This window comes from Delphinapterus leucas, chromosome 13, assembly GCF_059928025.1.
Source record: "Delphinapterus leucas isolate spDelLeu-1000000601 "Yukka" chromosome 13, BTC_Dleu_Yukka2, whole genome shotgun sequence".
NCBI lineage: Eukaryota > Metazoa > Chordata > Mammalia > Artiodactyla > Monodontidae > Delphinapterus > Delphinapterus leucas.
In genome coordinates this window covers 34,083,599-34,209,422 of record NC_143141.1, presented here as the reverse complement: position 1 = coordinate 34,209,422, position 125,824 = coordinate 34,083,599, and the positions used below count along the sequence as shown (strand labels likewise).

Sequence of the window (125,824 nt, the reverse complement as noted above, 5' to 3'; positions counted from 1 at the left end):
TTGGATGGAATATTTTAGTGAAGTATTTTTCCCCATCAGTGTGAAGCCTCTGATATGACTGCTAAGAGGATGCAGCTCTGGATATATGCAGGTAACTCTGGGATGGCAGTAGTTTTAGCAGGACTCTCTCAGACTGTCTCTTTCCCTGAGTTCTCTGTTAAACTGGCTGTCTCTGCTGGTATCATGACTTTTAGGCTCCACTAATTGTCAGCTTATTGCTCTATTGTCAACAATGCCCTACGACATAAATTGCTCTAGGGTCCGATTCAATTAAACTTGGGTCCCTTTGTGAAGGTAGTTTTTAAAGCCATTCTTTGAGGTTTGTTCTGACCCCAGGAGGGCTCTTCTAAGATTTCTCTTTCCCTGGTTCTCTCTGGTAAACTAGCTGGCCTACAGCTTGTTGTTTTTAATTGCTTACAACCAGAATCTCCATTGTTTTCAGAGCACTCTTAAGTTTGAATGTCCCCATGCTCTGTTCCAAATAAAGTCAGTGATTTTTTTTTTTTTTTTTTTTTGTGGGTTTGTGGCTTGTGGGATCTTAGTTCCCGGAGCAGGGATCGAACCTGTGCCCCCTGCAGTGGAAGCATGGAGCCCTAACCACTGGACTGCCAAGGAATTCCCTAAAATCAGTGATTTAGGGAAGAGTTTCGGAGCTCTTAGTTTTTATGGATTGACTGGGCATAATCTCTGAGTCTCTGTTGAGGAGTTGAGGGCAAGGACAGTGGCTCATATCTCTCAGAATGACATCCGGCTTTGAGAGCAGGGTTCTGGGCACTGGTGGTAGCCTCTGATCCTGTCGATGGACATTTAGGTTGCCAGTAAGCCTCTCCCAACACAGAACCCCTGCCCCATGAGCATGTAAGCTGGGACAAGGGTGATCAGTATTCTCAGACTGCCATGCCTGAAATGAAGCCTCTGCCCGTTGGTGAGGGCTGGGTGAAGGAAGGGAGCCCCAATCTTTTGGCTACACTCACCAGGAATTTAGCCTCTACAACTTGGAGCAGAGAAAGGAGGCATTGGTGAGATGCTGGCAGCCGGCTCCTCTCAGTGAGATACCATATCTCTTGACTGGGAGCTGAGGGGAAAAGGAACCCCATTTTCTTGGCCACACTCACCTGGATCAGAGCTTCAGTCATTGCTCTGAGATGGGGAGAGAGGAGGGAGGGAGCAGGTTGTAGCTTAAGTGCCACAGACTCTCACTGTTCTCGCTGAGATTTAGTAGATTTTCTTGAATAAGTTTCTTCATTTGCTGTATGCCCTTAGGAAAATTTCCAGAGACTTTTACAATTGATTTGTAAAATAGTCTTTACCAGTTACAGTAGGACAGTGGGTCAACAGAGCGCCTCATGCTACCATTCCAGAAGTGGAAGCTGGGCATAGGGATTTGAGACAAACTCACTGTAGCTCTCAGCAGTTCAAGAGACATTAGAATTACATTTTAGATCCCTTCTGGGGTTGTTAGAATTAAGCATGATACTGTTACTGAAAGCTTCATGATAACCTCCAATCTCTGAGACACTCGGTGGTGGGTTGAAAACACCAGCCCAGCTATGGTTCTGCTGATCCTTTGGAACTGCTCTGAGGCTGAAGCAAAGGATTCATTCAGATTTGACGCCTTCATTGAGAGTACTAGGGAGAACAGATAAGAAAATGGGCACACAAATCTGAAAAAGGCCTCACTCTGTGACCTTCTTTCCTCAGGGGTTCCTGTCCTGAACAGACTCCAGCTCCATGCTCACAATGTAATAGGCACCCAGATTCCTGTCTTTCTCCAAATCTGGTCTCAAGACGCAGGCGTTCCCTCTCCTACCTCTTAGGACCTATCTTCCAAGCTTCCTTTCTACCGCAGATGGGAGTGTTTACCCCATCAAGGTAGCATTATTCCTCCCTCCCACAACTACAGCTCAAACTACCTCAAAATCAGTCAGCCCCGTTTCCTATGCCATTACCACCACAGCCAGAAACCAGACCCATCACTCGAGGACTTCAAGTGCTTGCAGCCAAGATCCCCTGTCCTACTACCATCCTCAGACCATGTGCTAGCACCAGCCAGGCCACAGGGAAAGTGCCAGCCTCCTCCTGCCCTAGCCCAGGTGAGTGTGCCCCTGCTCAAACCAACCAGTCCTGGCGTCCAAAGCACACCCACCCCTTAGGAACTGGTCCCAATGTCCTCTGGGGTTCCACAGTGCCCTGGCCCACACAGCATCTTCCAGGGACCACCTCACTGGTCCCAATAATTTGTTCCTATGGAGAATTTAACCTCAGGAAGTTTTTACTAGTCGGGCTTCAGTTAAAAGTGATAGAAACAATCCAAACTAGCTTAAGCTTTGGAAGGATCTCGGAGTGGCTTCGGGAGCAATGAGGAGCGGGCCTTGGGCATGGGACCGGGATGTGGAGACAGCAGGCTCTGAGGTCCTGCCTCCGTTTCTCTCTGGGTTTGCCTCTTCCCTCTGCCTTCCATCACCCTTGCCTGGAGGCTGTCAAACCAGTTGTTCAGGAGATTATACCCTCACCATCCCCTTCCAGAGAGGAAATCCACCCGCTCTGGGCATTTTCTGCCATCTGCCCTCCCCGTGGTCTGGCTTCTGTTGTTCCATCAGGCACTGTCTGCCCAGCCGCATGGCTCTAGCTCTGGCCAAGGGGTCTCTAGGGTAAAAGCCATCCTCTCCTCCCATCTCCCCCCTGCCTCACTCTGTGACCTTCTCTCCTCAGGATCATCTGCAGCCTCTGGCCTCCTCAGGAAGAGGACTGAGGCAGGAACGCCTCAAAGTCCTTCTCAACCCTGGCTGCATGTGACAATCACCTAGAGAAATTTACAAAACACCAACTGCTCAGGCTCTAAACCAGATCAATTAGTTGACCCTTGAACGACGTGGGGGTCAATCCTCACCTAACGTAGAGTTGGCCTTGCATAAACGCGGTTCCTCCTTATCCGCAGATTCAACCAACCAGGGACCATGTAGCATTTACTATTGAAAAATATGCACGTATGAATGAACCCACGTTGCGCAGTTCAAACCCGCGTTGTTCTAGGGTCAACTTGTAATTTGAATCGCTAGGCACAAGTCCCCCACATTGATATGCACCCTCCCCACCGCCAGGTGATTCCAATGTACAGCCAGGGTTGCAACCACCGCTATAGAGACCGCAAGATACCCCAGGTGAAGATAAAGAGCGTTTACTTGAAGAGGTCCTGAGATACACCCTCCAACCCCTAACACAGACATAAGGTCTTGCTGCCATTGTTTGGATCCTCGTATTCCAAAAGCAACAGCCCAAAGAATCCCTCAGCTTCCAGGAAATCCTCAAAATCTGTCCCTGCAAAACATTGTCACTTTATCTTACTTTGAAGCCAGTTGCTAAGGCCCCACCTGGGGCAAATATCCAGTAGGAGTTGCTGGTTTTCAAGGTGCTCAGGAGAGGTGCTGGCTCCTTCTGACCACTGGGATTGGAAGGCAAGTGGGCTACGAAAGGAGGTTTCCCTGGAGAGGGGGAGAGGTCCTTCTGGTTGGAGAATCTGCATTTTTGTCTCTCCTTGCAGGTCACTGTGGTCATAATAGACCCTCTCCCCTCCATCATAGACCTTCCCAGTGGAAACACTGGGAAGTCCGGTGCAGAAGGAAGAAGGTCGTTAGAAGTGGGTGGTGTGGCCAGATAAGCCTAGAGTCGACCCTGGGGCCTCAGTAGCCCTCTAATAAGCTTGGGGTCTGTTTCCCCTGAGAAGGGGTGAGAATGTGGATGGTTCAGTAACACTAACTCTGATTCAAGCAACATTTATTGCTTGGCTACTTGACCAAAGTCACGTGGCTGATTTACAGTGTATCTGTTTCGCTTCAGGTGGAAGTGTAAGGGAATAGAAAACCTTGCTGGAGGGCAGTTTGGAAACGCATATCAACAGCTAAAAAATGTTCATTCCCTTTCACTTAGTAATTCTACTCCCAGGAATCCATCCTAAGAAAACAACCAGAAATGAGCCATTTAGTTTTCGGCAGCACATGTGAAACTGACAGCGCATCCATCACGATGTTGGGCTCTGGTTGCGTCATAATACACGTTTAGTATGTGGACTGACAATGGAAGCTGGCTCATAATTTAGCGCTGAAAGAAAAGAGGCACAAAAACGTATACAATATGCATACACGTAGAGTAATAGACCGTGATTTCTGTGGGTGGTGGTATTGACTTGTAATATCTTCATTGTCCTTTCTGTTTTGTACAATCAGCACTTAACCAATTTTATAATCATAAACAAAAGGTAAGCGTCTTTCAGTGTGGGGTGTGTGCGATGTCGAGTCTCCAGGACAACTGGGCCGCGGGGGTGGGGTGGCAGGCTCGGCGGCGCCGGGGTCGAGGAGGCGAGCGGGGCCGACACCGCGACCCTCGCCCGAGAGCGCCCGCCCGACACCCAGAGCGCGAGCTGGAACCTCGGCGGGCGGGCGGCACCCCGCAGGCGGCGGCGCCTCTCAGGGGTCGTCCCCATGCGGCTGGCGGAGAAGGTGTCAGCTAGGTGCGGCGACTCGGCGGCCCGGCGGCCCAGGTGGGCCTAGGAGCGGGTGTGCGGGCGTCGGGGCGCGGGAAACCGCTCGGGCCTCCCGGAGCGGCCGGGCGTGGAGCGGCTGGGGTCGGCCGGGTCAGGCTCGCCTCCTGAGCGCTGCCCGGGGCCTTAGACGACGGTCGCGTCCCCATTGCCCTGCCGCGCAGCGCGCCCTGGCCCGGCCTCCAGAAAGGCCTTCGTGCACGTGGGGGCCTGGCCCGCGCGGGCCCCGCAGGCCGCCGCTGCCCGGCTCACTCCCGCCTTCCTCCCCGCGCCTGCTCTAGCTCCGTGAGTCTCGCCGAGGTGTGGGACCAGAGGGCGATCGGGAGCTACCACGAGCTGTTCGCGGCCTCGTTGGGCAACCTGGAATGGTTGCGGTTCTGTCTAAATCGGCACCGGGGGAAAATCCCGGCCGATGACAAGGTAAGGGCTCGGAGCTCAGGGGCGGGGACCGAAGTCGCCTCCACCCCACAGAGAGCTCCGTACGTAGTAGTTACCTGGCGAAGAGTGACAGTGGAGCATCCGGAGATGTCCTTTTCTGGGTAGACGGTCCTAATTCACCTTCCGACCGTCTGGAAGGCCATTTTGGGGGGAGCGAGGAAGGGTGAGCGATACGGGAGTGGGAAAGGGGTACGTGCGATTCCCCGGGGGCACAGAGAAGAGGGGGAGGGTAACCCCAAGAAATTGCTCTCTAGGTTAGGTTGTGGGCCCTGGGTGCCAGTCCTGCTCAGCCTCTTCCCGCCTCCTCTGGCCCCCACAGGGTTTCACTGCCATCCACTTTGCAGCCCAGAGCGGCAAGCTTGCATGCCTGCGGGTCTTGGTAGAGGAGTACAAGTTTCCCGCGGACCTGCCCACCAACCATGGCCAGACACCTCTACACCTTGTCATCCACAGTGACAACAAGACCGTGGCCCTGCCCTGCATTCACTATCTGATTAAGCAAGGGGCGGCCCTCAACACGTGAGTCCAGCCTGTGAGGGGAGAGTGGCCTGGAGCCTGGGCAGATAAGAACCCCACCTCCAGGCAGGCAGATCCAAGCAGGACAGGCAGCGGGGCTGTGGGGCGACAAGGACTGATTCCCACATGAACAGTCAGAGAGCCCACATGGTGTCGTGGTTAAGAGATTTTGGGAGAGGACAGACCTAGTTCGTGTCCCAGCTTTGCTACCTGCTACCAGACAGAAAAGCCTCAGGCAAGTCACTCAACCCTAAGCCTCAGTGCTCTGGTTCCCAAACCTGTCTGTACACCGGAATCACCTGTGCCAATGTACCAATGCCTGTGTTCCAATCCAAAGGTTGTCATTTAATTGGTCTGAGGTGTGGCCTGGACTCTGGAAGGCTCAAAAGATCCCCAGCTATTTCTCATTTGCAGCAGAGTTTGGGAACTACTTGCCTCAGTGTCTTCAACTGAAATTTGGGGGGATGACAGTGCCTATCACGTGAGACTATTGTGATAATTGAGAAAATGCATGGAAAGCGCATGGATGGCATATAGGAGACTGCATTCATTCAAAATACTTATCCAGCTGTAATGTGCTAAGCGCTGCGCCAGAGCTGAGGAATATAATGGTGAACATACAGCAATGGTCCCTGCCCTCGTAAAGCTGATATACTAGCGCAGGAGCAGACAGCCAATTAGCAAACTAATGAATGAGCAAAATGACAGAGTGTGGTAAGTGGTTATGAAGGGTATAAACAGGGTGGTGGGGTGGTGAGTAAAGCGGGCAGGGAGAAGATCTATTTGGGAAGAGCAGTTACCTCTAAGGAGAGAATGGAGAGGTGAGCCAGCCTAGCAAAGCCAAGGAAGAGTGTTCCAGGCAGAGGTGTAAAGGCCATGCTGGGAGAGAGTGGGGCAAGGTCAGAGGGCAAAGTTGGGGAGGAAGCAGGGCCCCGGCCATGCAGGCCTTGTGGGCCATGGCTAGGTGTGGGGAAGGGGCAGGAGGGCTGAGTGGTTTAAGAGGAGATGAGGTTAGTGGTCTCTGAGCTCCAGCCAACCAGCTCTCCTTCTAGCATTTCCTCACGGTCACACACCCCATAATCAGACTTTTGCTGTTCATTTAGTACAAACCCTCCTTCTACAGTTGAAGAAACTGAGGTACAGAGAGGAGAAGGGACATGCCAGGGTCACCCAGTGGACTGGTGGCAGAGCAGGCCTGGAAGCTGGTTGGCTCACCTATCTGACAGGCAGATGCCCTTGGTCCTTCCTTTCTGCCCTCCTCCCACCCCCACCCCGGCGGGGCCCTCCACAGTCAGACATGCAACGGCTCCACACCCCTGCACCTGGCAGCCCGCGAGGGCCTGCTGAGCTGTGTGAAGGTCCTGGTGCAGAAAGGTGCCAATGTTCATGCCCAAGATGCCATGGGCTGCAAGCCCATCGACTACTGCAAAATATGGAACCACCGCATCTGTGCCCGGTGAGGCTGTGAGAACCAACCCTGCCTGTCACCCTTCCCCAGGGCCCTCACCCAGAGCTGAGCATGTAAGAGGAGGGTCTGGGGATGAGCCTGCAGAGGGCGCCTCTCCCCAGGATGCTATTCCCAGGGCTCTCCACAGGGCCTCACCCCTGGGGTTTAGCACTGCCGTGAGGCCCCAGCTCCTCGGCAGGAGGGTGGTGATCCATCAGACGCTTTAGCCAGAGGGGCCTCGGGCAGTGGGGATGGGTCATCTTGCTCCTCTCACCTCTGGCAGCTCTGCCCACTCCCACCCAGGCCCTCCTCAGCAGCAGCCAGTCTTCCCTGCCCAGGGCGAAGCTCAGTCACTGGGGAATGACATGCCCCCGCCTCGGCACCAGGTTCTTGAAGGATGCCATGTGGAAACAGGACAAGAAGGACTTTGCCCATGAGATGGGGAAACTGAAGAGGCTCAAGAACCAGCTGGCCATCATGGAGGAGGACTACCTGACTGAGTATCAAGTAAGGGGTAGGGCCAGTAGGACGGGCAGCGGCACCAGCCATCCAGGCATGTGAGCAGAGGAGGCAGGGACCCACATGCACAGTTAGTTAGAAGAGTGGCTAGAAGTGGTCCCATCCAGAAGAAGCCTCCCTCACCCCCTCCTCTGAGGAGGAGGGCGCCAAAGGGATAATGCCCAAGAGGACTCTTTAAAGGTGGGCAGCAGTTGGCCACATGAAGAATCAGGAAAGGACTAACCTGGTAGAAGGAACAGAGAGCCCTGCGGAGGGGCATAGGGGCACATGAGAGCGTGGAGTTTGTCAAGAAGTGCAAATTCAGTACAGCCAGGGGATCAGATGTGAGCTGGAGACTGACAAGCTAGAGACCCGGCAGGGGCCCAGATCAATGTCAGACCTCAGCTGGTACAGAAAAGGAGAATAAAGGATTTTAAGCAGGTATAACTACACAGGATGTAAGAACCAGAAAACCCCAAAAGAAGATGCTGGGAATCCTAAGTGGATCCAGGAGTTGGGAGGGCTTCGGGGCTGGCAAAATCCGGTACTCCAGCTCTTCCAGCTGCATTCCTCGCCAAATTTCCCTGTCCTACCCTCCGCTGTCAGTGTCACCCAGCCTTCATAGTCATGTATGTATCCAGAGGAGGCAAAGCACATCTGTTCCTGTGGCTCTAAGATTTCCCAGAAGCCCCTTGAAGATCTCCCCTTATCTCTTATTGGCCTCAACTGGATCATGTGTCCATTCTTGTTCCAATCCCTAGAGCTAAAAGAACGCCATGTGTTGACTGACTTAGGTCTGGGGCGAGGCTGATGGAATTATTATGATTGGCTTAGCCTAATCAGAGCCTACATCTGAAGCTGGGTCAATCTCCAAACCACCTGACTGCTTAGCAACAGTCTGGGAAGTGAGACACTGAGATGGGGAGGGGGTAAGGGATCGGTTCTGTGACAACGAGTTGAAGGTTCAGCTCTAGTGGAGGCAAGGACAGAGAGCATCACCACCCAGCCTGGAGAGCCAGCCAAAACTGTCTCTCTCCCTACACTGACCACTCAAGGCCCACCACTTCCAAGAAGCCTGCCCAGATTAGCTCCATCCAGTTCCTAGCCTTCCAAACTTTTCTGCTTTCTCCTTCCAGGGTCAAGGATAAGTCTACATCACTCATTTGCCTTTTTCCCCATCAACCCAGAGACTCTCTTAGGGCAGGACATGTCTCCACCATCAGACTGGGAACTCCTTTAGTGGGGGTGGAGGCTGGTCTCCCCCATTAAGACTCAAGTTTTTCCATAGGGCAGGGACTGTGTCTCCCCCCTCAAGTTGGAGACCTCACCTAGGGCAGAGGCTGTATCTCCATCAGATTGGAGGTCTCTCCTATGGGAAAGGCTCTGTCTGTCCCATGAGCCCAGGGGCCCCCTCCAGGCAGTGGCTGTCTCCCCAACAGAACAAGGGCTCCCACAGGCAGGGGTTTCTCTCATCAGACTCTGGGTTCCCCGGAGGCAGGAAGGTATCTACTCAGTCAGAAACCTGAGGTTTCCCGGGCTGCAGCCACAGGGCCCCCTTCCACAGAAGCACACGGGGAGTAGCCCTCCAGAACTATCTCGTGCCTTCTGATATTGCAGAAAGAGCACCAAATTCTGAGAGAAGCTGACTTCAAGAAGTGGCTCCATCGCAAGCTGCTGCCCCAAGGCCAATCCCTGATCCGCAACACTCAGGGAGAGCCCCGTCCTCCACCCCAGGCCACTGTGCTCTCCAAGACCCCCAAGCACGGGGCACTGTGGCCTCCCAAGAGCTTCTACCCCTCCCAAGAGGCGTGCCTGCGACAGACACTGCAGCCCAGTCAGCCCTCGGTGATGCCTATACCCACCTGCAAGCAGCTCATGGTCAGGCGGCCCAAGGTGTGGAATCTCAGCAACAACCCTGTCAGGTCCCCCACCGCCCAGATCGGCTACCCGCAGGGCATCCGCCTGGGCGTGCATCCCGACCCCAGGCCGGAGCACGACTTCCGCTGCTTCCTCGAGGTGAGGTCCGACGGGCACGGTGGTGCGCTCCTGCGCACGGTGGCCGGCAACCAGGTGGCGCCTGTGCCCCGGCTGCCTTTAGAGGTGATAATCCGTGAGCTGTACCCGTCGCTGCAGCCGTGCAGGATGAAGGTACCCCAGGGCTTCTGTTCTGTCACCATGAGAGAGGTGCCCCGGAAGCGGCGCCTGGGTGATGGCACCTTCTGGACCGACACTCTGAGCATGAACCTGCGAGAGACATTTGACGAAGGCTTCCTGGCAGCTGTGCGAGCCCATCAAGGGCTCCCCACTCTGCCCTCCCCCAAACCACCCCCCACTTAAACTTATTTTGGTAGCCTCCCGACTGGAGGCTGCCCAGTGGAAGCTGAGGTGTGGTGATTCTGTATGGATGGCGAGGAAGGGGAGTGCCCACAGGCTGCCCACCCCCAAGCTCAAGGATCGGAGCCCCCTCCCCGACAAAACCCAGCTCCCAGGTCTCCCTTCTCTCCACAAAGGAATCTCTTGGACCCCCCCAGGATCTCCAAGTTAGGGCAGTAGGCCAAGGCTCAGAGTGGGGATCCTCCTCTATCCTGGGCCTTACCATTGTAAAAGTGACACCTTGGTGTCCCCATTTCCCTTCCTCACACCCAACAGCTCACCAGGGACAAGGATTCCAGGATGAGGGACCACTGGGAAATTCTGCCTCTTGTTCATATTAAGTCCTTCCTGCTGCAGGTTCTAAGCCTCACTCTGCATCTCCAGAACAGGGAGGAAGAGAGCTAACGTGTCACCCTGTCTTTGGCTTCCCTGCCACTATGGGCTGCCATCCTTCACTCCCAGCTGCCACTGGGGTTTCTGCAGCACAGGGAGGCACAGGCAGCCTTTCTGGAGAAGGGGGGGAGGACCTATGGCTTCAGTTTGAGACTGAAAGCACTTGTGCTTTCTCCAGGAAGCTATCCTGGGTCCCCTGCTATCCCCTGTACATATCACTACAAATCATTCATTAAACAAACATTTATTGAGTACCTTCTATGTGCCAGGTGCCAAGCTAGGCACGGCTGATACAAAAACTGAAGGACGATTCCTGCCCTCAAGGAGCTTACAGTCTAACGGGGAGATAAACCAGTAAGCAGGCAAGTAAGCCCAGAGTGATCTGTGTGGTGTGCTGGAGGGAGAGGGGACATTCAAAGTTCCTTGGAGGAAGTGAAATCTAAGTTGAGAACTGACAGAGAAGGTACTCAGGCGAGCAGAAGAAAGGGAATTAAGGTGGCATCTCTGGATACAGGAGGCTGAAAATCAGAATGCAAGGTGGCAAGTGATGAGGCCAGAGAGGCGAGCGAGAGCCGGGACACCACGAGCCTCACGAGCCATGCTCAAGGGTCTGGACTTTATCCTGACGGGGGGAGCCATGGAAGGTTGTAAGCCAGGGAGTGACTAGATCAACCATGCATTAGAAAGACAACTCTGGCTGTGGGATAGAGAAGCAGAAGGAGGCCGTCACAATAATCCAGGTGAAAGGTGCTGACAGAGGGGGTGGCTCAAATCAAGAGATGTTAAGAAGGGAAACTTGACAGTTGTTAGAGACTGGATGTCAGGGCAGAAAGAGAAAGCAGGTTTCTGGTCGGGCTCCTGAGTGATCTTGGGGCCAAGGCAGGTACCCAGAAAAGGCAGGTTGCAAAGGGTGGCACCAAGTGCTATCTGGGCCATGAGAGTTGTCTGTGTGCCCAAAGGCAGCAGAACTGTGGTTCAGAGGACCGAGAGGGATGCTGGGGCTGGCTGTCGGCTCTCAATTCCTTGAAACCATCAGCACGGATGGGCTCCTCCAGGGAACACACGACCGAACCCTGAGAAACCCCACTGCGCGGGGGGTGAGTGGAGGGGCCTGCACAGGACCCGGAAAGGAGCAGCCAGAGAGAGAGAACCAGTCACAGAAGTGCTTGGGACGCTGGGGGTGACGAGCCCCGCCCGATGCTGCACAAATCCAGAAAGAGGAGATATGAAGAGGGTCCGCTGGACTTAGCACAAGGTCACTAGCAACCCCCAGAACACTGGCAGTGGAGTGAATGGAAGGCAAAGCCACACCATTGGGGTGAGAAACAAAGAAATGGACAGCAACGGAGAGCAAGGCCAGCTGCTGGCCAGCAGTCAGGACACTGGCCTCCAGTGTCCTCCACCTTGTCCTCCCTTGTCTGCATAGGACAAAAGGGCCTGGCAATCTCAGTGCCACTGAGAGAAGGCCAAAATGTACTGCTCCTCCCCAGGAAAGGGGAAGCCTGGTATTTTTAAGAGAACGGGAATGCTAGACCCAAGGAAATGAAGGGCTACGGTGGGACTTGAGGCAGAATGTAGAGGTAAGATTTTCAAGCACAGAGGTCTTCCCTGTGGCTGAAAGGTACCACATGCGTGCAGTCCATCTCCGCACCTGTCTGCTTTGCTTTGAGGTATAGGACATGTCCGGTAATGGCTCTCGTGGGGACTTCATTCGCATATGTACTGCTGAGTACTTGTAAGGCACTGTAGTTGGAACGCAAGGTCAACAAATGCTGGCCTGTGCCCAGGACCTGGCCTGCCGTTTTAGAAGACTGATCACCTCCCCAGGAGCCAAGACCACTCAGAAGAGAGGGCCAGCCCTTGTGTGCTCTTAGAGTGACAAACAGCTTCTCTCACCAGCCCTGTTTCTTACAAAACAGGCGGTAGCCCAGGCTGCCAAGAAGCCAATTTTTAACGTTTCTCCTCGAGCCTGAGATAGAATTCAGCCAGAAACCACTCTCTTCCCTAGGCCAAGACTTATAAATAGGATACTGTACACGTTCTCCTGAAAAATCTAACCCAGTCCCACACCATCCCCTCTCTGCCCCCAGTCTGACAGTCACGGAGCCCTGAGGAAAGAAGAGATGGAAGGAGAGAGAAGGGGATTAATAAAGGCCGCATCCATCCCCACTCCCCCGCCTCCCACTCCAGGCTCAGCTCCTCATCTCTGTCCCCTTCCCACTAAGGGCCACAAGAACAGTCCCTTCGGAAAGGCAAGACCCAAACCCAGAAAAGGAGCCCCTGGCGCAGAAAAGCCAGTCCAGGCGGAAGGTCAGCAGGAAGAAAGGAAGATGAACTTTCAGGGTATTAAGGCAAACAGGGCCACCTAGAATCTTTATTCAAACGGGAATCAGCACTTGGACAGAAATCACAGTTCAACAGCAAAACTTTCTCTTGCAAGTGCTAAGCCACGGCCCCTCCCCATGGCCATCTGCCCATAGCAGTTATCACTGTCTGCTCTCCAGCTTCACGGCCCCTGCCCTGCCTGCCCTGGCTGAGCCAGAACTCCGGACCCATCACAGGAGGGGGCGGGAGGGCCACAGGAGCTCAGCTTCTGCACACCCAGGTGGACCACGGCCTCCTGGCTAAGCAGGCACCGCATCCTCCCTGGCGCCCTCTGAGGCCTCAGCCTCCGGCAGCATCAGATCTGAGCCAAGCTGAGCCTCCTGAGGACGGTGGGGATGGGGGCTTCCGGGGGAGTCGAGGGAAGGAGGGCCAGCGCTGGGGGAAGGTGCCTTCCAGCTCCCGGCACCCACCTATTGCAGAAGCCCAGGGGCCTGACTCTCCTGATCTTGCCCCAGCATCCCCTCCGCAGAAGTTCAGTACATCTTCTGCCGACTGGGTAGAATGGCCTCTTTGATGAAGGAGAAGACAACCAGGATCCCTAAGCGTTTGCCCCGCTTGCCTTTGGTGAAGTAATTGGAGACCACGTCATCTGTGGAGACACAGGCAGGGAGATGAGAGAGTGTGTGTGTGTGTGTGTGTGTGTGTGTGTGTGTGTGTACACAGCTCTGCCCACCCACCCAGAGTCCAAGTGTCTCCATCACAGGGCGGGCTCCAGCTCCCCCAGCAACTCAGGCCTTGCTGGCGTCCTCCCACCATGCCTCCCACCTTACAAACCCCTTCTCACCTCCGGGCTGCATGGTGGAGGGCAGGACGTTCTCCCCAGCCGACAGTGACACAAAGAACGCAAACGGGATTATCCACAGACAGAAAGTGAAATAGGCCAGGACCTGGCAACAGAGACACTGAGATGAGGGTGCCCCTGGAGATGCCAAGGCTGGGCCAGGTGTGCTCACCATGTATCTTAGAGAGGCGGTCAAGTGTGCCCCACACTTGATCTCTGAAGGGGACCAGGGCCCGGGAAGCAGAGACAGGACACCCCCAGACATGGAGAAAATTCAGTGGGGAAAGGTGGAGACCAAAGATGACTGTGTGGCCACAATCCCCAAATCGTGGTCACTAGGACAAGCAACTCCTCTGAACCAAAGGAGGCAGATGGAGGGCAAAACCATGAATGACCCATGTTCCCTAGAGAAGCGACCTTGTTCTTCCCCAGGGGTTCAAACTGGAGTAGCAGGGTTCAGGGTTGTGGCCCACCCCTGCCCTGTGAGGTCTGCGTCAGACCAGGCCACCCCACCGCCCCTTCCTGACCTTAGGATGCTAGGCTGGGATGCTGGCATCCCCAAAGGACTCACTGGGAGACAGCAGTGTCCTCCCCACCGCAGCCAAAGGGGTCCCTGCTTCTCATCCTCACTGCTTTCTAAAATCGCCTATACCATTTTTTTAAAAAATGTGTCATCCCTGAATAAACTCAGTTTCAAATCATAGTCTCAAATCATAGTCAAGTTCACAAAGAAATCACGCAAGTCCCTTTTACTCGCTCTGTCCCGGTTAGTAGTTTGATGACGTACTGAATACTTCTTACCTCTGAGAAGGGATAATATTCCTCTGCAAAAAACTGAAACGCTAGGCAATGATTCACCACCACTAGCCCTGTTGAGGGAACGAAGAGTCATTTATTCTGGGGTGGATAACATAAAGCAGACTTTCAACCTTCACAAGGCCCCGGAGGTTGGAAGCCGACTCTTAGTCCTGACCTCACACCCAGCTCAGAGTATGGCTCCGTGCCAAGCGCACTGCTGTCCAGAACCCAGTTTCCCGTCTGTTAGAATGGAAGAACTAGCCCCACCCCACCTGCCCGCTGCAGAGGGCACGCATGAATCCAATTAGAAGTAGGTAAAACACTCTTTGAATATTATAAAAATGAGACTCCAGCGCTACACACTCCAAAGCACGGTGCCAGTTGACCTGGTCTTTAGCGGCCATGAGTCCTGAAGAGAGCTCCGCAGGGCTGTGTGGGAGGGTGTCACGGGCGTGCAGAGCACACGCTCCCAAGGAGTCCACTCCAGACGGGGCAGCAGGGAGGAGGCTCTCACTCCTCAGGAATGAAAGGGCACAGTTTGCTAGACGGTTTGCAGTGCAATCATAGGGTTCCTCAAAATTCTGGGGGAGGGGTCCGTCCTCAGGATAAGGTTCACTGGTGTGAACTGGTATGTTCTGGATCCCACCACCTCCTTAGCATGCAGCCAAATTCAGAGAGAGATCCCGGGGACTCGCTGCTCCGAGACAGGCATTTCTGCCGGTTCCCACGGTGAGGTGAAGGGCAGGCACCAGAACAAGGCATCCCCTCACACCCAACACCCCTCACATACACCTCACAGCCAACTGCCACAAATCTTTCCTCTTTTCTCCTCTCTTGCCTCTCCCCTTCTAAGGCAGACAACCACAGCTCTGCCGCTCCTAGCCGCGCTCTAGGGCGAGGGCATACTGGAAGATAGGATGGTACCTGACACCCACAGATCTTCAGAAAAACTCTCCCAGGCATCTTGAGGGCAAGTCAGGGGAGTGACAAAGGGAAGCCAAGGGAGCTCCCCAAGGGGTGGGGGGATTGGGGAGCACCCTCCCCCCTGGGAAGACGCAAGAGGAGCCTGGTCTCCAGGGAAGGACTCCTCACACCAATCCCCGCAGAACAAATCCTCTGGTGGAATCACACCAAGGCACTCAGTCCTGGCTTTAACACCATGCCCTCCTTGTGAGTGACAGTCTCTTTCCAGATTCTCTCACAGAAACAGAAAAGCAGCTCTAAGAAACCCCAATCAATCTGATATCTTGACCAAAGGCTATGATAACCAGTAATGATTAAAGGGAGAAAAGGCAATCCCGCGAACCAGATACTGTCTAGAACCTTTTCCGAGAATAACTATAGCATCTATGTGCCAAATGAGTCTGCTAAACATCACTGAACAGATGGAGAAGCTAAGGCCAGAGAGGGGAAATGACTCCCTGGGGTCAGAAACTGGTGGCAGAGCAAAGGCAGGAAGGCCAGGGTCCTCCAAACTGGGTCTGTCAACCCCAAGGCAGCTGTCTGCAGGGACCCCCAGAGCCCCAGGAGGCTCGTCTTAATCACGACTTTGGGCCAGAGGACTGGATGGGGAGCTGCCTGCAGGCCAGGGAAAGGCTTTGGGCTTTTCCTGGCCAAGTGGTTTCTTAGGGGCTATAACTGCTCGGCCAACCCACCTCTTTTCCTTTCTCAAACCCTTTGTCAAACTTACCTCCCTAGGAAAGCCCTCCCTTTCTGAGTACCCCAGCCCCCCAAATTCTAGTCATTAGAGCCAACACGGGCTCTAGGCTCCTCATGTGTGAGAACCCCAACCTCCAATCAGCCTGGTCTCCTGGAGGACCTCAGTGGTTTGCCTCTTTTCTTTATATGCCCTTCAGTGCCCTAGACTGAGCTGGGCACATCTAACCAACTCAGTTGCCTCCCCAACTATGTCCCCTCTCACCGCACGACAGGATGAAGTTAGGCGAGGTCAGCATGATGAAGGGGAAGGTCTGGAGGAGGCCAAAGTAGACAAGGTTGGTGAAGAGGCCCACACCAATCATGTAGGTGGGGAAGCGCTCAAAAACGTAGAGGCCAATCAGCACAGCTGTGGAGAACTGAAAACAACCAGAGGCACACAGTGTGGGGAGCTTCTTCCAGGCAGCCTTTCTGGACTCACTAACCTCCAGCCTACTCAGGGCAACACTCTGTTCATGTTTCAGTCTCTCCTTGTTTCACAGCCACAGTTCTGACCTCCCCAGCTAGTCTCTCAGCTCCCAAAGGGCAGCACTTTTCAATCTCAAAGTTTGTTTGACAGCAACCCACAGTAAGAAAAACAGTTTACACTGTGACCCCAACACATGTACATATACATGATCAAAGTTCAGATTTCAATTCTAGTCTTTCCCATTCCTTTTTTTGTTTTTTGTGGTACGCGGGTCTTTCACTGTTGCGGCCTCTCCCGTTGCGGAGCACAGGCTCCGAACGCGCAGGCTCAGCGGCCATGGCTCACGGGCCCAGCCGCTCCGCGGCATGTGGGATCTTCCCGGACCGGGGCATGAACCCATGTCCCCTGCATCGGCAGGCGGACTCCCAACCACTGCGCCACCAGGGAAGCCCTCCTTTTTTTTTTTTTTTAATGCTGATAATGATCTACTGAATTGATTGCACAACCCAATAATGAATCCTTCCTGCAGTTTGAAAAACATTGTTCTGAAGGACTTATAGCTGTCAGTGCTCAACAAAAGGCAGGCAGTTGGTTGAATGAAGGTCTAATTCCTGTACCAACACTCATGAGCTGGGCCTCTGAACCCAGAGCTGAGAGCTATGGTCTTGTCTCCACCACTAACTCCCTACCCCAGGCCATGCCCAAAGTGGAAGTGGCTTTTGACAGCAGGTGACTTGAGAGGCACTGGGCTTGTCCTGTCCAAACGTGCCCCCAGACCCTCCCCAGCCTTTCCTGCAGCTGCAGAAATCTATCCACCAGCAGTCACTCCTGTGGCTTGGACATCAACGGCAAGGATTGTGTCTTCAGGAAGAGAAGCCTTCCACGAGCCCTGAGCAGGGCAGGGCCTGGGGCAGGGAAGGTGTCTCCCTCTTAGACCAAGTCACTTGATCCAGTTAGAAAGAGGGCAAAGAACAAGTACTCAAAACTGTCCTTAAGGTACCTCTCAGTTCTAAATGCTGTAAGCAGAGCAAGGGGCTAAGACCACTGAAGGTGGTCAAACAAAGGCAAAGCCACGGTCCTGTCAACAGAGAATGGGCACTCAGCTCTCGCCTTAAGGAACCAAGAACGAGGCCCGCAGTGAAGCGATCCCACTTGGGGAAGGAGGCCAGGGAAGACCTAGGCCCAGGAGAGCAGACCCAGGGGTACAAGGTACAGGGCAGGGAGATAGGGGATGGTGCCCTCAGAAAACAGCAAGGACACAGGTCTCATCACCCAGGCCAAACTTTCCCCACTTCCTCCTTTTGAGGCAGGGCAAGAGTGAGGGAGATCCTGGGGAAAACTGCCACTTACCCAGATCATGTATTTTATGATCCTGCTGGTGGCCACTGTGTATTCTTCTATCAATTCTGCCAGGTAATAGAGTCCGGCCGCTGGCGGGGGGGAGCAAGCAGGGAGAACGTTAGCCAGGGTCACTCCCACCATGCTGATCACCCCTCTCTCTGCAGCTGGATTCCACTCAACCTTTCATGACTCCATTAGGTAAGGACCAAACCAAACAATCCGTGTGTTACCCTCCCAAGTCGGAAGTAAAACTTTGTCAGGGCAACTAAGGAAAGATTTCATAAAAGTGAATGGAAACCTGTATTTGAGGCCTCAGCACAAACCTAACCTCTGGCCCATAAAAGGGAGTTTCTTTCACTCATTCAGTAAATATTCGCTGGCATTTAGTATGCGCCAGCTGCTGGGCTGAGAGCACAGTACGAGACAGACGAGGTTCCTTCCCTGACCAGCTTTGCGGGGGTGCGGGGGTGTTGAGTGGGAAGGGGAGTCAGACGATCCCAGTAGGACAAGTCAAACCCCATAAGGAGTGCTTCCCGGAGGAGGTGAAGTCTCAGCTGAGATCAAGAGTAGGAACTAGCCAAAAAAGAAAGCCCGTCAAAGTCAGAGTGGGAAGCACCAAGGGCCCGAGGCGAAAGGGCGGGGGTAGGTGTCTGGGAAAAGTTCGGTGCGGCCGGCCCCGCGACGGAGGGCGCGGCAGCGGTTGGCCATGCGCGGGCAAGGGGCACTTGAGTCAGCCTCCCCTGGGCACCGCTGGGGCGGACTCTGTGACTCCTGGAAGGACCCGAGGTCAGGTTAGGCTACTGGGGTCAGGAGGAGGGGCAGGACCAGGCGGGGCAGGAAGGGGGATGCGAAGGCCGGAAGGAACGGGCGGGGGTCTCCCGGCTCTCTCCGGCGCCCTCGTGATGCGACCCCCGGCGAGCACAGATGCCGGAGCTGAAGCCCGCGCGGCCCGGGGTCGCGCACTCTCACCGACGGCCAGCGTGATGAAGGCCACCTGGATGAAAAGCGACAGCCAGCTCAGCACATACATGAACCACATGGCGCCCCCGCCCCGGCCGCCCGCCAGCCCGCCGGGACGGGCCTGCGCGCTCGGGCTCCGGCAACACGGAGTCGCCGCCACCGCCGCCGCGTCCCCGCCCCGCGGACGGTCGTGCGCCGCCGCCGAGAGCAGCCCGGCCCGAGCACCGCCCCCAGCCGGGTCCGGACTAGCGCCGCCCGCCGGCGCGGAGGGCCAACCGCTGCTGCCCAGACCGGCGCGCGCCCGCGGACCGTCGGGCTCCCGAGGATGCAAAGAGGGGCCGGTCGGCAATGCAACCACGGGGAGGCGGGACGGTCCTGAGGCGCGGGGACGCAGCGCTAGTACCGGAGCTTGGAACGTAGCCACCGGCCCCTCTCTGTGCACTCCTGCGCCAGCCTGGAGTTGCCCAGGGCTTTCTTTTGCTCCCGCAGGTAACAGGAACAAAACTGTTGAGTGCCTAACGTGTGCCAGGCACTATGCTAAAAGCTAGGCTGTAGGTTCATGATGGAAATTAATCCGATGATGTAGATCATTTTATGGATGGGAAGCCAGGGCCTAGGAAGGTTACTTTGCCTCAGGTTATTGTACATCTAGGAAGAGGCACAGGTAGGAATTGGGGCACCTTTGATTAGTCATCCTCAAGCCTAACTCTCCCTCTCTGTTGACTTCGCCCATTAGGCGCTGAATGCATTTACTACACCTCTGGAAGAGCTAACTGAGGGGCCCCAAGGAGCAGGGCAGCCCTTGTCAAGAAGTTCCCCATCTGGTGGCCGAGACAGGCATGCCAAAATAATGTATAACGGGCCCCTGGTATGTTTCTTATCTCAGAATTTTTTCATGTATAAAAATAAATAAATATTCCTCAGAAAAATTAAACATAGGATTACCATGCTATCAAGAAATAAAGAAGCCCTTATGTATTTTTTAATCGTGGTAAACTATACATAACATAAAATTTACCATTTGAACCATTTAAAATGTACAGATCAGGGCTTCCCTGGTGGTGCAGTGGTTGAGAGTCCGCCTGCCGATGCAGGGGACACGGGTTCGTGCCCCGGTCTGGGAAGATCCCACGTGCCGCGGAGCCGCTGGGCCCGTGAGCCATGGCCGCTGGGCCTGCGCGTCCGGAGCCTGTGCTCCGCAATGGGAGAGGCCACAACAGTGAGAGGCCCGCGTATGGCAAAAAAAAAAAACAACAAAAACATAAGATTACAAAGCAAAGAAATTACACTGAAATACAGATATCAAAAAGTTTTTTAGAAAACTGTGTGATATAATAATATATATGTTTCTTTATTAAAGTGTAACATAACCCAATCTAACAGAAAGTCTAATAACTACCTCCCAGTGACATAATAAGAAACATATATTTGGTCTCTGCCCCCAGTTCCTGACACAGAACTCCTAAATTCCTCGGAATTTCCTGGGTGATAGGAGCATCTTCTGTTCTAATGAGGTGACTCTTGGTGGGTCCTGGTTAGCTTCAGTAAGGGGGCTGGTCACCAGATTGGAAGCTTGGAACTGTTTCTTCTTTGGCCACACTGCGTGACTCATGGGATTTTAGTTCCCCGACCAGGGATCGAACCTGGGCCATCAGCAGTGAGAGCGAGGATTCCTAATCACTGGACCATCAGGGAATGCCCTAGAAGCTTGGAACTTTCAATCCTACCCTCCATCCTCCAGGCAGGGGAGAGGCACTGGAGATTGACTTAATAATCATGAGGAAGCCTCCATGAAAATCTCGAAACCATAGGGTTCGGAATGGTGAATACATCCACATGCTGGGAGGGTGGTGCACCCCAACTCCATGAGGACGGAAGTTCCTGAGCTCAACCCTTCCAGACCTCACCTCTTCTCTGGCTGTTCATCTATGTCCTTTATAATATCCTTTACGATAAACTGGTAAACTAAGTAAATATTTCTGAGTTTGGTGAGCCATTCTAGCAAATTATCGAACCTGAGGGGAGGTATGTGGGAACCCCCAATTTTGTAGCCAAGTCAGACAGAAGTATGGTACCACAGGGACCCATGACTGTGACTGGAATCTGAATTGAAGGCAGTGTTGTGGGACTGGGGTCTTAAAGCTGTGGAGTCTGACGATACCTCCAGGTAGATAGTCTCAGAATTGAATAAAATTATAGGACACCCAGGTGGTGCCCAGAGAGTCGGAAAATTGATTGATGTGGGGGAAAAAACCACACATTTGGTGTCAGAAGTGTGGTGAGTAAAGAGACAGTTTTCCTTTACTACCACAATGACAAAGGAGGGATGAGTGTAAATATTTTCAAAATATCTTCAATCATATAAGAAGAGAGAGTCACAGATACTGCCAACTACTGAGTTTGTTGCCTGCATTCATAATGGAAGGAAATGTTAAATTTCAGTTAGACCTTAGTGTAAATAAAGAGGGGAACTTTTTCCCTTCCAACTTTCTAGAGTCCTTCAGTTTGTCTCCCTGAATTTTATATCTGCTGACTTCTTAGGGGTCCCCACACCCCTGGTTAAGAATTTCTGAGGGTTGTGTATAAGGAGAAGTGGGACCTTAAATGACTGTGTGCTTGGACTTCCCTAGTGGTCCAGTGGTTAAGACTCCACACTTCCACTGCAGGGGGTGCAGTGGGTGAGGGTTCAATCCCTGGTCAGAGAAGGGGAAGTTCCTTGTGCCGCCATGCGATGCGGCCAAAAAAAAAAAAAAGACTGTGTGCTTATTTACAAGGCTCTTCATTACAGCAGCGGGAGAGACTGAAAACAACCTAAATGTTCATTATTAGGAAACTGGACAAGTACGTTTTGGTACATTATAAAGCAGAGCCATAAAAACAATTGAGGATGTTCTTTAGGTACCCATAGAGGAGGATCCTCTTTTGAAAAAAGCAAAAGAATCTGCACAGATATTTCTTTATATGGAATATCTCTGGAAGAGTCCATTAAAAAATGGTAACTTTGCTTGCCTCCTAGGAAGAGAAAGAGTGGGGTTCAAGAGTAAGAGGGCATTTCCTCCATATTCCTTTTTATATCCTTAAAGCATTGAACTATGTAAATATATGTAAATGTATTACCTATTCATGAATTAAGTTTAAAATTTAAATGTTTGTAGTATGCTGGACCTGCCAGGATGTCTCAAATTGTCTGTCGTGATAATCAGTCCCTTTGTGAGAAAAGCATGTGGCGCCTTACAGGTAAGTCAGCTAACCTTGGATCACGTGACCTGGCCACCCCTGATTGGCCCAATAGGGGAGCTTCATGGTTAGGTCTTTTCTGTTGGGGAGTTTGTATTTGAGACACAGAAGCATCAGTGAGTAGAAGCACAATAAAATCTCAATTCGTCTTAGTTTTTCCTAAACATTATCCTCCCAAGGAGGAAGGAAAATATAAAAGTATTCTCCCACTCCTCCCCAGAATTGTAGATAAGGGAAACTTGAGGCTGGAAAATGTTAAGGGCATTCAGATGGCTGACCCAGGACTGTTATTCCAGAGCTGGGCATTTTTACTTCCCCACAGTCTCAGAGCCAAAACTGGCCCCAGGTACCAAGGCTGAGGATTCATGTTTCCTCTGGACAGCAGGAAGAAGCCATGATTTCCCAAGAAGGTGGGGCAGGGCTCATGAAGGCTCTTTGGGACCTGTGCTTAGGCAGGAGGTCACCAGGATGAAAAAAAACAACCTCTCTTGAAGGAGGGATGGGGTGAAGCGGAAGGGGTCCCATGCTCAATTCAAGGAGCTCAAGAGTGAAAAGATTTGTAGATTCAAAGGTTTGTTGATTTACATATTGACAGACCTCAGTAACTACATACACTTATACCAATGTTACACATACTCCTTTAACTTTTACTGATTCACGAGCTCATACGTTACCATTTGATTTCCACGTGTGTGGGGATCAGTTCCCATACATCTCAGGATGATGTTCTAGGGAAACTAGCTCTTTCAGCATCATGTGGATCTCTTCCTCATAAGACAATCATTTCCTTTTGTTTCTTTTTATAGTTTCTATAAGTGCACTCTAGTGCACGTATAGTGTTCTTTCTCTGTGCCAGACACTGTTCTGAGTGATTTGTATGTTTTAACCCATTTAACACTCACATCTAGCATAGGACATAATGCTATTACTGTCTCCATTTCACAGATGAGAAACCGAGGCTCAGAGAGGTTCAATACCTTATCTAAGGTCACACAGCTAGTACTTGGAGGAGCTGGGGTTTGAATCTGGACAGTCTGGCTCCAGACCCACGTGGTTTTCTCTGGTCTCTTTAACTAACCTGCTGTCAGGGTGATTCTGCCTGCCTGGTCGTGGGCTGGGCCCCGCTTTATCTCCCTGAAGGCTGCCTGGTCCCCTGGCTCTTCCTTGTATCCCTCTACCTTTATCCTTATAGGAGCTAATGAATACACATCAGGGTTCTGGCTTTGGCCACCTCTGTTCACCTCTGGTCCCCTTCAGCATCTTCCCTAGCTAACCTTCTCACATTCTCACACACTTACACCTTCACTGCACCCAAGGCTGGGGACTGGCTTTAGTTTGTTCTGTGGTCCCAGTGGTTATATGGCCGGGGCCTGAGCATCCCTAGGTGCTCAGAAGGGCGGGGAAGCGTGGAATGAAGAGGCTGGGCAGTGCGGGACCCTGCAGCTCCAGTTCCCCTGACCTGGCTATGTTCGCTGCCGCCCTCAAGTGGCGACCAGAGGACCTGAAGAGGACCAAAGCCAGGGCCGGTTCAAGAGAGAGCGAGCGCACACGTGCACACTTACACTACACACAGTTGGAGACAGGGTCTACCTCAGCATCCAGGCCTCTGCTGCCCCTGCCTGGATTGGCTACAGACAATGATTGTTGTGTAAGAGACACCATGGAGTCAGAGACAGGCAGGGACAGGCCTGGAGATCCAGGCCCCTCTTCCGTCCTCTTCCTCTCCTCCCGCTGTGTAGCTCTTGCCCCTCTCCTGGCCAGCTCCCCAGTGCCAACAGAAGCACAGTGTTGGGGTAGGTACCTGTCGCCCCCCTCCCACTCTATCCCTAACACGTAAAAAGTCCCCTCTCTAAGGTGCCCACACCATAGAGGAACACCTTTCCTGTGACAGTCCATGTAGTCAGCAGGTTTCTCGTTTGGAAGCTCACCTCTTAGGCCTTGGTTCTGCAGCAGGTCAGCCAGAGGAAAATTCTAGGAAGAGACGAACCAGAAACAGTGAAAAACAATGGCCACCCCTATGTCCCCATAATCCACAGGCCTCCTGACCCTGTTTCTCTGCTATGCCTCTGCCCCCACCCAGGCAGCTGCCCTGGTGTTCCTGGCACCCCTCCCCCATCCCTGTCACATGCCTGGGGCCCCAATTCAGGTGGCTGAGTTAAAGAGCTTTCTAGCGACAAGTCCTCAAAAGGCTCTGTTAATTGCCTCAGCATTGTCTTCAGCTAAGCTGCCGGGCCTGCGAGCTGAGAGGACCCGATTGGGGGTGGGGAAGGGTGTGTGCGTGTGCGTGTGCGTGTGCGTGTGTGTGTGTGTGTGTGTGTGTGGCTGGAGAATGACAGGAAAGAACAAGGCAGGGGAAGGCAAGCACTCTGGGATTCGGCACATAACAACTGAGACCCTTGCAGATGTCTCCCTCTCCCTCTCCCTCTCTCTCTCTCTCATACAAACACACACACACACACACACACACACACACACACACACACACACACACAGAGAAGAGCCCCTGAGCAGGGCTGTGGGACCTCCTCTGATGGAAGTCCAGCCAGAGTTGGGAGCTCCTCTCCAAGGTGGCCCCAGGAGCCCGGACAGCAGCCAGCCATTCACATTCACTCCACCTTTACCCACACAGATAGCTGGAGTGTCTCCCTGTCTTGATTCAAGCAGCTCTGAGTGGTCCCCTGTGATAGGAAATCCTGATTAGAAGAAGAGGGACAGCTCTCTCTGACGAGCTAACTCCCCTCGTGGGGGGAAAGAGGAGGCTGAGATGAATATATCAAAGGACTAAGAAGGGTCAGGGCCAGGAGGAAGTTCTACCTCCCACTTCACAAAGCAGGCCCAACATGGGCCTTTATTTGAACACCTTGAAAATTCACTACCCCATGATCTGTGAGGAAATATTTCTTTGTACTGAAGAGAGTGGTCCAGTTTTCCCCTTTGGGACTACCCAGAAAAAGTCTATACACCTGCTATGATATTGTTATTAATGGCTAAGATTTATTGAACATGTCTTTGTGCCAGGCATCGAGCTAGGTCCTTTATACAAACTCTCTTGTTTAATCCTCAAAAAAAGTCTTTAAAGTAGGTATTATTTTTATACCCATTTTACGGAGGAGGAACCCAGGGCACAGAGAGGTTAGGTAACTTTATCAAGGTCACACAGCTAAGAAGCCCCAGATTGGGTGGCCAACCATGCTGCTCTGCCCAGGATACAGGACTTTCTGGGCCACAACCAGGAAAGTCACGGGCTAACTGGACTGAGTTGGTCACCCCCAGTCCCTCGTCTTCCTGGCACCGGTACCCGCATGCTTAACCCCAGAACATCTTGTACCCGTAACCAGTGCCAGAGGAGGACTCCAACTATGGGGATCATCACAAAGGTCATCACAGTGTCAGCCACTGGAACAAAAGTCCAAACACTTCTGCCCGCTGCATCTGGGTGTTCGAGTCGCCAAGGAAAACACAGCGCGGTCAAGCACTGAACGGCCCAATGCTTTCTTTACTCATGTGAAGACAGAGCAAGGGCAGCTTCAGCCGTGGGCCTTGGTTCCTCATGGCCAGCAGGTGGCCCTGATGGCAGGTGCAGCCATCGCGGGGCAGCTGGCCTCTGTGCACCCCTCTTGTGCTGAAGCAGAAGCATCCCAACCCCTCCTTCCTGGAGTCCGGAATACTGAAAGCTGGGGGCGTGCCAGAGGGGCACTGATGTGCACGTATAAGTGGGACAAAGGAGCACACGCTGAGCTTGAAACGGGGAAGGATATTCCCACACGAGGTGGTAAGCCCGGCACAGGCTGTATGGGCTCATTATCTCTTGGGGAGGAAATGTTCCAGGCCCAAGGCCTGTCCTTAGGCCCAGTTAGGGTAGAAAGACTGCACACAGGAGAATGCCTTTCCCAACAGATACACTGCCTCCGAATATCCACTCTTCAGATATTTCACACACACACACACACACACACACACACACACACACACACTCCCCCCAGCCCTCTCCTTCCAGTCGTTCTCATATGGAACACTTTCGTCTCCTATGCCAGCCTCCTCCGCTTCTGCAGGCTTTTCGTATCACCTCCTGTGATGGGCAGAGTCAGGCGCTTACCGTACAAGGGAACGAGGATGTGCAGGCTAAAGGGCTGCTGCCCGATCGCCCTCTTTTCCTTTTTCCTTCCTAACAGAACATCTATTTTGCTTAGGGCAGTGATGTGTCCTGCTTTTCAAACAAAACAAAACAAAGCTCTCTGCTATCAACTTCAGCCCAACCATTGGGGGACTGGGTGGTAGCAGTAGGCAGGGGAAATACGGTGCATATCAAACCCAAACTGCACCATAGCGTGGTGCCCTATTAAGGGTCCCTCCTTGCGCAGGCGTTCTCTCTCTCTGTTCACACAGAGTTAAGAGAGTTGGAGGTTCCTTCTCTTTCTGTGGTGTTCTTGCCTGAGACGCAGACTCCCCAGCCTCACCCGTTACACCCTGTCCCACCTTTCCACCTGGCAAACTCTTACTCATTCTTCAAGACCCAGCTCCAATGTTTCCTGAGACGGCGATGAGCGTGTGCTCATTTCCTTGTCCCCAGTGCCCAGCACAGGGCCTGGCACGCAAGAACCATCCTGCCTACAGGGCTGGCCCCTGCAGCAATATTTAGCCAGATCACACTACAGATCACACTAGGGGTGGATCCTTAAGGACAGCCAGATTCTCTTTCCCAGAAGTGGAAAGGCGGCCTGAGAGAAAGCTGGGCCAGCCTGTGTGTAGCACGTGGCACTTAGCCAATAAGATGTCAACCTGAGAGCCCACTATATGGGTGACAACGAAGGAAGCTAGGCTGTGGTGAGAAGGCCCCGGGCTGATGTGTGAGAAGATATGGTCAGTGGGGTGTGGCTTAGTCTTTCTGGATCCCAGTTCCAATCCCTTCCCATCCCAGCTTCCTCTTATCGAAGTTTCTGTTTCTTGCAACTCAAGAGTCCTAACTGCCCCAGGGGAAGAGGTTACCAGGGCTCAAAAGATGCTGAGGCGAAGTTTGCCCCCCCCCCACCGCCTTCTCCGATGTCAGCTGCATCTACTCCCCCCTCGTTGTTTAACCCTGAGTCAGGGGGTTCTTGGTCCGGCTGCACAGCGTAATGACTTCAGACCAAGTGGGATCAGACTCTGGGCTGGGGCCCCGGCTGCGGCAGTTTTTCAAATGCCCCCTTTGCACCGGATACCCCACTGTTTGCACAGGGCTTCCACAGGGCAGCCAGGATGGGAACCACTGCCCTGGGGGAGAGAAGTACACAGGGCACTAGAGTCTGGAGTATCCACCCCCCTCAGGTAAGACAGCAGTGACGTTGGCCGTGGAGGGGCCTGCCTGTGTGGCCAGCTGTGCCCAGCCTGCTCTTCTTCTCCCTCCCCTTCCTTCCAGCCCCTACTCAGCAAAGGGCAATCCCTGAAGCTTTCCCGGCTCTATGCCGCAGCCCTACACGACACTGAGTCATGGCCCTGGAGCCCTAAAGGACCTTGTTCCTCCTGGCTGCCTGCTCTGCACAGACCCTCCTCGCCCCACTCACAGTGCTCTTCCTGCCCTTTCTCTCTGCCCATCCAGTCCCTACCAGTTTTTCAAGACCCACTTAATATTCCTCCTCCAGGAAGTCTCTGAGTGTTCCAGCCCATTCTAGCCCCCATCTTCTCTGGCCTCCTGTTTGCATCCAGAGTCCACGGTCCTCACCGGGCTCATTTACTGCCTCCTGGTGACTTTCCCAGGAGCAGACATTTTGCCTCCGCAGCCAGCGTGTGAGACCCACGCCTGCCCTCCCCCAGTCTGGCCAAACCCCGGGGAAAGCACGTGGACAGGCTCAGAAGCCAGGGCCCTGGTTGCCGCCCCCAGCCCCTCGCTCTCGCCTCCTCACTCCTGAGTTTCAGTGAGGGTCCACCCTTAGGAGGGTCCAGAGAGAGTCAGGTTGGAGGGGAGCACACAAAGATGGAACTGTGCCGCTGCGTGGATACACTGGGAGGGGGCTAGATTCCCTCTGAATTGCCTCCCAAATCTGAAATCTCTGAGCCCCGCCCACCAGCTGTCGTCCAACCAACCCACCTCCTCTCCTCGCCGCCACACTCCGTGCCCCTTCAGGGTCGGCGGTGGCAGTGACGAGAGTCTGAAACCACAGCCAGAGGTCAGTAAGAGGCCATGATCAGTGCGGGACTGGTTTGGGGGCCGCCAGCCTGGCCAGCCATGCAGCGGTGGGTGACAGTGACAGCAAAGGCAGAGCTAGGTGCGGATCTGTGCCCACCAGCCCAGCACTGCCGCATCCCCCAAGAGCTGCTTGTCTCCCACCACCCAGGCCACCGCCTGGATGAGAACGCAGGAGGCGGTTTCTCCCCGAGAGCTTGGGGGTCATGCTAGGGAGCAGGGTGTTACAGCTTCAGAGGCTGACAGGCGACACACCGCAAGACCCCTCACACACTCACACCCAGAAAGGTACGTACCCAGAGAGGCCCCCACACAGCCTGCACGTGCGGGGGCCACGGAGGTGCTCACGGGCGCAGAGGCACGGGTACTCGCCCACAGACACACAAACAACCAGGAAGGACCCAGACTGACCCAGACACCTGATGCGCACCTGTACACACACACACAAACAGACCCGCAGACGCAGCTTCCCAGCAAGACACACGGACACAGGCCCCACGCCTGCCGTCATCCCGAGACGCCCCAGTCCGTCTGCCCCCCTGGAAGGAAGCCTTTGGCTGGTTTGATGGGGTGACAACAGTTTTCCCACCTAACAACCTCCCTTTCCTTTCATCCACCCAACGTCTGCCGGAGGCCTTCTGCAGCGGGCCCGCTAAGCTTCCCCTCCGGGGCCTGCGAGGCTCTCTGGCCAGGGCTGCGGGGTTTGGGAAATGGAGGACAAGGTCTGAAAGCAGTTTCTCGAACCTTTGCTGGGGTCTAGAGCCTGCCCTTCCCACGGAGCGGCGGGGTGAGGGGCAGTGAGGCCTCCAGCTTTCCCAAGGCCCAGCCCTGGTTGCTGCACCCTGCCAGGCCTCCCAAGGGAAAGTCTGGGCTGAGAGAGCCTGGTCCAGGGTCTCCAGTGTCTCCAGCAGCCTCTTAGCAGTCCCATCACGCCATCTGCCAGTGGGTTCCACACATCAGGGCACCCAAAAGCAGCCTTGCCTCTGGTCACTAGGATGCAGCTTCAAGGCCAGTTTTGAGCCTGGCTGTGAGAGCCCTGTTCTCTTTCCCTGGGCAGTGGCTTCTCTTGTTGCTGGTCACCATGCAGACACATCGGCAGAGCTGAGGGGCCTACCTGGGGATGGTGCCTCGCTGTGCTGGACAGTGGGATCGGACTTAGGGAGGGTGTCAGAGCTGCCCCTCAGAGCCGAGTCCGGCAGGTAGGTTCTCGCTGAGGGAGGTCCCCAGGCCTGGTCCGTCAGATGTCATCCCAGCCATGCGGTCTCCCTTTTCCTCCCATCCACACCACGCCCACTGGCCACGTGGTGGAATTCCAGCTCCCTCACTCTGGCCCCCCCTCTGCCCTCCGTCTAAGGCCCTCCTCCAGATATTCACAGGATGCCTCCTCCACACTAGGTCAAGGTCACGTCCACAGGGGGCCCTCCCTGATCCCAGTGCAAAATAGGAGCCCCATCCCATTTCCTGCTTTGCCTCTCCTCGCAGCACTTTCCACTACACGTTAATATAGTAGGTGTTTACTTGGTTCTTTTCTGTCTCTCCCACTAAAATGTAAGCCCCGTGAGGGCAGGGACTTTGGCCGGCTCAGTCCTAGAGTTCCCAGCTTTTGCCAGGTAGGCCCACAAAGCACGCACTAAACATGCTGAAGGAACGTGAGCAGGTGCACACACGCACACTGACACATGAGCCCTGGGTGACGCATGTGTCACACGCACCACGCGCATGTACACACACAGGCAGAGGCACACGTGCTCATGCATTTCACTTGGCCCAGCTCCTCCGAGCCCCGGAGAAGTGTTATCACCCATGTTCTCCCATGCAGGCAGCCTCCAGCCAGATTCCACTCAGCCCTCCTGGTGCTAACTTGGCCTGACATGCCAGTTGCACGTGGGGCTTCTCGTGGAAGCCGAGGCAAGCCCACTACCACTGTGGTGGCTGCTAATTGGCTCTGTGTTGGGCCCTGGGTCACCGCTCGGTCAGCCATGGCTGATACCTTCTTCCCACTTGTCTCAGGAAAGGCGCTGCTGTCCCCTCTGCTTAGGCCTCAGACAGGCACTGAACCGCACATGCCCGGCCGCGTGGGACTTCTGATGGTGGGCCCTGCCCCTCTCACTCTTGGGAGAGGGCAGAGATGGCTCAGCACACAGGACTGCCCTGGGGAGGGGTGAGGTGTGATGACAAGGGTATGAGGAAGGCCCCGAGCCCAAATGTCTATGTAGGATGACCTGTTAACAGTGACCTGTTACAGGACATCCAGGGAAGTCCCTCTTCCAGAGTTTTTCAAGCTGGAATTAAGAGAAAATCTGGGGACTTCCCTGGTGGCTCAGTGGTTAAGAATCTGCCTGCCAATGCAGGGGACACGGGTTCGAGCCCTGGTCCAGGAAGATCCCACATGCCGCGTAGAAACTAAGCCCGGGTGCCACAACTACTGAGCCTGTGCTCTAGACCCATGAGCCACAACTACCGAAGCCCGTATATCTAGAGCCCGTCTTCTGCAACAAGAGAAGCCACTGCAGTGAGAGGCCCTACAGCAAGGAAGGGTAGCCCCCGCTCGCCATAACTAGAGAAAGCCCATGTGCAGTGACGAAGACCCAATGCAGTCAAAAATAAATATTTTTTTTTTAAAAAAGAGAGAGAAAATCTATGTGTGTGTGTGTGTGTGTGCACGCGCGCGTGTGTTGGCGGGGGCAGATGTATTAGGGGCTTAATACCTCTTGTGAGAAGAGACTCCCTTGGTGCCACCTTGTTTATTGAGCCATTAAACAGGACAAAACGGGTTTCTGTCCTTTGGGGCTTTTCTTGAGCCTTAATGTACTGACGGGCAGCCCGACTCTCCAAGAAGGGTGGAGCAGGAAGACTGAAGAGGGCTCAGCCCAGGGACCACAGGAACCCTTTGTTCTGGAAGCACCAATTAAACCTTCCAGGAAACACCATTTGGGAAACAATGCAGAATTGATATGTGGAACAATACCTCATTCTGTTATCGGCAGTGACAGGTAAATCCCGCTCTGAAATAATTGGAGGACAGTTTTATAGAACTGAAAACCAAACACTTCTCCTTCTAAAGACACTTGAGCCATATAACCTGTCATGGGTCATTGAGGCGACTGACAGAGTTGCCCTATGACTCCTCTCCAGAAATGATTTTTTTTTTTTTTTTTTTTTTGCGGTACGCGGGCCTCTCACTGTTGTGGCCCCTCCCGCTACGGAGCACAGGCTCCGGACGCGCAGGTTCAGCGGCCATGGCTCACGGGCCCAGCCGCTCCGCGGCATGTGGGATCCTCCCGGACCGGGGCACGAACCCGTGTCCCCTGCATCGGCAGGTGGACCCTCAACCACTGCGGCACCAGGGAAGCCCCCAGAAGTGATTTTTTGATAGAGCAACCAATTCATTCCATTTCTAAAGCTGAAAGTCCCATGTCACAGGAACGCCATCAGTCCTGAGCAAACCAGACCACTGGTCTCCCTATTTCTTAGCAGGTATTGAAATAGGGGGGGATTGGCTCCAAGGAGCCCTTTGAGACCTGCAGGGCACCATGAAAGGGACTGTTTTAACTGATTAAGCTGTTGCAGGAAAGAGTGTCAGGGGAGAGAAGACGGTGGTGTCCCAGGTCTCAGGGCCTGGGACGGCCGCCACATGTGAGTTCTTGGCTTCTTGCAGGATAGAATTCAAGAGTGAGCCATAAAGTACAAGAAGTTTTATTCAGGGAGATACACACTCCACAGACAGAGTGTGAGCCATCTCAGAAGGCGAGAGAGGCCCCCCAGATCTGAAGTGGTTAGTTTTTATAGGCTGGGTAATTTCATAGGCTAATGAGTGGGAGGATTATTCCAACTATTTTTGGGGAAGGGGTGGAGATTTCCAGGAATTGGGTCACCGCCCACTTTTTGGCCTTTTATGGTCGGCCTCGGAACTGTCATAGCGCCTGTGGACGTGTCATTTAGCGTGCTGATGTATTACAATGAGCGTATACTAAGGTTCAAGATCTAGCGGAAGTCGACTTGTCCACCATCTTGGACTTAGTTGGTTCTAACCCGTTTATGTCGTGTCCTCAACAGCTATGTCATTCTTTTAAAGGTTGTGCCCTGCCCTCTTCCTGTCTCAACGCTACCAGACGGCCCTTCCTCTTCCATCTGTCCAGTCTCCCACCCTGCCGGTCACACTGGCCGGGTCTCCTGGGCAGGTGGAGAAGAAAAGGAAAGCTGCCTGGCTCTACCCCTTGCCCCCACACGTGACACTCTGAGTCATGGCTCTGGAACCCTAAAGGACCTTGCTCCTCCTGGCTCCCTGCCCTGCACAGACCCTCCTCCCCCGACTCACAGTGCTCTTCCTGCCCTTTCTCTCTGCCCAGGCTTTTAAGATCTACTTAACATCCCTCCTCCAGGAAGCCTCCCTGGGTGCTCCAGCCCATTCTAACCCCTGTCTTCTCTGGCCTCCTGTTTGCACCTGGAGTCCACAATACTCACTGGACTCCCTGACCACCTCCCTGTGACTTCCTGGTGAAACCGACCGAGCAGGACCATGTGGGGCTCCTGGGCACAAAAGTCTTTCTGTGTCCCCCGTTTCTTGTTTGTAGGAAGTAGGCTTCGTTCGGCCTCCATGACCCTCCCTGAGTTCCAAAGGGCAATTTTAAATGGTTGCTAATCAGGGAAGGGAGGGGATGCAGAGACAAGGGAGGGGCAGTCAGCAAACAGTAGTGCAGCCTTGGGGCAGGGTCCTGGTTCCCCCTCAAGGGATCTATATAACTGTATCTTTGAAACCACCTGACTCTGGATGATCTCTGGATTGAAGAAATGCGGGCCCTGCAGGTACCCTGATCCTTATCAGCAACCCATCCCCTTGACTATAAAACTCCTCACAACACCAGGAATTCCCTGGTGGTCCAGTGGTTAGGACTTTGCGCTTCCACTGCAGGGGCTGAGGGTTCAATCCCTGGTGGGGGAATTAAGACCCCCCATGCCGCACAGCATGGCCAAAAAGCAAAACAAAACTCCTCACAACACCTCCCCATATCCCCCCGTCAGGACACACAGTTTTGTTTTAATATTTATTTATTTGGCTGCACCGGGTCTTTGTTGAGGCATGCAGGATCTTCAGTTGAGGCATGCGAGCCCTTAGTTACAGCATGGGGGATCTAGTTCCCTGACCAGGGATCAAATCCGGGCCCCCTGCATTGGGAGCATGGAGTCTTAACCACTGGACCACCAGGGAAGTCTCAGGACACACAGTTTTCTGGGCATTAGCCCCCTGTGGCCCCCTTTGCCTGACAAAGCAATAAAGCTGTTCTCTTCTACTTCACCCAAACTCTGTCTGTGAGATTCAATTCCGTGCTGGTATACAGAGGCCGATTTTCGGTATCACTGGCTTATTGAACTCTCCAGCGGTTGACTCCTTGCCTCCCCAGCCCGTCTGGGAGACCCATGTCTGTCCTCCCCCAGGCCTGGCCAAACCCTGAATGAGGCACCTGGAAAGGCTCAGAAGCCAGTGCCCTGGTTGCCCCTCCCAGCTCCTCTCTCTCACCTCCCCACTCCTGAGTTTCAGTGAGGGTCCACCCTTAGGAGGGTCCAGAGAGAGTCAGGTTGGATGGGAGCACACAAAGATGGAATTGTGCCACTGGGATGGATAAGTTGGGAAGCGGTTTGCAAGCCCTCAGGATTCTGGGAGGAAGGCACTCAGCCTGGAAGGAGAGTCTTTGGGGCATGTGGTAGGGAGTGGCCGAGCCAGTCAGGACAGCGGTGCCCTGAGCAAGGCTCCCAGCCTCTGATTTCCTCACACACTTTGTCTCCCGCAGGCTCCAGGTCCCTTCTCTCAGCTGGGATCTCCCTGGGGCCCTGACCAGTCCCAGACTCCAGCTGCCTGCATATACCCAAAGCAGAGACTTAGTGCTTGCTAAGGAAGTCCTAGCCAGGATCAGCTCCAGGAGCTGAGGATAAAGCTTCAGAGGTGTCTCTGCTGATTTCCCACCTCCTCCAGGGAACCCTCCTGGCAGAGGTCTGTCTGATCCTGGCACTGCCTCTGTGCTCATCTTGCCCCTGGTAACAGATGGTGCTGGAACAGGTGGTGACTTGCGCTGAGAAGAGTCTCTGCCCAGCCCCCACCAGCAGCTGTCTGCTCCAGCCTCTTCGCACCACAGGCCTGAGCATAAAGGGAGGCCCTACTCTAGGCAGGCACTAGTCTGGCCCCAGGCCTGGTTTGCCTCCTCTTTTCATCCTGAGGCTCTCATCAGCCCCCTCTCCCTGCAGACAGTCCCTCCAGACCCAAGGAGGGATCCTCACATGCGAGGGCTCGAGGGTTGGTACCAAAACAGAGCTTCTCCTCATTTCCCAGGTTCCTCTGTGAGGCTCAAGAGTTTGCAGATAAGGATCCATGACTTTACAACCTTTATGTACATTGCATAGATTTTTGTATTAGTGAAATATTTAACTAAAAGGAAATACAGCAGCACTATTTACAACAGCCAAGATGTGGAAGCAACAGTAGTGTCCATCAACAGATGAACGGATAAAGAAGATGTGGTGTATATATACAATGGAATATTACTCAGCCATAAAAAAGAAATAATGCCATTTGCAGCAACATGAATGGACATAGATACTATCATACAAAGTGAAGGAGGTCAGACAGAGATGACTTATATGATATCACTTATATGTGGAATCTTAAAAAATGATACAAATGCACTTATTTACACAACGGAAATTGACTCACAGACATTGAAAACAAATTTATGGTTACCAAAAGGGAAAGGAGAGGGGGTAAATTAGGAGTTTGGGATCAACAGATACACACCACTATATATAAAACAGATAAACAGCAAGGACCTACTGTATAGCACGAGGAACTATTTTAATACCTTGTAATAACCTATAATGGAAAAGAATCTGAAAATATATATGTGTGTGTGTGTGTGTGTATGTGTATATATATATATATATATATATAACTGAATCACTTTGCTGTAGAATCACCTGAAACCAACACGACATTGTAAATCACCTATACTTCAATTAAAAAATATATAAGAGGGCTTCCCTGGTGGCACAGTGGTTAAGAATCCACCTGCCCATGCAGGGGACATGGGTTCGAGCCCTGGTCCTGGAAGATCCCACATGATGTGAAGCAACCAAGCCCGTGCACCACAAATGCTGAGGCTGCGCTCTAGAGCCCGCAAGCCACAACCACTGAGCCCACGTGCCACAACGACTGAAGCCCACGTGCCTAGAGCCCATGCTCCGCAACAAGAGAAGCCACCACAATGAGAAGCCTGTGCACCTAGACGAAGAGTAGCCCCTGTTCGCCACAAATAGGGAAAGCCCATGTGCAGCAATGAAGACCCAATGCAGCCAAAAATCAATGAATAAAATAATAAATAAATTTAAAAATATATATATATAACAACAAAAAAGAAATATACAATATCCACACCATGGAACACTACTCAGCAATGAAAAGGAACTATGGGACATGCCACAGCTTGGAGGAACCTCCAGGGAATTATGCTGCATGAGAAAAGGTTGCACACTGTCTGGTTCTATTTACATCCCCTTCTTGAAATTATAACATTTTGAAAATGGAGAACAAATTATTGGTTGCCAGGAGTCGGGGTGGGGGTGGGGGGAGGGAGGGCAGGTATCAAAGGGTGACTTGAGGCATCCTTTGCAGATGGAACTGTTCTGTCTCATGACTGAGGTGGTAGATACATGAACCTATACATGTGATAAAACTGCAGAACTAAACACACACACAAATCCTTGTGAAAACGGGTACAGGTGAAATAGGAGAAATTGGAAAGACTGATGGATGGAATCTGTCAACATGTGGGTTGTGATATTGTACTATAGTTGTGCCAGATGTTAGCTTTGAGGGAAAATGGGACCTCTCTGCAGTATTCCTTACAACTTCATGTGAATCTACAATTATCTCAATAAAAACAATTATTTATTTATTAAAAAAGGATAAATTTTATAAAAGGGGAGCTCTGGTTTCCTCACACTTGCTAAGGGGCAAGACAGGAGCCTGGGAGAGATGAGGCTCCTCCTCTACATGTCTGTCCAACCTCCCTTGCAGGGGAACCTCTTCCAGAGGAGGATTCTGGGAGAATCCGGCCTCCGTTCTGGTCCACATAACCCACCCCACCTTGAGTCTTTGGGCCCTCTTTCTTAGGACATAGACTGTTAGTAGCTCAGAAAGTTCTGTGTCCAGGGATCCAGCTAGGCACCAAAAACAAATCCTGATAAAGGAGCGGGACAGGCTGGGGAGGAGAAGTTGGGGAAACTTATGCCACTGGCTTTACATGTGACAGACTTCCTAGAGGAGGTTCAGCTCACAGCCCTCCCTCCACACACACTTATTTCTGGCATTCCCGTCGTACTGCAGTGTCGGGAGCAGTACCTGCTGCTACAGGGTCAAACGATGGAATTGGGAATTCTATGATTACTTAAGTACCAGTGGCCTAACCCATCATGATGAAAAGCTTGTACCAACTGCCCCTAATCCGTGGAGAACTGGGGAAGTCTGGTAGAGTGGAAAAAGCTTTGGAGTCAGAGAGAATTGAGTTCAAATCCCAGCTTGGCCCCTGACCTCTGGGAATTTCAGCCTCTATAAGATTTACCTTATAGGGTACTGTGCTGTGAGGGGATGTGACACTGCTTTTCTTCTTCTGTGACTCCTGGAGGCGGCAGACTGGAGGGAGTTCAGGAAGAGGGAACCATAATCTGCCCTGACACCTGCCAAGACTACAGGTTTCAAAAACGGCAGTGTGCACTGGGAAACTGGATGCTTCACAGGGCCGAGGGAATCGCAGGAGATGTCAGGAGACTGGATGCGAATAAGCAAAGGCCCGGATGGGAAAACCGCACCGTCTCAGCAGATGCCTGGAGCCGCCCCTCCTCACTGCTGCTGCAGTGCATTTTACGCCTGGCCCTCAGACACAAACACGGGGAACCAAGAGGCGGACAAGTGTTCAATCTAAATTGAACCTGAAATGCCCGAGGTCCCCTGTAAGTGACTAGATTAAGAGCAGAGGGTTGAGACAGAAATTACTTTTAGTTGTGGGAAAATACTTAGTTGCATTTTTGCACCCCTGAGTCTGTGGTCTATAAAAAAATTGGACCCATTACACAAGACACGCTTTCATATACGTACTTCTGCACTGTTATACACAGACCACCGACATTCTCACACATGACAAACATCTATCCAGTGTGTGCTTGTAAATGTTTAACAGTCAGATTTCTGGGAAATAAAAATAACAACAATGTGATTGGTACCAGTTGCTGATTTCTGTGGTATAAATACTCACACCGTGGTAAGTTAGAGCTACCAATACCATACCACTGAACAGAAGTTAGAAAGATGTGCACAATTAGCTCTCTGTGAGCTAGTGCAGGCCAGCTCCAGCACAACCTGCAAAGTTACACTTGTACATCTGTGCATCTGCTCAAAGGTGCCTAGATATGCAGGTTGCTTAGGTTCCTTTAAGAGTTGAAATGCTGGTACTTCCCTGGTGGCTCAGTGGTTGGGAATCCGCCTCCCAATGCAGGGGACATGGGTTTGAGCCCCGGTTCGGGAGGATCCCACCTGCCGCGGAGCAACTAAGCCCGTGCGCCACAACTACTGAGCCTGTGTGCCACAACTACTGAAGCCAGCACACCTAGAGCCTGTGCTCTGCTACAAGGGAAACCACAGCACTGAGAAGTCGGAGCACCACAACGAAGAGTAGCCAAGTGGGCCCCGCTCGCAGCGACCAAAGAGAGCCCGCGAACAGCAACGAAGACCCAATGTGGCCAAAAATAAATAAATTTATAAAAAAAAGAATTGAAATTCTAATTCTGTACATACACCAGTAAAAAAGTGCATAAAGATATTATCTCAGGGTCCTCCCTGGCGATCCAGTTGTAAGACTCCACGCTTCCACTGCAGGGGCACGGGTTCCATCCCTGGTTGGGGAACTAAGATCCCACATGCCTCCAGGGGTGGCCAAAAAAAAAAAAAAAGATATTATCTCAAATCATGCACTTGTAGACACGTGTAGTCACTTAGAAACATATACAAAGACAAGTTCAAATATATAAATAAATGTACACACATCTACATATAGATGACACAAGCCAAAACGTGCATATAAACACATACATAAACACCCACATGCCCAGTAAGAGGGAGAAAACCAACAGGATTTTCTGGGGTAGCTGCCTTGGCCCAAAGCCCCCCTTTCAGAACCACTTCAGGTCAAGGCAGAGGAGACTTGAAGGGCAGACTGTGTATAGCCAGGTATCCACACCTGCTTCTGTGTGCACCCCGCCCCTTCTGGATTGTTCCTGGGGGACCTGCCGGTCTGGAAGAGCTCTTGCCTTACATCAACCAGCCTCAGAGTCCCACCTCCACCCTCACCCCTCTCTCTTTCACTGTAAGAAAGCCAACTCCAGCCTCTGTCCCTGCCCTCATCCTAGATCAACAGAGGACGAGGTCAGTATGATCCGCACCCCAGCTTCAATCCCTTCCCATGACCTCTGCCCTGTCCCTTATCACTTCCTTGTTCATCTCTTGCCTGGGCCATTGCCCCAGCCTTCTAAGTGTCTCCCTGCTCCAGGCTCTTCCCTCCCAGTTGTCCTGCTACAAGGAACCTGCCAGATTAATTATCCTAAAGTGCGGTGCTGAGGTCACACATGTACTGGCAATCTCCCAATGCAGGACAGATTAGGGCTAGATCCCTCTGAGGCCCCCTGACCACTTGTCCAGCTCCCACTTCCCCAATTCGCAGTTTCATTTCTATTTTCTCCAAACGTCTTTCTCTTCCCCAGTCTGTTCTGCAAATTGTCTCTGCCGTAGAATCTGCTTGCTTCCCTCTTTAGTTCACAGTAGCATTTACTAGCTCTCATGTTTGTGGTACAGTGCTTTATAGTTTATAAGTACTCTCAAAACCATTCATGGACCTCCTATCTTGTGCCAGATAGTGAGGTTAGCCCTGGAAATACAGCGCTGAGTAAAAACAGATGTGGTTGTGCTTTCATGAACCAAGTCAACACAACCTGTTGAGGATCTTGGGTCACCAAATCCTCTGTCCCCAAATCGTTAAGTGGATTTGGGAGGGGAGATATTTTCCCCTCCTGTCCCTCTTACCTGACCCCTCCATCCCCCAGGAAATAGGGCCTCTCTGGAGTCATGGGGACAAACTAGAGAAGACAGAAAATGAAACTGCGGCTTGCACATACTTAGAGGACTTTACCAACCTCATGAGTTTCACAGGAGCAGCTGTCAGGATGCTGCAAGTCCAGTACAAAGGGGCATTGAACTTTTACAAGCTATACAGTGGTGAACACTTGTCTGCCTTGCAACATCTTTATTTCCTTCCCATTACGGGAACTACCCACACACATTTTAAGCAACATCTCTTATTTGTGTGAACCTAGGCTAATAACTTTGATTCCAGAGTTTCCTCACTTGTAACATGTGGTTAGAAATCTGATATTTTCATGGGGTTGTTAGAATGATCAAATGAGATAAATGTACCTAAAAGAGCTTTATATAGAACTTTAACGTACAACACAAATGTACAGTCATTTATTCAATGCAGTTTTCTTCTTTAAATCAATCATAGTTCATAAACAGGCACTTAATGACCGAAAGATTCTGGCCCAGATGTCTAGGAGACAGGATATAAAACAGCACCGTGCAATAGAAACGTGTGAGCCACGTGTATAATTTTAAAATTTCTAGTAACTATATTAAAAAAGATAAAACAGACTGGCAAAATTGATTTTAATAATATATAATTTTAACCCACTGTCTCCAAAATCATATCATTTCAACATGTAACTTGTATAAAAGTTACTGGAGATACTTTACATTCTGTCTTGGTACGAAATCTTTGCCATCCTGTATTTTACACTCACAGTGCATCTCATTTTGGACCAGCCACATTTCAAGCGCTTGATAGTCACACGTGGCTACTGCGCTGGACAGCAGACATTGATTAGTAATGCCAATAAAAATTAGTTAAGATCTATGTAGGACTTTACGGTTTTCAAAACTCTTTTGATGGTTAAATCCTGTGTTAGCCTGGGTAGGTGGCTGTTTATCATCTCCATTTTGTAGAGGAGAAGCAGCAGCAATTATGTGTAATTCACCCAAGGTCATCCACTAGTAAATGGTGAAAATTCTTATCTTCACACCTTTCTCTTTTACTTCCTTTTCTAACAAGAAGTACAAAGGGAAACTTTAATATTGTCGTACACAGAGATCCCAAGACTCATTGCACTAGTGCATGGAAAGGTACAGCCTTTTCAAACTCCACCTACATCTCCTTTCCTTCAAAAATCCTCCCTGTTTTGGGACTTCCCTGGTGGCGCAGTGGATGGGGCTCCACGCTCCCAGTGCAGGGGGCCCAAGTTCGATCCCTGGTCAGGGAACTAGATCCCACATGCTGCTGCGGCTGAGAGTTAACATGCCACAACTAAGGATCCTGCGAGCCGCAGCTAGGGAGCCCACGTGCCTCAACTAAGGAGCCGGCGAGCCGCAACTAAGGAGTCCACCTGCCGCAACTAAGACCCAGTGCAACCAAATAAATAAATAAATAAATATTAAAAAAAATCCTGCCAGTTTAATTTCACCAGAATCTATTACTTCCATTATTTTAAAAATATGTGCTTAAAAAAAAAAAAAAATATGTGCTTGTTGGATTAAGCACCTTCCAGGTCTGATGTGATGTGCTATGGATGTAAATGATATAGGTGGGCATTAAAAAAAAAATCCTACTCCTCTCTCCAATATTGCCTATGATGCAGTGCTTTACTTTTTAATTATTCTTGGGGCTTAAACTGAAGAGTTTCAGTGTCCCAAATATGTAAGAACTGAAAAGAGTCCTCTCTTCTAGTTTAAAAAGTACATATACACCAAATGTTCACACCAAAGCATAACCAGACCCAGCTGGCTATCAGGGAAAGAGGCTCCTAGTGCAGGGTTTCTCTTTAAGAAGATGGGAGTCTCATCCACTGCACCACCAGGGAAGTCCCCAGACTGGCAGTTTTGAAGGAAAGGAGATATAGGTGGATTTTGAAAAGACTGTACCTTTCCATGCACTAGTGCAATGAGCCTTGGGATCTATGTGTACGACAATATTAAAGTTTCCCTTTGTATTTCTTGTTAGAAAAGGAAGCAAAAGAGAAAGGTGTGAAGATAAGAATTTTCACCATTTACTAGTGGATGACCTTGGGTGAATTACACATAATTGCTGCTGCTTCTCTTCTACAAAATGGAGATGATAAACAGCCACCTACACAGGCTAACACAGGATTTAACTATTAAAAGAGTTTTGAAAACCATAAAGTACTACATAGATCTTAACTAATTTTTATTGGGCAGGTAGATGGGGGTGGGGAGTGGGGACAGGCCAGCTTGAGAATGGCCCTGCGACGGACCCCTCCCTAGACTGATGTTCCAGAAGAGACACCAAGGGCAGCTGACTGTCCTTCTAGCACGAGTTGCTGCCCTTTACGGGCCCAGAACCACCTAGAGGAGCCTGCAGAGGCACGCAGGAGCCCCAGCTTGACTCCCAGGCCTGGCACCTTTCCCCTTTGTCCTCCCTTTCCCTGTCACGACCCCGTGTAAGGAAGGAGAGTGCAGTGGTGGCTGGAGGGCAACAAAAGGCTTGTAAAACCTGTCAACAAAAAAGTAATCAGTTGATCTAAGAAAGAAATGGAAAGTTTTATTCCAGCCAAATTTGACGATTATAACCCAAGAAGAGCATCTCAGAAAGCTCTCAGCACTGTTCCACCTGTTAGAAGTCAAAGCACAGTAATACAAGTTTTTTGAGAAAGATGGCTGTACATTAAATGATGTATTATTGACAGTTTACATAATCCAGAGCTAAGTGCCATGTGACCCCTTATCAAGAAGGAATGTTATCTTTAAGGAGTTGTCTTACCGATGTTAGGAGAACGTTGCTCTTTATGATTAAGCTGGTAATTCTGCCGATGGAGGTTTTGTTTAGGGGAACCACTGACCGAAACCACCCACACTGGCCAGGCTCCAAAGTAACCATTTGCACAAGTAGTTTTATGGCAGGAGGTCCTGGTAAGGAACACGGAACTAACAAGCCACCACCAAACCAAAGAATTTGGTAAAGGTCAAAAAGAGACTCCAGTCCATATTGTCCTACCAAACTTCCAGAATCCTCCTCACTGGAATCCATCTTGGATGAGCGATGTGTGCACCACCACGAAGGACCCTGAGTCAGAATGATGGGCCAGAGACAACCTGGAAACCAATCCCATCACCATAAAACCCGAGACCACAAGCCACGTGGCAGAGCAGTCCTCCTGGGTTCCCTTACCCTCCTGCTCTCCACCTGGGTGCCCCTTCCCAATAAAGTCTCTTGCTTTGTCAGCACGTGTGTCTCCTCGAACAATTCATTTCTGAGCGTTAGACAAGAGCCCACCCTCCGGCCCCGGAAGGGGTCCCCCTTCCTGCAAGAGTTTGGGGAGGCTTGGTCGATCCATAATGCGGATACACAATGCACAATAGGGGGGAGAGAGGAGGCCAAAGGGCAGATAAAACTTTTCATGTTTAAATTTTTGTCTTGCCATAAAATATGAATTTTATTTCACAAACTGTATCTGCTAGTTCGCCTGGCAGTCTACAGCCCCCAAATACCCTCTACAAAGAACCCAATTTTCTTTGGAAAGTAGTGAAAGCTGAACTCTTTCATCTCTAGGCTTACAAGGACAGCCTGGGGGGCTTTCTCCTTTCCCAGCCTGCTTCTGGTTACTCCTGGTTACACATATTCACACAAGTCCAGTGTAAAGTCTTAGTGGGTGCTCGTGTGCCCACGGTGTGACTCTGCCATCGCCAGGCAGGTGTTGGGTTGAACAGTGCACTTTTTTAGGACTCCCAGTGGTCCCCTGGCTTCGTGCAGCTCCCCGATCCCACACCCCAGTGGGGGTCTGGCCAGGCGTACCTCACTGTCCTGTTTCACCCAGTCTACGTGGCTCCCACGCATTGCGCACGCGCGAGGCGGAGCTGCCAGCAACTTCCGGGCACTGAGGGGAAAGCAGTGCAACGGGGCTAGGGGGTCCGGCCCAAACACCCCTTCCTGGCTCCTCCGCTTGGGATCCCGTATCCATCTCCAGAAGCAGGACTCAGGAGGCGGGGAGGCGATCTGCAGGAGCCGCTGAGGACCGCACTCACCCAGCCCGGTGCCATAGCCAGACCAGTAGCCCTGAGGCTTGGGGCGGGCCACGGTGCCACGCCTCGCGCACGCGCACTGGGAGTCGGCTGGACCGCACGGACGTTCACGTGACGCGGGGCGGTGCCCAGCGGGCTGGAGGGCCGGGATCGCCGACAGGAGGGAAGCAAACGGCGGGATCCGCGGTGGCGGTAGCAGCAGCATGGCCGCGCTCTATGGGGGTGTAGAGGGGTGAGTGCGGTCCGGAGGAGGGAGTCCGGAAGGGGCGGCCTGGACCACTCTCTGGCCCGAGGGCGGGGCGGGAGGAAGCCCGTGGCCAGGTCGGCAGGCTGGTGACCTCCCACCTCAGTCAGGGTACGGCCACTTTGGGCTTTTGGGCTGCGGGGTCTTGTGGAGGAGGAGTGTGTGCCCGCGCGACGGTGCCCTTGCGCGCGCGGTCGTGTGCTTTGTGGGCACTGTGTGCCACAGCCACACCCCGGGGGGGGTCCTTTGTGTTTAGCGGCGGAACCACAGCCCTTTCTCCCACGAAAGACCCACTCCACGGTGCTCCGCTGGAGAAGCTTCTTTTTTCCATTCCCGCTCCGGAGAGAGTTTTGCAGAACAGGTGTCAGGTGTGAAGTTGCTGGACTGGGGGTCGGGAGCGGGGGTGTGGTGGAATCCCGGACAGTGATCTTTGCCGGAAGGTATCTGGGACCTAAAGCTGGGGGAGGCTGAAACTCCTCCATTCTTGGCACTCCAGGCTACTCACTCTAGATCCAACCCTCTGTTATTCTTGCTTATTTCCTGTTCGGAAGCTTGTCTGCAGGACTTTTTGTAATAGCTCTTCCCCTCGGTGTGACTATGGGCAAGAGTTTTGCCCTGTCTGGGCTTCAGTTACCACGTGTGTGAAGTGATAAGAGGGATGAACCGAATGATCGCTAAGTCCCCTGCATGTGGGCGTGGGTCCCCTGGGTGTGTCAAATCAGGGCACAGTAGAGGGTCTGAGCTAGGGCACTCACTTTTGAATCTGACATTGCATTACTTCAGTGGCAGTCACATTTCACTGCTGACTCATGGACCCCAAAGTCTTTTTTTTCACATGCATTGTTATGATTGATCTCCCTTGCCCTGTATTTATTGCACTGTTTTTTTTAAAAAAAAAAACCTACAGAAATTTGCGTTCAGCCCTGTTATATTCATGAGTAACATATGACCCATTTTTCCAGTTTGTCAAGAGGTTCTTTGGGACGATAATCTGCCACCTCATGCATTAACTACCCCTTGAAACTTCTTGTCATCTTTGAGTTTGATCAGCAGGTCTTCAGTGTCCTTTTGTGATATTCCTAAAAGTACTGATCAATAAAGAAACATACATCACACCACCACAGACCTCCCTCCAAACTACCATTTCTCCCAGTAATAAGCATTTGACCCTTTAGTTGCTTAAGCAGGTATTAACTCTTCCTGTCATCTGGCCAGCATTTCTCACAAGCGTGTCTTGAAAATCTTGGCAGCTGGAGCTGCTAAAGGCAGCCTTTAGCTATTGTGAGAGAAGCAGAGAGACGTGCCATTCTTTTTAGTCACGTTTACTGAGTGTTACCTGTGCCTGGAATGAGGGTAAATAAATGATCCAGAGCTTGACCCAGTGGAACTTGTAGTCTAGTGAGAGGCAGACAGGAAAACAGCTTAACGCACTTCTAATACAGAGGAGTCCATGGGGGCACTGACATGGCTGAACTAATGGAGCTATAGTGGTGGGCCACACATCGGAGGTTTCAAGGACGAGGTAATATATGAGTAGGGTCTTGCAGGAGCCCAGCAAACACCCAACCACAGAGGAGGGTTTGGGAATGGTGATTGGGCTTGCTGAAGCTGTCCCCCTCGCTCTGGGCTCTGCCTATGACAAGGACTGCACAAGTTTAGCTGTATCTGCAGGTTTTTCTGAGCAAGACTGAGTGCCCCCTTGTGTTCTGTAGGGGAGGCACACGATCCAAGGTCCTTTTACTCTCAGAGGATGGGCAGATCCTGGCAGAAGCGGATGGACTCAGCACAAACCACTGGGTAAAGGCCACACTGAGGGGACCAGTGGGCTTGACTGTGGTTTCATTCTCTGGAACTCCTGTTCAGGTGGGGGCTGGGGGCTCACTTGGCAGCCTGTAGGGGCGACAGAGGCCATGCAGGCCTTTGTAACTCCTCCTTCCCTTGACTGGGGCCAGCTGATCGGGACAGACAAGTGTGTGGAGAGGATCAACGAGATGGTGAACAGGGCCAAACGGAAAGCAGGGGTGGATCCTCTTGTTCCTCTACGAAGCCTGGTGAGTCTGGGTAGAGTTTGGGAATTAGGTCACAGCAACACTGAGACAGCGAGTTTGAACTAGATGAGTCCGATGACTGCAAAGGGAAAGGCCTTGAGGGCTTAGTCTCTGGTCTAGAAACTCACCTGATCACATCCACTCTTGTGGCTGCATTGTCACCTACAAGCCACAAGGATTGGAAGGGCACAGGGCTTTGGAGAGCCATGAGACCTCGCTTTGAATCCCAGCTTTGTCACTCAGCATCTGTGCTGTGTGACCCTAAGCAGGTTACTTACCTGCTCGAAGCCTCAGTTTCCTCGTTTGGAAAATACGGAAAACAGTAGCTACCTCAGAGTTGCTGGGATGGTAAAATGGCATGATACACCCCAAAGTGGTTTGCACAGAGCCTGACCCATAAGGTCTGATTAAATGTTACCTGTTATTCCTGGCTCAGCTTTCTCCCGAGTTGCTGTAGCTCCGGCTACTTCCTGGACGTATCCTCAGGGAGATGTCCTGCAGGCACAGCCAAACCCCACGCATTCTGAACCAAGCTTACCTCTCCTCGACTTGCTCCTCTGCCTGATTTTTTCTGTTAAGGGCACTGTTGTCCTCCCCAGCTCCTGACCTGGCATTGTTGAATCCTTCGTCTTGGCAGGGCTCAGTCCAGGTTCTTCTTGCAGCCGCAGCCTTCGATAAGGCACTGTGTGTGGCAGAGGGAGGACTGGGGCTTCATGAACAGGGTATGCCCAGCGGTAGCAAGCAGGGAGCAGATGTAGGAGGGGAGGGGGTCGAGAAAGGAGCTGGGTCTGGGGCGCTGCTTGCTCGTTCACCTCCCGCGTGGCCTAGGGCCTATCCCTGAGCGGTGGGGATCAGGAGGACGCGGTGAGGATCCTGATGGAGGAGCTGAGGGACCGATTTCCCTACCTGAGCGAAAGCTACTTAATCACCACTGACGCCGCCGGCTCCATCGCCACAGCTACGCCGGATGGTGAGGAGGTGGAGGGCGGGGTGAGGTTGAGAACCGGTTTTCCTGGGGAAGCCCCTTAGATTTAGCTGGCAGAAGTTGACTAGTAAATACCTGGGAGGCAGCCTTCATCACAGCCCCTGCTCCCTTCATTAGCTGAGGTTTGCCAGAGCAGGCACTGGACAGAAGGAGGGAGGGCAGGAAGGGTGTCTTGATGGGAAGCAAGAAAGGAGCCCAACATGAGACTCCGTTGCAGAGGAGGGAGCCCCTGGGCAGTGCAGGGACGAAGCTGGCTGGAGAAAGCAGCAAGTGCTGAAAAGACAATGGGAGGAACTCTGTGACGGGAGTATAAGAAGTGATGGTATCGTGAGATTGGCATTTGAATCTCAGCTCCTGTTTTGCCAGCTATACCATCTTGGAGAAGTTATGGAACGCTCTGAGTTTCAATTTCCTTATCTATAAAATGGGGGTAATTGTATTCAGAAGGTGGTTTAGGGTACTGAATGAGTATCACTGTGTGAATAGGGTCTGACACAATCCCTGGCACATGGTAGGGACTCAGTAAAGCAGGTAGTCACTTGAAGGCTGGCTGGGCAAGGAGACCCAGACTCGTGTGCCTCTCTGTTCCCTAGAGAAGGGCACTATGTGATTGGAGTTTCTCTGAGACCCAGGCCCTCCACCTTCAGGCAGGAAACTAGCTGGGCTCGGTTTTCTCTACAAAACTGGGTGGTGATCCCTTTGCTTGGGGCTGGTTTCTGTCCTTTCTTTCCTCAGTCAGAAGCTGTGTGCTCTGTGCAGGGCCTCGGCCACACTGAGTCTCCTGTGCCCTTTCCCCAGGTGGGATCGTGCTCATCTCTGGGACAGGTTCCAACTGCAGGCTCATCAACCCCGATGGCTCTGACAGCGGCTGTGGTGGCTGGGGCCACATGATGGGAGATGAGGGCTCAGGTGAGCTCACGCCGACTGGGCCTGGCTCAGGGTCCTGGACCGTTCACTTCCTGCAGCTCCCCATCTTCCTCTCCCCTCCCCTCAGCCTGCTGACCCCCTGGGGCTCCCTGGGGAGAGCGCCTGAATCTGAGTCCAAGATAATGACTAAGAGATCTAGAGATGCAAATGCCGGACTACTGGCTGGCCGTGCTCTTCAGCAGTGATTTGCACCCAGGACTCAGATTCATGCCTCAGCATAATAGCCGTTGCCTACCCGTGTTGACTTTTGGAGTCCTTAGGAGGGAATTGACACTGTGAAGGTTAAGGCCATAGATGTCAGGAAGTGCTGTACCAGTCTGCTAGTGGGAAGGGGGTCTAGAAGCTCCTCCCACCATCACCTCTTCATAGGTAGCAGGTGGACATTTTCATAAGGGCCCTTAGGGTCCAGCTCCTGGCCGTGACTCTCGTGGTTTGGGTGGCAGCTGACTGACCTCGTCTTTACATGGGGATGGGAGCTGATGTGACGCAGCTTCACCTGTTCAGTCTTCCCCCTCCAGCTTTCCCTTACGTGGATCAGTCAGATATGGTTTAATTAGAGGACCCCAGGCTGGGAATTGGGGCACCTAATTCTCTGTAATACTCAACCCTGTCTAGGTGTGAGTTTCCTTCCCTGTGAACTCGGGGAGATTGCCCCATCTTCTTAGCCCTTTCTGCTCTCTGCAGCCTACTGGATTGCACACCAAGCAGTGAAAATAGTGTTTGACTCCATCGACAACCTAGAGGCGGCGCCTCATGACATTGGCTATGTCAAACAGGCCATGTTCAACTATTTCCAGGTACTTCCTCTGCCCCTGGTAAACATGCATACCTGGGATAGGGCAGCGGGAGACCGAGCAGGAGTGAATTCAGGAGAGGGACTGGGTGGGCCCGGGGAAGTCGGGGTGAATTGTTTGTCAGAGCTGGAGGATGGAGAAGTCGTCTGTGAGCACCGGATTCAGAATGAGGTGGGCATGCATTCCCCGCATGAGGAGAGGGTAGGTTGCGGACAGGCTGGACTTCATCCTTGGGCAGCTAGACTCTGCGGCGAGTTGAAGGCAGATGCCGTTTAGGCTGAAGTGAGAGGTGCAGGGTGAGATCAGGAGACAGTGCACACAGACACAGGGACAGCAGGTGAAGTCTGAACAGGTATGTTGGCCAGTGAGCTGCCTCTGGCTGTATGGGTCAGGGAGGAGAGCCTGTTAAAGAGGGGCAGGGAGAGTTCTTGGGAGGGTACAGCTTCCCACCCAGGGAGGGCATCAGGGATTGACTGCCCTCCTTGTCTGGGCTGTGCTCATTTGTAGTGGGTTAGGAAACAGCTGCCTTTAGCTGCACCAGAGGTGGAGGCCGAGAGAGGAGAAGGCAAGTAAGTTTATTTGAGAGACATCTCTCTGGCTGAGGGCCACTTAGGCGAGCTGACTCAGCAGATTGGTTCTGAACACCACTAATATGTCTACTGCTCCCTCTCTTATTGTTTAGTCATTAAGACATTAGAAAGATTAAATGACAAAGTATGTATGACATGCTTAATATGTTGCCACAGATGCTCAGATTTTAGCCCCCCACGCCCTCTTCCATTTTAGTAACGTATTCTAGGGAATCTCTGGTTCTTGGGACCTTCAGAGGCGTTACAGGTGTGTAAGGTAGTTGAGGTAGAAGATGCACTTTATGTGGTGAAATAAGTGTGGGAGAAACAAATCAATTTTGACTTCTCAGAGCCTTTGATCTGCATTGTGACTCTTAAGGGAGAGGTGCAATGAGCAGTAGTGGTTAGATTCCTTCGACAAAGAAATCTTTTCAAGAGCACCTCAAGGAGCTGCAGAAGACTCTTTGGTGAGCGCAGGTCTGGGCTCTGTGTTGCGTCCAGGCTAACCTCTAAAGAGCAGTAGAGGCCATGCTGGGGAAAACATAACTTTTCTCAAATGAGAAATCTCAAATCCTTGTACTCTAGAGCTTAAACAAATATTATTCCAGCTTTTCAAACAGTAGAGACATCAGGAAGGCCAACTGGGTGGGCAGACTGGGAATTTTCCTTTGCTTCTGATGACTGTCTTGTGCCTTTTCTGTGTCTCTCAGGTGCCAGATCGGCTAGGAATCCTCACCCACCTGTATAGGGACTTTGATAAATGCAGGTTTGCTGGGTTTTGCCGGAAAGTTGCAGAAGGTACTGGAGATGGGGTAGGGTTTTATCTGACTTTGTTCTGCAAAGACCTCCCTAATTGGAGGGTGGAGCAGGGTTCAGATGGGGATTGGAAGCCAATTTCCCTTTGACCAAGTGCCGTCAGTTTTCTGCCACCGTGGGCCTTGGTACTGGTGAGCCTTGAGGTGGAGACAGAAGGACACGCAGGTTGTACTGCCAGTCGTTTTATATTACCTGTTTCTCTTCGTGACAGCTGTCACGGCTTGTGCAGGCTGTATGTCTATTTCTGAGAAATTTATGAAGCAGTTATCCTTTGGGCAGATCTATAACTTTCTTTTTTAACGAGTGATACCCAGAGGCCTAGGGAATCACGGAGCGGTTAGGCGTATTTGGTTGGGTTTCAGGAGGAGCTGAACCATAGGGCTTGTTCGTCTGCACGTTGCTTTTGCTCCAGTGTGCGGTCCATGTTCCCTTACTTTGGATTCCTGAAGCCTCAGGGCATTGTAGGGCCCTCTTAGCTCCTGCTGGTCTGAGGCCCTTTCAGAGCAGAGCTAGGAAGGGGCTGGGCTGACTAACAGCAGACTGTTGGAGGCGGGTGGGCAGCCCCGAGAGGAGCACCAGCCAGCTGTTCAAGTAGGGTCCTGGGTCCCCAGAGCAGAGAGACCTTCGGGGACAGACTGAATAACAGTGTAAGTTGGAGTACAGACCAGGTGCCAGTGTTTTCCCCAGCGGGGCTGCCCTTCTTGAGTGCCTGGAGTGAGCCACCTCTGTCCAGGACACCCTTCCTAGGATGAAAGTAGCTGGCGGGGGCTGGTGGGTAAGGATGAGAGGCAGCTCTGGAGGCTGGCTTACCCACACGCCGTGAGGTGAGCATCTGTTCCTGGTTGAGACCTCTGCTAGCCATCGTACTCGCACTGCACTGTTGCTGCCCTGCGACAGAGAGAGAAAGAGAGTAACTGAGGACCGGAGCCTCCCTGGCTATTCACCCACTCCATTCCTTCCTCCCTACCCCAGGTGCTCAGCAGGGAGATCCCCTTTCCCGTTACATCTTCAGGAAGGCTGGGGAGATGCTGGGCAGACACGTTGTGGCAGTGTTGCCTGAGATTGACCCGGTGAGTTGAAGGGGGGAAGTGGAGTCTGGGGAGCTGCTGGGCCAGACTCGGCCCTTTCCCATTAGAATGAGACTGTCCCACCAAACTGTAAACTGGATACGATTTTAAAGGAACTTAGGGTATGAGAAAAATTCTGCAGGAAGTCTATAACACAAAAAAGTTCTTTGGGTCAGTGCCCTCCCTCATCCGTGTTTATATATAGCAGATTGGCTTACTGTGGTATATGTACTGTCCCCTTTCTTTCAGTCCTGCTTCTGTCCATTTCCTTCCCTTCTCTTTTCTTCCTCTGTGTTGCTGCTTAACTCTTTTTTCTCTTCCGTTCTCTACCTTGCCTTTATGAATCTATTTTTCTCCCTTTTTTTTTCTTTTGAGTCCACCTTCTGGTTCTCAGCTAGAGGGAGAGTGACTGGGATAGGTTGGGCTAGTCTTAACGAACTTCCCCCTCTGGCACTGGAGAGGCTTGGTTGCCCCCAGTATCCATTTCTGCTCTCCTCCAGGTCTTGTTCCAAGGGGAGATTGGCCTCCCCATCCTGTGTGTGGGCTCTGTGTGGAAGAGCTGGGAGCTGCTGAAGGAAGGTGAGTATAGGATGGGAGGCAGATTGAGACAGGCAAGGGCAAAAGATGGGGCTGGAAAGGGGGTGGCCTGGGAAAACAGCCTGCCCTGGGGAGGACTTGGGACCCGGGCCCTGAGGCCTGGACAGGCAGGCCACAGATGTCTCCGACCAAGACCCTCATCCTTCACTCTTCCAGGGAGCCCTTTTACAATGTCCCATCCAGCTTCCTTGCACTCTTAGAAAGACATTCTCTTCCAAAGGATTTATTAAATAGGCACCACCTTTTAAAAATTAAAGACAAATCTAACTTGAAATTGGAGCTTCTGACCAGCATGTGGTGACATCCCAGTCACCATAATCCTAGCTAGAAGGAAAGAAATGTGCCTTCTGCAATCTTGCAGCTTGTTTCAGGTGGCTGTGTGGTTTCCATTAGATACTCTGAAGTAGCTCCAGGATCCCTGATGCTAGCTAGGAACCCCCGGGAGGCATCGGGGGCTGGGGGCCTCGGGCTCCAGTGCCCCACAGCCGTTACTGGACTCACGCACCCTGGTGCAACCATCTGTTAGGGATTTGGCATGTGGGACCTCCACAGGATGCCTCAGCGCCTGGGCCTCTTCTTTCCCTCCCTCTGTCCCCACCTTCTCCCTGGTCTCTCACCTCCATCCTCTACATTCTTTCCTCCAGGTTTCCTTTTGGCGCTGACCCAGGGCAGAGAGATCCAGGCTCAGAACTCCTTCTCCAGCTTCACCCTGTTGAAGCTACGGCACTCCTCTGCCCTGGGCGGGGCCAGCCTAGGGGCCAGGCACATCGGGCACCTCCTCCCCATGGACTACAGCGTCAATGCCATTGCCTTCTACTCCTACACCTTCTCCTAGGGGGCTGGCCCTGGCTCCACCCCCTCCAAGCCCAGTGGACATTGGGTGCTGGAAGGCAGGAGGCTTTTTCTCCTTTTCCTTTTCTTTTTTTTGAAAAAGAAACATACAGAAGAAAATAAACGCACTTTACCCACTCCCCAGTTGGATTGTGTTATCAAGTACGTTTGCCGTGTACATCCTCAGCTCACCTGCCAGCAGGTATCCCAGAGGGCTCAGAGATGGTTTTAGCCCGGGGTTTAAAGCCCCACCCCCAGATGCTTGGCCTGTGGTCTGCAATCTGCTCGCCACACGGTTAGGCAGATAACCTGTGTGCTGCCCCTGCCCACCACGTTAGATACTTATGCCAAGTGGCTGCCAGTTAACTTCTCCAGTCAAAGGTAAGGGTCAAGATTGCTGCCTGACCATTTTTAGTGGAACCAAGTGTTGTCCATGGAGAACATCACCAGCAATAACCTTAGCTATATCACACCCTCTCTTGATAGTCCCAGTAGGATTTAGGGGACAGGGTACAATTCTAATCTGGGAGAATTTTTACCTCACTGGATTTGGTACTTACAGGTGAACAGCACATTTTGCAGCTTTTCTGCATGAATGAGCTCTTAAGAAGTTGTGAGGATGGCTGATATCCAAGAAGGCCAACTAGACACAACTAGGCAGCCTACGTGTTCCTGGTGACTGCTGGCCTGGCTCTGGTTACAGGATGACACTGTTGTGTGGCAGCGGGAATGATGAACATCAGTGAGGAGCAGACATGATTTCCTGTCCTCTGGATACTGCAGTTGGATTGGTCAAGACAAGCCCAGAGCTTCCTGTTCTGCCCGTGCTGCTTGGCGAAGACTGAAGCCAGAGTCTCGATCCACAGTGGCTGCCTCTCCAGGTGTCTGGAGTGTAAGCTGTTAGAGGCATGGGTCATGTCCTGAACGTCAGTTCTCAAACTGCTGTGCGTCAGTTATTCACGAGCTTGTTTTAAACTCAGGTTTCTATTTTTTCCCCCTTCCATAAGGTGTCTGATTCATTAGGTCAAGGATGAGATGAGATGGGGAATTTTCATTTCTACCAAATACCCTGGGTAATTTCTGCTGCAGAGGTCCAGGATCTGCACTTGAGGGAGCTCTACCCAATAACTTTGGAGCTCTGATTAGGCTCTCAACGGGGTCTTGAATACTTGTTTCCCAAGTCAGATGACACTTATTTCACTGTCTAGAACACAACGGTAGCGGCTCTTGTCCCATCAGCTCTAGCTCAACACAACAATAAGAACTCAAGACAAGTCCCTTCTGAAGGGACAGCCAGCCCTCTTCACATCTAGGTATGGCCCAGACCACTGGGGTGAGCTCTCAGCAAGTCACCAGTACATCATCAGCTAAAAAGCTTGCAAGGAGTCAGGGACACAGCAGAGTGCCTTTGCTCCATCTCAGTCCTAATAACGCTTACTGATGAGTGGTGAACTTTGGAGAAGTCTTTTCACGTGATCTCAGGACCAGGATCAAGCAGTACTTCGGATTTATAATCTAAAACTATTGGTGAAGAGTTTAAAAAGAGATATTTATGGGCTTGTGGCGCAGTGGTTGAGAGTCCGCCTGCCGATGCAGGGGACGCGAGTTCGTGCCCCGGTCCGGGAGGATCCCGCATGCTGCGGAGCGGCTGGGCCCGTGAGCTGTGGCCGCTGAACCTGCGCGTCCGGAGCCTGTGCTCCGCAACGGGAGAGGCCACAACAGTGAGAGGCCCGCGTACCACAAAAAAAAAAGATATTTATGTTCTTCAGGGTACAGCCATCACTTCCTTACCATTGTCCAGGCTCTACTATTCCAGATGGACAGTGGAGGGCTTAGAGCACAGCTTGACTGACTTTCTAGTGCCAGCTCATAAGTATTCACTAAATATTAGTTGAAAAACTGAAGGCAATGTTAAACTGCACAAGGTCACTTTGTGTTCCTTTTTCCTTTGATCAAAGGAGATGTGACGGGGTAGCTTATTCTCCAGTTAGGCTCTGTTACACAGAGGTTGCAGTGCAGGTCATAAGTGATTTTTGATGAGATTCTCCCCCTTTAATTTTAAACTTTATAATCTCCTTCACTAATAAGATATCAGGAGCAATTAATGGGATTCTGCACTGCCAAGGCATTAAATATGTATGTATTCATCTCATCTGAGCTTGTAACAGCCAAACAGGAGAGCTGGGAACAAGAACTGGACTTGAAGAGGCCGGCACTGCCTTCGTCTACCTGTGTGATCTCGTGGACAGCACGGCCTCATCTGCGCCATCCGCTCAGCAAATGTTCACTGAATGTCTTCTAGCTGTGATGAGTGCTCTAAGGATTTTTAATATAAGGATTAAAAATGAGTATACCGTTACACCTTATACCAACAGAAGGCTGGTAAAAATTTAGGGACTATACCGCTTACAATACTGCACTTCTCTTTAATGGACTTTAGTTTAATGAAGATTTTAAGTGAATGAATACACCATTCATGTCTGTAAGGCTGTGAATAGTTAGGCCCTGTATAGACACAACTCTCTCAAAAAGCTGTAAATAGGCAAGTCAGCTCAGATTTTTTTAAACCTGATTGTAGGAAGGAGGCAAATAAAAGCACTCAAAACAAAACCCATTGGCTGTGGTCTGGTCCCATGATCTTTTTACGATAAAGCCCCTCGGAGAATCATTGGGAGATTCAAGCTAGGTGTAAACCGAGTAAGAGTTACCAGACTAACCAACCTCCACAAGAGCAAGGATGATGTCTGCCTGTTAACTCCAGCAGCGCTGGTACCCAGGACAATGCTTGGTACCTAGCAGGTTCTCAAACTTGTTCAGTAGTTGAAAGGCAGATACAGAAGCCCTTTACTTGTTTTCTAGATGAGTCAGTTTTCCCCAGGAACAGGAAAATAGCAGCTATCCAATTGCCCTTCAAACCCAAGGATTTCCTGTTACCGCCTCTGTTCAAAGCCACACACATTATTGCCACTATCACTACCATGTATTAAGTGCCTATCATATGCCAGGCAGTATTTTGAAATTAAATTTGGTCTAATTTTCACAATAGCCCCCAGGAGGAAGGTGTCACACCTTTACCAATAAACAGGTTCAGGCCAAAGGCACAAAGTGGTGGAGGTGGGATTCACTCAGGTCTGTGACTTCCAACACAATGCTTGCACTACTTTGCAACACCATTTAGAATGGAAAATTAGGCAACTAAAACTGTGATCCACGTTGAGACAAAATCAAACACATACCACACATACGGCCCCTTGTAGCATGATATAATGACCCAACTGTAGGAAAAAGGGTACCACTGCCAGCAAATGCATTTTATTCTCATTTTAATGAGATTTTCAACAGCTGCCATTTGGTTTGTATAGCAAATTTTTAAAAAAGTAACTTTTTTCCATTTTTGATATTCTTATGAAAAGTATTTTCTTCAATTTTAAAGTCCTGCCCCTCCCCCAAAGTATTAATAACTACCATGTGATGTGTATTTAGGGAAAAAAAAGGAACAAAAACAGCTTTTAAAACACTTGAGAAATAGGGATAAAGGTCCAAAGTCCAGGCCTGGGCCTGCTGGAGGTGCTGAGCTGCCCTGGCACGCTCGGCGCTTCACCGTCCACAACAGCAGATGCGTGGGCCGTGCACAGACCCGCTGGGATGTACCGCAAAGTCCACTCCCTTTCTGCTCCTGACCGCCTCTGCTGGCTGGCCTCTTTCCTTCCAAATTGGTCTAACAAAGGCAGCACGGTCTTTAACACATGTTCCGCTTTGCAATGGAGACGACGCTATTGAGCACGTTCTGAGATTCCTCCATTTTGTCGGGGAGGAAAACATATTCAACACAGTATTGATGGTTTCACTTTCTTGTCCACTCAAACACATGCTCATCAACTTATTAAGCTAATTATCAGATGCTTCAGAAGCCCGATGTGTAGACAGCACAGAAGTTTCATGTAAAAAGGAAGTTGCAAAATTATAAAAGTTTCTGCAGCAGGTCAGGCTCCTCGCGGAGCTTCTGATGACGAAGCTGGTTCTGATAGGCAGTCCCTTTGACATGCGCAGCAGCCCCGCCAGGAGCCCTATGTTCTCAGGGTTCCATTTAGACCAGGAGGTTGAAATCCAATTTTAAAAGACCCCCTGGTGACGAAACGTATACCCATCGATGGAATATTATTTAGCAATAAAAAAGGAACAAACTACTAACACAAGTTATGTCATGGGTGAACCTCGAAAATATATGTAACTGAAAAAAGCCAGATACAAGAGACCACATTTTGTGTGATTTCATTGAGATGATGTCCAGAAAAGGCAAATTTATAGCTACAGAAAGATTAGTGATTCCCTAGAGCTAGGAACAGGTATTATCATGTAAATAGGCATGAAGGATCTTATTGAGGGGGATGAAAATGTTCTAAAACTGAGAACTGTATGGCTGTGCCACTGAGGAAAGTTACTAAAATCACTGAATTGTACACTTGAAATGGGTGAACTTTATGTTATGTAAAATATGCCTCAATAAAGTTGTTTAAAAAAAAAAGTCCCTGTCTCGCAAACCACCCGTCAAGCATTAAACATTTCTGAAGGCTCACAATCAACAGGACAGGATTATCAATTAGTGTTGAGTTACAGAGTGAAAACATTGTACTCTTTTATAGTACATAGCCTAGAATGTTTCTTTACTATTTATAATATTAAAAGGTAGCCAGTAAGAAGGTAGGATTGGGGAAGAAAACTCAGCAGACCTCACAAATGAGACTCCTAGTAACAAAATCTAAAGGGGCTTTTTCTTTTAAAATAAAGATGGTGCATCTGTCCCTTTGTAGATTTATCTTCTGTCCCCTGGGGTAGGGTGGTGAATCACTTGGCTAACGCCCCATAGAGATCAGGGTACTCAGCTGTCCTATTTGTATGAACCCCCCTAAAATCTCGACTGGGGACAGCAGTGGGGGGCTGGGCAGTGAGGGCAGAGGCCAAGTAACAAGCAGGAAACTTGAGTGTTTCCTTGGGTCAGCCTCCTATTCCCCTGTCCTTTGTCACTAATTGCAGATTCAAGATGGGAGAAATAAAGACAGAAGATTAAAAACAAATGGGGGAAAATAAAAACCGTACAAAATTGTGATGAAATTCACAAGGCAGCAGAGCACTGGCTGCAGAAAAGTACTCTGCATACTACCCAGGGACCAGGAGAACTAATGATCTCTGAGAGGGGAAACGATTCACATGGGTAACCGTGGGCAGAGGTAGGAGGAGACCAAGGTTCCTGATGCTCACCAGATCCCAGTCAACCCTCCTGTTCTCTCCATCAACTTCCCAAACTAACGAGGTCTACATTTATCCCGGGGGAGAGTGGCTAGGAATACACAGTCTTTCCCAAAAGGTGCCCGTCTCCAAATCTTGGTCAAATTTGTCAGGTCTCTGCCTGAACCCATACATCAGCATAACCTAACCAAGTAACATTATTAACCCGTGATGCCAGGACCCTTATTGAAGAACACTTGCCCCCTCCCATCTCAGGAGTGTAGATTCCTGGGCTCCTGATGTTTCTACATGGGCTTTGCAGCAGCACCAATGCAAGAAGATTCAGTCAAGCTGTTTCCTTTGGCTACTTCTTCACACAACTTTCCCGACATATATTAATTTCTACTCTGAAGTCAGAGTGTTTGACTCACCTCCTTACTTCCCAGCATCTTCAAAATCAAGACAGAACTTTGACATTAGAGCAATACACAATTTGAAAAATGCTGATTACCTCTAAAAACATTTTAAAGTTATAATTAGCATTGTAACCTTAATTAATGGGACCCCAGCTGTTTTGACTTTGGAAACTAAAGGTGCTGCAAAGGTCCAGCCTTTTCCTTGCAATCTTTTCGGGTTTGACCTTATGTGATCCCCGAAAGTCAACTGCCGCAGTCAGAAACTGCTCCAAAGACCCAAAGGTGCAGGTGCTCAGGCCTAGGCTGTATCTATCAAGTTTTCTGCTGCAGTTCAAAGGGCAGGAGAAAATAAAAGGTATTTCTTTTGTTTTTTACCCCTTGAAGAGCAGGAGATAAAATCATTTTCATTTTGGAGTTTTAGAGTCCAATAATCACAAAATCAGTCACTAATAAACTAACACCGGGACCAGCCAGAATTGGCAATTGTTGAAAATACATATTCTGTTTCTATACTTAAACTTCTAGTTGCCAATTAAAAAAACTTAGAGTAGTGGCTTAAGTTCAATATCAAAATCATCACTTATAATACCAGCCTCATCCTTAAAAGGTAAAGGTGTCTAGTTTGGCTTGCACCCAGAACCTCTCCTATGAGGAAAAGTCTGAGATAGAGGTTCCCAGCCTTTCCCCAGTGAAGATCCAATAAGACCCACACGCATTTCCTGTTAAGGAGTTGGCAAACTCTGACTATAGCTGGGCCTGTGGTCTGGGTGACAATTGTGCTCCCACCTCACAACATAAAATAGATGGAGAAAAAGGTCACGCTGCAAGAGGAACCACTGGGAAGCACAAACCTACACATTAAGAAGGGGGTCACACTGCTAGCTGCTTCCTGATCTTGAGTCAGCGCACTGTGTCTGAGTGGCACTGGAATGGCCAGCCCTCAGGTTCCACTGCTTGGCTGGAAGGAAGATTTCTTAGTCCTGACCAAATATGCCTTGTGCAACCACGCTGACATCCTAGATGAAACCCCACAGCAGATGGGAAAACAAGCCCTTTGAACTACACCTAATACCTTAGCCTATCCTGGTGTCAGAAGGGCAAGCCTGCTTCAGGATGAAGAAACGGCTCCATCTGGATCCCTGTAGGACTTCCCAGACCAGGAGCCACACAAGAATCCATGGTGCTCTTTGTGATGGAGACACCACGGTCTAGACAATGGCTCTTTCTGCAATCCCAACACATTTCCAACAGCCTTCAGAATTCTGAGCTTGGACAAGTTAATGCAGATTGAAGGAGGAAAAGCGGCCCTGGAAGAAAGAGACCTCTATTTCCACACTTCCTAGGTCCTCTCCTTATTATAGGCAACAATTCCAGCTGAAAGCTGAAGCTGGAATTGAGACATTTCTTTATTCGTAGCCCTGCCTGAAAACGAGTTAAGAGTTCCATTCTCTCGAGGTAGAGACTTTGGGAATTCATGAGCACATCTGACAATACGAGCTCCCTAAACTACTCTCCTATGACATGTGACCTAACAAGGAAGGGCATTTTTCAAATGATGCCATCCTAAAGGCTCAAACAAGGAAAAGATGTGGGTTCATATTTTCAATCTGACATAAACCTGTGGCTGTTCAAAAAGTCAACAAGGGACCTCATAAGAAAAAGGAGAAATTCTTAAATTTTCCAAACCCTAGTCCATTCCTTCCAACCTCTGTCCCACATCCACATACTGAATTTACACAGACTTTATTTCAAGTTACATGATGTTTTCCTGACAGGCCTATCACACAAGACAGTGGCAGTCATACAGAAGCCACTGTCCTCTTCAGGCCCCTGCAAGTCCTTGCCCGTCCTGGGAGAACGGCCAGGACTGGACATGCTCTCTTTTAGACCTGACTCTCCCACCGACTTCTCTAGCACACAAAGGCAGCTCCTGGGCCAAGTTTAGTTCCTTATGAGTATCAACAACGACAACAAAAACCCCTGTGACTCGTGGGCAGGAAAGGAACACACCCAGAAAGTCCAACCTAGAAAACTCAAAAACCTGGGTATGTGGGAACAGCAAAATTTTATAACTGCCACAACTGTCCTGGTGGGTCACACAGTCACAGGGTCAAACGCGACTCGCTCTCCTAGGCTTTTTTGGAGTTCTTCTGCATAATTCTGTAAGGTGGGAAGAAGCATCCAAACTGTGAACTGAGCTCCTTGCTAGTGTCCTGAAAAATACATTGACTTGTGAAAGTGCACAAACCTTTCTAAGGAAAGTAAGGTACCAGGTGGACCAAGTCCTCATGGGGCTGGAAAAAAACTGTCAAAATAAATTTAAGACATAACTAAGAGGATTCAAGGATGACTTCTCCAGGCTGACGCTGATGGCCAGCACCACATGCCTCTCGTACACCTTTGGTAACATTACCTTTTCTCAAAAACAGAGTAGGGTTGGGGTGGAGGGGAGACAGGGGACTAGACACCATGAGACGAAATGGCAAATCCACTCTAGTGCTCTTTTACCTTGTAAATTTTGAGTCTGATGGTAGCTGTAAACAGAGGCTTAAGAGTAGGCCAACAGTAACTGAACGGCTCAGGTGACAATCACCATCCCAGTCCTCTCCTGCTTTACAACTTTCATCAACCAGATGGCTGATGAAAGTTGCTCCTATTGGTTTCCAGTACTTTAAGCCTGTGTTTTCTTGAATGGGGTTCAGGCAGGGAGACATGGGCTCAGCAGGCCACTGGTAATCCCAGCTCATCACAGGAAACGCCCAGGGATCACGGAGCTGTGCATTCTGGTTTACAATACCTGCTTCTTCCACTCATCCCTCTTCCCATCCAGCTTAACAGACTGAGTAAGTAGTGCTCCAGGTGTTCATTGCCCTTGGTAAGTATACAGCAGAGCGGGAAGGGCATGCTTAAACACCCAGATTTTCTTGGTCAGCTTATTTTGTTTAAACACATACAGCAGAACATTCCTGACGGAGGGGGGGGGGGCGGGAACTGCAATTTCCCTAAATCAAAAAGCTAATAATAATAGGAAATTGCTCCAAATGAAAGTCAGTAGAACAAAAGAGAAATACTCAGAGGCTTGTAGAGAAAGACTGAGCACATTAGTTACTCCAATCACAGTGTCGAGTTAAACCACTGTCCCCTTTCCCCGCTGTGCACCCCTTGCCCATCCCGCCCCCCTCTTCAGCTCCGCCTTTTTGTGCAGCGTTGTCCCCAGATGTGGGGACGTACAAGTTCTCCTCAAAGCTTTCTGTCAGCTCAGTACTTCACTCCTGGAATAAATTCCTTGGCATCCGGGTTCAGGTTACTTTTGCTCTGAAATAAGAACCAAGAGATAATAAATGCCAAGGCAAGCTGTACTTTAAAACGTATTTTTCCTTGCTTCCGTTATTACCAGTACCTTCCTCTCAGCCTCAAGGAGAGAAAAAATAGAATTCCTTGCAACTCAAGCTGTTGTTGAGTTGTTTCTTCTGGGCTGCTCTCAATGTTCTGATGTACTAAGCCCTGCTAACCTCATTTTCTCCTTCCTACTTTAGACTCCTGTTTCCTTCATGATGCTTTCATTTAAATTTGACTCCAAAAATACTTTTTCAATTTATTAGTACCTTAACTTGATGAAAATCAGAGTACTCCATCAAAGTGGTTTGGTTACCACAATCCCTATTTTTTTTTTTTCATCTTTCTGTACTCTCTGGTTATCTACTATCTTGTGAATATCTAAAACCTCATCAAACTGCAGGGCACAATCATTCAGAAAGTGAGTTGTGTGAGAACAATATCACTTACAGAATTCTGACATTAGGTCAACATGGAATGCAAGGAATTAATTTATCTGGGCTTCTAATTATAAGTGGAAGATGGTCTCTTAAGAGTATATTCCTTCCAAAGCGAACAGGCAATTTTTATAACAGCATCATTCAAAATTATAAATACAGATTTGAGGGACAGCAAAAGAAAAGGACAGCAGCAAATGATAATTTGAAACCAAACCTCTTCCATGTTCGAATTTTTATCCTTAATCCCAGTTCTGCTTTGAAAAGCCCATGGGAGAAAATGAAAGTTGGTGATGCTGCAACCATCACATTTGCACAGTGCTTTAAGAGGTGCAGTGCATCTTCAACGCACCCCCTTATTAATGCCCAGGTGATGAGTGAAGAATCAGCGGCTCAGAGGGCTCCAGAGCTTGCCCAAGGTTGTAGGGCCAAAAAGAGAGTCTGTGACTCTAAATCCTACATTCTTTTCACTATGTCACATGTGGAACTGCCTATGCTCTTACCAAAATATCTTCAGAATCATGACCATCACTGACTGACAGTCCATTTAACTGTTGTTGCAACTGTCCCATGGCCTGAGGCAGGTCTCGCGATGGAATAAACCAGTCCTGGTCTTCCTCATCCAGCATCTCCTGGAAGCAGCGGTCCAAGAATTCTTGCTCCTGCAGCTCCTCTTCCACCTAGCAAGCAAAGTGGAAGAGCTCAGACGTACTGTCCCAGTGGGACTCACACCTTCCAGTTTTTTCTCTACCTCTTTCTTTCAGAGGTTGTTACTATGCAGTTAAGAATTATCTTGTTGGGGGGCTTCCCTGGTGGCGCAGTGGTTGAGAGTCCACCTGCTGATGCAGGGGACACGGGTTCGTGTCCCGGTCCGGGAAGATCCCACATGCCGCGGAGCGGCTGGGCCCGTGAGCCATGGCCGCTGAGCCTGTGCGTCCGGAGCCTGTGCTCCGCAACGGGAGAGGCCACAACAGTGAGAGGCCCGCGTACCGCAAAAAAAAAAAAAAAAAAAAGAATGATCTTGTGGACTTCCCTGGTGGCACAGTGGTTAAGAATCCACCTGCCAATTCAGGTGTCACGGGTTCGAGCCCTGGTCCGGGAAGATCCCACATGCCACGGAGCAACTAAGCCCGTGCGCCACAACTACTAAGCCTGTGGGCCACCATTATTGAAGCCCGTGTGCCCAGAGCCCGTGCTCTGCAACAAGGGAAGCCACCACAGTGAGAAGCCCGCACACCGCAACGAAGAGTAGCCCCCGCTTGCCGCAACTAGAGAAAGCCCGCGCGCAGCAACGAAGACCCAACGCAGCCAAAAATCAATATTAATTAATTAAAAAAAGAATGATCTTGTATGAGATCTACTAAGAATTATGATGCTTCTAATGACAGGCTAGAGAAAATATAATTTTTAATTTTTCAACCAAATTCCATCAAAAATAAGGCTGAGGAAATAGTCAAAATAGCAGAAATTCCAGGTATTCACAGATCTTCTAATATGTGATACAGATATTTTCCACTCATATGGCACTTACAGAAAATCATTTTAAAGCTTGAAATTCTTTTCTCAATCTTGTTGAGAAGCGATTCTTCTTAAATTTCCCATCTTTCAGATATGAAAAGGGTACAGGAACTATGTAACTAGACCACTACCTGGATAGTGGAGATTAAATCAAAACCAACTCCCAGCTTCTGGCCCACTTTTCTGGTATTGAGGCCCCTACATGAGAAAAAATACTTTCATAACCTTAGAAAGATATAAAGAACACTTTTTGCATACCAATAGAAAATGATGTCATCAATGTAGTATACTTTCAAAACAAGAAGAAATGAGTATTTACACAACTGCATATTTCTTTTTTTAAATTAATTAATTTATATATATATATACGTTTTTTAAACATCTTTATTGGGGTATAATTGCTTTACAATGGTGTGTTAGTTTCTGCTTTATAACAAAGTGAATCAGTTATACATATACATATGTTCCCATATCTCTTCCCTCTTGCGTCTCCCTCCCTCCCACCCTCCCTAGCCCACCCCTCCAGGTGGTCACAAAGCACTGAGCTGATCTCCCTATGCTATGCGGCTGCTTCCCACTAGCTATCTACCTTACGTTTGGTAGGGTATCTCTATCTCTCTCTCTCTCTCTCTCTCTCTCTCTCCCTCCCTCCCTCCCTCCCTCCCTCCCTCCCCCCCTCCCTCCCTCCCTCCCTCTCTCTCTCTCTCTCTCTCACTTTGTCACAGCTCACCCTTCCCCCTCCCCCTCTCTCTCTCTCGCTTTGTCACAGCTCACCCTTCCCCCTCCCCATATCCTCAAGTCCGTTCTCCAGTAGGTCTGTGTCTTTATTCCTGCCTTACCCCTAGGGTCTTCATGACATTTTTTTTCTTAAATTCCATATATATATATATATATATATAATTTTTGGCTGAGTTGGGTTTTCGTTGCTGCGCACGGGCTTTCTCTAGTTGAGGTGAGTGGGGCTACTCTTCATTGTGAAGTGTGGGCTTCTCATTGCGGTGGCTCTTGTTGTGGAGCATGGACTCTAGGTACACGGGCTTCAGTAGTTGTGGCTCACGGGCTCTAGAGCGCAGGTTCAGTAGTTGTGGCAGACAGGCTTAGTTGCTCTGCAGCATGAGGGATCTTCCCAGACCGGGGCTCAAACCTGTGTCCCTTGCACTGGCAGGCGGATTAGTAACCACTGTGCCACTAGGAAGTCCCCAACTGCATGTTTCTTAAAGGCTGTCTTAATCTAAAGCAATATATAGCTAGGATATTTTACACTTTTTTGCAGACACTGTTAACTCTTAATAAAGAGTATGCTTCACTCTGGAGATTAAGTGTGATTTTAACAGGCTTCCCGCTTCTTGTTTGGCCATGACTTTCCTGCAGGAAGCCTGGTGACAGATTCACAGTTCACTTGAGCCACCACCAGAGGGCCGGTGAAGCAAAAATAATCACCAGAGCCAGCCAATATAGTTAACCTCATGAATTCAAAGGAAAAGTCACTGGTAGCAAGACTTAAACATACTATTTCAACATTACAATTAGCCACACTTTTCTTTTTTTAAATATCAAGTACTTAAAATAACAACCAGAAAATATTTCCAAGCTACAAGATTTAACATGACTGCTCAAGATGTGCCCTTCCTCTCTCCAAGAGCATAACAACATGCTCCCTGGTATTAAATCTACCCTTATTCACAGGCACAACCCACAAAAATGGTTACCTGGGCCCAGAGGTGTGACAGGAAGCATGGTCTATGTACTATTCACACAGATCATACCACAATGGGCCACATGGGGTGGTAACTCCTGGCTGCCCCCCTAAACTTGTTTCCTTCTCCCCAAAGCACCAGGCTATTCAGTTAAAATCACATTTCCTGTCTCTCATGCTGGATATGGCCATGTAACTATTAATCATGTAATGTCCCCAGAAGGGGTGTGAGCATTTTGGCATCACTTGGTTAAAAAGAGATCTTTGCTTTGACATTTGGCTCTCTGCCTTTCCTTGTGGCTTGACTTCCAGTTATCCTGCATCTGATAAAATGCCCTGGGCGTGGCAGAGCAACATCATGGAGGGCACCGTGCAGTTGCAGAGTCACCTGTCTACCTGGAATGCTTACCTTGGGCTGTTAACGCCACAGAGATATAAGACAATGAATTATTGCTGGATCTTTGTGAAAGCAGTCTAGCTTTCCCCCACCTAATACACTCCCTATCTCAGACTTGCATTCTGCCAGTCTCTGAGTTCCTATGTGTGGCATGCCAAGCTGGCCTGTCTGCACACAGCTGCTGTTTCCCAGAAGTCTACACCAGAACACCACGGTATTTGATCCTCTTTTAATTAGCATGGTAGAAACATTTCAATATCATCCTCCAAGGTATCTTCAATCTGGTCTCAGCAGCTGAAGTCGCTTCTTGGTCAGCCCAGACCAGGCTTCTACATATTTTCAAGTTGTTCTAAAGCCAATGAACCCATTTCTCTTGTAACAGACTGACGGTAAAATACTATAGCTGTTGAATTACACATCTCATTAGCCTTTCACTTCTTTACCTGTCTGTTGAAATCCTCTTCATTCTCCATCCACATGTACTCTGCAAATGGGTTTTCCTTCTCATCATGCCCATTTAACCCTTGGTCCTCTTTGGATTTTATATTGGGTGAAGTATTCGCCACACTGGATCCATTCATTATGATAGAACCTAAACAGGAGCAAAAGAAAGGATAAAATGATCCAAAAAGCAAAAAAAAAAGGATAAAAAGGATAAAAGGATCAAGGAAATGAAAAGATTCTTCCAGATGCTTTTGAAGTTCTAAATCAAAGTTATTAACTATAGATGAATAGAAACTGCTAGTCTATAACTGTTACAAAACTAGCCATATCCTCTTACCAACTATACAGATGTACGACGCTTTAAGAGTTAAAAGAAAAAAAACATCTAGGCTCAGTTAGCCTTTCTAGGCAAGTGGGTTGGGGGCCGGGGGTGGGGAGTATTTTTTCAAGCCAAATTTCTGTAGGTTCTAGAACGTAACCAAGATCACACAGCTTCCTTATTAACATTTAACTAGGTAGAGAAAATGCATTCTTAATAAACACTGTAAACAACTGCCCCTTATTCTGATTCTTAAGGTGTGTTTTTCTTTAAAACATATTTCAAAAATAATACATGTTAATTGTATTGAAAAGCAAAAAGGAGAAAAGTTAAGGTCACCAGTCGTCTAACCATCCAGAGTTAAAAATGTTTAACAATGTGGTGGATATAAGCTTCCTGACTTCCCCTACGTGTGTACATATACACACAACCATTCTCCAAGGATCCATTCGTACAGTAACAGCATGATGCGCCATCATTTTCTTTTTCTTATTTCTATGTTAATACAGCCACACTGTCATTTGGTGTATATCCTGTATTTCTGTATTATAAAGGTTGGATGAACTTCTTGTGTTCATTTTTTCTAATGATTTCCTTAGGATAACTCCTAGAAATAGAACTGCTGTATAGGAAAGAAGGTTTGTTTTTTTTAAGGCTCTTGATCTATTGCCATGCTGCCATAAGAATTTAAATTCCCACTGGTATTATGTAAATGCCTGTTTCTCTGCACTCATGAGTATTATTATTTTTTAAACTATTGCCAATTTCATACAAGAAAACTTGCAAGTTATTGTTTACATTTACATTTCTTTGATTTTTACTGAGGCTAAGTATTTTGAAATAAGCTTACTAGCCATTTATATTTCTTATACTGTAATTTTTCTGCTAAAGTACTTCACCCATTTTTCTCTCAGGGTATATATACCATTTCCTTACCTTTTGTAAGAATTTTTATTACATTTGTCATAATTTTTATTTTTCATAAACTAATTTATAAGTAAAAATTATTTTTCGATTAATTTTTTGGTGGCAGTTTTTACTGGCTTTAATTTTTGTCTGCAGTTTGTGTGAGTGTCTGTCTATGGCTTTTCAAATGCGTACATATTTTTAAAAATTGTTTACTTTGGCTTCCAAATCCATTTTGATGTGTTCACTATCATCTGAAATATGTCTTTTTTCTGTACTTTATTTAAATCTTAACGACTCTTAAAAAACCACTGCAGTCTTTACTCACTCTATACCACCTCCCCTAAGCTCTTGTATGTAATGAGCATGGTGTTAATACTACTTAATTGTTCTGTTTCATATGTTTAATTTTTCTCTTTCCAGTTATAAACTCATGAAACACAAGATGTAGGTTTCTATATTTTGTAACCTACCTCAGCATTAGGAACTCCGTATCTACTGTGGATCATCGTGTTTAGGCGGATCATCGTGTTTAGGCAACTTTCCCTTTCCAGCCTGTCTCCTTCCAGTCTCAACTCAATCCCCTCCTAACCATCCCTGGGGCATTTTTAAGTTTTAACAAATTATTTCCTCACTCATTTCTATCTTGGCAACACTCATGAAAAAGTCCTTCTCTGCTTCTGGGTACACTAAAAAAATTATTGCTTACTCCCCTTTAAAATTTTTGCAACTTTCTAACCTGTTATGAACATTAGAAAATCTCATCTTCTTAAAAGACAAAGTAGAATTGTGAAGAGTAATAAGAATAGACGGAAAAACAACTCAGTGACAGCTCAAAAAGAATTTAAGACAGAACCCATTTAATTCACTGTTAGTTTAAATAGGGCACCTAGTATGAAATATATCAGTTTAACATATTTCAGATAGAGACAAATGAAATCAATGATTATTCCAAATACTGCTCCAGAATAATAATTCCATAAGGCTATAAAAGGGAGGAAACCAGCTCTTGACTTTCACCACTTCCATTTGCAGCATAACAATGATAGAATTAAGTCTGCTCTAAATGCCAGGGCAACTGCATAAGTAAGTATTCCTAGTCAGAGACCTTTTTTTTCTTTTTGGCTGCGTTGGGTCTTCGTTGCCGTGCATGGGCTTTCTCTAGTTGCTGCAGGGGGGGTTACTCTTCTTTGCGGTGCGTGGGCTTCTCATTGCAGTGGCTTCTCTTGTTGCAGAGCACGGGCTCTAGGCGCACCAGCTTCAGTAGTTGCAGCATGCAGGCTCAGTAGTTGCGGCACGCAGGCCCTAGAGAGTGTGGGCTTCAGTAGTTGTGGCGCGTGGGCTCAGTAGTTACAGCATGTGGGCTCTAGGGCACACGGGCTTCAGTAGTTGTGGCGTGCGGGCTCAGTAGTTGTGGCGCACGGGTTTAGTTGCTCTGCAGCATGTGGAATCTTCCCAGATCAGGGACCAAACCTGTGTACCCTGCATTGGCAGGTGAATTCTTAACCACTGCGCCACCAGGGAAGTCCCAAATCAGAGACTCTTAAAGGTCTTGAACCTTGCTGGGTAGCATATTACATTCAGTATATAGTATTTTCAAAGATTCACTTGGCAGTTGTTTACCACCAACACTGATTTTTCCCCACATTATGGAAATCACCCACAGGGAATCAGAGTTCAGTTTTCTAAAACATCTGCCTTTGCCCAAAAAATAAATCCTGAGTGCACATGACCATAATGAAAAAGGGAAGACAGAGGAAGAAAGAACAGAATAACCCTTCTAATTCAAGAGCAAGGCAGAGCACAGAGAACAAACTGCAGGATACACCTTCATGAGAAAGGGAATGGAAAATTACCACGAACTCAACATGGGGATTATCCAATTTAACACAAACACTTTAGAGAAGTTGAAAGCACTGAGATATGAGACTGTCAGTACTAGGAAAGTGGTTCTCTCCACGGTAGGTTATACAGTATTGATTCGTATTTTATACCATTCCACCTGTGTTTTCCACACAATTGGGAAGTTTGGTTTCTCTAAATAGCAGCAATCCAACAACTTAATTTGTGCAGTGTTTTAACAATTTATAAAGTACTTTCAACCTCACTTTTAAAAAACCACCCAGACGGTGCTAAAGTAAGACCAAAGAAGGTACTGGTTCAGGGGTTAAGCAAACTGGGTTGCTGGGTTAGTTCAATAACAACACTGGTTTGTGGGCCTTCTGGGTGACAGTGAATTGGTGCTTAATGTGCCCCTCGACTTTAGAAGTGGGGTGGGAATGGGGAGATTTTGCTGGAGAATGGTAACTCCTAGGTAAGACACTTGGGGAATGCCTTCCAACTTGAGGAAGACACCAGGTAAGATACCACCATTGCCTGTAACTTCCCTGACTTTCCTGCCCTGTAACTTCCCTGACTTTCCTGCTTCCGAAGTTGCATGTTAACGTTCTCTGTTTCCAGCCCCTCTCCAGCTCACCATCCATCATGCATGCCCTCCAACAGCACAGTGTTTCTCTAATCAGCTTATTTTGACTTTTTACGTTCATTATTTCACTTGATCCTCCCACACCAAAGCATATCATTGTGAAATTCTAGTGTAGTGGAGACAGAGAAAATACCCCCAAAGCATCCAGAGATGGGGGAAAATGCTTGGTTACATAAGCAGATCACAAATCAGAATAGCTGCTACGTTGTCAGCTACACTACGGAGAGGCGCATGTGAAAAGGAATTCGATCTTATTAACAACCGTGTGATTGAATTTAGAAGTTCATCTTTCCCGAGTCAAGCCCTCAGATGAGACAGCCATTCCAGTTGACAGCTTGACTGTAACTTCATGAGAGACTCGGAGATAGAGGCACCCAGCTAAGCTGTTCCCAGATTCCTGACCCACAGGAACTGTGAGATAATAAATGTTTGTTGTTTTAACCTGCTAATCTTTGGGGTAAGTTGTTATATAGTAATAAATAACTAACACAGGTATTCAATGAACACTGACAACTATCTCTGCCACATAGACCACCAGTTGCCACATCTTTCCAATTATCTATCAAGAAGTCAAATGTGCAGTCTGAAGCAGGTCATTACTTGAGAAGTTCTTCAAGAATTAGACCTCAGCAGTACATAAAGGAGTTGGTGTCTGGTCTGTGTCTATACTGCATTATGAAATCTAAGAACTACTTGAAACTTCTTCCCCCTCTATCTCACTTTCCCTCTTATAGACACGGCAAACATGCTGAAAATGGAAAATAACGATTGTCATTTGGCTGAAGATGGGAAAGCATGTAGCCCTGTTCATAGTCAAAACAGGAGTGCTAAGCTCCTGCCAAGCATTTGATTTAGCACTTTACCATGGTCAAGGGTTTGTGTTTAAGATATTTGGCTTGAAACAGAGGCCTTGGCTCTCAGCCACAAAGAACGTCAGGGCTTTTAATATATCTAGGATATTTCTAGAATACATACTTAATCAGTTCAACACTTTGAAAAACCACAAATTTCAGATACAACATGCTCACACAAAAAACTGTTTTTTTAAACCTAAATGAGATTTTTTCAGAAGCTATAAACCTAGATCGTGCCCAGGATAACAGTCTGACTGTCAAGAACACTTGGAACTTTTGACTCAATTACTGGGAAAAAGTCAATTGAGTAGCTGATATAAAAACTGGTCTCGGGCTTCCCTGGTGGCGCAGTGGTTGAGAGTCCGCCTGCCGATGCAGGGGACGCAGGTTCGCGCCCCGGTCCAGGAGGATCCCACATATCGCAGAGCAGGTGGGCCCGTGAGCCACGGCCGCTGAGCCTGCGCGTCCGGAGCCTGTGCTCTGCAACGGGAGAGGCCACAACAGTGAGAGGCCCGTGTACCGCAAAAAAAAAACAAAACAAAAAAAACTGGTCTCTACTATTCTGTTTCCTACAGTTTTGTTAACTTCATTCAGTCTGGTTAATACTGGTTAATAAAAATTAAACATTACGGACAACAATTTTACTTCAAATATGCTGCCACTAGATTCAGGTTTTGTCTTTTCCCAGTTACTTCTTAGCAGCTCAGGTAATTAGATGCACTCACTCACTAATATCTGTGTGCCTATCTACCCTTGGCACTGTGCTTGACTGCTGCTTTGACAGGGGACACAGTCCTTTCTTTCCCTGTTGGTATTTACATTCGCTCAGGAGACAAGCAAATAATTAAGAATAATTACTATTAAATTAAAAGGAGAAGTAAAAGCGAGTATGAGAAGACAACAGGAAGACCCTAGTCCAGGAGTGGGGGATGGTTCGGAAAGGTTTCCCTGAACAAGCAACATTTAGACTGATACCTGAAGAACTTAAGTTAGCTAGCAATAGGGAGGAGCGGGTAAAGCATGTGCAAAGACTCAGAGGCAGGAGGGGACTTTCAGGAACTACAAGCAGGTAGGTATGTATATAGTTGGAAGGTCAAAGGAGAACCAGGGGGGAGAATTGCCAAGGAAGAGAGATGAGGTTGCAGAGGCAGATGGGGCCAGATCATGCAGGACATCAGAGGCTACATGAAGGATTTTGGATATCATCCCTAAAAGCAATGAAAGACATTAAAGAGTGTTCTCAGTAGCATAGTGACGACTCAATTCATATTTTGAGATCACTCAGGCTGCCACGTGGAAAATGGATTGGAGAGACTGAGAGTGGATAATGGGAGACCAGTAAGGCAGCTAATGCACTAATCCAGATGAAAAAAAAAAAAAAAAAAAAGAGGTAGCTACTTGGGACTAAAATAATGGCAGTAAGAAGAGAGTAGGTAGGGCTTCCCTGGTGGCGCAGTGGTTGACAGTCCGCCTGCCGATGCAGGGGACACGGGTTCGTGCCCCGGTCCGGGAAGATCCCACATGCCGCAGAGCGGCTGGGCCCGTGAGCCATGGCCACTGAGCCTGCGCGTCCGGAGCCTGTGCTCCGGAACGGGAGAGGCCACAACAGTGAGAGGCCCGCGTACCACAAAAAAAAAAAAAAAAAAAAAAAAAAGAAGAGAGTAGGTAGATTCCAAAACTATTTTAGGTTGTTCTGGTGAGGAACTGGATGTGGGGAGACAGGGTGAGGGAAATATCAAGGATAACTTTGGCACAAGCAACTGGGTGGGTGGTAATGTTACTCACTGAGCTAAGGAACTCTGTGGGAAGGGCAAATTTTTCTTGGGTGGTGATGGGGAGTCGAGGTATAAAGGGTGATGAGTTCTATTTTGGACACATTAAATGTGTAATGCCTCTGAAACACTCAAATGGTGACACAGGTAGGTTGTTTATATGCATCAGTAGGTGAGGTATGGCTAAATACAGAAATTTGGACTAGTTGTTTACATAAATGATAACAGAAGTCATGGGACTAGAAGATATTGCCTAGGGAAAAAGGGCAAAGTGAGATGAGAAGAGGGTCCAAGACCCAGACCTGACAAGTGTGAATATTTTAAAAAATCAGTTATAGGAGGAGATAGTATAGAAAAGGAGACAGAGAAGGAAACCAGAAGAGTGTGCCATCACAGAAATCAAGGGAGGACAGAACCCCCGTGTAGTGAGTTGAATGGTAGCTCCCCAAAAGATATGTTCATATCCTAATCCCTAGAACCTGTGAAGGCTACATTGTTTAGAATAGGGGTCTTTGCGGATGCAACTAAATTAAGGACCTTGAGATAAGTGATTATCCCAGTAGGCCCTAAATCCAATGATGTGTCCTTATAAGAGAAAAGCAGAGGGAGATTTGAGACAGAGAGAAGGTGGCAGTGTGACCAGGGAGGCAGAGATTGGAGTGATGTGGCCACAAGCCAAGGAATGCCTATAGGCACCAGAAGTTAAAGAGGCAAAGAACAGATTCTCCCCGACAGCCTCCAGAGAGAGAGCCCAGCCCTCCCAACACCTTGGTTTTTGACTTCTGGGCTCCAGAACTGCAAGAGAATAAATTTATATTGTTTTAAGCCACCAGTTTGTGGTAATCTGTTACACAGGGGACTGACACACCCAGTAAGGCAGGTGTGTTGAAGGCTGATGCAAGGTCAAAAGGAAGGCTGAAGAGTGTTCACAGAATTTAGGACCATGGAGGTCTCTGATGACCTTAATGAAAGCAGTATCCATAAAGAGAAATGAGGGAGAAAGTCAAATGGATGAGGTATGAATTACAGGGACAGGAAGTATTAGATACTCTCTCAAGGAGGCCAGCTGCCAAGGAAAGGAATAGGAATGAACAGGAACTGGAGGGGTGAGAGGTCCCTGGAAACTTTAAAGACTGGACAGTCTAGAACATGTTTAAATGTTCACAGAAAGAGTCTAGTAGAGACAGAGAGGCAACAAATAAAGGAGAAGGAAGGAATAACTGATAGTCTAGGCCATCGGAAGGTAGAAAGGGATACTTCCCTACCTTATTTTATCCTTCCAAAACTCTTGAGAGGTAAATAGGCCTTAGCAAAAGCACTCAGTTCACTGAAACACTTCAAGGTTGAATTAACTGTTTGTGATCACACGATCAATAAATGGTGATGCAGGGAATTCAACACACATCTTCTCTGTCCTCCTTTCCTCCTTCCCTCCTTCCCACTTGCTGACTCTATTCCAGCCACATTATTTACTAACTCTTCCCTGAGGACACTGGCATCCTTCCTCTGGGCCTTGCAGAGGTTACTCCCACGATCTGGAATGCTTTTCCCTCAGATGTCTGACTCATCTGCCTCCCTCTAGACTGTTCACATTCCACCTTCCCAGTAAGACTTATCCTGTCTACCGTTTAAGTTGAAAGCCTTGCTTCTCTCTGCCCACAATCTCAACTCACCATATACTGCTTAATCTCCATAGCATTTATTACTGGCCAACCTACCAGATAATTTACATGGGTTTCTGTTCTCCCCTCCAACTGGAAGATAGGCTGCATAGACTCAGGAATTTTGCCATTACTAAACCTAGTGGAGGCCCAGCAGAACTCTAGGGTCAGCCAGAACTGGGCACAATTATAACTCTTGTGATTTGATATTTCAGCGGTTTAGCTCCGAGCCAAGCCAGTTATTAAAGAGGATCTTTTCTGCTATTTTAAGCAGCATGGTAAATTTGAGGTAAACTTAAATTTTCAATAATTACAGAGCAGGTATGAACTCTTCCTTTGTTTCTCCAGACACATGAACCTGGATGCCAAATCCATCCTCTCTGGGTGGAGTGGGAATGTATGAAGATGACTGGCCTAAGTCTCAACTGAATAAAAAGATGCCCCGAAAGACATTTAAACATTTTCAAAAACTAAAATCTTAAAGTGTGGTTCCTTATCACACATCAGGGATTATCTAGCCTCCAGTGTGGTCGGAGTGGTGAGGGGACAGAGAGACATATAGAGAAGCCAGGGTGAGTCACCCCATCTCTCCCTCCTCTGGACCTTAGTTCCTCCTGATTGTCACTCGTTACCCTGAGAACAGATTTCAGGACTCAGCATATGCAGCCATAATGTGTGCCTAATTCCACATCCCAGTCACTGGGACACAAAATTTGGGGGCCTTAAGTCTGGCTCACACATCAACACTCACATATGTCAGTTCTTCCTCTACAGCTGAGTCAGTGAGTAAAGACACATCAACAGAAGCAGGTTAATACGAGCAAGGTTTTATTGACATATATACATATGTACATAAAGCTGGGAAAGAGAAGCGCCCATTGGGGCAAATGCACAGGGGGAGAGAAAGCATCTGAAAACAGCAGTGGGCATCCTGCCAGTTCCAAGTCTAGGGAAAACTGGCTGGGAGCTTGGGTGGCCAAGTTAACAGTCAAACCAGGGATGGCACAGTGGATGATACAGGCAGCTCTCTTCCATTCTCCTAACTGGAACTTCTCAAGTCTGGTGTAGTTCTGAAGTGGGCTCATATGCTCCTCACCCTCCAACACACACACACACACACACGCGCGCGCGCACGCACACACACGCACACCCCTGAGGTGTGGTCCTCTGGCTTGCTGTAGGAAGAGAAGAGGTTAAGTTTCACCTAAAGGGGCTGAGCCGCTTTCCAGTGAGGCAAAGTCCATTCATGGTTACACAGTTTGCAGAATAAGATCTGCTCTTCATTTGTTGAGTTTCTTCACAGAAGAAAGGAATTAGCTGATGGCTCCTATGAAGCCCTGGGCAGGTTATGAGGCTGCCAGACTCCTATGAGCACAGGCACAGCTGCCCTGACCAGGAGCCTCCAAACACAATGCTGGCTCGTCTAAGTCAGAGGGCTGTCCTGACTTGGGGACCCCAGTGTTCTGAGAGTAGAGGTTCCTCTCTAAATATGGATGGTGCTATCCCCCATGGCGCCACCTGGGTTTTGGTTGGGGGCGGGCAGGTGCTTTGTATGAATGTGGCACCAGAAGTGTATCCAGTCACAGCAGGTGTGGTACTGTCCCCCATCGCCCACCCCATTCTCTGCACAGATGGGTTCCAAGTCTGATGGCAGTTATTGGCACAGGGCCTCCGAGCACCCGTGAGATGTTCCCTCCATCCGCACCACCTGTGTATTGGCCAGGTGGGCCCCAGTTGTAAGCGGGAATACCAGGTCCTCCAATCATGGGCATGATGTTGTGCCCTCCTATACGACCACCACCTGGATTGTGGGCAGGTGGGCCCCTTGTATTTGGAAATAAGGTAGAACTAGAAGTGTGTTGAAACCCATGGGTGGTACCCACACTTGCAACTCCAACAGATGTGGTGTGCTCTGATGGAAGGTGGAAACTGACACGTCCCTTGACACAGATTTCTTCTCCTTGGTGATGGAACTTTTAAATGTAGATTTTCTACATCCAGATGGGCCCTGGGTGCAGTGATGGAAAGTGGCCTCCAGTCGTGCGGATGGTGTTATCCCCTGCCATCACCATACCACCTGTATTCAGCCCAGGTAGGCCCCAGGTATTTGGATTTAAGGTGGAATCAGGTATGCTCCCAAATGCTGGGATGGTGCCTGTCCCTCCTACTGCAGCAGCCTTGCCGTGGTCAGGTAGATCGCAGGTTGTCTGACCCAGAGGAGGAACAGAAGCGGTGCTGGGTGCCCCACTTAGTCCTGCCCCAAAGTTAAGTGGTCTGGATGCCTCTGAATGAGCGAGGCTGGGGCTGACACACTGACTCCAAGGCTCCCACCAGCTGTAGGGGCTGCAGGTCCCATGAACAGTAGGCCCGGTGTGGTATCGGCAAAGAGCGAGCTACTGTCCCCAGTACTGGGCATCCTGGTGGCAACTCCAAAGCCAGTAGTAATGGATACAGCCCTGGGGAGAATGCCTGGGTTGTCGCCAAAGGCCGGCTGCGTGTTGCTGGTGGTGGCGAATAGGGAAGCTGGCAAAGCTGACTGCATGATGCTGACTCGCAGTGGCTGGGCTGCAGGAGAGGTTAGGACTTTATCTTGTGCTGGGTTTACTGGGTTTCCCAATAGAAAATAATCGTTAGGCCTCTGCCCATCGTTGGCCCCAAATGTGGCCTGAGACGGGAGACCTGGGTCCAAGAGAAGCTTGAAGTGTTGGTCTGTCTGTTGGCCGATGCTGCAGGTAAGTGAGTCAAGGCATGGGCTGAGGCATTGCTACCACTGGGTGGTGTGTTCTCCGCAATAGGAACAGCCGTGTGAAATGCGTATTGGTTCTACCTGGAGACAGGGGCAGACTGGAAAATGACAGCCTAAGAAGGAGGTGTGGTGTCCATAGTTTCGGTGTCAGAGGTGCTGCCTGCTGAAGCACCGATAACGGCCAAAGCCATAAATGAGGGGCTGGGGAAAACAGGAGCCGAAGCCATAAATGGGGGGCTGGGGAAAACAGGAGCACCAGGGAGAGAGGCTCTCTGCTGCCCATAAGAGGTCCCAAATATGGGCTGAGGGTTGGTTTGGGGGCCAAAGGGATGGTTAAAAATTGAGGTGGCGCAGGGGACCATCAGCACAGGTAGGGTGATGGACACTGGTACCCCTGCAGGGTGCCTCTGCTCCACCCTGAAACCTGGGGGAGACCTAAAAATGACAGCTTGGGAAGGGGCAGTAGTGTCCATGTCAGTGACATCAGGATCTACAGTAGGCTGGAAGGTCAAACTTCCAGATGCCGTGACCATGCTGGTGGAAGGGATTGCCAGAGAAGTCATGGGCTGCCCAGTTAAAACAGGGGGATTGATGGTAGGGACTGGAAGAGGAGTAGCTTAGTAATAGAGAAGGGGTAGAATCTACAAAAGTGGGTGTTGGGGGTTCCTTTTCATGGGACGGTGGCTGGACCTTCCTTATGTTATTCAGGATATTGTTCCACTGACAGTGTTCTTCTCCAAGGTGCCTGGGTTTTCGGCAAGAGCTAAGCACGGAAGCTTAGGAGGAGGGGGTCACTCACCTTGATCCCCTGTCAGTGGTAGGGGCGACCTCAGCCCCAGCAGCAGCAGAAAAAGCGGCAGGGGAATCTTCCACTTGCAGGGCCTACTGCTGGTAGACACCAGGGAAGGGGAGCTCCTTGATGGGACGTCTGAAGATTTTTCACGCTGCAGCTCCTTCCCAGACATCAGTGAGCGTGGCGAGCTGGGCCGGTGGTCTTCACCCAGCACTTCTTTTGCTGGCCTCTCCAGCAAGCCTGGCGAGCTGGGCCAGTGGTCTTCACCCAGCACTTCTTTTGTTGGCCTCTCCAGCAGCGGGAAGCAGCGTGCGGCTGGGACAGAGAACACCATGGCATGGGACGCAGGCTTCCAAGGAGGCAGGACATCTCCAGGATCTCCATCGGAGCGGATGACATGGCTTTCTGAGGAGCAGCTCACTGGAGGCGTCTGGGCGTTCTCACTCAGGTTGTCTTCTGGGTGCTCGGGAAGGAGGTCCAGAGGCTCAGGATCGCACTTGAGGGAAGTGAGGACTCCACTGGTCTCCTGGGGCCTAGATGTCAATGGTATATCCCCATTGTTACGGTGGCCCCTCTTCCGATCGTCCTCTCCTTCGGTCTCTGGGTGATCCTCCATCTTTGCCATACCTCTTCGGGGTTCTTCTTGGACCTTCACCTTACTCTCCTTTGGGCAAGGAAGTGGAAGGTGACTGGATGGTACCTAGCCATCTGGATGGCTTCCTAACCTTGACTACCTGCTCAGGTGGTGAATGCAGGAGGGTAAATTTGCGCCCCAGTGGAGGAATCTTGATGGCTGAGTGGCCGAACCTGATGGAATTATGAGCAGACAACACGGGCTTCTTCTGCGAGTCCCTCCAGTTCACCAAGGGAAGGATCCCCAGACGGGAGTACCTGGCCTGCTGGATGGGATACTGCCTTTTTGGCGCGATGTAAAAGCCAGGCGATAAAGGCACTCGGTCCTGTGGGACAGTCTGCGACCAGGGCAGAAGGCAGGCACTGGAGCAGGGTGGTCCCGGTCAGATATGGCAGCCTCTTGGGAGGGCAAAACCAGCGGGTGACAGCCCACCGGGGCCCGCACCGGGGCCAACGGCGGTGGAGCCAGGTACGAAATGTACAAATTGCCCATGTAGAAGCGGTTGTGCGCCAAGCAATCCGAGAATAGAGTGTGAAACTTGGAGAGCTTCTCCCTAGCTTCTTACTCCTCTCGATGTCTAGCACGCACTGGACACTGGATGGCTCAACCTGGCGCTGTGACATGTCCATTTTACCTGTCACAGAGAAAGGGCGGGTGGGGCAGGGGGTGGGGTTGGGGGGCGCACGCAAGCCCAGCCCGTGGAGAAACCCAGCCCAAGGGCAAAAAGCAGGGCCCCAGAGCCCGACCCCTTCTGGACTTTCTAGCGGCTGGGACTTCTCGCTGTGGGTGGCAGGGGTTTGGCACCGGATGGGCCACCATGCGGAGACTGTTCAGGACTGTGGAAGCCTTCTCCTCCAGAGCTCACCCTGCCTAGGCACCGGCTCTGCAGGCCCCTCAACCCTGCGTATGTATCGGCCAGCCCTTCCCTCCAACGGGGCCCAGAGGCCAGAGCCTGCTCAGAGCTGAGTGCAGGAGGCACCCAGAGCTTGCCAGGCTGTGGCCAGCCTCCGCCGGGGACCTCCCCAGCTTCTCTGAGAGGCCTGGAGACAGGAGCGCCTTCTCCAGGCTGCTGAGCTGCCAGCATCACCATGAGCCAGGCGGTGAAGGTTTCTGAGCAGGGGATACAGAGCCCTGACTCGACTGGATGCTGCACCCCACGATGTCCCTTCCTGGAAGATAGGTTCTTTCTTCTTTTTCGAAATTTGGTAAAACATTTAAACCTTCGACTGTTCTTCAGCGTATACAGATGGCAGTGGCTTAGCCGGGATTTGAACCAAGCCTGTGTGATTCCAGAGCTTGTGCTCTGGACTGTGGTGCCTCCATATCATATATGCCTCATGTGTTACTTTTTATTTTTCTTGTAGTCCTTATGGTACTTGGCCCTAAGTGCCATACCTATAATGAACACATCCACTGCAACAAGAGAAGCCACCACAATGAGAAGCCCACACACCGCAATGAAGAGTAGTCCCCACTTGCTGCAACCAGAGAAAAGCCTGTGCGCAGCAACAAAGACCCAAGGCAGCCATAAATAAATAAATAAATAAAATACATAAAAAAAAATAAAAGCAGCAAGGGAAAAGCAATGAGTTACATACAAGGGAACTCCCATAAGGATGTCAGCTGACTTTTCAGCAGAAACTCTACAGACCAGAAAGGAGTGGCACAATATATTTAAAGTGATGAAAGGGAAAAACCTACAACCAAGAATACGCCACCTGGCAAGGCTTTCATTTGATGGAGAGATCAAAAGTTTCACAGAGAAGCAAAAGCTAAAAGATTTCAGCACCACCAAACCAGCTTTACAAGAAATGTTAAAGGGACTTCTCTAAGCAAAAAAGAAAAGACCACAACTAGAAGCATAAAAATTATGAAAGGAAAAAGCTCATTGATAAAGTTAAATATACAGTAAAGGTAGTAAATTAACCACACACAGAGCTAGTAGGAAGATTAAAAAACAAAAGTAGTAAAAGTATCTATATCTGCAATAAGCAGTTAAAGGATTCACAAAACAAAAGATGTAAAATATGATGACAAAAACAGTAATCGTGAGGGGAAGGGAGTAAAAATGCAGAGTTGTTAAAATGCGTTTGAAATTAAGAGATCAACAACTTAAAATAAATATACAGGGCTTCCCCGGTGGCACAGTGGTTGAGAGTCTGCCTGCCGATGCAGGGGACACGGGTTCGTGCCCCGGTCGGGGAAGATCCCACATGCCGCGGATAAGCTAGGCCTGTGAGCCATGGCCGCTGAGCCTGCGTGTCCGGAGCCTGTGCTCCACAACGGGAGAGGCCACAACAGTGAGAGGCCCACATACCGAAAATAAATAAATAAATAAATAAATAAATAAATAAATATTGCTATAGATAAACCTCATTGTAACCACACCCAAAAACCTATCATTGTAACCACAACGCCAAAACCTATAATAGATACACACACAAGAAAGAGAAAGACTCCAAATATAACACTAAAGATCATCATCAAATCACAAGGGAAGAGAACAATACAGGAATAAAAAAGAACTACAAAAGCAATTAACAAAATGACAACGAATACATACCTATCAATAATTACTTTAAATGTAAAGAGACTATAGGCACCAATCAAAAGACACAGAGTGGCTGAATGGATACAAAAACAAGACCTATATTTATGCTGCCTACAAGAGACTCACTTCGCATCTAAAGAGACACATAGACTGAAAGGAAAGGGATGGAAAAAGGTATTCCATGCAAATGGAAATAAGAAAGCTGGGGTAGCAATACTTATACCAGACAAAACAGACTTTAAAACAAAGACTGTAACAAGAGACAAAGAAGGATATTACACAGTGATCAAGGGATCAATCCAAGAAGAAGATATAACAAATATAAATATATATGTACCCAACATAGGAGCACCTAAATACATACAGCAAATATTAACAGATATAAAGGGAGAAATCAACAGTAATGCAATAAGAGTAGGGGACTTCACCACCCCACTTACATCAATGGACAGATCACCCAGAGAGAAAACCAATAAGGAAACATTGGCCATAAATGACACATTAGATCAACTGGACTTATTAACAGATATACATAGAACATTCCATCCAAAAGCAGCAGAATACACATTCTTTTCAAGTGCACAGGGAACATCCTCCAGGGTACATCACATGCTAAGTCACGAAACAAGCCTCAGTAAAATCAAGAAAATTGAAATTATATCAAGCATTTTTCCAACCACAACGCTATGAGACCAGTAAGTCAACTACAAGAAAAAAACTGCAAAAAACACAAACATGTGGAGGATAAATAATATGCTACTAAACAACCAATGGATCACTGAAAAAATCAAAGAAGAAATTTAAAAAATACCTGGAGACAAATGAAAACAAGAACACAATGATCCAGAATCTATGGGATGCAGCATGAACAGGTAAGTTTATAGTGATATAAGCCAACCTCAGGAAATAAGAAAAAAATCTCAAATAAACAACCTAAACTTACACTAGAGGAACTAGAAAAAGAAGAACAAAATCCAAAGTTAGTAGAAGGAAAGACATCATAAAGATCAGAGTAGAAATAAATGAAATAGAAACAAAAAAAGAAAAGAAAAAGAAAAAAAAAGAAAAGATCAAGGAAACTAAGAACTGGTTCTTTGAAAAGATAAATAAAATCAATAAACCTTTAGCCAGACTCATCATGAAAAAAAAGAGGGCCCAAATAAATAAAATCAGAAATGGAAAAGGAGAAGTTACTACCAACACCACAGAAATATAAAGGATCATAAGAGATTACCACAAGCAACTGTATGCAAATAAAATGGTCAACCTAGAAGAAATGGACAAATTCCTAGAGATATACAATCTCCCAAGACTGAACAAGGAAGAAATGGAAAACATGAACAGACTAATTACCAGTACTGAAATTAAATCAGTAACAAAAAAACTCCCAAGCAACAGAAGTCCAGGACTAGATGACTTCACAGGTGAATTCTACCACACATTTACAGAAGAGTTAACACCTTTCCTTCTCAAACTATTCCAAAAAATTGCAGAGGAAGAAATGCTTGCAAACTCATTCTATGAACCAGCATCGCCCTAATACCAAGAAACCAACAAAGGTACCACAAAAAAATAAAATTATAGGCCAATATCACTGATAAACATAGAGGCAAAAATCCTCAATAAAATATTAGCAAACTGAATCCAACAAAACATTAAAGGGATCAGACACCATGATCAAGTGGGATCTATCCCACAGATACAAGGATGGTTCAATACCTGCAAATCAATCAGTGTGGTACACCACATTAATTAATAAATTGAAAATAAAAATCATCCGATCATCTCACTAGATGCAGAGAAAGCTTTGGACAAAATTCAACATCCATGTTTAATCAAAACTCTCCACAAAGTGGGTATAGAGGGAACATACCTCAACATAATAAAGGCCACACATAATAAGCCCACAGCTAACATCATATTCAACGGTGAAAAGCTGAAAGCATTTCCTCTAAGATCAGGAACAAGACAGGGATGCCCACTCTTGCCACTTTTATTCAACATAGTATTGGAAGTTCTAGCCATAGCAATTAGATAAAAGGAATCCAAACTGAAAAGGAAGAAGTAAAACTGTCACTATCTTCAGATGACATGATACCATACATAAATAAATCCTAAAGATGTCACCAAAAAACTACCAGAGCTCATTAATGAATTTGGTAAAGTTGGAGAATACAAAATTAATATACAGAAATCTGGTCCATTTCCATACACTAACAACAAACTATCAGAAAGAGAAATTAAGGAAGCAATCTCATTTACAATTGCTTCCAAAAGAATAAAATACCTATGAATAAATCTAAAGGTAAAAGGCTTGTACTTGGAAAACTATAAGACACCAGTGAAAGAAGTTAAAGATGACACAAACAGATGGAAACACATTCCATGTTCATGGATCGGAAGAATTAATATTGTTAAAATGACCATACCACCCAAGGCAATCTATAGATTCAATGCAATCCCTATGAAAATACCAAGAGCGTTTTTCACAGAACTAGAATAATTCTAAAATTTGTATGGAAACACAAGAGACCCCAAATAGCCAAAACAATCTTGAGAAAGAAGAGAGCAACAGGTATCATGTTCTGTGACTTCAGACTATACCACAAAGTCACAGTAATCAAAACAGTATGATACAGGCACAAAAACAGACACACAGATCAATGGAACAGAATGGAGAGCCCAAAAATAAACCCACACACTTATAGTCAATTAATCTATGACAAAGGAGACATGAATACACAATGGGGAAAAGACAGTCTTTTCAATAAGTGGTGCTGGGAAAACTGTACAGCTACATGTAAAAGAATGAAATTAGGACACTTTCTCATACCATATACAAAAATAAACTCAAAATGGATTAAAGACCTAAATGTAAGACCAGAAAGCATAAGATTACTAGGAGAAAACATAGGCAGAACACTCTTTGTTGCTGTTGTTGGTTTTTGTTTTGTTTTTTTGGCCGTGCCACATGGCTGTGGGATTAGTTCCCTGACCAGGGATCGAACCCATGCCTCCTGCGATGGAAATGCGGAGTCTGAACAACTGGACCTCCAGGGAAGTCCTGGCAGAACACTCTTTAACGTAAATTGTAGAAATATTTTTTTGGATCTGTATATAATGGATATATATGGTGGAATACTATTCAGCCATAAAAAAGAATGAAATTTTGCCATTTGCAACAACATTGATGGAGCTGGAGGGCATTATGCTTGGTGAAATAAATCAGACAGAGAAAGATGAATACCGTATGCTATTATTTATATATATGGAATCTAAAAAATAAAACAAATGACTACAACAAAGTAGAAACAGACTCACAGATATAGAGAAGAACTAGTGGTTACCACTGGGGAGAGGGAAGGACGGAGGGGTAAGATAGGGGTAGAGGATTAAGAGGTACAAACCACTATGTACAAAATTGTATAAAATAAATAAGCTACAAGAATATATTTTGCAACACAGGGAATATAGCAACTCTTTTATAATAACTTTAAATAGAGTATAATCTATTAAAATTTTGATTCACTATGTTATATACCTGAAACTAATATAATATTGTTAAGTCAACTACACCTCAATTTAAAAAAATTAAGTGTTCAGAACAGTGCCTTGTATATCGTAAGTAATCAGTGTTAACTTTTATTTGATTGTAATTAATAGTCCCGATTTTACTATTTAACAGCTCACCTCCATAATTATGCATACATGTTTGCCTTTAATGGTGATTGTTGCTAAATTACCCTGTTACTGCTACTTAATGGAGTGCCCAGTTCTCTTCTATTGACTCCAGAGATTTCTCTACTATTCCAATAAGATCGATGTCTGCATTACATTTGTTACCTGTAGATTAATAAAAGAATATTATAGGCTTCACTTTGGAAAAAAAGTTGCCTGGTGAGAACTGTGACTGACTCTGACACTAATCAGAAAATATTTGTCCTTAAGGCACAAGTTGTTTCAGGGTAGGGGTCCGGTAAGTAGATAGACTGTTACAGTTATTTTAGGGGAAGGGTCCAATAAGTATCCTGAGTTTCTGGCAGATGTTCTGGATGACTTCATCAGGTCAAAAGGTCAGATTCCATCCAGGCTGAGATGACACTTCACTAATGGCCTCCCAGCTCCATTTTAAAGAGCTCTCTTAGCAATACTGACTCCATTTTGATTTTCTTTCCACAATGTGGAACATACTTTGCACTAAAGTAATTTATCTGTCTCCTTGTTTTACAGAGTCTTCTTTTTTTTTTTTTTTTTTTTTTGGCGATACACGGGCCTCTCGCTGCTGTGGCCTCTCCCGTTGTGGAGCACAGGCTCCGGACGCACAGGCTCATGGGCCCAGCCGCTCCGCGGCATGTGGGATCTTCCCGGACGGGGGCACGAACCCACATCCCCTGCATCGGCAGGCGGACTCTCAACCACTGCGCCACCAGGAAAGCCCTACAAAGTCTTCTTTTACTGAGTAAATAAACCCAGCAAATTTTCTCCATCATTTGGTGGAAGATCAAGGTGCAAAGGAGGCAGAATGAGTAGCTCAACATTTTTGGGGGGTTGGGAAAGTATAGGGAGAACAGGTAGGATATGTATATGGAGATTTTAAAAACAAGTTCTGGGTCAGTCTCCAATTAGAATGACCTTACCCCTCTGTTTCCACTTCATTTGTTCTCGGAGAAGCTGCATTGCCTTTAACAGAAAACAAGGAAGTAATCACTCTGCTAAGCGTTCCTATACTGACCTCAATACACAAATGTTCCATCCTTTCATTGGATGCAAGAAAAGGGCTTGCAAATAGAATGTTAACACGCTTGTTAAGCAATATGACTTGTTAGGCCTGAGCCAGGGCCCAAAATCTGTATTTTTGCCTATTAACTGCTATAGGTGATTCTGATATACAGAAAGACTGAAGACTGAGAACAATTCCTCTAATACAGGGGCAAACACTACGTGGAATAGTACAAATCCCAATTTCCCTAATTCTTACATCAGTACAGTAGTTCGCAAATTGGTGTCTTACAAAACATCAGTCTTGTGAATGCCCTTTGCAAAAAATTGAAAAAACAAAAAAAAACAGTGGTTTCCAGTGGTTAGGGCTCTGTGCTTCCACTGCAGGGGGCACAGGTTTGATCCCTGGTCAGGGAACTAAGATCCCACATGCCGCATGGGCATGGCCAAAAAAAAGAATCCATGGCCAAGTAAATTAACTGCTCTGAGAAGTCTTAACTACCAAGCATTTTCCTAATTAATTGCCTTATTTATCTATTCATTACATTTTTATTCTAACAACTCACAAACTTTTAGAAACAATGCCTAGAATGTTGTGTGATATTACTATTATCCTACTGGAAATGTACAAAACAGACATAAAATGCTCTCCATAAAGCATTTAAAGGGACTTTCAAAGGTAGAATCAACACTTCACTACAGTCAGTGGCAAGTTCTACTTCCCCAGGTAAAGTCCATCAATTGTCCTCCCAGGATAACATCAAGTGGTGGTTATCATAGGGACCTTGACTTCTCCATATACAGCTCCAACAAGATATTATATACTATTAACAGAGAAAATATTGCAAACTGAATCTTTAGCAGATAACATTAAAACATTCCTATGGGCAAATTATTACATATGAAATATGTGTAACTTTTATGAATAACAAAGGAAAGGCTTTTAAATGTCTTAGACTGATCTGAGGACAGTTTAGCTTGTTTTTTAAATGCGTAATAGTATTAGAAATGCCATGGGACTTCCCTGGTAGCACAGTGGTTAAGACTCCGTGCTCCCAATGCAGGGGGCCTGGGTTCGATCCCTGGTCCGGGAACTAGATCCTACATGCATGCTGCAACAAAGGAGCCAGCGAGCCACAATTAAGGACCCCCTGAGCCACAACTAAGGAGCTCGCCTGCTGTAACTAACACCCAATGCAACCAAATAAATAAATATTTTTTAAAAATTTTTTAATTAAAAAAAAAAAGAAATGCCACTATAGAAACCTAAATACAATCTCTGCCTACGGTCTACCCCACCTCCATCACCATTTCACATTTGATTATACCTACATTCGAGTGAGCATTACTTGTTATTTGTTTTGGGAACAGTCCATTTATAACCTTAGACGTTTCTCGAGGGCAAGAATCAAGTCTTTTACACTTTCTAATATGCTTTTATGTGCCCACTAGGTCTTCAATAAATAATTTGCTGACAAACTGCCATTTCTAGAATGCTATATGCTAAATCTCATTTGCTAGGAAGGGAAGTCCATGCCTTCAGGGGCCTGGATATAGGCTGAGCATTCTTCACTGAGTATCAACAATTATTCCCCACAGCCAGTGACAATATCACTCAGGAATCTGTTTTTGACAGGTTAAATTACTCTTGAGGGGAAAAAAAATTCTAATTCTATTCTTCAAAAATACTTTACATGTTCTTATTTACTATTTGAGTGTTTAATAACACCAGGTGGCTACAACGTTCTCTTCACGAGCTGCAGGCTAGGTATAAAATCTTGCCATAGAGGATTATGTAAACTGGAAGAAATCCATACCATGGATCTCAACAAAAGTCACCAAAAAGGACCACATGCTCATTTTATTTGATATATTTCTAGAGAAAAGAATTGTCTTCCACAGCAAAGTGGGGGAAAAGGAGCTAAGTAGTCCAAATACATGTGTAATAAGGTAGAGAAAACTGTATTCACTGGAAGTCTTTTTAGGAAAGGTACCATTCAGGGTGGTAGAAACTCCCTGAAAATTAATTTGGGGTAGAAGGTGAGTCCTTGAGGGGCCAGGGTAAGAGCAGAACTGTTTCATGGGAGAAAGGGAAAGGTTTCCCTGGTTAGTGGGAGCACAGTACTGGAACAAAGTAAAGATGAAAAAAATAAGAGTGATACATTTCAGGTAGTGAAAGGCCTCATACTGTGTTATGTGGACTCTACCCTAAGACATTCAAATTTTGGTAAAACTACTAGGCCCATATAAAGCTTAGGAGCTTGTGGATTTTTTGGTGTGGAAATCATTGATGAGGCAGGATTTGAAGTTTTAGTTGCAACAATGGAACAGAAGCAGATCATGAATTGGGAAAAGGTTTGAAGCAAGCTTATCCAGAACCTCTAAGGCAGTGGTCCCCAACCTTTCTGGCACCAGGGTTTCATGGAAGACAATTTTTTCACGGACTGGGGCGTGTGGTGGGGGGTATGGTCAGGCGGTGATGCGAGCAAATGGGGAGCGGCAGATGAAGCTTCGCCCGCTCACCCTCCGCTCACCTCCTGCTGTGCGGCCCGCTTCCTAACAGGCCGCGGACCGGTACCAGTCTGCCGCCCGGGGTTGGGGACCCCTGCTCTAAGGGAAAGAGAGGCTACCATGGGACAATTAAGTTACACAGAGGAAGCAAGTAATCTACCCAAATACCAGGGGAAAAAGATGAGGATAGAATAACAGCTCTTCCAAGTACTTCACTGACATTCTCTCTTAACCTTCACAGCAATCCTGTTGATATAGATGCTATTATTATCCTGGTTTTTCAGATAAATTCTCTGACATTCAGATATTTGTTAAAGCAAGGTACAACCTAGTGAGTGCCAGAATTGGGGCTTAAGGTTAGGTCTTTCTGTCTCCAAAGCCCATGTTCTTAGCCACTACCCTACACTCTCACTCTTCCCACTTTAGTTCTAGAATGGCTCTGATATAAAACTCTGAATTTTCTCAAATACTACAAATGGGAGTAGGGGAAGCAGGCTGAAGAAAAACGCTATTCAACAAAGGACTAGGTCTTTGGAAGGAAAATACAAATAAGAATATATCACACACTAGTGTGTTAAATCAAAATAAATTATTCCCTACCATAAACATACAAAGCTCCATTTAATTTGAAGCTTGCTGGCACTTTTAGGATGAGAAAGCAGACCTCAAATAGGTCTATCCTATCCCTTATGTACAATTCCAAAATCCAAAAAGCTCTAAAAACTAAAAATTTTCCATACACTTCATGTCAAAACTCAATTGACAGTAAAACTTGGCCTGAACTGATGTGAAGCTATATATCGCCTTAATTTACCTTACTTAGTGTGAACACTCTTGTTTTGCTCAGAAATATTAATGTGTGCAACTAAGGGTTCTGCACCAGACCCCCTCAGGCATTACATATCATACAGAGAAAGGATCTCTCTAAAATCTGAACATTTCTGAATTCTAAAACTTATCTAGGGCTTCCCTGGTGGTGCAGTGGTTAAGAATCCCCTGCCAATGCAGGGGGCACAGGTTCGAGCCCTGGTCCGGGACGATCCCACATGGCATAGCGCAACTAAGCCTGTGCGTTACAACTACTGAGCCTGCACTCTAGAGCCCGCGAGCCACAACTACTGAAGCCCACGCTGCGCAACAAGAGAAGCCAGCACACCACAACAAAAAGTAGCCCCCGCTCGCCGCAACTAGAGAAAGCCTGAGCACAGCAACGAAGACCCAATGCAGCCAAAAATAAATAAAAAATTAAATTAAATTAAAAAAAAAACTTATCTAGCCAAAGATTTTGGACCCTCTATGGACCTGTATTCCAAAGTATTTTAAAAAACAATTTCCAAAAATGAGATCAGAGATACTCCATCTTTAGGATTTCACAGACTAGGAAATTTTCACAAGTATTTTGTGGAGAACGTAAGATTGCAATTTGTTTTAACTAAATAAGGGTAATAGAAAACATCCTTATCAACATAATTTTACACAGGGATATCGTAACATCCAAAAACATAGGAAGGCCTTAAATCAATGCAAAAAACAATTCTTTGTATTAATAAATGCAATTTTATGAAAAACACTATGTGGTCCTAATTTTTTTGCTTTTACCATGGCTGGTGAAAATTCACCTAGGACCAGCACTGGTCTGGTCTGAGGCATGGAGCCCAGCTGGCTACATAAAATGACTTCAGGCAGTTGTTAAAAATGCAGCCCCCAGGCTCTGTTCTAGCAGATCATGATTCAGAAGGTCTCAGGGTGGGGCCCCCAAATCTATATTGCGCATTAGAACGCTAGTGGCCTGTTTCTGCTGTGCAACAAGCTTCAGAACCACTGGCCTGGTCTGTAGGCTCTAGTTCTACTCTCCTTTCTCTCCTCCTAATTCTCCTCCGTGGGGGTGGGAGCAAAACAGGAATGTTTCCAATTAGGGAGTCTGCCCAACCTGCTGTGTAAGACACCAGTTATTCCTCCAACAGTTGATGTTGAACCAGCTGGTCAACTTTAAAACCCAGGGTGTCAGCAGGGGAACAAAAGAAATTAGGTAGCAGCCAAGTGAGAGAAACTTGTTGAAGCAAAATTCCTTCATGAAAAGGTGTGGCTTCCAGAGCTGAGGCCTAAGTTCAGCACAGGTATCTTTGTCTTAGTTAAAATAGTAACAATAATAACCATTAAAAAAATATATATGTGTATGTATGTGTATTTTATGTGTGTGTGTGTGTAAATGTGTGTGTATATCTATCTATTCCTTCATAGCTGTCTCCTGTATCCAGCTTCTGTGCCAGCTATGATTTTGGCCTTCATTTTTCATCTTCAGAGGGATTATAAGAATTACTAGTATTACCTCAAACGATATGATGACAAATCACTAAAAAAAAAAATGAAAACCCATAGTATGCTTGATGTTTTATAAAGCAGACGATATTCTCCGACATATAAAATAATTTCAGTGAGTTATCTCTTTTTTAAAAAGTTTCTCTTATTCTCTTAAATTACTGTTTAAAAAATGTTAAGACTAAATAGCTAATATCTTAAAAAACACAAAAACTTTCAATTTAATAGGCACTCAAAGTTCTTTCCCAGTTAAAAAAAAATATCAGGACCTTCTAAAGCAAGGCTAAATGTTAAGTGGGAAAGACGAAAGAGACATATAAATAACCCCCATTCTCATGGGATTAATCACTTAATCCTATTTGACCAGAATCTCTTGGTCTCTAAGCTCTGCAAATGGAACAAAATTTCTCACTTGATATTTGGCTAGGACTTCCAATCATGAAACAAGAATTGTGTCATATCCCTGTATACGGCTCATTACCTGAACTCAAACACTTTGCTGAGCAGCAGTAGAGAGTTAAATCTTTCATGATCTGCCCCATAACCTGTGCACTTCTTATACTCCCAGATTTCTAGAATTTAGTTAGTATACAGCAACTGGTCACAAAATTTAGTCCCTGGCCTAGCAGCATCAATTATCACCTGGCAACTTGTTAGAAATGCAAATTATCAGGCCCCAGCCCAGACCTGTGGAATCAGAAACTCTGGGTGGGGCCCAGCAATGTGATTGTGAAGCACCACTTGTCTACAGCAAGTAGAAAAAACGTGTTTGCTTCTATAGGTCCAAAGCCAGGGGTACTGTATATCCTATCTTGATATGAAATAAAGACGTCCGATTAAAAGACATACTCTCCTCACAACTTCCACCCTCAACCCAATGTGTATTATTTTAAATGAGTTAGATAACAACACAAGCAGCAATCAGAGATTGAGTCTGAAATAGATACTAACCAGGCATCAGTTCCCACCCAGCCTGATTTCATGCAATACCATTTACATCCTCTTACACCTAGTTCTAAAACAGGATCTTCAAATATGCGCCTAATACACTTCAGTGATTCTATAATAAAACATCAACTAGGTCTGAAGATATCAAAGTTACTAAAGAAGAAAAGTGGAATTATTTGCTACGTATTAGAACTGCTTTCAATAGGGAGTTAAAATTCAGGATTTTTTTCACCTTTATATTTCCAAAGTTAATAGAATTAAACCAGAATGCCCCATTCTTCAAAATCTCCTAGCTACGTAGATTTTTACTGCATTACTTTTTGCTTTCTGTGGGGATAAAGCAGAGCCCTGGTAGGCACATTTAGTATATGTGCAACACCTCAGAACTAGAGTTACATCTGGTAAACCCTCAGATGGTGAGTGTAACCTCAGCACTAGCCTTGGTAGCAAAAAGACACGGAGAACACCACTATCAAACAAAAGTTCTCATTAGATAATTACACTGTTTTGCTTCTGTTTACACTGCAATCACTATGTTAAAACTTCATTTCCCCTGATTTTAATGCATTTTATTTTACGTATTTATTTTTGACTGCGCCACGCGACTTTCGGGATATCTTAGTTCCCCGACCAGGGATAGAACCTGTGCCCCCTGCAGTGGAAGCACGGAGTCCTAACCAGTGGACAGCTAGAGAATTCCCTTAATGCATTTTAAAGGGTGGGCAAGACCAGTCTATAGTCCACAAAGTACCTACTTTCAAAAAGCAGGTAATCCCCATGCAACTGTTTCAGAACACAGACAAATGGAGAACCTTCTAATGATTAGTATACAGGTAGCTCAACACATTAAACAGAACAAAAATAACACAAAAGAAAATCACAGGCCAATTTCCATGTTACAAACATATAATTTCAAATAAAGTCAAGCAATTTATTTAAAAATTTGTTTAAAAGTAAACAAAAAAGTTCTGATCAAATAGGGTTCAGCCCAGAAATGCAAGGATGGTCTAAAATTAAGAAATATGAAAATGTATTTTACCATATTAACAGGCAAAGGAAAAAAAACTACATGAGCATCTCAATAGTTGGGAGAAATATATATATATAATTTTTTTTTAATTTTATATGCATAAAAAAGGTCCAAAAAGCAGAAAATAGAATGTTTTGGGTGGAAGATGTAAGACATTTTTCTTTATATTTTGTTTTCTGAATTATTATAAAAAAGTGTTTTCTTTTATAATCAAGGAGAAATGCTATTTTCATTGATACATATTCAAATCTTTTCCTTTTCTTATTTTTCCTCATGTATGTATGTCACATATAAACTAGAGGGTGTGAATTTCCTGCCCCTTGAGGTAGATTAGACCACTTTGGGGACGTGCACTAGATAAAACTGCCCTACCTTCATTTTTTTTAAAGGTCCTCCTATAGCAACATGGAAAAAATACAATCAGATAAGTTTAGAAATATTAAAAGTGTAAATACAATTAAAAATAATATGTATGCATATGAAAAAATACTATAAGTGAACATGAAAAAGAAAGCAATGCAGCTATTGAAGCAATGGGTACTGCCATTTGACAGTTTCAAATCATTTCATTGTTCTCAAAATATTTTTTAAATATACAAAACTGAGTAAAAGAAGAAAAACAAGGCTGCCACTCCTTCCTAGGGCCTCTCTTCCAATCTCTTCTACTGTTGCTATGTATTCACCTAGTATCAAAGAGATGGGCAGCAGCTCAGATCCCTTTTTCTTCTTTTTCTTAACTCCATTTCATTCATTCATTCACTCATTTTTTTAAAAGGTAATACAAAAACATGACTCAAATTTTTTTAATATATAAAATATAAATGAAGGCATATGGCAAAATCCCAATCCCACTCCTATTTCTTTCATTGGTTTCTTATATATCATTTCAGAATTTCTTTTGCAATTATAAGCAATGTATATTCTTATTCTACCCTTCTTTCTCTCTTCCTCATTCTTTTCACAACTATACAACATTCCATGATTTGGATGTTTCAAGGTTTATTTAACCAGCTCCTGTTGACACACTGGAGTCATCCTTTTATTACAAACAATACCAAGCATAACTATGTACATACATCAAGTTCATTTCTGAATGTGCCTTGCATGAAGCTTCTGAAGTGGTGCAGGATATTAGATTACCACAAGGTCCTACGTTCACCAGCCTGAGAAGTCAGCTCCTTTTCTTATTATAGTTCTCATTATATACAGCAATATGTAGCAAAAGACTTAATTCCTTGAACCAAGAAAATGTACTCTTAGGGGACTTATAAAAATAAAGTGACTAAACAAAACACCCAGGATGAACCCATTTCTTTTAAATAATGCAGACACACACATCCATCAAATATATCCATCGAAATGTTAATCATCTCAGTATGGTAGATCTGTGAAGTGCTTCGTAGCTTTTCCCTCCTTTTGCCTATCAATGCTTTCTAATTTTACAATGGTAAATACGTATTATTTCTATAATACAAAATTAAAAACTAAAAATAAAATGTTAATGAAAATTAAGTTGGATACATTCCATTCCTTCAGTCTGTCTTTTATTTGCATAGTGCCTCAGAGTTCATAAGGTATGTTTATATGCATCATTTAATTCTTATACTAACCCTATGTACTTTCATTTTGTCAAAATGGGAAAGGAAGAAAAAAGTAAAAGGAGGCCACAGATGGTTAGACAGCTGTGCCCAAGGTCATTCAAATAGAAAGTTGGCAGTGACAAATCTCAAACATAGATCTTCTGACTTCAAATTCAGTGTGCTATCAAAAACATGATCATTGTTTCCTTAATTTTAACAATACCTTGGGAGTTAATTACATAATCAGAATTTGACAGATGAATTAAAATTATACAGCAGGGTCATTAATTAATGCTCATATAACCAAATCTTACTGAAAAGAGAACATTGGCATACAACCCCCAAAATTCCAGAGTCAGAAGAGGGTGTGGATCTTCAGTATCCTCTTAAATAAATTACCCATCTGGCAAAATATGTCTAACATGGCCTAAAATGAATGCATAATAAAAGAAGCATTCTCTCAAGGTGGAAGAGTACCACTTCCAAAATGACCTCTGCCTTTGCCACCACCATGGACTCCTGCTCTACTTCTGCAATGCCCCAGGGTGTCTCTGATCACCTTAGAGAATTTTAAAATATGAATAAGCCATACTTTTCAAGGGAGGGTGTGATCATATAACAATGTTTTTTAAGTTTGGGACTTATTGACCAAGATGATGATATTTTGGCTAAAATGTATTCTTTCTCTCCAAATGTCTCTCCTTCTTTTCTATAAGATTATAGAATTATACATTATTTTACAGTGGACATGGAGACTACCGATAAATCTTGGTTTGGTAAAAATATATTTTAATTCATCATTCCTCAAACTATGTCTCATGTAATCCTGTTCCAAAAGATGTATAGGTATGCTGCAGGGGTGGGGATGGGGAGAGAAGCCATGGTTAAATACAACGTAGCCCTTTTGGAGAGCCATGCTTCACAAAAGACATTAATATAATAAAGGCTCTAGAGATGTCCTGCATTTCAGAAACCTTTGTTTAACCCAGTTTATTTTGACACAAAATTCTACTATGGCATAACTATTCACATCTTATGCTCAGAGAAACTGCTTGAATAAATGTAACTATTACCTGAACACCCAAAACAGATATGGCAAATATGGATAATTCTTAAATCTTTCCTACCACAAATTATCTTCATAAAGTCCCTATTTTCAGTACAGTGCACCCGTACTTCTTTAACTACGAAGGCCCAACTCAAATACCACCTCATTTGGGACGTCCCTGGCGGGCCAGTGGTTAAGACTTCGCCTTCCAATGTAGGGGATGCGGGTTCGATCCCTGGTCGGGGAGCTAAGATCCCACATGCCTCGTGGCCAAAAAACCGAAACATAAAACAGAAGCAATATTGTAACAAATTCAATAAAGACTTAAAAAAAAATACCACCTCATTTGGGAAATCTTCCCCCAGAGTTCCATATCACGAAATACTCCTTTCTCCTGGTTTAGACAGCATTTTATTCATATCTCTATTACTTCACTTACCTAATAAATCAGTTCATCCATCTGTCTCCTTGTTAGCTTGTGAGCTACTTGAGAATAAGTTTGATTACATTTTCAGCACTTTGAACAGTGCAGGACATATATGAACTTCATGCTGAAGTAAACAATTTCACTCACTGTAATAGTTCCCAAAAGTCAATATTTGTATTTTTAAACTGTTACTGATACCCTGCCAACAACTTGAGAATATTACACTTTCTCCCTAAAATTTGCATCCATTACTGAGCAGCTGTGGTCATAGTTAATTCAGGTGTGACAGGTCTTCTGGCCAAGCCCACTGATAGTTTTTTCCTGAGGTAATTTTTGCTTGTTTGCTTTTTGTTTGTTGTCTTAATCTACCAGGAGCATATAGTAAACTTCATTATCTTTTTATATCTCTGCCTTCGCACCTGCTAGTCCCTACTTGGATTGCTGCCTCAAGGTTTTATTCACCTGGAAAACATTCCTACTCATTCTTTAAGAATGAGCTTAAACAATACCTTCTCCGGGAAGCTTTCCTATCCTTCCATCCTTTTAGGAAGAGTGAGGGAATTCCTCAAGTTAGACATTTGTACATTTATTACCATGTATCAGGCACTGAACTAAGTGCCAAAGATAGAGGATGAAGATGTTAACCCTCCCTGGTGGAGCACAGTCTAGTAAGGAAGACAGCCATGTGAACAAATAACCACACTATAATAATGTTAAATGCAACACCAAAAGGAATATCTATGCAGTATTTGACATGTGTCAGGTACTTTGTTAGGTGCTTTATTAGACACTGTCTATGACCATGTTAGATAGGTACCTGAATTGGACAGAAGTCCATGAAAAACTCTAAGGACCACTCTATATTCAGTTGTTTTCTGAAGAAACTGTCTCCAAGGGGTTCTTTTTGTATATGCTACAGTCTGTGTCATAGATAATACGTGAAACTAATCCTACTCCTTTGGTCACAAACTCCTGGACCAGACTCAGAGCTCTAACTAAGAACAATCTACAGGTTGAAATTGAGGGAGATCACCTAGGCCATGGCCTGGTTCAAAATTCTTCTCAACAGGGGTTCTCCATTTTAGAAGGTGACAAACCAATCCAATCAGATACTCTCTCTTAGGAAACACAAATGCTGGGTGAACAAAGTAAAAGAAGGTAGGTCTCCAGAGCTTAAAACCTATCCTAAATACTGCTAAGTTATTGTCCTATAAGGTTGTGAAAGCACTAGGGCCAAGGGACAATATGGTGGCTAAGATGATATCCCATTCTAGTTTACATTAAACCCTCATCATCAAAAGTAATATGTGTGTCTCTTCCTTGCAACCCACAAGGGCCTAGCACATCAGATCACCACTTCTGAAACTAGGAAACAGGCTTTAAAAGTTCAACAGCTTGACTAAAGTCACTCAGTTGGTAGGTGGCAAAGGCAGAAATTAAAGACCAGATCAGTATGATTCTTCTAGAATATCCTGCCAGTTACGTGGGTAAATGGCCTCAAAATCAACTAATAACAAGTAGAGAGGCTCAAAAGAGTGTATGCACAGAGTAGAACACAAATGTTCTGGAAATCAGTATGCTAGGGGATGTGAAGTGGGAGGGACCATAAAGGGTTTCACCTTGGTCAAGTTAATCTCTAATTCCAAACTAGACCTCTCTCCTGAGCTCCAGACTGTTAGCTGTCTGTCTTTCTTATTCAAATTTAACATCTGTAAGGGCAGCAGCTTTTTTTAAAAAAAATATTTATTTATTTATTTGGCTGCGTCAGGTCTTAGTTGCAGCACGCGGGATCTTCGTTGCCGGTGCGGGATCTTTAGTTGTGGCACATGGAATCTTTAATTGTGGCACGTGGGACCTTTAGTTGCGGCATGTGGGATCTTTAGTTGTAGCATGTGGGATCTAGTTCCCTGAACAGGGATCCAACCCAGGTCCCCTGCATTGGGAGTGTGGAGTCTTAGCCACTGGACCAGCAGAGAAGTCCCAGGCAGCAGCTTAATCTCTAGTTTGTTCACCACAGTCTAAAACAGAGTCTGGCTTATAGTAAATGCTTAATAAATATTTGTTGAACAAATGAATAAGAGAATGAACTCTCAAAGAAGCTAAAGGCACATTCTACAGTGGATTGCAGGGAAAGTTACCAAGAAATAGATTCCAGGGCTTATTTACAAGTACAGCTGATACTCATTATTTGTGAATCCTGTACTTGCGAATTTGCCTACTTGCTAAAATTTATTTGTAACCCCCAAATCAGTACTGATGATGCTTTCGCAGTCACTCACGGACATGCACAGAGTGTCAAAAATTTTGAGTCAAAATTTTGAGTCACTCCTGAGCACGTTCCCAGCTAAGGTCGAACTAGGCAGTGCTCTGCTTTTTAGTTTCAGCTCTCATGGGGATGACTGAGGACACAGACAGTAGGGGGCAGTGCAGTGTAGCGCAGGAAGCTCTGGCTCGTGGGCCAGTAGGGTCTGAATCCTAACTCTGGCACTTATTAGGGGTTGGCCTCAGGCAAGTCATTTAACACTTCTGCACCTCATTTTCTCTTTTGTAAAATAAAGAAACAGAATCTACCAGGATGAGCTGTATTTAGGATTTAAGATTAAATCTATGTGAGAAATGTACATATTTTCCCTAGGAGCAATGGTTCAATATTCACTAATTTAGTGTTCTGCGTGATTTTATAGATCATAATCACCATGAATAATGAGAATCAACTGTAATTACTTATAACAAGGTAACAAAAAAATATAGAAAATAATTATTTGGATGGAGGGTAGGGAGTGGGAGGCTTCAAGAAGATTTTGAAATAGAACCTCACCAGGCACATAAGACGTGGAAGAGGCTTTCAGGAAGAGAGAACAGTACCTACAGAGAAAGGCCCAGGTATGTGAAATAAACAGGTAGTTTGGGAAATGGCACTTTAGAAAGTCTAGAGCAGTAGGAGATGAGGACAGAACACCAGACCACAGTGCTTCTCTTTGCCCTGTACACACCTTATACTGCAGAAGCTCTCCCTCTGCATTTAATTTTTGGTTTACAGGTCTCTCTTCCACCAAACTATGAGCTCCTTAAAGACAAGGTCTCTAGAAGAAATCATAACTATAGTACTCTACATTTGCAAACGAGTAATTACTAAGCACAAACACACCTGAAAAGATTGAACTTTGGTTTTCAACTGCAGCCTTATACCAATTCACATTAGTGACCAACTCATAGGACTTCTAGTTGATGACTGCTAATAATTCTGTCATAATTTTTTTGTTGTTGTTCTAGACATCTGGACATTTGTTAGTTTTAAGATCTTCCTCTTTTCAGTGAGATTTTCTGTATTAACAGGGCTCAAACATATGGTCCTTTAGACAATGCTGCCTCTTCAGAGTAAAGACTCCTTTTAATTCACTCTATTAGACTTATTTCTTTATATACAAGATACAGTCTTAAAATAGTAAAATACAAGGAGGCATATTGATATATATGTCACAAATAGGATAAGGAAAACAATAAGAATTTTTCACAAAAGCTTGCAAAATTCTGGCCAAAACACAGTGGACGTGATATTAAACTCACTGCTTACATTTCCCCACTAAGAAGTAGGAAAAACAACTGCGATTTATGTAAAGTCATGAAACTAAGCACAGTTAGAATCTACTAGGCTTTGTACACGTGTGTTTTCTTTCTTCCCTCTTCCCCCCCTGCACACAGGGTAAAGGACCTGTCAGGCTTATCCCAGTACTTTCATTTCCTCCATCCCCTCAAACAAAATCCTCACTGTCCAACATCTAAATTCATATTTTCAAAACTTTAAGTCTCAATCAAAACTGAATGTTACTTTTTCCCCATAAAATTCTTGGCATATTTTATTTAGGCACAACATAATTTATACTTTTATCTAGAAACATATGGCTACAACCAACACTATTGGAACCCAAACTGATATACTATGAAGGTGAATACAAATTCTCTGTGAAAGGGGAATAGAGAGCACTGTTTTTAAACAGATTTAATGCTATATTATCCACAGGCTGGGTGTGATCAAATCACATAGCACCATACAGCTACTTGACAAAGTAGGGTGGTCAAGCCCTTACCTACATTGCACACTCTCGGACACCCCAGTTAAGTTGTTTAAAGTATAATCCAATTCTATCTACTTAAAAAATAATAATGATACATTTTAAATTTTCTTGCTTCCAGTAAACCCTTCTCATTTGCATTTTCAAAAATTATCACCAAAACAACTATAATGGGACAGATTCTAGAAAAGATATAATGATCAATGCCATTTTCAGGAAGGGAAGAATGGGTTACCATTAACAAAACTGATTAAAGTCCCCAACCTTGAAAAGCTCCCTGTACAGTGTATTCTGCCTCTCTTGCGTTCACCTTCCAGGAGTCTGGAAGGGGCAAGTAGAAAATGTTAGTTTCCATGAGAGATGAAGATGAAATGTAAGGGATGGGAGGGAGTAAAGGGCTCACTCGCTTAAGGGAAGGATGAAGACAAGTGGCCAAGGTCCCTAACTCAAATCAGGTGTTGGTGGGAATGTAAATTGATACAGCCACTATGGAGAACAGTATGGAGGTTCCTTAAAAAACTACAAATAGAGCTACCATACGACTCAGCAATCCCACCACTGGGCATATACCCTGAGAAAACCATAATTCAAAACGAGTCACGTACCACAATGTTCACTGCAGCTCTATTTACAATAGCCAGGACATGGAAGCAACCTAAGTGTCCATCAACAGATGAATGGATAAAGAAGATGTGGCACATATATACAATGGAATATTACTCAGCCATAAAAAGGAACGAAATTGAGTTATTTGTGGTGAGGTGGATGGACCTAGAGTCTGTCATACAGAGTGAAGTCAGAAAGAGAAAAACAAATACCGTATGCTAACACATATATATGGAATCTAAGAAAAAAAAAAAGTCATGAAGAACCTAGGGGTAAGACGGGAATAAAGACACAGACCTACTAGAGCATGGACTTTAAGATATGGGGAGGGAGAAGGGTAAGCTGTGACAAAGTGAGAGAGTGGCATGGACATGTATACACTACCAAACGTAAAATAGATAGCTAGTGGGAAGCAGCCGCATAGCACAGGGAGATCAGCTCGGTGGTTTGTGACCACCTAGAGCGGTGGGATAGGGAGGGTGGGAGGGAGGGAGACGCAAGAGGAAAGAGATATGGGAACATATGTATATGTATAACTGATTCACTTTGTTATAAAGCAGAAGCTAACACACCATTGTAAAGCAATTACACTCCAATAAACATGTTAAAAAAGAAGACAGCCAAAAAAAAAAAAGAATGAAGGTTTGAGTAACGTGGGAACGCAGGGAGTTTAAGAAACGCAAATAATGCAGGGGGACCCGCGAATGGGGGAGGGGCGAAAATGCGCAACTCCTACCCCTTCCCATCTCCGGGAGGGGGACGGCAGAAGGCAGCACTCGTCAATTTGCCTGGCAGTGTCGCACCCGGGCAGTAAAGGGACTCGCAAGCCAGAGACTTCAGTCCGAGTATTAGAAGGGGGCTGAGTCGGGGGGGGTCAGGGAAGTTGGGGGCGGGGGAAGAATAGCGCGCCGGCGCGGGGAGAAAGGGACTAAAGACCGCCTAGCACCCCCGAGGGGCAGGGACTGACGCCGGCGGATGCCCCTTCTCGTCGAGGGCCACGATGTGGGACCTGCCGGCTTACCCTCCTCACGGGAGCTCGGGAAGGCGCGCCCCGCCCCTCACAGCCCCGACGGCAGCGGAAAGGGAGGCGCAGTGTGCCCCCAGAGCCGGGAGAGCGGCGCTTCCCGCGCGTCCCCTCCCCGGCAGCCCGGGCGCCCGAGCCCACCTGGGCTGACCAGAAGCCCCTCCTCCAGACCGTACTCTGCTACTCCTCCGAGAACCTGAGCCGTCGCCGCAGAGGTCGCCGTCGCCAGAACAGTCTCGGCCTGTAGTACCAAAGCGTGAGCCACAGCACCCAACGAGCGCCGCTATCACTCGCTAGGTTACCTCTTACTGCACACTGGTCCTCACCCCGCCCCCGAACCCAAGCCATTGGTTGTTGGGCACCGCCCCATTCGTCTATTGGACCAAAGAGGATGCCGCTCAGTCACCTAGAAGAGCACGTGTGCTTCTTATTGGTCTAAATGTGAAGCAGTTCCCGCCCACTCCCTCAGAAGTTCCAGCTTCTGATTGGTGTTAATGCCTGTCTTTTCGCTCCCTGAGTTCTTTCCCTCGGGGTGGAGCACCTCCTTGAGAGAGCTCAGATTGGCTGAAAGGACTCTACGTTAGTCCAGTATAGGCATTGGGCCAAGGATCCTTCGGGTCCCCACGTGGGGGAGGAGCCCAAGGCGCAGCACCTCTGGGTTTGTTTACACAGGCCCTTGCTCCCGTTTCCTTCCATTGGCTGAGCCAGCAGCCCCTCCCACTGGGTTGCGTCACTCAGTCTAGCACGGAGGGGCGTGGAGGCGGGCCTCAGTGGGTTTCCCCCCAGCTGTCAATTACCAAGGGAGGAGCTTTGAGCGAGGCTGACTGGGACATGGTGCGGCCCTCCATTGAGGAAATTTGGGGAGTTGGGTTCCTTGGAGGGGCTGGAGGGAAGCACAGGCACTCTTCACATTTCTAGAGACAAATCTAGCTTTCTGAATGTTAAAAAATATATAAAACCTTACTATCCCTTTGGATCTACGGATTCCAATCTTTGCTTGCGAAGGACTTTGAATTTTATCCTTCAGGAAGTGGGGATTTCTTTATGGAAATCCTTACACATCTTTGTCTCTCCCCACCTCTCCTGTTAACTGTGTACATAACACAAAGTAGAGGCTTAGTAAGTGATTGCAAAATGAGTGGATACATGATAAAAATGACAAGAACAGCTAAGTAAGCTCATTAAATAATACAGTAATTAGATAAATATATATGTAATATATTAAATATAATAATTAAGTAAATACATAAATAATTAAATAAATTCTTTCATTTAACAAACATTATTGAGCATATGCTACGATGTTCCAGGCTCTAAGCTCTGGGTATATGATATGAACAAGACAATGAAGATGCACCCAGGGTGCTTATTCTCTAGCTGAGGAAACTGACAATAAACAAGTAACCAATAAATAATAAAATGTCCCAGTCAGAATGACTATCATCAAAAAGTCTACAAACAATAAATGCTGGAGAGGGTGTGGAGAAAAGGGAACCCTCCTACACTCTTGGTGGGAATGTAAATTGATACAGCCACTATGGAGAACAGTATGGAGGTTCCTTTAAAAAATAAAAATAGAGCTACCATATGAACCAGCAATCCCACTCCTGGGCATATACCCTGAGAAAAACATAATTCAAAAAGATACATGCACCTGAATGTTCACTGCAGCACTATTTACAATAGCCAAGACATGGAAGCAACCTAAATGTTCATCGACAGAGGAATGGATAAAGAAGATGTGGTACATATATACAATGGAATGTTACTCAGCCATAAAAAAGAGTGCAATAATGCCATTTGCAGCAACATGGATGGACCTAGAGATTATCATACTGAGTGAAGTAAGTCAGACAAGGACAAATATCATATGATATCACTATATGTGGAATCTAAAAAAATGGTATAAATGAACTATTTACAAAACAGACTCACAGATTAAGAAAACAAACTTATGGTTACCAAAGCGGAAAGGTGGGGGGGGTGTAAATTAGGAGTTTGGGATTAACATGTACACACTACTATATATAAAATATATGATCAACAAGGACCTACTGTATAGTACAGGGAATTCTACTCAATATTCTATAATAACCTAAATAGGAAAAGAATTTGAAAAAGAATAGATATATGTATATGATGTATAACTGAATCACTATGCTGTACACCTGAAACTAACACAACATTGTAAATCAATTATACTCCAATATAAAATTTAAAAAAATTTTTAAACAATAAAATATGCTTTGACTTAGCACTACAAAGAAAAATAAAGCAGGGTTAAGAAATGGTTAAGGGAATGCCTGTTTTAGGTTTAATAGTTTAAGAGCTGTTTGAGGAAGGAGCATTGAACAGAGATATGAATAATGTGAAGAATGGGAAGAGGGTACCATTCCCAGGGCCATTAGGCTGCACAACTCTAGAATCACTAGTCATATTGCTTCTTGCATTTCCAACTTGGGTTATTAGGTATATATCCTTTTAGGATTGTCTACTCTGGTTTTAAGCTTTATCTGATTAAATAAGTAGATCTTACAAGAAACACGTCTCTTTTAGAAAAAAAATCTGTCTCCAGGATGACTTCCCCATACCCTCCACTGCTTATTTTCCTAAGGCGGCTTCAGGTGTATAGTGAGCGAGGGACTTACATGATCCACAGCTTTGAAAAACAGAGTCTTCAGGTCAGTATGGTGTCCTTGCACAATCAGAAATACTCTTCAAGGATGAAGATTTATTGCCAGAATAGCAATGGGATGTGGGGAAGAGTTGGTGGGCTCTTGTTGCTTCCCTCCATACTACTGACACTGTCTCTTATAACTTCGTGACTGGATATCACTAATGATAAAGAGAAAGTCTTAAAAGCAGTTAGAGCAAAAAGGTACATCACATGGTGGAGGTGAGGAGGGGGAGACAAGAACTACATCAGGCTTATCAGAAACTATGGAAGCCAAAAGACAAGGGGGGAGGTAGCTTTGTGGATATTTGGTGGCAGTATACAGACTAGATAGGAGTCCATAGGGACAGAAAGGAGACAATAACCAGTCATGTAGTTATAGGGGATGGTGTCAGCTGGAGAAAGGGAGACAACAGGAGTCCACCAACCCTTCGCCACATCCCACTGCTGTCCTAGTGATAAATCTTCATTCTTTAAGGGTATTTCTTTTATTTTTACTGTGGTAAAATACACATAACAAATTTTTTACTATTTTAACCATTTTAAGACTTCCCCGGTGGCGCAGTGGTTAAGAATCCGCCTGCCAACGGAGCGAACATGGGTTCCATCCCTAGTCCAGGAAGATTCCTCATGCTGCAGAACAACTAAGCCCGTGCACCACAACTACTGAGCCTGCACTCTAGAGCCCACAAACCACAACCACTGAGCCCACGCGCTGCAACTACTGAAGCCCTCGCGCCTAGAGCTCCTGCTCCGCAACAAGAGAAGCCACCGCAATGAAAAGCCCACGCACCGCAATAAAGAGTATTCCCTGCTCACCGCAACTAGAGAAAGCCCGTGTGCAGCAACGAAGACCCAATGCAGCCAAAAATAAAATAAATAAAAATTTAAAAAGTATACAGTTCAGTGGCATTAAGTATATTCACACTGTTGTGAAACCATCGCCACTGTCCATCTTCAGAATGATTTCATCATCCCAAATTGAAATTCTGTACCCATTGACCACTAACTTCCCATCCTCCCCTTCCCTCATTTCCTGGAAATCACCATTCTATTTTCTGCTCTATGAATTTGACTACTATGGATACCTCATGTAAGCGGAATCAAACAATATCTGTCCTTTTGTGTCTGGCTTATTTCAGTAGGCATAATGTCTTCAAGGTTCACCCATGTTGTATAGCATTATAGCATGCATCAGAATTTCATTCCTTTTTAAAACTAAGTAGTATCTGGTTGCATATATAGATATGCAACCTTTTGTTGATCCATTCATCTGCCAATAGAATTTGAGTATTGTGAGTAATGCTAATATGATTGTACAAATATCTGTTCAAGTCCTTTCATTCTTTAAATTCTTTTGGGTATATACTCAGAAGCAGAATTGTTGGATCATATGATAATTCTATGTTTACTTTTTGGAGGAACTGCTGTTTTCCACAGAGGTTACTCCATTTTACATTCCCACCAGCCGTGCATAAGGGTTCCAATTTCTCCACATCCTTGCCAGCACTTTCTATTTTCTGGTTTTTTTTTTTCATATAATAGCTATCCTAATGAATGTGAAGTGGTATCTCATTGTGGTTTTGGCTTGCATTGTCCTAATTATTAGTGATGTTGAGCATCTTTTCATGTGCTTTTTGGACATTTGTATACCTTTGGAGAAATATCTATACAAGTTCTTTGCACATTTTAAAGTTAGGTTGGTTTTGTTGTTGTTTGCTTTTGAATTGTACGAGTTCTGTATGTATCTGGACAGTAATCTGTTATCAGATATATGATCTGCAAATATTTTCTTCCATTCTGTGGGTTGCCTTTTCTCTGTTGATAGTGTTCTTTCAATGCTTGAAAGCGTGTTTCTGGAGGGTATGGTGGAGGCTAGTATGCAGACAAGTAATTTTTTTCTGAAGAAGCTAAGCATTCCTTGTAGGCTCTGTTTAAATTACTTAATCAGACGAAGCTTTAAACCAGAGTGGTTTAAACTACTCTGAAGCCTGTGCACCTAGAGCCCGTGCTCCGCAACAAGAGAAGCCACGACAATGAGAAACCCATGCACCGCAACAAAGAGTAGCCCCTACTTACAGCAACTAGAGAAAGCCCGCGCACAGCAACGAAGACCCAACACAGCCATAAATAAATAAATAACATAAGAAGAAGAAGAAAGAGGAAGACACAAAACCAAGGAAAGCGGGAGATCTAACAGAAGAGAAAAATGAAGGGAATCCCCAGAAAGACAATGAAGGGGCAGTAGCTGTGCAACAGTCCTAGAGAGCAACCTGCTTGCAGTGGAGAAGAGAACTTGGGACTCCAGGAGTGATGTCTCCCAGAAAAAAATGGAATGGATATGTCAGCTATATGTATGGCCATATCAACAGGCAATTTTATAGCTGCGGGTTAGTGATAAATTCATAGAAGACTAAGAGGGAATTATAAGTGTGAGAAAAAGACAAAAGAAAAGGCACATAATTATACTACCCTTGGTGGCTTAGCTACAAACAATAATAGCAAATACACACATAGCGCTTACTACGTGCCAGGCACTATTCTAAATATTTTACATTTATTAACTCATTTAATCCTCACAGTACCTCATTCTGCTGATCAGAAATCTTTGACAAAGAGGTTAAATACCTTGTCACACAGTGTGTTCATTTCCTCTTGTTGCTGTAACAAATTACCACAAACTTAATTGTTTAAAACAATACACATTTATTATCTTACAGTTCTAGAGTCTAGAAGTCCAACATAAGTTTCAATGAGCTAAAATCAAGGTGTCTGCAGGCTGCGTTCTATCTGGAGGCTCTAAGGGAGAGCCCATGTCCTTGCTTTTTCCATCTTCTGGAGGCCACCTACATTCCTTGGCTCGTGGCCCCTTCCTCCATCTTCAAAGCCAGCAGTGTAGCATTTTCTCTCCCTCTGACTTCTGCTTCCATCCTCACCTCTTCTCTCTCTGACTCTGATTCTTCTGCCTTCCTCTTAATAAGACCCTGGTGATTACACTGGGCCCACCTGGTAATCCAGGATAATTGCTCCATCTCAAAATCCTTAACTTAATCACAACTGCAAAGTCCCTTTTACCATGTAAAGTAAAATATTCACAGATTCTGGAAATTAGAGCATCAGCATCTTTGAGGAGACATTATTTAGCCTATCACACACAGCTAAAGGTGGAGGCAGGATTCAGATACTGTTATCTCCAGAGTTCTTACTCTTATTATATAGAGGCCCTGTTGCCTCTATGACAATATTTGCATAGTCAGAATCATGTTGGCACTGAATATGGATTCACACTGGGAAGACAGGGAGAGGGAAAGTATGTAGTGAGTGGCATAAGAGAGCTAATTCCCCTTATTTCACAGTGGAAAGGCATTAGATAGACTAAATAGATAGTCTAAAAAAAATCCAAGAATAAATATATAACCAAATTATTAATACATGAAGATACATCAAAAGAAAAGGTAAGGGGCTTCCCTGCGCAGCGGTTGAGTCCGCCTGCCGATGCAGGGGACACGGGTTCGTGTCCCGGTCCGGGAGGATCCCACATGCCGTGGAGAGGCTGGGCCCGTGAGCCATGGCTGCTGAGCCTGCGCGTCCGGAGCCTGTGCTCCGCAACGGGAGAGGCCACAACAGTGAGAGGCCCGCATACCGCAAAAAAAAAAAAAAAAAAGTTTATCAAAAGAAAAGGTAAAAAGGTTGAAAAAGTTGCCTCAAGGATGGAGGAGGGGACTGGTGATTTTCACTGGAAGCCTTGGAAAACCAACTGATTTTGTAAAACATGCATAGGCCTTATTTTGATTAAAGTGATTTAATTAGAAAACCATAAAGTGTGAATATGGGACCCTGTTTACGGAGTTTCTATTTTCAGTGTTCACCCTGCTGGTTTTTGCTCTCATGTTCCCCGGCTCCCTGACCTTGTCTCAGGATCCTGTTTCTTGGCTCTGGCTCCTTGCATGATGGCTAGATTTGGCCAAGTTCCTCAGCCCTGGCACCCTTCCTTGGACACAGCTTTGGTATTTGTCCTCTAGCTGCAAGTCTGGGCCTCTGAGTATCTAAACCTCCACTATCAGAAGGGGGACAGACAAGGACTAATCTAGCTTTGGTGGGTTCCAGGCATGACATGTGGGCAGAGCAAGTCTTTCTGATTTTTATGTGGGCTGAAGCCAAAAGGTAGAGACCAGAATGAGAGGCAAAAGTAGGGATCCTATACCTGGGAGCTCATTTTAGGGGAAACGCAGAGAGCAGGAGCCAGGTTGTAGAGCCAATGTAGGATGAGTGAATAGGGGTGAAAGAATGGAAATTTCTTCCAAGAACAAAGAGAGACAGAGGGGCCTGGGGCACTGGATGGGCATTGACTAGGGGTGACAACCAAATGGGCCATAGCAAATAGGTCCTGGGCCTCTCGTTAAGATCATTAACAAATACTCCAGTATTTTTTTCTAGACTCATGATAGACTGTACTTTTCCTTCCCTTTTAAAGTTAGGCATGAACATGTGATTTGCTTTGGCCAATGAAATGTAAATGGGAGCAATATGTGTTATTTCTGGACAGGCCAGGTGCAAGGCCTCTGCATGTGGTGCCCTCTGAGCAAGTGAAACTAGACTAACCACAAAGGCAAAGAAAAAGGCTGCCTAAAGTCGTACTAAGCTCACAGCCACCCTGAAACACACCTCTTGACATTGCCCTGCCCACCAGAGGGACAAGACTCAGCTCCACCTACCAGAGGGCAGGCATCAGCCCCTCCCACCAGGAAGCCTACACAAGCCCTTGGACCCACCAGGGGACAGACACCAGAATCAAGAGGAACTGTGATCCTGCAGCCTGTGGAAAGGAGAACACAAACACAGTAAGTGAGACAAAATGAGATGACAGAGAAATATGTTGCAGATGAAGGAGCAAGATAAAAACCTACAAGAACGACTAAACGAAGAGGAGATAGGCAATCTACCTGAAAAAGAATTCAGAGTAATGAGAGTAAAGATGATCCAAAATCTCAGAGAAAGAATGGAGGCACAGGGCTTCCCTGGTGGTGCAGTGGTTGAGAGTCCGCCTGCCGATGCAGGGTACACGGGTTCATGCCTTGGTCCAGGAAGATCCCACATGCCACAGAGTGGCTGGGCCTGTGAGCCATGGCCGCTGAGCCTGCACATCCAGAGCCTGTGCTCCGCAACGGGAGAGGCCACAACAGTGAGAGGCCTGCGTACTGCAAAAAAAAGAAAAAAAAAAAAGAAAAAAAAGAAGGCTAAAACATTAGCTTTTATAAATGGATCAATCAGAAACTAAAATACAACTATGTAATAAATGATTATACTAATGAGAAATCAAGACTATGTGGGTGAACATGTTATCAATTATTAGTGTTGACCAGAAACTTTTGGCCACAGGTCTTTAACATAAAGAGACTTTGCAGAATAAACTTGAGGTTAGAGCTGGCTGATAAAATATTGATAGTTTCCGAATTTCTCCACAAGTTTCTTAGGTCTATACTGATTTCAATGATCTAAATATTCATTTGCAAATTCATCTATTTTAAGGACATTGGGAGTAATGATTTTTTTCTTCTCCTTAGTGCTTGCATCTATTATGTGATCCTTATTCTTTGCCTGGCATTTTTAATTACATGTTGTGACTGCCTGATTTATTCCTCAATAAAATTGCCACCTCTTTAATGGTCATATTTTAGAACTCTTGATTTCTCTACCTCACATGCACATGTCCAGCAAGTATCTATTTATGGATGAACTTTAAAGATTCATGTTGTGAATATGAGCCCATAAACACCACCACTACCCAATTTATCTTTCACAAGCCTTTGTGTTTATATAGGAACTTGCATTCTGAAAGCAAAGCTCGTCCACTTTCCCAATGATCAGAAGGGTTCCACTGTACTTTGTGAACCAAAATTCCAAGAATGCCTCCAGGTTCCAAATTTAGCCCTCCTGTAATAGAAAATCCAAGGCTGACCTCTTCTGCTGAGGTGGTAGTTTCTGATGACATAATACCGTGTTCCCTTCCTGGGGTTGCAGGAGCCCAAATACTCTTTTGAGAACCTCTCGCCTACATAGAAACACAGACTGTTCATTTAGCAATTATAGCTGTCAGCACAGCAAGCTGGCAAGAGAGAGAGCAGCTTCTGGCCCTGGGCAGGGAGCCCTTGGCAGAGCCAGGACTTCAGGGCCTAGGGAAATAGGTAGGACAAGTGACTCTAATTTGTTACTTCCCCAGCACTTATTTGCATCTTGTATCCTGGCAAACAACATATATATTACGCATACTTATATGGTAGAGAGGAAAGTTAAACAGGAAATGTAGGAAGGAGGTAAGAATAGGAATGGTCTGTGGGTCTCCAAGAGCTCAGATCTAGGTGATGCTGCCTCATCCATTCATCCCTCCATTCAACACCTACCTACTGACCATTTATTCTATACCAGCTACAAACTTGATGCTGGGGACTCACTGGTGAATGTGACCTGGTTCTTGTCTTTGAAGAGCACACAGTGAGTGGAAAAGACCACAATATAAATAAGAACAACAGCAGGTTTCAGACTTTATGGGGCATAGAGAGGACATACAAATAGGAATGGAATAAACTGTGGTTTCCACAATTTCCACCTGTCCCTTTGCCCAAAGGAGCAAAATTTCCTGTTTCAGCTAATGCTAATGCTGAGAAAAAAAAAAAAAAAAAAAGCTAATGCTCTCCAAGACTCTTCTTTGAGGTTTTCCATCATCTGAACAGGAAATCCTGAAATTCCTCAAATTTTTACAGTACATGCTACCAGGTGTATTTTATTTTGGCCTGTAAATTGTGTTAAGCCTGGGATGGCTATTTAGGTATTACATGTGTATAAATCTTGTCACCCTGAGATCCCTTACTTGATGGTGGTGATTATCTTGTACTCTCACATAATGGCAAGCATAACACTAATTATATAACAGCTACTCAGTATGTATTTTGAATTGACTAGTTACTGAATTATCAGAAGGCCCCTCATCTCTCTTTCTAACTCTCAGATACTCCATATGAAATATTAAGAGAATTGCCCCACCCTGTTTACCCCCTCCTAAAATTGATGATCAAGGGCTCTGAAGAATGATTATATTTTGTCTGGATAAGGGTGAATAATTAGCGTTCTCCCTTTCACAGAATTCAAGATATAGACATCAGGGAAGGATCAAGGGTAGTGCCCTTTGCTAGTCAAGACTCTTTAGATGCAACTGACAGAAACCCAGCTCGAAATTCCCTTAAGCAAAAAGGGAATTTATTGGTTCATCTTACCGAAAAGCCTCAGGATTATTGTTAGAATCAGCACGGCTGGATCTAGGTGTTCAAACGTCGTTAGGCCCTATTTCTCTTTCTCTTTCTCTCTCTCCACACTGTTGTCTTCTGTGGTAGTTTCATTGTTAAGCAGGTTCTCTAACTCTGGTAGGAAAGATGGACACATGCAGCTTTTGACTTTATGATTCTCGTAACATTCAGTTCCAGAAAAGGACAGAGCCTTGCTCCCCAACCATGATCCTAGCACATCTCATGTAGTGACTCCGAATGGCTATAATTGTGTCACATGCACACTCATTTGACTGACTACTGGGAACAGTAGGAGGAAGCACCACAATTGTCGAGGCCTAGGTCACCTTTCCACCCCTGCACCAGGAGGTAGGCAAGGCACCAAGATCGATAATGTTGCTAGAACCATTAAGGATGGGGAAGGGAAAGTTCTCCAATAGGAAAAGGGATATTGGGCAGGTGAAAAACAGATATCCACAGGCTCCTTGATTATTCTTACCTAACCCAGAAGCCGGGAGAATTCAAGTGTATGTAGGGCAGTGGAACATACTGAGGGACCATTATTTATCCTTTGGAGGATGACTGCGTCTTGACTTCCCTTTCAAACACTGGTGGCATCTAACTGGTAGAAAGGGAGCTAACTGCTCGAACTTGCTCCTTACAAGTTCTCCTTTCCCATGCACAGTAGATGAGGTAAGTGGGCTCCAAGTAGGCTGTACTCATTTTCCCAACTTGTGCGAAGTTGTGGTTTATTTTATAGGTGGATCAAGGTCCCACATGGCCAGGTCACCCCAGAGCAAAGAACAAGGTGAGAAGTATGAAACAGATAGCACAATCCAGTGTACTTGGAGCTGTAGTGCACGGTGCCCGTCTCAAAGCTCAGTCATAGATTGGGCCCATCATGGATGCAATTTGATGGGCACATGGGTTCAATTCAGGGGCTTATCAGAGACCAACACTATGAACAAAATAAATGCCACCTCAACAACTGGTGGGCTGGGGCTATTAATAATTTCCTGGCCCTCATAACTATGCCATCTCCTCACTAGGAAAGAGAAAGTACTGTTAATTGTATTGTAAAACGTTAATTGGGTCCTGTTCCTTAGTGATCAAAGTCATGGTGGGTTGGAAGATGCTCACTCACATGGCTGGTAGCTGATGCAGGCTCAGCTGGGGCTAGCAGCTGAAGTGTTTTGGCTCTATTCCACATGACTTCTCCATGTGGCTTGTGTTTCTTTCAGCATAGTAACTGGACTCAGAGAAGACGTACTCGCAAAAAGGGAAGCAGAAGTTATTCTATTAGGCTTTGTTTCAGAAGTCCCAGAAACATCATATCCACCTCATTCTATTGAAAAAAGCAGTCACAGGCCAGCCCAAATTCAGTAGGGGAGAAAGTAAACTTCACCTCTTGATGTGAGGAGCACCATGCATAGAGGGAAAGGAGGAATTTTATTTTTGTTGGAGGCCATCTTTGGACACAAGCTACCACACAGTTTGGGCTTTACTGTAATACAATAACATCACATATTTTTTAAATATTTTATTTCTATACCTTATTTTTCATTAAAACTGATGTTCTCTCCAGAAAAAAATGGATACATGAAGATTATGACATATTTGTTACGGTTATCAAAATATGAATAGCAATGATAATATTTAGCAGTGCATAAGGATATTACTTTTAAATGTTTATTTGGGATGGGGGGTAGAAATAACATGTTCTTTATAAGTTGTAGACATCATGTAATTTATGGCATTGGATTGTGGGTGATCTGTGTCATAGTACTAGAACATTTTGTTTATAGATAATAAAATATACACAGGGATGCTAGAAACAGAGGCCAGTTCTGCTATGGCGGAATCCCTGTACAGACCATTCCTCCCACTGCCTACAATAAAAACTCTGAACCAAATAATAATACAAAATAACAATAACTATTTGAGGACTCTCTGCAGGGGAATCAGTTTTGGAGAGGTGACTTGCAAGGGGAAATAAAGGCCAAATTAAGACATTCCGTGATTAAAGAAATCTAAGAAGTCCTTTTATTTTGCTTTGTTTTGTTTATTACCAGACACAGTCTAGATGAAGGGCTATAAAGAAAATTCCTTAGGCTGCAGGGAAATTACACCAGATGGAAATTCAGATCCTCAGAAGGAAATGAAGTGTTAACAACAATAATAGTAAATAACTAGATAAATGTAACATATTATTTTCACATTTAGATTGTTTAAAATATGTTTGACTGTTTAAAGCTCAAGTTATAAAAGTGTCTGGTGACCTTTTCAACACATGTAGATGCAATTTATATGACAACTTAGACAAACATCAACTGGGGAAGGGATTAAAGTGCCTATATGATTACAAGTAACATCACATATTTTTAATCTTTAAAAAATTTCCCATTTGATAGCCAAACAATATTATCTTATTTAAATTTACATATCCTTAATTACTAGTGAGGTTCTGAGATACATACATACACATATATGTTTTTAGGCCACTTATATTTTTTTTCTAGGAACAGTCTTTGCATCTTTGGTCATTTTCTCCCTCATGATATCTTATTGATTTAAAGAGCTGTTTATATGTCATGGATGTTAATCCTTTGATATTTGTTGCAAATATTTCCTTCCCATTTGTCTTTTAACTTTATTCTTTTTGCTATTTGCTATTTCAAAAATTTTTTGTAGTCAAATCTACCAATGTTTTCCTTTAGGTATTCTGGGTTTAATGTACTCCTTGGGAAAGCCTTCCCTATCTTAATATCATAAAACTACTTTCCAGAATTGAGGTGTTGGTGCAGCCATTTCACACTAGTAACTCGCATCTTAAGTGCCAGGTGCAAGGCCTCTGCATGTGGTGCCCTCTGAGCAAGTGAAACTAGACTAACCACAAAGGCAAAGAAAAAGGCTGCCTAAAGTCGTACTAAGCTCACAGCCACCCTGAAACACACCTCTTGACATTGCCCTGCCCACCAGAGGGACAAGACTCAGCTCCACCTACCAGAGGGCAGGCATCAGCCCCTCCCACCAGGAAGCCTACACAAGCCCTTGGACCCACCAGGGGACAGACACCAGAATCAAGGGGAACTATGATCCTGCAGTCTGTGGAAAGGAGAACACAAACACAGTAAGTGAGACAAAATGAGATGACAGAGAAATATGTTGCAGATGAAGGAGCAAGATAAAAACCTACAAGAACGACTAAACGAAGAGGAGATAGGCAATCTACCTGAAAAAGAATTCAGAGTAATGATAGTAAGGATGATCCAAAATCTCGGAAAAATAATGGAGGCACAAACCAAGAAGATGCAAGAAATGTTTAACAAAGAGGTACAGGATAAGCCCAAGGAGGAACAGGCTGAGACACATATTAATCAAACGAACACAAATTAAATACAAAGAAAATATATTAAAAGCAACAAGGGGAAAGCAATAAATAACATACAAGGGAATCCCCATAAGGTTATCAGCTGCTTTTTCAGCAGAAACTCTGCAGGCCAGAAGAGAGTGGAAAGATATATTTAAAGTGATGAAAGAAAAATACCTACATCAAGAATACTCTGCTAGGGAAGGCTCTCATTCAGTTTGATGGAGAAATCAAAAGCTCTACAGACAAGCTAAAGCTAAGAGAATTCAGCACCACCAAACCAGCTTTGAATCAAATGCTAAAGAAACTTCTCAAGGTGGTGGGGGTGGGGGGTGCACAGCTAGAAACAAGAAAATCACAAATGGGTAAGCTCACTAGTAAAGGCAAACTTAGAGTATAAGTAGGAAATCAATCAGACACAAATATGATATCAAAGCCAGCAACCAGGAGAAGAGGAGAGTACAAATGCAGGAAACAGGAATTGCATTTGAAATTAAGAGGCCAGCAACTTAAAACAACCATGTGTGTGTGTGTGTGTGTGTGTGTATATATATATATATATATATATATATATATATATAGTTAGTTATACATTGTTATATCAAAACCTCATGGGAAATGCAAACCAAAAAACTACAATAAATACACACACAGAAAAGAGAAAGCAACCCAAACACAACACTAAAGATAGTCATCAAGCCTAAGGAGAAGAGAACAAAAGAAGAAGGGAAACCCTACAAAAACAAACCCAAAACAATTAAGAAAATGGCAATAGGAACATACATATTGATAATTACCTTAAATATAAATGGATTAAATGCTCCAACCAAAAGACATAGACTGGCTGAATGGATACAAAAACAAGACCCACATATATGCTGTCTACAAAAGACCTACTTCAGACCTAGGGACACAACAAATTGAAAGTGAGGGGAAGGAAAAAGATACTCCATAGAAATGGAAACCAAGAGAAAGCTGGAGTAGCAATACTTATACCAGACAAAATAGCCTTTAAAATAAAGACAGTTTAAAAAAAAGACAGTTACGAGAGACAAGGAAGGACACTACATAATGATCAAGGGATCAATCCAAGAAGATATAAAATTGTAAGTATATATGCACCCAACATAGGAGCACCTCAATATATAAGGCAAGTGCTAACAGCCATAAAAGGGGAAATCAACAGTAACACAATAATAGTGGGGGACTTTAACACCTCACTTACACCAATGGACAGATCATCCAGACAGAAAACCAATAAGGAAACACAAACCTTTAATGACACATTAGAACAGATAGACTTAATTGATATTTATAGGACATTCCATCCAAAAGCAGCACAATACTCTTTTTTCTCAAGTGCACATGGATGATTCTCCAGGATAGATCACATGTTGGGCCACAAATCAAGCCTTAGTAAATTTAAGAAAATTGAAATCATATCAAGCATCTTTTCTGACCACAACACTATGAGATTAGAAATCAATTACAGGAAAAAAAACTGTAAAAAACACAAACACATGGAGCCTAAATAATATGTTACTTAACAACAAATGGATCACTGAAGAAATCAAAGAGGAAATCGAAAATTACATAGAGGCAAATGACAATGAAAACACGACAGTCCAAAACCTATGGGATGCAGCAAAAGCAGCTCTAATAAGGAAGTTTATAGCAGTACAATCTTACCTCAGGAAACAAGAAAAATCTCAAATAAACAACCTACCTGCATTCTACAAGGCCACCATCACCCTGATGCCAAAATTAGACAAAGGTATTACTAAAAAAGATAATTACAGGCCAATATCACTGATGAACATGGATGCAAAAATCCTCAACAAGATACTAGCAAACAAAATCCAACAATACATTAAAAGGATCATACACCATGATCAAGTGGGATTTATCCCAGGGATGCAAGTATTCTTCAATATACGCAAATCAATCAATGTGATACACCACATTAACAAACTGAAGAATAAAAACCACATGATCATCTCAGTCAATGCAGAAAAACCTTCTGACAAAATTCAACACCTATTTATAATAAAACTCTCCAGAAAGTGGGCAAAGAGGGAACCTACCTCAACATAATAAAGGTCATATATGACAAACCCACAGCCAACATCATTCTCAACTGTGAAAAACTGCAAGTATTTCCTCTAAGATCAGGAACAAGACAAGGATGTCCACTCTCACTGCTTTTATTCAACATAGTTTTGGAAGTCCTAGCCATGGCAATCAGAGAAGAAAAAGAAATAAAAGAATCCAAATTGGAAAAGAAGAAGTAAAACTGTCACTGTTTGCAGATGACATGATACTGTACATAGAACATCCTAAAGATGCTACCAGAAAACTACTAGAGCTCATCAGTGAATTCAGTAAAATTTCAGGATACAAAATTAATGCACAGAAATCTCTTGCATTCCCATACACTAACAATGAAAGATCAGAAAGAGAAATTAAGGAAACAATCCCATTTACCATCACAACAAAAAGCATAAAATACCTAGGAATAAACCTACCTAAGGAGGTAAAAGACTGTACGCAGAAAACTATAAGATACTAATGAAAGAAATCAAAGATGACACAAACAGATGGAGATATATACCATGTTCTTGGATTGGAAGAATCAATATTGTCAAAATGACTATACCACCCAAAGCAATCTGCAGATTCAATGCAATCCCTATCAAATTACCAATGGCATTTTTCACAGAATTAGAACAAAATAATTTACAATTTGTATGGAAACACAAAAGACAATGAATAGCCAAGACAATCTTGAGAAATAAAAACAGAGCTGGAGGAATCAGGCTCCCTGACTTCAGAATATACTACAAAGCTACAATAATCAAAACAGTATGCTGTTTTGATTAGTGTAGGCACAAAAAACAGGCACAAAAAACAGAAATATAGATCAATGGAACAGGATAGAAAGTCCAGAGATAAACCCACACACCTCTGGTCACCTAATCTATGACAACGAGGCAAGAATATACAATGGTGAATAGACAGTCTCTTCAATAAGTGGTGCTGGGAAAACTGACAGCTACATGTAAAAGAATGAAATTAGAACACTCCCTAACACCATACACAAAAGTAAACTCAAAATGGATTAAAGACCTAAATGTAAGGCCGGATACTATAAAACTCTTAGAGTAAAACATAGGCAGAACACTCTCTGATATAAATTGCAGCAAGATCTTTTTTGATCACCTCCTAGAGTAATGAAAATAAAAACAAGAATAAACAAATAATACCTAATGAAACTTAAAAGCTTTTGCACAGCAAATGAAACCAGAAACAAAATGAAAAGACAACACTCAGAATGAGAGAAAATATTTGCAAATGAAGCGACCGACAAGGGATTAATCTCCAAAATATACAAACAGCTCAGGACTCCCCTGGTGGCACAGTGGTTAAGAATCCACCTGCTGGACTTCCCTGGTGGCACAGTGGTTAAGAGTCCACCTGCCAACGCAGGGGACACGGGTTCGATCCCTGGTCTGGGAAGATCCCATGTGCCGCGGAGCAACTAAGCCCGTGTGCCACAACTACTGAGCCTGCGCTCTAGAGCCTGTGAGCCACAACTACTGAGCCCGCGTGCCACAACTACTGAAGCCCAGTGTTTAGAGCCTGTGCTCCGCAACAAGAGAAGCCACTGCAATGAGAAGGCCCCGCTTGCTGCAACTAGAGAAAGCCCACATGCAGCAACAAAGACCCAACGCAGCCAAAAATAAATAAATAAAGTAAAAAAAAAAAAAAGAATCCACCTGCCAATGCAGGGGACACAGGTTCTATCCCTGGTTCGGGAAGATCTCACATGCTGTGGAGCAACTAAGCCTGTGGGCCACAACTACTGAGCCTGCACTCTAGAGCCCATAAGCCACAACTGCTGAGCCCACATGCCACAACTACTGAAGTGTGCATGCCCTAGAGCCTGTGTGCTGCAACTACTAAGCCCATGCGCTGCAACTACTGAAGCCCCGGAGCTCTAAGGCCCGTGTGCCGCAACTACTGAGCCTACGTGCCGCAACTACTGAAGCCTGTGTGCTTAGAGCCCGTGTTCCGCAACAAGAGAAGCCACCACAATGAGAAGCCCATGCACCGCAATGAAGAGTAGCCCTCACTTGCCGCAACTAGAGAAAGCCCGAGTGCAGCAACAAAGACCCAACGCAGCCAAAAATAAATAATTTTTAAAAATATACAATATCAAATATCAAAAAAACAAACAAACAAAAAAAAACTGGGCAGAAGATCTAAATAGAAATTTCTCCAAAGAAGACATACACGTGGCCAAAAATCACATGAAAATATGCTCAGCAACACTGATTATTAGAGAAGTGCAAATCAAAACTACAATGAGGTATCACCTTACGCCGGTCAGAATGGCCATCATCAAAAAATCTACAAATAGGGACTTCCCTGGTGGTGCAGTGGTTAAGAATCCACCTGCCAATGCAGGGGACACGCGTTTGAGCCCTGATCTGGGAAGATCCCACGTGCCGTGGAGCAACTAAACCCGCGTGCCACAACTACTGAGCCTGCGCTCTAGAGTCCGCGAGCCACAACTACTGAGCCCACGTGCCACAACTACTGAAGCCCGCGTGCCTATAGCCCGTGCTCCACAACAAGAGAAGCCACTGCAATGAGAAGCCTGTACATCACAACAAAGAGCAGCCCCCACTCACTGCAACTAGGGAAAGCCCGCGTGCAGCAATGAAGACCCAATGCAGCCAAAACTAAATAAATAAAATAAATAAATTTTTAAAAATCTACAAATAATAAATGCTTGAGAGGGTGTGGAGAAAAGGCAACTACACTGTTGGTGGGAATGTAAATTTGTAGAGCCACTATGGAGAACACTATGGAGGTTCCTTAAAAAACTAAAAATAGAGCTACAATATGATCCAGCAATCCCACTCCTGGGCATATATCCAGAGAAAATCATAATTCGAAAAGATACATGCACCCCAGTGTTCATTTCAGCACTATTTTTTAAAATAAATTTATTTATTTTATTTATTTAGTTTTGGCTGCATTGTGTCTTTGTTGCTGTCCGCGGGCTTTCTCTAGTTGTGGCAAGTGGGGACTACTCTTCCTTGCAGTGCGCGGGCCTGTCATTGCAGTGGCTTCTCTTGTTGCAGAGCATGGGCTCTAAGCGTGCAGGCTTCATTAGTTGTGACACGTGGGCTCAGTAGTTGTGGCTTGCGGGCTCTAGCGTGCAGACTCAGTAACTATGGCACACGGGCTTAGTTGCTCTGCGGCATGTGGGATCTTCCTGGACCAGGGATTGAACCATGTCCCCTGCACTGACAGGCGGATTCTTAACCACTGCGCCACCAGGGAAGTCCCTGAAGCACTATTTACAATAGCCAAGACATGGAAGCAACCTAAATGTCCATCGACAGAGGAATGGATAGAGAAGGTGTGGTGCATATATATACAATGGAATATTACTCAGCCATAAAAAAGAATGAAATAATGCCATTTGCAGTAACATGGATGGACCTAGAGATTGTCATACTGAGCGAAGTAAGTCAGACAGAGAAAGACAAATATTATATGATATCGCTTATATGTGGAATCAAAAAAATGGTACAAAGGGAATTATTTACAAAACAGAAATAGAGTCACAGATGTAGAAAACAAACTTATGGTTACCGGGGGGGAAGGGGAGGAGGGATAAATTGGGAGACTGGGATTGACATATACTCACTACTATACTATATATTACATATACTACTACTATAAAATAGTCAACTAATAAGGACCTACTGTATAGCACAGGGAACTCCACTCAATACGCTGCAATGGCTTATATGGGAAAATAATAAAAAAGAGTGGATATATGTATACGTATAACTGATTCACTTTGCTGTATACCTGAAACAAACACAACATTGTAAATCAACTATACTCCAATAAAAATTAAAAAAAATATTTCCTTCATCTTTTCACTGTGTATAGTTTTTAAAATATTTATCTATAGAGGTGTTAAGGTTTTGATGTATTTAATATATACCCAATGATATGATTGGGTATATATTAAATTAATTAATATTAACTCCTTATTAGTCATATTTGCTACACATATATTTCAAGTACAGCAATTTAGTAATATCATTCTGCACTGAGTGAAAATTTTTTAATTTCATAGAGTTGATTGGCTGGCCAGATTTATTCTATTGCATCAATGCTTACAAGGATTTTCCTTCCAGGATCTGATGCTAATTTCTCTTTTATTTCATTGCTTTTTAATACATTTTACTACTTTTTTGTATTTCACTCTTTCATTCATCTGGAAGTTACTCGGGGCTATAAACCACTTACCATGATAACATTTATTAAGCAATCCTCATTCAGTTATTTCAGTGATGTCTCTTTTTGTTATGTACTAAATTTTGACATACTTCTGTTCCATTCATCACAGTCCAATTTACAGAAGGATACTGTGTTATTTTGACTATAGCTGCTCTATTGTACATTTTAACATTTAGTAGGGTTAGACTCCCTTCTGTGCTATTCTCTATGTTTTATTTTTATTGTTTCTTCTTTTTTTTTTTTTTGCGGTACGCGGGCCTCTCACTGCTGTGGCCTCTCTCGTTGCGGAGCACAGGCTCTGGATGCACAGGCTCAGTGGCCATGGCTCACGGGCCTAGCCACTCCGCAGCATGTGGGATCTTCCCGGACCAGGGCACGAACCCGTGTCCCCTGCATCGGCAGGAGGACTCTCAACCACTGCGCCACCAGGGAAGCCGTGTTTTTATTGTTTTGAATTTTATTTTATTCTTTTATACAGAAGGTTCTTATTAGTTATCTATTTTATACATATTAGTGTATGTATGTCAATCCCAATCTCCCAGTTCATCCCGCCACCACCCCACCCCACGCCCCTCCCCGCTTTCCCCCATTGGTGTCCATATGTTTGTTCCCTACATCTGTGTCTCTATTTCTGCCTTGCAAACTGGTTCATCTGTATCATTTTTCTAGATTCCACATATATGCATTAATATACTACATTTGTTTTTCTCTTTCTGATTACTTCACTCTGTATGACAGTCTCTAGTTCCATCAACGTCTCTACAAATGACCCAATTTTGTTCCTTTTTATGGCTGAGTAATATTCTCTATGTTTTAGAATAATTTGTTTCTTTCACCCAATTATTCTTTCTGATGCAAAAATTGGGCAGTATGCCCTGAGTCCAGCCAACTGGGGTTTTCAGAATGGCTCTAGTTATGGGGCAGGAAATTATGTAGTTCTACCAGAAGAAACAAGATGCAACACAGTGGCCCAAACTTACAAGTGTGTGTTTGTGAGGGTGGGGGTGGGCAGCATGGGTTCAAGGTAGAGAACGAGAAAAGTGAAGGGAGTGCTACGTTTCTCGGGCTATATGAAATCCTGGGTGGACAGGAATGAGATATATTTAATTATTTTTTAATTAATGAAAATATTATTTTAATATTTTTCAAATTTTAAAAACTGTTACTGAGAAAATTGTATGTTATGTTAATAAACATCCAATGATTCAGAAAACTAAGAAAATGAAGCCAAATGTATCCAGAAATACCAAGGATAAACGCTATTAATAGTTCCTTCCAAATACCTCTCTCTTAGTTTAACTACATGCACACTTACACACACACACACACACACACACACACACACACAGATGGGACCACTGTACACATGATGTTCTCTAATTTCCTTTTTTCATTTGAAAAAGTATTGTGGGCATCTTTTCACGTTAATATATCTAGGCTAACATCATCTTTAATATATGTGTTTGTATGTATGTCATAATTTACTTAATCAGTTCCCTATTAATGAACTTTTGTGTGTTATTTCTGATATAAAAATACTGGTATTAACACTCTTGCAAATATATCTTTAGAAATTTGTATTGTTCATTCCAAAGGATAATTTATAGAAACAAAGTCGCTGGGAAACTTTTTCCCCAAAGGTAATCATCATATAGAATTTTGTGCTAATCATTGTCTTATTTTACTTTATAATCTACCTCACCTGTATTTATTCCTAAATGCCCACATAGAAGCTTTTTAAATTCCAGTGTAAGTCAAACGTATCTATTCTCCTTTATGATTTATGACTTTTGCTGTATGCTTAGAAACATCTCTCTCATCTATATATTCACTGTATTTTCTTTTTTACTAGTTTCAATTTTTTACATTTAAGTGCAAAAATAACCTGGAATTTATCCATTTGATTTAGGAATAGAGGTAGGAAATCCAACAAATTTCTCTTCCAGATGGCTAACCAGTTGACCCAATAGCATGGTTTAGAATAATCTTGTTTCTTAGCAAGGATAATACAACCCCTTTTCCTGCTCCTTTGTAGAAACCAAAGAAGATGTGGTGGGGGTTTTTTTGGGGAGGGCGGGTTTTTTTTTTTTTTTTTTTGCGGTACGCGGGCCTCTCACTGTTGTGGCCTCTCCCGTTGCGGAGCACAGGCTCCGGACGCACAGGCTCAGCTGCCATGCCTCACGGGCCCAGTCGCTCCGCGGCACGTGGGATCTTCCCGGACCAGGGCAAGAACCCGTGTCTCCTGCATCGGCAGGTGGACTCTCAACCACTGCGCCACCAGGGAAGCCCGAAGATGTGGGTTTTTTTGTTTGTTTTTGTTTTTCGAAGATGTGGTTTTGAGTTAAGAATATAATTCAATCGTTAAGAGTGTTAGAGTAATCTCCACAGCCTTAGTCAAGGCTTTGTGCAACTGAGGAAAGGCCATGAAGAGGCACCGGGCTTCTTTTTCTCAGCAAGCCAGAATGAGCACAATCTGTAAGCCAAATAAGGGGAGAGAAACCAACAGAACTCTGCATAATAATGGGAGGCCCTGACACCATGAGAAGGTGCTCTAGATGAAGTTAAGAATTGGCCCTTCCTCTTTAAGGATATATACTGAATTAGGAGTCATACGTGTCTGATTTAATAGTTTGTTCTTTTGTTCATTCATCCATTTATTCAACAAATATTTATTGAGTGCCTCCTGTGTATCATGTACTGAGGCTGGATTTTAGGACCTATTTGTCCCTTTGGCCAGAGCCCAACTATATGCAGTGGCTCTGGACAGGGAGGCTATCACTCGAAAGGTGACATGAGCAAATATCTGAAGGAAGTGAAAGATAATTGGGGGGAGAGCATTCTAACTAGGAGGAACAGAAAGTACAAAAGTCCTGAGGACCTAAGAGGAAACCAAAGCACGAGGCAAGGCTGGGCTTAGATGCTCTAGTCGTCAGTCCTAATCTTCTCCCCCAGCCCAAGCACCATACACGTGAATGAATGAGCCCAGTCACTGCCCATGGAGACACCCCCAGGTAAGGCCCTAGACATCAAGGAGCAGAGACAAACTGTTCCTCCTTTCCAAAATCTCTGACCCACAGAATCCACAAGTCTGACAAAATGGTTATTGTTTTACACCAGTAAGTTTAATAACTGGACACTGTCGGGGTTTGGGCTTTAATCTGAAGGCGACAGGGAATCATGGAAGTGGTTTCAGGCTATTGAATAACATGGTCACACCTGGGATTTAGAAGGCACATTCCAACGGTGTCGCGTACAAAGCCTCAGGGCTGCACAACTCCAGCCAGCCCCAATAATAGAGCTTGCAATGGAGTGATGGTACCTAGAGCCACGTGGAGCAGCAACTCTGGCTGCTGTGGATGAACTGTCCACAGCAGAACTAGAAGAAAGTGACCGACTAGTGAGGTCAGTATAATTATCCAGGAGGGAGAAGAGGAGGGCCTGGGCTAGAACGTTTCAGAATTGTTTCAGGACCTACTGGACCCTGAGGTAGATCCTAAGGGTGAGGTAAAAGAAGATTTTCAAAAATAAAAAAGAATGCCACTCTTCTCACTTATTTTTGTTGTGTTGTGGAACATATAGTTAATTTTCATAAAAATATGCTACTTATGTTAATATATTTTTATTGTCATTTTAGATCATTTGGCTCACGGAAGATGGTGGTGTTAATTCCCCAGGTCGGAGACCACAGGGGAAGCAGCCAGTTTGAAGGGAGAGATAATGGTTAGGATTTGGATGGGTTAAGTTTGAGATGTCTGAGGAATGTCTAGGCATCATTTGGACATATGACAGAGGGCTGGGCTGTAAATAATGTCTTTGGGTGTCAACAGTGTATATTTAGTAATTAAAGCCATGGAGGTGAATGAGGTGGCAGTTGGAGAAGTTGTACAATGAGAAGAAGGAAGGGCCTAGGACCGAACACTGAGGAATGAAGATATTTACAGTTCAGGCCAAGAAAGAGGACCTTGTAAAGAATATTTTTAAAAATTCTTTATTAGATAAGTGGTAAAAGAAATAGAAGTGTCTGGTGTCAGAATAACCAATAGAGGGGAACATTTTAATATAAAAGAAAATGGTCAATAATATCCCAGGGCTTCCCTGGTGGCGCAGTGGTTGAGAGTCTGCCTGCCGATGCAGGGGACACAGGTTCGTGCCCTGGTCCGGGAAGATCCCACATGCCGCGGAGCGGCTGGGCCCGTGAGCCATGGCCGCTGAGCCTGCGCGTCCGGAGCCTGTGCTCCGCAATGGGAGAGGCCACAACAGTGAGAGGCCCGCGTATCGCAAAATAAATAAATAAATAAATAAAAATGGATAATAAAATAATATCCCATATCTTAAAGAGCAAGGAGGATGAAGACTGAAAATTGGCCACTGAATCTGGTAATTATAAGGTCGATGGTACCTCAAGAGAGAGCAGTTTCTGTGGAGTTGTGGGAATAATGAACAACAGGCAATGGATAAGGACTTACTGCAGAATGAAAAGAAACAAGAGTTCCCTAAACAGGCAGGGAAAGAGAAAAGAGCATTGAAATTGAAAATGGCAGGGAGAGGAGGGAGAAGGGGTGGATGAACGGGATGACTCAACCCTTTGTCATTTCACTGCAGGCCTTTGTCTGTTACAGAGGCAGGATTGTGCAGTGGTTAGGGTAGGCTTTGGAGCCAGGGCCGCCTGCATTTGTATCCCAGCTTCACCACAATTTACTAGCTATATAAACTTGGGCAAGTTACTTAACTTCTTTGCCCTTAGTTTGCATATGTGGAAAGTATCATTGTAACCATTTCTTAGGTTTTTGTGAGTGCTTAGAATAACACATAGTAAGCACCCAATAAATGTTAGCTATCAGTAATACTACTATTATCATCATTATTCCTATATTTGTAAATTCTGGCTTTTTCTCTCAGGAAAAGCTCTAGGGTAGTGATTTTCAAAGTGTGGTCCAGGGACCTCTGTGGGTCCCTCAAACTCTTTCAAAGAGTCTGGGAGATCAAAACTATTTTCATAACACAAAAACATGATTTGCCTTTTTCACTCTCATTCTCTCACAGTTTTCCAGAGGCAATGTGATGTGTGATATTGTAACAGATTGATGCAGAAACAAATATGAAAACCAAGCTGTCATCTATTAAGCCAGACATTAAAAAGATATTCAAAAATAAAAAAGGATGCCACTCTTCTCACTTGTTTTTGTCGTGTTGTGGAAAATATAGTTAATTTTCATAAAAATATGCTACTTATGTTAACATATTTTTATGTTATTTTAGATAATTTCAAACTAAACACTTAAAAATTTATCCATTTAAATTTCTAATACAGTAAATATTCAAAAGGTGTTATCCACATAGACAAAAGCTCTTTGAAGTCACCAATAATTTTTTTTTTAGCCATGCCATGCAGCATGAAGGATCTTAGTTCCTCGACCAGGGATCGAACCCACACCCCCTGCAGTGGAAGCCAGAGTCTTAACCACTGGACTGCTGGGGAAGTCCCCAAGGTCACCAATAATTTTTGAGTGTAAAGGGAAACTGACACAAAAAGTTTGAGAATCATTTCTCTAGGGACTAAATCAGAATCAGAGTAGGAAATATTAACTAGTTTGTACTCCTGTCCTGTCACACAAGACTACTTGCTTTCCCCTAAGAAATGATTTATGT

The 125,824-nt window shown here is 46.1% G+C and overlaps 5 protein-coding genes and 1 pseudogene across 9 annotated transcripts; 2 read left to right on the top strand and 4 right to left on the bottom strand.

The window, feature by feature from the left end:
* Window positions 1-4,265: 4,265 nt before the first annotated feature.
* ANKRD53 (ankyrin repeat domain 53) lies at window positions 4,266-9,773 on the top strand. Its single transcript, XM_089923031.1, has 6 exons — window positions 4,266-4,536; window positions 4,812-4,957; window positions 5,295-5,494; window positions 6,783-6,947; window positions 7,325-7,445; window positions 9,054-9,773. Exons 1-6 carry the CDS (start codon window positions 4,479-4,481, stop codon window positions 9,771-9,773), a joined length of 1,410 nt encoding a protein of 469 aa, XP_089779157.1. The 5' UTR covers window positions 4,266-4,478.
* Window positions 9,774-12,548: 2,775 nt separating this feature from the next.
* On the bottom strand, window positions 12,549-43,390 carry TEX261 (testis expressed 261). Of its 3 annotated transcripts, XM_022561309.3 has the most exons (7): window positions 42,944-43,390; window positions 23,758-23,800; window positions 17,642-17,721; window positions 16,088-16,241; window positions 14,170-14,237; window positions 13,372-13,474; window positions 12,549-13,176 (listed from the first exon to the last, which is right to left on the bottom strand). In XM_022561309.3, exons 1-7 carry the CDS (start codon window positions 43,373-43,375, stop codon window positions 13,061-13,063), a joined length of 996 nt encoding a protein of 331 aa, XP_022417017.2. In that variant the 5' UTR covers window positions 43,376-43,390; the 3' UTR covers window positions 12,549-13,060. The 3 variants fall into 3 exon arrangements, with proteins under 3 accessions (XP_022417017.2, XP_022417018.1, XP_089779156.1); XM_022561310.3 differs by lacking the exons at window positions 23,758-23,800; window positions 42,944-43,390 and adding an exon at window positions 18,602-18,773; XM_089923030.1 differs by lacking the exons at window positions 23,758-23,800; window positions 42,944-43,390 and adding an exon at window positions 17,961-18,448.
* On the top strand, window positions 43,072-56,608 carry NAGK (N-acetylglucosamine kinase). 3 transcript variants are annotated; one of them, XM_089923029.1, is made up of 10 exons: window positions 43,072-43,402; window positions 45,127-45,277; window positions 45,367-45,465; window positions 46,291-46,432; window positions 47,246-47,356; window positions 48,059-48,171; window positions 49,448-49,535; window positions 50,526-50,623; window positions 51,121-51,199; window positions 52,611-56,608. In XM_089923029.1, exons 1-10 carry the CDS (start codon window positions 43,374-43,376, stop codon window positions 52,673-52,675), a joined length of 975 nt encoding a protein of 324 aa, XP_089779155.1. In that variant the 5' UTR covers window positions 43,072-43,373; the 3' UTR covers window positions 52,676-56,608. The 3 variants fall into 3 exon arrangements, with proteins under 3 accessions (XP_089779155.1, XP_022417014.2, XP_022417015.1); XM_022561306.3 differs by lacking the exon at window positions 52,611-56,608 and adding an exon at window positions 51,862-52,188 and having other exon boundaries at window positions 43,078-43,402; XM_022561307.3 differs by lacking the exon at window positions 52,611-56,608 and adding an exon at window positions 51,862-52,188 and having other exon boundaries at window positions 43,082-43,402; window positions 45,127-45,211.
* Window positions 54,696-101,023, bottom strand: PAIP2B (poly(A) binding protein interacting protein 2B). Its single transcript, XM_022561311.3, has 4 exons — window positions 100,666-101,023; window positions 65,518-65,666; window positions 61,967-62,143; window positions 54,696-61,005 (listed from the first exon to the last, which is right to left on the bottom strand). Exons 2-4 carry the CDS (start codon window positions 65,653-65,655, stop codon window positions 60,949-60,951), a joined length of 372 nt encoding a protein of 123 aa, XP_022417019.1. The 5' UTR covers window positions 65,656-65,666; window positions 100,666-101,023; the 3' UTR covers window positions 54,696-60,948.
* LOC149747723 (nuclear pore-associated protein 1-like) lies at window positions 75,507-76,824 on the bottom strand (annotated as a pseudogene).
* On the bottom strand, window positions 77,053-78,339 carry LOC111167910 (putative UPF0607 protein). Its single transcript, XM_089923028.1, is given in 3 exon segments — window positions 77,053-77,766; window positions 77,768-78,021; window positions 78,024-78,339. Coding segments are annotated over 3 exon segments (1,125 nt in total). The 5' UTR covers window positions 78,181-78,339.
* Window positions 101,024-125,824: the final 24,801 nt, after the last annotated feature.

What these genes read in the sequence shown, in the direction of transcription:
- ANKRD53 (XM_089923031.1), top strand. Translation starts at nt 4,479, where the DNA reads ATGCGGCTGGCGGAGAAGGTGTCAGCTAGGTGCGGCGACTCGGCGGCC. An exon ending in CAAGGGGCGGCCCTCAACAC is followed by an intron (nt 5,495 to 6,782) that starts GTGAGTCCAGCC and finishes GGCCCTCCACAG; the next exon opens with TCAGACATGCAACGGCTCCA. An exon ending in ACTACCTGACTGAGTATCAA is followed by an intron (nt 7,446 to 9,053) that starts GTAAGGGGTAGG and finishes CTGATATTGCAG; the next exon opens with AAAGAGCACCAAATTCTGAG.
- NAGK (XM_022561306.3), top strand. Translation starts at nt 43,374, where the DNA reads ATGGCCGCGCTCTATGGGGGTGTAGAGGG. An exon ending in CCATGTTCAACTATTTCCAG is followed by an intron (nt 48,172 to 49,447) that starts GTACTTCCTCTG and finishes TGTGTCTCTCAG; the next exon opens with GTGCCAGATCGGCTAGGAAT. An exon ending in TTGCCGGAAAGTTGCAGAAG is followed by an intron (nt 49,536 to 50,525) that starts GTACTGGAGATG and finishes TCCCTACCCCAG; the next exon opens with GTGCTCAGCAGGGAGATCCC.
- TEX261 (XM_022561309.3), bottom strand. Translation starts at nt 43,375, where the DNA reads ATGCTGCTGCTACCGCCACCGCGGATCCCGCCGTTTGCTTCCCTCCTG. An exon ending in GCAGAACCAAGGCCTAAGAG is followed by an intron (nt 17,722 to 23,757) that starts GTGAGCTTCCAA and finishes CCCCCCCGCCAG; the next exon opens with CGGCCGGACTCTATTACCTG. An exon ending in CTCCACCATGCAGCCCGGAG is followed by an intron (nt 13,177 to 13,371) that starts GTGAGAAGGGGT and finishes GTGTCTCCACAG; the next exon opens with ATGACGTGGTCTCCAATTAC.
- PAIP2B (XM_022561311.3), bottom strand. Translation starts at nt 65,655, where the DNA reads ATGAATGGATCCAGTGTGGCGAATACTTCACCCAATATAAAATCCAAA. An exon ending in AAGAGGATTTCAACAGACAG is followed by an intron (nt 62,144 to 65,517) that starts GTAAAGAAGTGA and finishes TTTGCTTGCTAG; the next exon opens with GTGGAAGAGGAGCTGCAGGA. An exon ending in ATGATTCTGAAGATATTTTG is followed by an intron (nt 61,006 to 61,966) that starts GTAAGAGCATAG and finishes TTCTTATTTCAG; the next exon opens with AGCAAAAGTAACCTGAACCC.